We start from the raw sequence: 144,179 nt of genomic DNA, 5'->3' as shown, positions 1-144,179 counted from the left end.
AAAGACAGAAAATGTTGAGCGGGAGATTGCAGCACCCTACTGATTAGCAAAGAGATGGGAAGAGCTAATGGAGGGAAATCTCCTTAATGATTGGGATAGAACTGCTCCTGAATGGGTGGAATTCAATGGAATAAGAAAAAGGTTAAGAATTTAATTTTTCATAGACATTGAACTTAGGTTATCTTGTCCATCCTCTTGCATCAGCTGAGAGACAATTCTTTCTGCAAAGAACCCTATTATGTTGAATTATGAGGACTGTCAGGGTGATTTATAGGATAGATTTAGTTAGTGTGAACATTTTTGCTAGCCAACACAAAAACCAGAATGTTTTGGATGAGATTCTGACCTCCTTGACACAGATGTAAATAAAACCACCTGTAAAATCTTCAGCAGAATCTTTCATGCTCTATAGAAGTAAATACACACTTATTTTTGCAACTGCAATTTTACTTCAGGCTTTGCAATAGTGGGATTTTAGCTACAGCTGGGACAATGCAGAATCCAGTGGAGATGGGTTTTCCTCCAGAGAAATTCTCAGACCTGTGAAGCCCAAGCTGACTTAAGGCTGTTGACTGGAATCCTACTTCACCTCTTCCATGGCTGCTGCCTGGTGACTCAGTTCAGAAGTTGATCTGAATAAAACTTATCTGCTCTCTCAGCAGACTCACTGACTTCAGAGGTACCACTGGAAGATGCAGAGTTGGAGTTGACTCTTGCAGTAAGTATCTAAACATGGAAGGCAAGATTCCAAGCTCAAAATTGTGAGTTTCAAATCCTGTGTTCAACTCACCTGAGAAGCACACATATCTATCAGGGGCTATTTTACAGCAATGTCTTCCAGGATCTGCTCTGCTGCTGGAATCTGCACCAAAGTCCATCTGGGATCCAGATCTGGTTGTGATCTTCCTCCAAGGGCTTCCTCCTCACACACTTTACATTTAACAGGCACAGAGGCAGTGAGGGGAATTCAGAGCTCCCCTTTCTTCATGAAATCAGACCAGTCCTCTTGTGCTTTTACACAGCAGGCCAATGAAGATTGTGCCCCCTCTTTTGACAAAAGGGGTGAAGACTTCTCCTTCTGAAGCCTGTAATTACAGACACAACACAAAAGGCAAGATACATCTTGCTTTGAGGAAAACACTGATCCCACCACCTCTGTTAAAGAGCGTGAGAGCTCCAGCTTTGCTCTAAAATGGAAAGAGCCCCCTGTCCATGGCTTTTGGATGATGGACTATGTTGGTTCTTCAGGGAGGCTTGGGGGGCTTCAAGGCTTTCAGTTCTGAGAAGACAGAAGAACCCCCCACCACCCTGGGCTGGCTGAAGAACCAATGAAAACAGGGAATCAGTGCTGGCTGCTGGATCTGGGATCCTGAAAACCAGGCAGGTATTTTGTTGCCCGAATCTTTCATGAAAAATCCTGAGATTCACAAGTGACCTTAGTGCAAAATTAACAGGGCAATCTAATCAGAGCACTGTCATTTTGTTAATTCAGCCTTGGAGAAACTTCCCTCTAGGTAAGAAATAGCTGTAATATCCTTTTTTCATGTCAATGAGGTGCATATTCATCTGCACCATTTGCCTCTGCCAGTTCTTATTTCCAAACCTTGCTGAGGCACCAGAAATTGCTTATGCTGTTAAGCACCAGCAATTTAAGATGCTAGCACTCCACTAGAATTTGAGATGTTAATTAAAAGTTTGATTTTGCAACCTCTAGGGTTTTTTTTGTCTTTTCGCATCAGTCTGGGCTGTACTTCTGAGGGGGTAAAGCTGAGGCTGGGTGAGGTAGAAATAAGCAGTGCAGAGTGGGATGGAAGCAGGATGGCTGTGCTACACACATCATCACACTGTGGTGGGCCAAAATCAGCTCCCTCTGTATCAACAGGTCCATTTTTACAGTGATTTTCATAGAGATGGGCATGGAAAGTGGAAAAGAGAAGATGTTGAAATGTGGCAAACATTTGATTCTTTCAAGGTTTTCCATTACAAAGGTATTTCTGTTTTTATATCACTGTCTGTGAAACACAAACAGGATGCATACAGAGCCCTTCCCCATCTCCCAGGGCCAGGATACTGATAAATGCATTAAACTTTCTCCTTCTGAGAGCTTGGCCTTGAGAGCTGTTGTGACACACCCCTGAAGGCAAGGGCAAACCAGGTTCTTGTTAATAGGTCCCTCGAGGTGGATTAGAGTGAAAAAACACTGAATGATTGGTGCTTTTAAGTATATATATGTAGGGTTTATTTTAGAACAATTTGGTTGCAATGAAAATCAGTTATGTAGCCCTTTTGGTTGTTATTATCTATAGTAATATGGCAAAATAAAAGCATAAAAATATGTCTTAAGAGATGCATAAGGAATAGGAGGATCTCACTGCCCATGGGTCTCACAAGGAGATTTGGTTGTTGCAGTTTCAGTGCCTGTTGGTAAAAGTGATGGTCTCAGTCTGGATCTGTCAGGGGTGGATTAACCAAGGGAACTCTGAATTTCCATGGGTTATAAACACTCAGGAATGCCCAGGAATGTGGGGAGTGCCAACTGGATGATGTAATGCTGTGGATCAGGGCACAATCTGTGAGTTTTGATGGTCCATGACACCCCCAAGGTACCACAGCTGCCTCCCAAGCCAGCAGAGTTTGAGTCAATGGGGGCCCATCAGAAGACAGGGAACCTCCAGGCTACTCCCAGTACTTTCCCAGGGGAAGTTTTCACAGCTGAGCCATTAGGTAAGGAATTTGGCATGATAAAAAGCATTGCCTACCTTGAAGGATCTGCCTCTTATCAGCCTCTTCCCCTGCCTTGCTCAACACCCAGCTGTAGCCTGAGGTGAGGCTGTGTCCTCTGCACCTGGGTGGTTGCTTTTACTTCATCAGCTACCCCCTAATTGTTTGAGCCATCAGCATTCCAGTCTTTCTCAGGAGCCTCCAAAGCACTTGGGAGAGATTTTTGAGACTTAATTATTTTTTTTTTTAGACATGTGCTCTTCCAGTAAAATGTGTAGTTTAGGGGGAGACAGTAGACTGAGCTGAAACCACACGCAACTCTGATATTTTTGGAAAAATAATTTTCTTTCTGATGAGTTACTGACTTTCTTGGGCAGTGCCAACAAAATTCTATTTTATTTATTATTCTCATTTTCTTTCCAAGCTGGAGTTACTGTCAGTGTCTACTAAAGCTGCTAATAAGCCTTTGCAACAATTTTTTTCCTTCTGAGGTGTTGTTTGCAAGGCCTTTGAAAAGTGTGACATCACACTGGCTTTTCAACCTATAAATGAAATGTTTTTTGGTGCTCTTTGATCTGCTATAGCTTCCAAATGCCTTTATATTTTTATCAAATTGATGCCAGTGTTCAGCTACATGATTATCAGGTATTCATTTAACCTTTTTGACACACCAAAATGTCAAATGCTTCACAAATGCCTCTTTGAATACAAAAGGCTACAGGAGTTTCTTCTGAATTCTGACGTGTCTTAACAACTCTGAGTTTCTGTTGTTTTAAATATTGTATATGGCTTTAAAATGAAATCCTACCCTGCTTAGTGCTAGTCATAGAATCATATAATCATTGAATTGTTTCGGTTGACATGGACTTTAATGATCATACATTTCCAACCCCCCTGCCATAGGACACCTTCCACTATCCCAGGATGCTCAGAGCCCCATCCAACCTGGCCTTGAGCACTTCCAGGGGTGGACCACCCTGTGCCAGGGCCTCACCATCCTCTGGGTAAAGAATGTCTTCCTGAAATCTAATCTAAACCTACTATTTTTCAGTTTGAAACCATTCCCCCTTGTCCTGTCGCTGCATGCCCAAGGTAAAAAGTCCCTCTCCATCTTTTCTGTTGGCTCCCTTCATGCACTGGAAGCACTGAAATTAGGTCACCCTGAAGCCTTCTCTGCTCCAGACTGAACAATCCCAAATTTTTCTTCATGAGAGAGCTGCTCCATCCCTCTGATCAACCTGGTGGCCTCCTCTGGACTTGCTCCAACAGCTCCACATCCTGACACGGGGCATGAGCAGATTATGAACCTTGGGCTTCTAGGGGCACAGGAAATGACCTGATCTGATGAACAAAATGGAGCAATTTTGTGGAGCAAAATGGAGCAACATCTCCACCAGGATGTTGTTATTTATCATCTTGTCCATCAATGAACCTTTTCTACAGTGCTGCAGATGATGTTCCCCCTTTCAGAGGCGAGGTCCCAACACAAACATAATCTCCAGTGCATGGTAATATTCACATAGTCACATCAAGATTACATCCCACCAGCTCAGACCCTGGATTAATGTCAGTTGAGAAAGAAATCCCATATCTGAAGTACTCAATAAGATTCTTCCTTAAAAAAAAAAAAAAGAAAAAAAAGTCAGACATGTCTCTGTGGGATGATATACTGTGCTAAGGGAGCAGGACCAAAAGGGAATTGAATACACAGGGATAAACAAAATAGCGATTTTTGCAAGATAGATGTGTGCCATGTGGCATATTTTACTGGGACAAATAGTGTCCTTTCACTTTAATTTTTTCAGTCAAGAGCAGCTATCTTTCCAAAAAGTACTGCTTATTTCAAAGAGGAAGGAGAAATTCAATGCAGTGTTTCCTGGCTGGAAATTATAATAGCTGGTTACAGTCCCACAACTTGAGGGAATAACCCTCAGCTTGAGTTGAGAGTGTTACAGCCCTCTCAACTTGAAACTCCTGGGTGAGGTCCTGGTTTCTCTAGAGCAGATGGAGATGGGATTTTACCACATCAGGTTGTGCCTTGTACATCCAGAAGATATATACACACATATCTGTATTTTAGATTAAACCATAATTTGAAACACAGTTAATTTGGTTTTTATGACTCAGTGCAGGGAGAAGTCCAGAATCAGCTGTAAGAGGCAAGTACAACCAGTATTTGATGGAAAGTTGTCTGCTATCATCCCAGATGGATAAAGATAGAAGTTGCTGAAATGCTGGGGTTGAGTCAGAAAGGCCAGAGGAGAACATCTATGGGACTTGCTTCTGAATCTTGATAACAGGCTCAGAGCAGGACTCCAAGAAGAGCTGTTGTAGAGGAGGACTAATGTGGGCTGATTTTTGAAAAAAAATGGGCTGAGATCAGCTGCACCTCTGCTTTTAGTGTCAAAGCAAACCTCAGTCTGGGACTGTGGTAGGACATTATCATGCACTGGCATATTTACAGTCATGGAAATTGCTGTAGGCCTCAAGGAGAGCGAACAAAATGTGCTATAAATGTAGTCTGTGTATGTGTGTGTGTGTGTATATATATATAAAATTTGGTTTGTATTGACTATTGTATTGTGGTGTGTTAAACACCTGAACATGAAATGAATGAACACAGGGCATTCGGATTTTTGCCACCTGTCTTATAGGAGAGTGCCTGGTGCTCCAGTGAACAGGGAATTAGATGGGAGGTAAATTCAGCAAAGGGAACCTGAATTCTCCTACAAGCTTTGTTGACACAACCTGACCTATGGAAACACCTTGGACAAAGTGAGTGCAAGTCTGTGCCCATCATCTCTGCAATCAATAAATGGGGACAGAGCAGCACACAGTGAATTCCACTGTGACCAAAACCTTGATGTCAGAGTTAGGAGGCTCAGAAAGGATTTATAGTGCTTGGCCTTAAGGATGAGCAAAGGACACACTACTCACTCCAAAAGAGGATTAGGACCTTCTTGTGCCTTTTTCTTCTCCAGCAGGACATTGCCATTGGTGAAGCCTCTGATTAAGAAGCACTACTTGAGAGATAACAAATTTTCAGTGATTACCATGGGAACCACAAATGATTTCATAAGGGTGGAGAAATTATAAAAAGTTCTAATTGAGAGAGAGGATGAGGCTTAAAACCGTTTCTATGGAAACCAGAGGTGGCATCCAAAAAAAGTGTGTGTACTAATCTGATAGTCTGATTGGCAGGTAATTGGTGCAGTGCTGAAGTGGGGAAGCCTTAGGATGTGAGATGAAGTGTCCATCACACAAATAGATTAAACACACAGCCTTCTGAAGAAGAGCTGGAGCTTCAAACTCTTTCCCTCCCAGTAGAATACACTCATCACTCAATGGTGATTCATTTTCATTCTTGTCCCTGTACTGAGTGTATTTTTTTTAATTACAGTATGAAAAACTTAAACAGAGCTGATGGATGGAGCTACTCCCTCACCTTACCCAAAGACTGGAAGTCATGAAGGTGCACTTATGGACAGCAGACACAACCTCCAGTCTGCTTCTCTTCTCAGGCAGAAGAGAGAAGTGAACACAGTCTTACAGCATTCAGTAAACTCTCTGGATAGCTGGATGAGATACTTGCCTGAGCTTTCCAGGACTTCAGTTTCTTCTGGATGACTGGCTAATATCCAGCTAAGCTCGTTTCACAGAATTCAGAATTTCTGCAATACTTTTACTTGTCAGATCCCAGTGGAAATTCCAAGGACACAAAGTCTGGTATCACCTGTGAAGGAACTTAAAGGCACACATTAAACCAGATAACCAAGGATTTATATCTACCTGAACTATTTGCTTTTAGGGTGAGTGGAAAACTCTTGTCAAGAGTTTTGTGGAAGACATGGGATGAGCAAATCCAATCTTTGCTCTCTTTCACGGGGCTACAGCCCAAGTACATTATGAAATCTTTCATCTTGATGCCTCAAGAAGGAAAATACTGTTGTCAATAAATTAGATAAATAACAGGCCTTTGGCCAGCTGCAACTTGCTGAAGTCCTCAGCAAATTCTTTGCCAGCTCGGGGGTTTGGCAGATGCAGATTTTTTTTGCCAGTATTCTCTGAGCTCACCAAATTCATTTCTCCATTCATCAGATGCAGGCAGAAAACCCCACATTTAGAAATAGACAAACCCCACAAAATAGAAATATTTTGTGGATCTGAGGTGTTTTGAAAGAAGATAAGCCTTTCTGTTGTAAGGTCTAGAAGGCTGGTCTGCAATCTCTGTGACACTGAGGTTCAAGGCTCCCCGGTGTTATCCAAAATCATGATTTAAATGAAGTATTGAAAAATTATTAGGAGAAAAATCATCCTTTCACTTAGAAAATGTGCATTTAGAGAACTTTGCCCATTTCCTGATCACAGAACTAGCAGTGCCAGCATGGTTTAGGCTGGAGCCATCTGCAGAATGGCCACACTCCTCAGGGTCAGTGGCAAATTCTTATCCACAGTGGCTGCCATGTCATAACCTCTGCATACTCCAGCATAAACTGGATTTGAAGAACAGTGCACAAAGATAATCAAGGAGATCAGGAAGAATTCTAGTTCCACTTCTGATCTGCCAGTTAAGATGAATTCTGGGTCAAGCAATACTCTGTTTTGTACATAGGACTAAGGTTAGGTGAGTCTTATACGTAACATACTTCTGCAAAACTTTGAAATGTCTTCCTGGATAATAAGCTTAAGATGTAACCTTTCAAGGATTCTGTCTTCATAGCGTGATAAAAAAATTGTTTTCCATAGACTGAAGGGCTCAGAGATGCTCTGAAGAGATGGGTGACATGCATTTAAGGAAGGCTCAAAATTAACCGCATTAATAGTTGTCATGTAACTGAAGGGGCCCTCAGGTGGTCACCTTGCTTTGTGGTTCAGTGAATCCATCACTGCTTACACCACATCTTCTTTTAAACAACATTTCACAAAAAAACAGGGCAGTGAATTAACAGAGGAGCTGAAGAAAATAACAGAAAATGTATCTCAGTTCAAGAGCATCCAGAACTCTGCTCACTCTGCCTGGGTAGGCTTACTGTTGTTTTTTTTCCTCACAAAAATTCTACATTTTTGAATTTTCCTATATGTTTTCATTCCTCCTGCTGCCATTGGGCAGGGAGACAGAGAAACAAGCTTGACCTTGTTATACTCCTGGTTGGTTGCTTGCACATCTGCTTTTTCTCTGATTCTTTCATGGACGGTGTTGGTCTGTGCCCTCTCTGTTATGTACCATGCAAAATTCTGGCAACTGAATCATTAATCCATATTTCATTTATTTAATTTAGTTTAATTTCATTTCAAGTCTTGCAAGTGCACTTCTCAGAAATGCATGTCCATGTAGTGGATGGTGTGCAATAACCTGATTTATACACATGTTCAGTAGAAAGAAATAATGTAAGTTTCTGGTTCACATAGTTGATAATTTCTTTGTGTGTTTTGCAGGGGATGCTTCATCCTTTCCATTATAACATGCCAGTAAGTTTTAAGTCCCTCTGGAAACTCTCACTTTTTTTTTCTATGCAAAGAAAATATTCCATTAACTAGAGATATATCAGAGTTCTGTAGATGCAAAAAGGCAGCAATCCTCCACCACTGTGAACAGAAGACACAATTTACCTCCTTCAGTAGCTAAAGAGGACTTGCAGGAAAGCTGGAGAGGGATTTTTGACAAGGGCTTGCAGTGATAGGACAAGGGGGGATGGCTTTAAACTAAAAGAGTGAAGGTTTAGATTAGGAAGAAATTCTTTCCTGGGAGGGTGGTGAGGCCCTGGCACAGGGATCCCAGAGAAGCTGTGGCTGCCCCATCCCTGCAAGTGTCCAAGGCCAGGTTGGATGGGACTCTGAGAAACCTGCGACAGTGGAAGGTGTCCCTGCCCATGGCAGGGGGTTGGAACTGGATGATTTTTAACACCCTTTCTAACCCAAAGCATTCAGTGATTCTATGATTATGGGGGATCAACATGCAGGAGTAACCGCTGGGTCAGGATTAGGATAACTAAGTGAAGGAAAGTTTGCAGGGCTCAGACAAAAAGAGATACAGAAGTGTTTGAGCATGTACAGAGCAGTTGGTTATTTCACTTAGAATCAACATTTTGAGAGTAGAGGAATACTTTGCATGAAAACATAATTGTGCTGCTCCACAGGGGTCAAAAATACAAATTAGGGGTTGGAAAAAGGAGTTGACATCATAAAAGAGAACTTCCTTGTACCTGTGTGACCCCACATTACTTACATCCTGATGACTGCATGGAGCTGTGTCCCATCTATCTCAAAAAGGTGCAGTAGGCCTGAACTTTGTGGAAAGGTGACACAGCAAGGGACAACTGTGTGAGGGATGATTCAAAGACTAAGAATCTTCTCCCTTAAAAGTGAATAGCAGAGGAGGAATTTTAAAGAGGCCTTTTAAAACCTGAGTGGTATGGAGAAAATTATAGTTTACTTCATGTTCTCTTTTAATACCAGAAGTAGGGGATAATAATGAAACTACCAGGCTACAGGTTCAGAGCCAAAAACAAGAGGATACTGTCCCTTGTATAATGCATAATTAGGTTGTGAAATTTCTTCCCATGGGATGCTGTTATGAGTTGATGTGGGTTTAAGAAGTGATTAGGCAGATTCATAGAAGAAAACGTGCTAAGGACCATTAAATGCATACACTCAATGGCTGTCTGCGGAAGAAAAGTCACAGAAGTTGCGCAAATGTCAGCACATGCTGACTCAGTTCTTCTTCTTTCTTAGGAATCCTCTTCTGGCCAATGTCTGGGATGTCTGGGTTGGCATAATGTGCAGAAGAAAATTTGGGTCCCACCTGAAAAAGCTGCTGCCTCCTGAAAAGAAATGGACTTGTTGCAGGGATCTAGCTGTGATAGAGACAGGCTGAACGTGGAATGTGGAGCAGAAGGTGCTAGCACAGGATAACAATGATCCACTGATGAGAAATGCAGCTCAGGAGTACCAGATCAGCTCTCAGAGCACTGCTGACTTCTGCTTGAGTTGGAAATCATAAAAACAGCACTGCGAGCCCTTCAGAATTCTTGGCAGAATTGTGAATATACAATCCAATAGATTAATGCTTTGCTGCAATTTTTGGAGCTCAGATAAAGGCATATTCAAAAACCCTGATGTTCAGATTGTGAGTAGTCTCATCCCTGTTCAGTAAAGTCATGAGTCTCAGGAATAACCAGGATTCTGTGAGGAAATTCTGTTGTAAGGAGTTCACATCCAGATGTTTGTCTGATCCATATATTCAATGAAGAAATTTCATTAAGTGTCTTCTTTCTTAACTGTGTTTTCAGCTCTCCTTTAAATCACAGTGCAACCTCTATGTTCCAGAGTAAAACTTCATTTTTCGGCAACGTTAGAATCATAGAGTCAAGTTTTGGAGGAAGGCAGAGTGAGGCAAAGCCCTCATGTATCATGGCTTAGATAGAACAGGTGCTTTTAAAGCGCAAATCCAAACTTGTTTATAGTTTTTGTCTGAACTTAGTTGTTATTTAGGCCTTGATGACCTAATGATGCCATTATAAATATTTGTGCAGTGAAAAGCAAATAATTTAGCTTTTTATTTAAAAAAATAAAAGGCAAACACACGTGTCCACAATCAAAGCAATGATAAATCAAACTTTAAATTAAACCATGCCAGTTCTATTTGCCAACATGCCAACAGTTACTTGAGAGTAAATTCAAAGTGCATGTTCTTGAAGATTGCTTACAGTGATCTGCTTGCAGAGTTTGCAAATACAATGATTTCCTCATTTGTTGAGTGACAGCTAACACAGTAGCCTGGCTAATATACATCAGCCTTCCTTTCTCCAAGCTCTGAGATGGGGTAGCATTAATGGAGGATATAGAACAGGCAATTTTGGGAGAGTAAATTGCATCAATAATTTCTCTGATAAATGTTCCTTTTTCTTTTTTTTTTTCTTTTCTACACAAATTATCGATTAATAGGTTATGGTTAAATTTATGTGCTGAAGCTGAACAATTTCTGCCACTGTGTCTATCATGAACTCTTTTCTATGAATGCATGATTGACTAAGGTCAAGCAGCTTTGCCTACACACATATGTTATGTGCATTGTTTCTTTTCCATCATTGGTTGGCAGGGAATCTAAGAGGAAAATCTGGAAAAACAGCTCTGAAACCAAATTCTGAGTCTGTCTGCTGATTGATTCAATTATATTTTGTTGTCTAAGCTTTTTGAAGTGCATTACATGTTGCCTTCCAAAAGACATCATTCACAAGGAACCTGGTAAATCTCCATCTCAAAGGCTGAAGAAAATCATGAGCTCAAGTATAGAAGCCTTCAGATCCATTTTTCATGCCATTTAAAATTAATATTGCTCTTTGCCTAAAGACTGGACAATACATTTTTCTTATAAACATATTTTAGAATCAGGGATTACTGTAGGTCAGGAGGTACCTCTGGAGGCCCCTAGCTCAACCTCCATGCAAGACTCATTTAATATGTGTCAGTTTGCTTGAGGGTTCTCTCTAAGAATGGAGAAATCACAGCCTGCCTGGACAACCCATTCCAGTGCTTAGCTGGACATTGTGGAAAATGCTTTGTTGCAAATAGCAGAATTTTTCCTTACTGCAACCTGTGTCTGATGCTCCTTATCTTTTCACTCTGCACCCCTGAATAGAATTTGTCTCTATCATTTCTATAAGCACACACCAGGAGTTAATGAAGCCTTTGGTCTCAATAAGAGCAAATATGAAAGATTGGAAGCCATACCTATCTGCATAAAATTATGTCAGAATGAGAGCTACTTATAAAATTAATCATTGGGGTATTATCCTAGCTTCCAGTGGCAAAAGTCTTCAGCACAGATGTCATTGTGACAGGACACATGAAAACATAGAAATGAAGAGAGTAAACAGACCTACTTAATGCACGGCATAGTTTCTATGTCTCTAAAGCTTCTTGTTGCAGCAAAGTTCTTCTCCTCTCCAAAATACCCCAATGCCACTACTGTGTGCACATGTAATCCTCACAGATCCTGTCTCAAATATCCTTGACTTTCTGCAATTTCCAGTACTTCCATGGCATTAAAAGGCTCCCATACAGACCATCAGAGACAAAGCAGCCAAACCCCACCCTGTCCCACTGAAACTGCAGTGCCTTTGTTCTGTGGGAAATCTCCTCCACAGGCCACAGCACAGGCAATCTGATAGCAGGATCATTTCAGAGTGGTTTACTTTAGTCCCTGCAATGCTTGTAATTGCCAAGGAGGATTTTTCAGATGAGATTAGCACAGACTTTGGGGATATACAGTTACAGAGTTATGGGCTTTAATGGTGCCAGTGGTGCAGAGCACTCTGCCTGCTGGCTGGTGCTGGAGCCCTGAGGGACAGGCTTTGCTAATGCTGCCATAGGGCACTGGGGTGGGAGTTTTCCATCCTCCTGGAGGCAGCTGAACACCAAGTTTAGCTGTCCAAGGGACTTCTCAGCTCTCTGTCCCTGCTCCCCTTTCCCACACTGGGAACAGCAAGACCTCAGTATGGTCATTAATATTCAGACTTGTTGGTGTAAAATTGGTTTTACCCTTTATGGGGTACACTCAGAAAAGGACACTAAATGTCTCAGAAAGCACACTCAGTTCAGTTATTGCTATCAGTACTGAGATGTTAATTTCTGAAAAAAAACAAGTATCAAATGATTCATTTCTACATAGGCAAAGATTAAAAAACCCTGTTAAATACCAAAGCCTTTAGTCTCCTGTGTGTGCTAACCTAGCCCTTCAAGAAAATTTTTGGCACATGTGTGTCACTAATCAGATCCATTCTCATTAGAGCACAGCTGTTTTAGCATCTTTCTGTAACCCTCATGGATCTCTCCAAGGCACTGAGTCAATAAGTGATTTTAAATGAACTGCTCTCTCCAGATCATGCATTAGGGGTCTGTGATGGGTCTCTCTCACAGGGAAAAGGAGGCCACAGGCAGAGCAAGGCTGGGTGCTGGCCCTGCATGGCCAGTGGGATCTCCATTATTGACCTTGAATCTCCTTTAACCATCACTGTGAGCAGACAAAGAGCCACCACACGGACCAGGAGGGCAGGAAGGTGGGTTACAGCAATCTTGGCTCATATCAGTTGTTGTGATGAATTCAGGCATCTGGAACAGGAGCTAAGACAAATTAATGTGTGATGTTGTTGAATGGAAGCGCTGGAACACTCAGCCCCGGATACTAAACTGCAGCACCCAGTGTAAAGCATTCTTTGCTGGCTCAGTAGTGACAAATTATTTCAGTTAGGTTCAGAGCTAGCTGGTAACTATTCCAGCTGGCATATGTTAAGTGCTAGGCACCTTCATTGCACTGTATGCTGATGTTAAATTATAGTAAAAGAGGGGCCCTGTTAGCAGTCTGGCCATTGACTTTAATGAAATAGCTAATTTGATCATTTTAATTATGAGTTGAGGCAAAGCAAGAGCATAAATGTTAAAATATCATTTCATGCCAGTAGAGAGAAAAGTTGACATTTACTTTAACTAAGGACTAGATTGCTGAGAATGAAGGGAGAGATAATGAGCAAATGCAAAGGAAAATAGGAATGAAAAGGTGAGACAATCTGAAAGCTCACAAGACACTAGAAGAACATGACCTGGAGCTAGAGAGGGCTGGAAAAACCTTCAGGCTGGGAGAACATGAGAAGTTTAGTGAAAAGGTTCCATGTGCTTTTTTAGTCAGGAAGAATCTCGGTGCTGAAAAATGGAGCCTCTGTTTCCTGCAATTCTGAAACAAAGCATTGGATATCATACAGACAACAATATCTCTGGATTCTCTTATGAATGGAATTACTTCCGCATTTGTAAAGCTAAATTTGATCAAATTCCTACAGGAAGAGAAGCAGGCACACAGACTGTCTTTTTGTTTGTTGGTTTGTTTCAATAAATAAAGCCATACTTTCACTGTGACAGGCTAACAGCTACAACAGGCTTCCAACAATGTTAGCAGAGAACAGGTTTCTAAGAGAGAAAGGAAAATGGGATTACACAATCCCTTCAAGACCAGAAGCAGGGCAGAATTACCAAAGCACTGCAATTGCAAGCCATTGAGGCACCAAAGAACCTCTTCCTCTACAGGCCAAGTTCTGTGTCTGCTTTAGCCCTTTATGAGGTGTGTGGACTTTATATGAATCATCTAAATTCCCTAAGTGAACTTGTGACATAGAAATTTTAACACGGGTCTCACTGAAGGCCAAAATGTTGGTGTCCAGACTTGGCAGGGGTGTCAGTCACTCTCTGTTTGGGGCTCATTTAGAGCTTGGATGGACATGGGGCTGTGAGAAACCTGGCTATGTTTGAAGATGGATGAACTTCTGCTTTATATACCTTATGGTAGAGCCATAAGATTTTCCAATAGTTTTTCTTTTAAACCATTTTTTGTCTTTATCAAGAAGTAAATTGACTGCAGTGAGCTGTGTCAACACCTTTACCCAAAAGCTGAAGTCTGGTGTTGCCATTCCCTAGACAGACCTCACATGGGTCTGGGAAAGTTGCTGTTAATTGCTGCTAATCAGCACCCTCACCAGGAGATCCTGAATGGTATCTGATGGGAATTCAGAGCTGGAGGAAAGTTTCTTCATCAGAAATTTCTCATGACAACATGTTTCCTTACAAAAGAAATTCCCTGTTTCTGATAAATTTATTAGCAATTTTGCAAAAAAGAGGATGCTTGCCTCACATTAAGAATTTTTGTTCTTCCCACTCCAGCAGAGAGGAATTCCCCAAGATCTTACATTCTAGAGGACTGCTTTGGTCTTCCATTAAAGGTATATGATATCTGAAAATTTCAGTGGTTTATTGTTTGTATAATTGGATGCAGTGGATGGATTGGGTCAAATTCCCAGCAGGTGTAAATGACACTGTTGGCAGCTTTGAAGCTGCATTTTCTCCAGTTTCTGTCAGCTAAAGATTTTGGTTTGGCTTTGAGTTTATGATATGGTGGTTTGAAACTTTGTTTGTGGGGCCTGACTGGGGAACAGTCTCAAGGAAATCTGGTTCCCATAAGTGCTGGACAGGTACTTGGGGGAGCAGATTTGGCCTTTGTGTCTGCATTGCTTTTGGTTGAGGTTTCTGATCTGCGCAGGTTTCCTGTGGGCACCACTGTAATTTCTCTAAGATGCAGTTTCCTGTCTGGAAAATGAAGGTAGTAATTCAGCACTGAATTTCTCCTCAGTCAAGTGATGCAAGGAGAAATCCATTAATGCAAGGCAACTGGGTAATAGGGTAATGGTGACTATGAGCATCATGAATACCTGGATTTAGTCCTGCAGAGATGCTCTCTTATATTTATAGGGAGATAAGAGCCATGCTTTTCTATCTGTTACTGAACCAATTGACATTCTGTGTTGAAAAAGCACAAGACAGGGAAATAAATATCCTAATTGCAGTTCCACAGAAGAATCATGTGGAAATAAAGAATGGAAAATTGAAAAGTGCTGTTTTAACTTCTGTTGTCATTTGTTCTGCCAAGCTATGTGAAGGTTTTGAAAAATAAAAGTGCTATTTTGTGGCTCCTGCTCTCCCTCTGTAATCATCCCCTTTCTCTTCTCTAAAGCATCATGACAGTGTGTCAGTTAATAGTGATCTTACATAGAATTAAATTCTCCCTCTCTCCTCAGATCCCCTAGATTCAGCTCCAGGTCAGGCCTGGAGCTCCTACTCTATTCCTTAACTGCAGAAGTTGTGCTAGGATGGATTTAATGACATATTCATAATAGATGCTTTGGGCTGAAGCCTAAATGTCTTTTCGTTCATTCTCAGTCTCCGCTCATGCAAACTGCCAGTGAAACCAGTCACTTCCACCAAACCCAGGCTTTGATTTTTCAGACTTCAAAACACACAGAGAATCAAGCCCAGAGTAAGGTTCTTCTTCCCATAAGTGAGGAAGCTGTAGCCCAGAGGAGTGCAGAGCTGTCCCATGCTGCAGAGCCAGGAACACGGATCTCTGCTGGCGCCCCATGAAGGTCATCCCAAACTGTTGTCCTGTGTCATGACAGAAATGATTCTCCCTGAGGATTTGTGTGAGCTGGTAGCATCAGGGGTCAGCAGGCAAACTGCATCCAGGGAAGTGAGAAGCATGGAAAGAGACATGGAGTCAGGAGAGGAAGAGCAAGATAAACAGAGTACGAGGGCCAGAGTAACTGTGAGGTGGGAGGCGAAGCTGAACGATGGTGGAGGATGTGATAACAGATGAGGCTGCTATAAGAAGCCTTAACTATTAGTAGTGTATCAGTCTTCTGTTTTACTTAGCAGTGTGCTGGAAAGTGTGATGAATTCAGTCTTGTGTAGCCTGTGGAGGGATAGTGCTGTATGTGTTTGAAATGCAGAATGTACCACGGTCTGGAGCGTACCTCAGCCCCAGTTTTATCTTGCACACCTGACACTTGCTGCAGTGGGAAGTGGAGTGCAGTTTATTTCACAATATATGAAAAACATTCAATCATGTGCCCTGCTGTCTCATCCTCTGCTGTGCTAAGAGGATGAGATTGATAGTAAGTGGTCTTATGAAGCTATCAAGCAGCTTCATATACAGAGCTCAGATTTCTGCCTTTTCAGTCTGCTCAAAAAAGCCTTTTGCAAGACTTTCCAATCTGCCCAATGGGTCTTTTCAATCTGCCAGAAATTATTTAACCTTGCCAAGGCATGATCTTCAGAGAAAACCAAAAAGTCCCTAGCCCCTCCTTCCCCATCCCCTTTTCATGACTTGGCAGGCCAGAAATATCATTTGCCATTGTCTCATAAACTTTTGACCTGCCACTCTTGTGGGTTATTTAATGTGGCTTTAGAGCAGGTTCAGTGAGGAAGAGCCCAGCAGCGCCCTGAGCACACACTGGAGGCCCAGGGCCAGCACCAGTCACTCTGCTTGGCCACCACTAACCACAAGTTCTTCACTTGCCAAGCAGCATTGCCCCGGGGTGTGAGGAGGTGTGAGCAGCCACTGTCTAGCTCAGCTGGCACCAAGTCCTGAAAGCAGTGTGGCTATCCAGCAGAAACCTCGTGCTGCAGTCAGACAGCTTGCTTTGCTGGTGGGGAAAAGCTACTAAGCTTATGCAAACCTCTGCTTTGCAGGCAGGAGTCTGCAGACACTTGCAAAGATGCCTTTCCACTGTAGCTTAGCAGTAGAGAAATTAATCCACTCCAGACATAAAATTGATCTCAGGGAATGTCTGTTTAAATAGCAAGTTTCCCTCCTAAACTATCTTTTCAGGAGAATGGCTGGGAGGTGTTTTAGCTTTAATGCCCCTCAGATATTGGAACACACAAGGGTTCTTCAGCTGCACTAAGGCAGGCTGGGAACAGAAAACTGAAGAGCTGGTGGAGATCTGGCTCTTTTTTTTTCTTCTCACATATCTTCTCTTGACATGCAAGCACAGGCAAAAGTCTCTGCAGTGTGATGTCCATGCAAGAAAAAAGCCTTAGCAAGAGATGTGCTCAGAAGTCTTCCAGGCACACAGTTCAGGACAGAGTTCAGATCTGAGAGTCCACTTTATTATTCCAGTATCAGGCCAGTGGAACTTCACTGGACATAATGTGCCTTTCCCAAAAATCCCCTGGGTTTGGAACATTGCATGACAGACTGCCTGTCCCCCTGAGGAAAATAAAATGCGGGTGCTATCTGTTCGCTCATCTACTTTGTTGCCTTCAAGAAAAAATGCCAAGAGGATTCATCCAGAGTCTCCAGACAGCTGGAAAAGCTGCAGACACAGCAGAAGTGGACATTGATAAACACTTTCTGAGTTCTGACTGCATTTTTTTTTCTGCCCAGTGTCAAATGACTGATTGTACCATCTCCCTCCTAGCCCCACATCTCCAGCATCCAATTTCTCTGTTCACTTCCTTCCTCAGTCTCCTACATCTTCATTCCAGTCAGCTTTTTCCCCTATCTAGGTTAGATCCCCTGCATGATGACCTTTGCTGTCATTCTTTTCACTCTCTTTGTGCATTCTGCCCTTGCCACTGATCTTTCTTGTCTTGCACGTCTATAGTGTGAGCCACCAGTGGCAGCCATCCCTTTTCTTGACTGGTCCTTCAGGATGGACTTACAGAGCCTGGTTGGCAGTCGAGCATCTCTAAACCTTCCAGTAAGCACAGTTTTTAGACTTCTACTTCAGTGACTTAGATGCATTACAGAGAATCACAGAATCATCACAGAGTCTCAGAATGGGTCAGGCTGGAAGGGACCATGGTGGGGTCACCAGGTCCAACCTTCCTGCTCCAGCAGGGCCATCCCAGAGCACAGGCACAGGATTGTGCCCAGATAGTGCTGGAATATCTCCAGTGAGGGAGACTCCACACCCTCTCTGGACAATCTGTTCAGGGCTTGGTCACTGCACAGGGAAGAAATTATTCCTGATGTCCAGGTGCAACTTCCTGGGCATCAGTTCCTGCCCGTTCCTCTTGTCCCATTTCTGGGCACACCAAGCAGAGCCTGGTCCCTGCTCTGAGCCCTCCCTGCAGACACTGACAGACAAGGATGAGGTCCCCCCTCAGTTGTATCTTCTTGAGGCTGAACATCCCCAGCTCCCTCAGCCTTTCCTTGTAAGAGAAATGCTCCAGTCCTTTAATCATATTTTATTGTCTTCCAGTGGCCCAGATCCAGGAGCTCCATGTCTCTCTTGTCCCGAGGAGCCCAGAAGTGGACACAGCACTCTGAATGTGCCTCACTAGGGCAGAGTAGAGGGACAGGATCACGTCCCTTGATCTGCTCTTCCCAGTGCACCCCAGGATCCCCTGGGCCTTGGCCAAAGGGCCCTGCTGGCTCAGGGACAGCCTGTTGTCCACCAGGACCCCCAGGTCCTTCTCTGCAGAGTGGCTTTCCATCAGATCAGCTCTCATCCTGTGCTGGTGCCTGATTATTCCTTCCCAGGTGCAGGATCCATTTACCTCTGTTGAATTCCAGACAGCTCTTCCCTGCCCATCTCTCCCACCTAATGAGGTCCTTCTGCATGGCTGCACAGCTCTCTGGGGTATTGGCCTCTGCTCCCAGCTTTGTGTCATCAGCAAACCTGCTGAGGAGGCATCTGCCCCTCATCCAAGTATTTTAGATCTAAGTTAAAAAATACCAGGCCCAGTGTTGGACCCTGGGGGTATTGTGGATCGTCAAGAAAACCAAGAGTCTCAGGATGATGAGATGTGACACCATGAAGATATAAAGGCAGCAGTACCATGCTAAGTTGTCAACTTTTGTAGCCAAGAGACACAAAACCACAGAAATTCTTGCTGTGTTGTGAGCAGCCACAAGGAAGAAATGCTGTCCCAAAGCACTGCTCTGTAATAATCAGGACGTAGCAATCTGCATTTGGTTCATGCTCTGCCACTAATTCATTTGTTGGGCTTGTAACCATATAACAATGCTGTGCTTCAGAGCAACCATCTGCAAACTGAGTGTAGTACTTACTGAATCACAGGCACATTGTGAGGCTTCATCAATCAATTGTGGTTTTAAAAGGAATCTCAGCTCCTGCCCCCAAAGTGTAAATCATCATAATTTATATCCTTGTTAGATATTTTTTTTTATACAAGACTTATTTTTCTATTCTTTTCTCATAACAAATGTATACCAGGTCAATTCTCAGTGGGTTATTCCTGATTTAAATGTGTGTAAGAGAGCTAAGAAGCAAATCTTCAGACAGAGGAAGGCTCTTAATAATGTAGCCATTTACACACCCTCAGAAATGGAAGCTATTTAAGAGCTTTGTTTGACTTCAACAGCAGGAAAACATGCACCTCACTTTGCTCAGCATCAATCCTTTTTAAAGCATATTATGTGTTTACAAGCTGTCTTGAGCACTGAAATTGGTTTTAGATCTGGGCAGTTATTAAAGGTTCACTTTCCTTCCCTCCTTCAGTTTCAAACTAAGTGATACTATGAGGTGGTGGGAAATTGTCTCCAGGAGCTGGTACTGCCTTTGCCCTGACTCTGAGTTTCTCAGGAAAGGCTTTCACTGCAGTAAATATCCTGCCTGATCTCTACTAGTAACACTATAATCTTCCTTTCAAAGAAACAGTTCAGCTTTTTGTGTATATACAGGTTGGAATTTATTTTGGAAAATACCCGCAAGAGACCCTGGCACAGCTAAATGTAATCAAATTAGCTGAGGTTTAAGCTGCTGCTATGGTCTTGCTTCCATTTCAACACAGTCAGATACAGTCATAACAATGTTCAGCACCAGCTTTTTAATTGCTAGTCAGTCCAACCACTGTCTGAATTTGTAGAGATAAAGCTGGCACTTCCAGCATGTCTGTGGAGATGAGGGGAGAAGGTTTTCTTCCACTTGCTCCTCAACAGATTGGCTTGGTTGGCCTTAAGGTAGAATTCAAAGCAGCTTCCACAACTGGAATATTCAGGGATTATGTTGGAATATTCCGGCCATGGACCACTGAGGCAGCTTGGCAAGAGCTGCAAGTGGAGGCAGTGGGGACACCCCACCAGGTGCCATTGAAGTTTGTCAGATCTGGGCTAAGGTTGCACCTGGGTACCCCATTCCTCCCAAAGTGTTTCCATTACTGGGAGGCAGTCAAGTCATAAACAATGGGAGCAGAGGCCAGAAAAAATATGTTAAAACAAAATGTACTGTGAAAATGATGGAGGTAACTGGAGGGTGAGTGTATTCATGTGTCCTCAAATAGGAAAAAAATAGAAGGAAGTGTGGAAGACCCCACTCAATCTTTTCCAAATAAAAAGGATGAGTATACATTACCCATTTATTCCAAGGAGATAAAAGCTGTATCCTGCTGCTCAAGCAATCAAAAGAGAGAAGTAAGATAAACCAGAAAATTTCATTCACATTTCATTCAGCATTATTCTAAATATTCTAAGCAGTTTTTTTCTGGATGGAAAAGGACAATTCCACAGTAAATATACAAGACAGCGCCTATTTTGCCTTTACTGTGGCATTCCATTAGTAACAGTTGCAGCTTCTTGCACTAGCTAGCAAGCCCCCTCAGCAACTGCTTTCCTTCTTCAGTGGTGATTTTAATGAAATGCACATTTTCCACCACTTCATTCAGAAATTGTTGCACCAAAATACAGTACCCATTGCTGCAGGAAGATGTCTCTCCCAGAACTCTGCATCTCTGCAGCTCAGTTACCTCTGGTGACAATGGTGAGGGCTGTACCTCTTCAGAGATTTTCCTTTTTACCTTGCCAGTGTTTTCCTCAAAGACTTATTCTTCATCAGGGGCAGGTTTGATATGGGAATTATTCATTTAAAATATGCATTAAATATCACATTGAGGCATCAGCTGCAGTAAATGCAAAAGTGACAGTCACACTGTGAGCATTTGGTAAGCTACAAATAGACCTGGAAATCACAGCGGCTCAGGAAACTTAGATGGAGTCGATTCAGTAAGAAATGCATCCATATCCAACACCTTTGCTGCTTTAATTCCTCCAAGCAGCTCACTCCTCTATAGTGTGCCTACAAGACGTGCATACATTACTGTCAGTGACTGATGCTGTCCCCGTGGCTGCTCATGTTTAATGAAAGCTTTGTGCCTATATATAAATTCTGTGCTGGAGTGAAATATCTTCCAAATCCCTCACAGCAGCTCTGGAAGAGACCTTTGGCTTGTACACCGAGAAGTGAACTCACCCTTTCTGCCACGCACAGGCTCTGCAGAATAAAAATGATACACCAGGATAAAAATAGAACAGAAGAGACTATTTAGGTTGGACCAGATGCTCACATTCCTGCCACCTAGGTGGATTTAATATTAGCAAATTCCCTGTGAAAAGAAACGAGTGTGGGAAAAATACGAAGCGTAGGTCTGATTCTGTTCTTTTTTTTTCTCCCACGTGTGAAGTTGCTTCATACAAGCACCCTCTCCCTAAGTCAATGAGACTCTTGGTGCATGTTTTCTGTCACTGCTGATTACTTTCAAGAGGACTGTCATGTTGCAGGCACAGGGGGGATGGAGGCAAGAATTAAAGCACCAGTCCCCTGTTCCACCTGCCTCTCACAAACACTGCCTGGTGAAAGGAAGGCTGCGGAATCATGTGAGCCCTGCCCGAGTGTGTCCCACAGAGGTTGCACTCCTTTGAACATCAATGGGAGGAAGGTACAAAGAGGAAAATGAGAGCTGCACAGGGAAGGTTCCCTCCTCCATCATTTTCCAGAGCTACTGCTCTAAGGACACAGGTGCACTCACCCAGTAACCCGAGCTCAGCTTCCTCTTGCACTCAGCTGACTGAGTCCATGGTCCACAAACACTTCAGTGACTGAGCAAATGCACACAGCTGGCGGAAGCAAAGGACATGAAGAGAGCCTGTGAAACTAAAGGGAGCTCTGACTCCTTACAATCCAGTCACTAATGCTTGTCATCATAATCTTTGTGTTCCTGATAACAGCCTGATCCAAAGGCCACCAGAACTGATAGATATGGCTGTGACAGGCTTTGAGTCAGGCACTGCATTTTTAACTGAGCCACTTCCCAGTTCTTAGAATTGCAACATTCACTTCACTGCTGCAGCTGCACTGTAAAGGACAGACTTCATTCATGGCCAGATCATTTAATGAATGAATTTTGTAGATTGCAGGGAAGAAATTTTATGGGGGACCTCTGGTGATTCTTAATGACTGAAATTGCAGTGTCTTCCTTATATATTGCCAGTCTCATTAGGTCTTGGAATTGTTACAGATTTGCAGCCCTCCTCTCTGTGAACAGCATGGCAACAACTACTCCTTGTGTGTGACCACCTTCTGTGAATTGTCACTTTAAAGAACATCCATAGCAAAATTTAACACAGTGACTCTTTTATAGTAGTAATTCAAAGAAATCCCCTGAAGGGCCAGAGATATTTTATAGGACAAACTGAGCCAGGGCTACACCTCTGCTTTGCTCACCTGTATACACGGACCCTCTTACTTAATAGAGATGGGAGAGCTACATGAAGATGTCATTTTATGGCCCTGCACTGGGAAGAGTGGCTAAAAACAGAGCTACCTTCTTGAACTTAAAAGTTTTTACCAAGCCCTGATGGCATGGAGAAATTCCAGTGTGTTCTCTGCTCCAGCCCAGGACCTGGGGACCACTGAAGGAAGCTTGGACAAAACAGATAAAAGGGAGCACCTTTCCTGCTCTGAAGAACAGATCCATTGATCCATTCATCTTCAGAAAGGATGAGAATTTTTCACGGATTCGTAGAATGGTTTGGGTTGGACCTTGACGATCACCTCATTCCAACCCTCTTGACATGGGCAGGGACATCTTCAATGAGACCAGGTTGCTCAGAGCTCCATCCAACCTGCCCTCAGCTTGGATTTTTGCTGAGGAGGCAAAAAGCTTCAGCTGGGTTCAGGAAGAGGAGGACAAGTGCTTGGAAGAAAGATCTGTCATGGGTCACTGGATAGAACAACTAAATGAAAACTCAGAAAATCCACTGATTTAAGGTAGTCTGAGGTTGGGAGAGTATTTAAGGAGATGAAAAAGAACTACACATACTTGTTCCATTGGCATTTCTCCCTTGTGCCTGTACAGCCTTTGTGGATGAACAGCTTCTGGGCTCAATGAACCTTGGCCTGAATCAGAACTGCTGTTCTGGTCATCTTCATGCCACCATTTTCAGAGAAAGAAAATGGTTTCTTAATAACCTGTTAAAAATATACAGGTTAGGTCTTCCTTCTAGTACTCATCATATTTTTCAGTTATTTTTCTTGTTTTGGGGGCTTTTTTCCTTTTCTGGTTTGTTGTGACTCCTGTGATTCATCTGGAAGATGGCTCATGGATTGGCAGCTCTCATCCTGTTCTTGCACAGAGAGAGAAATCAGACTTCTCTCGAGGAGAGCCTCTGTCAGGTCCAAAGGATGGACAGGAGAACAACTCCCAACCCAAGTGCCTTGAGGCTGGCTCTTGCCTTTGTTGCAGAGTGAACTCAAGGTAAAACAGGAGAGCTGCTGTGACACAGCAGCATCCACATGCTCTTACCTAAAATGTGGGAAATTTAAAATTCCACTTGGCTTTTTGTGGAGACAGTAGGTGCAACTTTGGGTTAGCAGAACTGTCAGCGGCCAGGGCACCAACTGCACATCTCAGAGCTGTCTTCCAGCTTGTGTTCTCTCCCACAGATTAGACTTAACCCAAGAGGAGGTAAGGTGTGTGTTGTCTCTTTGAGTTAACTTTCCTTTTGGTGACTAAACATGGTTTGCTCCTTTGGTCACTCCATCCTCAGCAGAATAAAAGACCTTTTTTTAAATTTTAATCTTATGGAGAAAACTATTGTCCAGGAATTTTTGGTCACTTCTGTCTCTATTAAAGAAAAGCTCTTCACTCACCACCTACCCTTCCAAAACTTTTCCTGCCAGAGATATTTTCTAGATTCTTCTTTACAGTTTCCTTTTCTTTCAGTCATGCAGTACACCCCAGGTCCAAATCCTGCACTCAGTCTGCAAATGAATTTTCTGTTCCTGGGTGTGTCTCTGCCTCTCACTTGGCTGAAGCTTGCCACTTCAGCAGAGCCTGTAAGCTGAGCCATAGACCATCCTGCCCAACACCAATCCTACCTTGGAGTTTGCCTGACAGCTCTGTCGTAGATGGAAGGATTGAAGGACACTCCCCTTTGCAAGTTATTTTCTCTGTGGCTCAAATATGTATATGATGTTGAGTCTGGATGAGGAAAGACTGGTCCTCAGAGTGGTGGGTACTTCCTTGGTAACAGGGTCAGCAAAAAAGAAGAAAACTGCAGATTCTTATGGAAGAAATAAATGTTTAAAAAAATAACTGTTACTTTTTTCTAAGCAATGTTGAAACATTTGTGAGTATACAGAACAGCATGTATTTGCTGTTCCAAAACCCCAGTAAAATGTCAATATTCAGATATTTCTCCAGAAAGCACCACACCAATCAGCATCTTGTCACTGTTGCCTGACCAAAGGAAGGCTCTGAGCTCATGGCTGTGCCTGTGCCCCCACAATGTCACACTGCTCTGTGTCCCAAGTCCCACAGAGCCCTCATCCCTTCCCAGCTGCCCACAGGCCCCAATTTGGCCTCCTGTTAACCATCACTTTCAGCTAAAGGTTAATTACTCCAGGGGACATTTCCATCCAAGCTGTTGCCTGCAGGTTGCAGTCCCTGCCTGAGTCCTATTTTTAGACCATCTCCTTCCTTGCTATTGATCCCAGTCACCCTCTGTTAATTAGATACACACAACACACACAGCATTTGCAACTCATTTATCAATTCTGTTCAGCACCTCCCTCCCTTGAGATGTAATTTGGAGCCCTCCTTGAATCATGCTATTGATCTTTCCCAGCAACTTTGCTATAGGATTCTGTGTGTTGCAAACTATTTATAGATTCCTCTTCTCCTGCTCTCCCTTGAGGAATCAGAAACGGGCAAAGGTAATCAGACTTCTACATTTAAAGAGTTGATCGAAACCAGATATTTCCTCTTTTCTCCACCTTTCCCCTCCTTCCCTTTGTTGCTGATCTGTACACACTTCTTTTGGCAGGTGAGACCTTGCTCCATGTTGTGCTGTAACGATTCTGGTAACTCTCAGGTGATGTGATCCAGAATTTGCCCTGGGTGAACCCTTGTTTGCTGAATTGATGAAATGAATTCTTCCTGCTCCCTGCATCCACGAATTTCCCAAAGGGCCTTGTGACCAGCTTCATCCACTCAGCTTGAGGTGCACCTTTCAGAGGGCTTCAGTCTTGGAGACTGACTTCTGATCTGATTCTCCTACAAAGCACTGGGTTCCCTTTGCCCCTTCACGCCTCAGGAAGGGTATGCAAAGGCTTTAGGCCAGGAGCGAGACACACAGAATTGCTTTTATGGATGGAGAATTACAGTAATGAGCCCTGTGGTCCTAGGATTTGAGAAAGACCTAAACCAAGGGAATGTAACCTGAGGCTCAGAGAAATCAGGACCAGCTCAGCCTTCACTGGATAAGGCTAAAAACCCCAGCTCTAATGCAGGAGCATACCTGCAATTATGAGCAAGGCAACACCAGGAGGGTCAGCCTTTTCTCAGGGAGTACAAAAAAAGCATCCTCAGGTTCCTGTGGTAACACCTGCTGCTGGAAACCTGATGGTGAATGAGAAGCAGGATGTGGCTAGAGGAGCTGAGGGATTGCAGCCTCCACAGGGCAGTGGCTCAGGAGCCATGGGGCTGGGGATGGAGCCTGTGGAGCCAGGCTGGCTCCTCTGAACCACTGGGAACATTTTGCTGCGTGTATGTAGGTTGTATGCAACGAGTACAGAATCACAGAATGGTTTCAGTTGGAAAGAACATTACACATCATCCAGTTCCACCCCGTGACATGGGTCTGAGTGCCTGCCTGTGTTTTGGAGGGTATGCTGAGGCTGGGGAAGGGGCTTTGCTGTGTGGAGGATGGTGGTGTGAGCAGGTTTTGGAGTGTGCGAGGCTGTGGCACATTTGCTGGGGACATGAGGGAATTTTGATGTGTGGGGCTGTGGTATGTGTGGCTGTGGCGTGCCGAGGTCAGTGTGTGTGTGTGGGGTGCCTGAATGGAACTGTGATGTGTGGATTTCTGTGTGCATGGAGTATCAGCACATGACGTGCAGGTGTGGTGAGTGACTGTGGCATGTGGGACTGTGGGGTGAGACGCTTGGGGTGTGTAGGGCTGTGCAGGTGTGTGCATGGGGGCCATGGTGTGTGACACTGAGGGTGTGTAGGGCTGTGCAGGTGTGTGCATGGGGGCCATGGTGTGTGACACTGAGGGTGTGTAGGGATGTGTATGTGCATGTTTGGTGGTGTGCATCGCGGGGCGCGAAGGGGATGGTGTGTGAAGCGTGGGGCGTGCAGGGATGGTGTGCGAAGCTAGGGGCGTGCAGGGGATGGTGTGTGAAGCTCGGGGCCTGCAGGGATGGTGTGTGAAGCTCGGGGCGTGCAGGGATGGTGTGTGAAGCTCGGGGCGTGCAGGGCTGTGCCTGTGTGTGTCAGTTCTGGCGGTCTGTGGAGAGGCGGCGGTGCAGTAGAGCTGTGCGTGGGGCCGCGGAGCCGCTGTCCCCCGGGCGGCGGAGGCGGCACAAACCTGTCCCGGCCGCTACGCGCGGCTCCGCTGGAAGGAGGGAGCGGCTCCGGGCTCTCCCTGCCGGGACGGCACAGCCCTCCCGCCGCCGCCCGGCCCCGCTCGGCGGCCAGGGCGTGGCCAAGCCCGGGGAAGAGGGGCGGGAGCCGCAGCCGCGCCGGGGGAGCTCCGCGGCCGCTCCCTGCCGGGGCGGCGCCGAGAGGGTTAAGGCGCTCCCCGCGGCGGGCCGGGGCGGGCTCCGCATCCCGCATCCCGCCTCCCGCGCCGGAGCGGGCACGGGCGCGGGCACACACACTCACACACTCACTCACACACACACCCGCACACACACGCGCAGGCGATGGCTGCGGGGCGCGAGCTCGCTTCCCCCCGAGATGATGTCAAGAGCCCGGGAGAAGGAGGAGGAGGACGGTCGCTCTTTTTCTTAACGGCTTTGTTCTAAAATCATCCTAAATAAAGCAGCCCCGGTACCTATCGCCGGGGTAGCAGCCGTGAAAGTACCCTTTCATTTTTTCCCTCCTTCTTGCCTCTTTTTCTTTTTTTTTGGTCTTATTTTTCTTCTCGCCTCCGTCTTTGTGTCCGCCCGGGGCCGAGCTGCCCTCACGCGCTCCCCGGGGAAGCCGCCTGCGATTCTCCGCTCCTCCCGACAGCCCGCGGCCGGAGCCAGCGCCCGCCGCCGTCCCGCCCCGCCGCTGCCCCGGGCAGGTGCTCGGTCCGCGGCCGCCGCCGCCGCCTCCTCCCCGCCCGCCGGCCGGGGCGGCTCCGCGCCGCTCCTCCCGCTCGCGGAGCGCCGGCTCCCCGCCGCCAGGGCCACGCCGCCGGCCCGGCGCCCCGCCTCCCGCCCGAGCGGCGGCGCGGCCCGGCGCGCCCGGGGATGCTGCCCCCGGCCCCGCGCCCGCCGCCTGACACCGCCGCCGCCGCCCTCGCCGCGCCGGACGCCGCTCCGCTGCCCACGCCGCGGCCACCTGCAGCAGCAGCAGCAGCAGCAGAGGCAGCAGCAGCAGAGGCAGCAGCAGCTGCCCGGCTCCCCCGCCGCCCTCCGCACACCGCGGCGGAAGGAATAGAGCGCCCAGCCCGTCCCGACCCTCCCGGCCAGCGCTCCCGCAGGCAGCCGGGGCCGGGGCGGGTCGGGTCCCCGACGGCCGGAGCCCGGGAGCCCTCCTCCCCTCGCCCCGCTCCTCCTCCGCGGATGGGCGCGCTGCCGCCGCCCGGCTCCCCCCGGCCCCGCCGCTCCGCCTGAAGAAACTTGGGACGGCGGCGGCCTCCGCCTCCCCGCCGCGCCCCGCCCGGGCTGCGGGCGACCCTTCCCCGCGCCGCCGCGCCAACTTCGCGGGGGGACCCGCCCGCCGCAGGACTCCGTGCCGGGGCCGACGGCCCCTTGGCGGGGACCCCCTGCCCCTGGCCTCGGTGCTGGGGAGGAGCGGGGGGTGCCCTGGATGGCCCTGCGCACTGGGACGGCTTGGTTTGGGCAGGTCCTGCGCAGAGTTTCCCGGCTTCAGGGCACCTGGTCCCGGCGCTCCAGCAGCCTGCTGTGCCTCTCTTCTTCCCAGGAGCCCGAGCAGGCGGGCGGGGAGCGACCGCCGCCGCAGCACAAGCTGCCCCGGAGCGGCGGCAGCGGCGGCGGGCGCCGCCGGCCCCCCCGGCAGCTGCTCCCCTGCTGTAGCTGCTGCGGCCTGTCGGAACCCCGGGCGGCCAGGGGGGGACATGGTCCCCTCACTCGCCCCTTGCTGGCGGCCATGAAGAGGCAGAACGTGCGGACCCTGTCCCTCATCATCTGCACGTTCACCTACCTGCTGGTCGGGGCTGCCGTCTTTGATGCCCTGGAGTCCGACAACGAGATGCGGGAGGAGGAGAAACTCAAAGCCGAGGAGATCCGGCTCAAAGGAAAGTACAACATCACCAGCGAGGACTACCGGCAGCTGGAGTTGGTGATCATGCAGTCCGAGCCGCACCGCGCCGGAGTCCAGTGGAAATTCGCTGGCTCCTTCTACTTTGCCATCACGGTCATCACGACCATCGGTGAGTGACTCCCCTCGGGGAGACCCTGTGGGGCCAAGACCGGGGCTGGGGCAAAAACTTCCCGGGCTGGAAAAATGGGAGAGGGACAGGGAGGCTGTGGCATGCAAGAGTGTCTGTGCTGGATGAGTCTTTTTGCTTCCGTCCCGTGTTACGTAATTTAATGCTCTTCTTGGGCACTTGTTGGACCTGAGGGTGTCCCACACCTCTTCTCCTGGAGATGGTTCCTCTGTTTCTTGTGTGACTGGAGAAGAGTGGGGCTGGTCTTGCTAGGGGCATTGGCACTGCCAGGTGGCTACCATGGTGCTGTGGCTTGGATGGAGAGGAAGAAGGAGGAAGAGGGAAGAGGCAGAGTGACACTCCTGGGGCTCCCCTCAGGAAGAAGGCCCTGTTGTCACACTCCTTCTTCCACCTTAAGAGACATGGGGAAAGCTTAGGCAAAAAGTAGCTGGAGGAGAATGAAAATGATGTGGGCATGGGAACTGGATCAGCTGGGAAAGCCCTTCATGTAGCCAGGCATGGGCAGACCTGCTTTTGCAAACTTTGTCTTGGAGTTGGCAAGGGCAGTGGTGGTGGTTCCCACAGCTGTGCTCAAACCCGGGGCACTGACAATGTGTTCCTGGAATTTTTATTGCAACTGGAGCCTCTGATGTGACAACAGGTCACAGTCTGCATTTTTCCTTTGTGGGCACACAGTCCACCAGGCAAAATGATGCTGGCTGTCACATCCATGCTACCCAGCTTCCCAGATGTGCTGCTTCCCAGGACAGTCAAGGGGCAGTCAGTGGACTCAGCCACAGGCTGTCATTTTGTACTTCTCTGCTTCCTGCAGCTAAAGCTGAGAATTTGTCACAAAGTTTGCTTCTCTGCCATAAAAATAAATACCACGGTGACTAGAGGCTGCGGAGTGCACGCAGAACTGTGCTACAAGTCTGGCTTTGGCTGGATGAGCAGGTTGACTTGTGCTGGTTTTGTGTTCCTTAAGGTAGGTTTACTAAGGCAGTTGATAATGTTTTTTCTCACAGAACTTCTCACAGATCTGTGGACGTCTGAAGAGACCCCTCTAACTCAGCGGCTGTTTGATAGTGCATTATACATAACAGGACATGAAATTAGTTCTCTTATTAATACAGAAGGACTTGGTCTTTTTGCCATGTAGAGTTTGTTTCAAGAAATTTTCACACTGCCCCTGGAAGATACTGAGTTTTCAGCAGAACGTGCTGTCCACTGCACTTTGAAAAGTGTCTGCTTATGTTTGTATTTGACTATATTTACCTGGGGCAGTAAAAAATTTCCTTTGAAAGACCATCTGACAGTATAAAGCCTATTTGCCCATACAAAGATAAGATGTTTAAGGGTTAATTTCCTCTATGTTTCTGTTATTAGCTATATTACTACAAATGCATATATTATAAGGTTATAGAATATAAAGTAGAATGCAACTTTGGCTGATGATTTGTATTTCCCGCTGTTGGTTACAATGTCAGAACTCTCTTTCCTTCTTTGACCACTGAGTCTCTCCTCCTCAGCCTGTCTCTTGCCACTTGTGTGTGCTAAGTGAATATTGCTCTGTCGTGCTCCTCTGTGTTACAACAAGCCTTCCACACACCCCTGTGTACTCACGGTGCCCTGTACTCCTGCCTAGGGGCAGCCTGCAATACTTGCTGCGTTCTTAAGCTCTGTTGGTTACAGGTAGAAAGGGCTGTTTGTACAGTACTTTGCTGTTTTGATGGTATTTTACCCATAAACAAGTACAACCTGCATGGGAAGCTGTAGCATTTTCTCCTTCAGAGGGCTGGGATTTGTTTAGGAAGCTTGGAGTATCTCAGAATGCATTTCTGTAGGCAGAGGTGCTTTGGGATGTATGAATTGTTTAAATTTAAAAATGTCTATAGCAACAGGGAACCACTGGGAGGAAGACTGATAATAAAGAATGGTGCAGAAAGTTACAGACATTCTGTAACAACTGGTCGCTTGGGAAGCTGCGCTCTGGGAGGATATCTGATCTGTCTTTCAAAAGTTTATTAATAGTTGCTCTCTGCATCTTGCCAAATGCAATTCTATTTTTTGTACCATCTCTTCAGTACTAAAGTGGCTTCATGATGTTATCTGATCTACAGCTAGTCTGTAAAAGTAAGCATGGAAGATCTTTCTTTAATTTCTTATTTATCCTAAACTAATATGTCTCACAGATGGGGGGAAACCCCAAAAAACTACTTTGTTTAAGTTCTTAGAAATAAGAGTTCTTATCTATGTTTCTTGTCCAGGGAAGTGACCTAAAATGTTCATATTAATATTTTGTGCTGGTTATTTCTTTTCAAATCTGTGTGCATCCTCTCATATACATCTTTCTCCCTCTAAAACCTTCTGGACAGACTTCCAGAAGCACATACAGTGGGGTGTGCATTGGTGAACCTGCTTTACTCAGTAGGTACTCCAGCAAAAGTGTATCTTAAATATCATTGCAGGCTGACCTTTAAAAAAGAATGAGCAAAGACCTTGCCTAATCTGGAAGGGGACCTCTATCTCCACAAAACGTCCCTTCAGACAAAGTAGTGATAGGAATCAGCAGACCACAAAGTCGAGCAAGATGCAAATGGTTGCAGATTAATTTATGTCTAACTTAATTGTACTCTGTGATATTGCCATGCTAGCAACATGTCTGGAGTGATTACTGCTTTGCTGTGCTGATTTCAACTCTGTGGCTTTAATTTAATCAAAGGTGTTCATGGTTGGCCATGGCCCATCAGTAGCCAGGAAGAGGTTGGTGCTTCTCTTCCAGTGCCAGGGGACAGGTCCAATAGTGTTCCCAGACCATGGAACAGATGCTCCATTGCCCCTGAGACATGGGGCTGAAGGGACACCTCTGGCAGTGTCCTCAGTCTGTGGTGCTGAAAGGACACCCATGGCAGCGTCCATGGTACTCAAGGTCTAAGTCCGGCAGTGTCCCCAGTCCGTGGTACTGGAGGGACAGCTCCGGCAAAGTCCACACTCCGTGGTGTTGAATGGACAGCTCCCGCAGCGTCCCAGTCCGTGGTGCTGAAGGGACAGGGACAGCTCTGGCAGTGTCCTCGGCCCGTAGTACTGGAGGGACAGCTCCGGCAGTGTCCCCAGTCTGTGGTGCTGAAGGGACAGGGACAGCTCTGGCAGTGTCCTCGGCCCGTAGTACTGGAGGGACAGCTCCGGCAGTGTCCCCAGTCTGTGGTGCTGAAGGGACAGGGACAGCTCTGGCAGTGTCCTCGGCCCGTAGTACTGGAGGGACAGCTCCGGCAGTGTCCCCTGTCCATGGTTCTGAAGGGGGAGGGACAGGGACAGCTCCTGCAGAGCCCTGGGGCTGCGGTGCTGGAAGGGACAGGGACAGCTCCGGCAGTGTCCCTAGTCCGTGGTTCTGCAGGGACAGCTCCGGCAGAGCACTCGGGCTGTGGTGCTGAAGGGACAGCGACAGCTCCGGCAGTGTCCCCGGTCCGTGGTGCTGGAGGGACAGGGACAGGGACAGGGACAGGGACAGGGACAGGGACAGGGACAGCTCCGGCAGAGCCCTCGGGCTGCGGTGCTCGGGTTCGGTTCCCGTCCGCCGCCGCAGCTCCGGATTCCCCTCCTCGGGCAGGCTCTGCCGCTTGTTGCTTCCCGTGGAATCGCATCATTAAAGACCTGTTTGGAAGGGAGCGTGAAAACCTGAAAATCTCCTGTGTGAGTCAAAGCACTGAGATTTGGTCAAGTCTCTCATTTCCTCTAATCTATGGTATTTGGCTTTTATTGGTGGATGGTTGGGGGTTACTGCTCACTTGTTAAACTGAGTATTAAATTAAAAAGTGAGAGCTAATCAAGTATATGAAAACAGTGTTTTTTTAACCTTGGGCAGAACATGTGTTTCTATTCCTCAGGTGCAATGTTCTTATTCTTTCTTTCTTTCTTTCTTTCCTCTTTTTTCTTTTTCTTTTTCTTTTTCTTTTTCTTTTTCTTTTTCTTTTTCTTTTTCTTTTTCTTTTTCTTTTTCTTTTTCTTTTTCTTTTTCTTTTTCTTTTAAACCAACACAACAATGGAAAGGTTGACAACAGCAGGTGTTACAACACTCGATGAGTCTGCTCTTAAAACCAATTAGCAGAAAATCCTCTCCCCCTCCCCGTCTTCTCTCTCAGCTTCTACAAAGTTTTGGCTGTGTTTAAATTGTGTAAAAGTTTTTAGGAGATCAAAAAGAGTTAATAAGCTTTTTTTGGCTCTCACCAGGTGCTGCATTCATTTCAGGACTGTTCGTGTTTCAGAGTGAGCTAGTATGAATTCCTATCCATTTCTACTTGCAGAGTCAAAATGATGAAAAAGAGTGGTTTAATGAAGCTCTTCATCCAGCTATTTGTCTTTTATGAGATACGCTGTAGCATATACCACAGAGTTCATCTAGAGGCTTGATACTATGAATAAAAACACCACCTTTCAAAAACAAAGGGTTATTTCTAGGATTTCTAGCAAGTTTTAATGCCTTTTTCTATAGGTCATCAAACTGCTTTTCTGTAAGCAGGTGTCAACACTGTCAAAATGTGTTATTGGTATGGATATCGCTCTATCATTTAGGCCTTAAAGGGTGATAGTTGTACTTGATTTAACACCACCAGACTCTAGTAAACACTGATTATTTCTGGAGTCTTGTGCAGAATGCAAAGAACTGAAAGCTGCTTGTGTCACTGTAAATTGAACTGAAACAACAAACAGATTGAAAATTTTTATTCATTTATTTTTTCCCGAGAAGTGACTCTAAGGGGAGCAAAATTAAGGCAGTCTGTGCTGTGAATTATGAGTCTCTTTTTCTAGCTTTTAGGCCTCTCTTTTCAGTTTTGAACCTACTATAAGCAGTGAGTGAAGTATTCAGATAAAATGCTTTTTTAAACAATGTCGTGCAATACCTGAAATGGTGAATGGAACATCCACCTATTGACAGCTGGTTGGCTGCTGAGTAGCCAAACACTCAGGAGCTGTCTGCATCCAGATGAGGACATTTCATACTTCTGGCAGATGGTGTCCTGACAGGGAGTTTGAACCTGCATTAATGAACTAAGCAAACACATGCTTAAATCCATTTTGGGATAGCGGTTGAGTCTCCGTGTTCTTTCTCTGCATTGTTTTACCCTTCCATAAAATGGGTGCAAAACCACCAACTTAGTAGTGCAGTGATGTCTCTAATCTGGGTAAGGAAAAGATTGAAGTGTTCTCACAAGTGAATTATTTTGTCTGTTGCTCCTCTTTTAAGACTAACCTCTGGTGTTTTAAGTCTGCTCTTGGTTTTTGGTGGATGGTAATATTTAGAGCCAGTGCATTGAAAAGGTTTGAGTAGGGAATCATGGCAGATGGACAACCTGCAATGGAAAGAGAAAAAAGAAAGGAAGAAAACAAGACATGTAAGGGAAGAGATTAAGAGTAAAGACACAAATGTTTTGGTCAATTAACTGTGGCATTCATGACTTGCCAGGACCATGAAGGTCATATCTTGTTAAAAAACCAAACAAACACAGAGTAGATTAAGCCAATCAATTATTAATAAATTCAGGTGAAAGCAGAGAGCAAGATTTTCTGGTGAGACAAATGCTCGTAGATGCACTGAAGTAACAAATCTCTTCATTCATGCCATCTGAAGCTTTAGTAGAGAATACTGGATGCTGAGGACCTGAATATCTGCTGGTGGTATCTCCAAAGCAAGAAGGAGGTCTGCTACAGTGAGCACTGTGAAGATGAACTCTGTTTGGGATTTTTCTCCCCTGCAAAACTAGAGTAGCCTGGAAGATTGTTTCACACTGTATTCTTTGTCTGATGAAAATTAAAAAAAAAAAAAAGAAGAAAACCAAACCAGAATAGTGTTCTGCCAACAAAGGAGACTTTGAGGCTACTTTGCTCACATTTGTGGATAAAGTTCTTGAGTTCTTGAAAACTGGTTTTGCGATGATACCTCAGATTCCTGCCAGAGGCACTTTAGCAAATCACTGATAAGCAAGTAAAAATTATAGCTCAGAATGATGTTGAGCTGCAGCTTCCCACAGTGTGGCTTATTGGCAGTGCAAACATAATATTAAGAGTTGGAAAACAGTTTTGGGGAAATATTGAGAAACCTCTGGGCACTGAGCTAGGTGGAGGTGTCTGAAGATTTCCTTAATGTAACAACTCTGGAGAAATTATTGTCTTGTAGTTTTTTAGGATTCAGTGATCTTTCACTTCCTCCTAACTACTCATAACTTCTTTCTTTACCTGAAGCAAGTGAGATTTAGATTAACCATGAAGAAAACTCTTCCCTGTCATCAGGATGGTTGTGTGCAGGTAGAGACTGCCTAAGGAGGCTGCTTTAAAAAGAGATAACACAAAAATTTCCCAGGAATGAATAAGCTGTAGCTGCTTTTGCCTTTGGGAAGGAAAATAGACTGGCTGACCTCTTGAAGTCTTTATCAGCCATATGTTCTATGATTTTCTGAATCTTCCTTTTTTCCCCTACTTCTTGAGACTTAGTAGTTCTTGGGTCAACTTGTTTTTCTTGAGAAAAAAACCCACAAAGATATTTGAAATTCTGTTTTCTCCACTTTGTGGCCCTTGCTTATTGATTATTTTTCTAGCCAGTAAACCCATTTATGGACCCTTGCAAGTGTCAGAATAGAAATATCTGCGTTTACCCACAGTCAAGGTTAGAAGCTAGAGAACTGGTAGTGAAAGAAGGTGGTTTTGACTAAGAATAAGGAAAGAAATTTAGCTGTTGGCAGTGGGCTTATGCCTGCTTCAAATAAAAATAATAAAAACCTTTTGCTTTTTCTTGGGACAGCTTCACAACTATGAGGCTTGACCAAAGGAAAACTGATTAATGGAGAGCTTCCCTGTTGGACACCATGAGTTTTGGGACAGATGCTGCTGGTCTGGCATGAAGGACAGCCGAGAATGCTGTTGTGTTTCCTCGAATGCCATGTGAGCTGAGGTGCTCAGTTCCTTCAGTGTCGGAGCATATTCCCCCATAAATGCTGAAATCCTTTCTCGTGGCTTTGAGCTAGAGCTGCACAGGACTTTATATTCAGAATGCTGTACTGACATTAGGTGATTCATCTTCACAACATTTCTGTGTAAAAATTATCCTCAGTTTAGAAACAAGAAGAGAAAATGACTTTCTGAAGATTCAGGTTGGGAGCTATTTCTAATTGCCAAACTGCTCACTTTCTCTTTTGGAAGACATGGTACAAGTTTTCAGCCAGATTGAACAGTGAAGATGAACCAAAGTCAGAGATCCATAAGGAGTTCAAGATGATACTGGCAAACTCCTGCAGCCTAGGTCTTCTGACATGCAGTAATAGCAGAACCTGGAGCTTTATTTCATGAAGGTTCATGTGCTGTTCTGGCTAATTATCTCTGTTATTACTATGTGTCTTCTGTCAAAGGCTCTTTAGGCTATCAGGTTATGGATTGCTATGGATTTTACTGAAGGTCCTTGTCTGGATATAGTTAGAGGCCACATGAAAGATCCCCTTGCCCTCTAACTATAGACTAGCAAGGACACTTTCTGGTGATGCAGAACTAATGAGTCCTTGATGCCTGTAAGTGGAGCTAAGAGGTTACTGTGGACCTACAACAGATGTTTGCTGTGTGTAGCAGGCCTATTCTCCTCTTTTTGGATAGTTTTGGATGAAGCCGTGGATTCCTTCAGAAATTTCACCCATGGACATTGCTGCAATGCAAATTAGTTATAATTTGTTATTTTCTCAGGATAATAGTTTGTGGAATCTGCTGATTTTAGGTAGATTACCATGCTACTGATACCCACCAGGTATCTCTGACTTGATTAGCTACAACTAAAATTGATATTGCTGGTGTTGTAGCTACAGCATTTCCTTTGATTAAAGTGAGAGTGTCTATGGACCCCTCCTCTATAAAAGAATATTTGGCAAAAAAATGAAAAAAAAAAAACAACTCGAAAACCCCAAACCCAGAAATAAAGGCCAAGGTCCAAGGTTTATTATAAGTAACAGAGAAAATATTTTGAGTCGCAGTTGTTTTGTTTTGGATCAGGCCATTATTTGACAAGAATTCTCCAATGTAAGGAGCTATATTCTATAGAAAACCAACTAATGGAAAATAAGTTTTGTAAAATCTTTAAAAACAGTTTTCAGATTTATTTATTTTTAATAATGAAGTTGACTTTGACATTTATACTGATTTGTATCTTTTTAATTGAAACGGAAAGGCTGAACTTACATGCCTACTGCATACCTCAAACTTGAGCAAAGAGAAATCTTGAGGAAGAATGTTGATGTTTTTATTCTATTTTTGTTTTAGGTGGTGTGTGGTTCTTTTCTTGCTGTTTGTGTGTTTTCCTTACTTTCATGACTCCCAGACAGTTAACAACTTCTTCTGATCTATCACTTTCTGATCCACTGAGATGCTTTTCTTTTTTTCTCAAGTGTAATGGGCACTTATATTTTTTCCATTTCAGGGGAAGAATCCCTGAAGTTTCCTAACAGTTTTTTTCTTTCTAAGGAGTTCAATGACATTTTTTATTAATACCTGGCCAATTGCCACAAGAGGCTTAGGCAGTTATCAGTTGGTTAAAGGGTTCAATATCCTCTTTAACTGCTTTCATTATGGAGGTGATTAGGGCATGCCAGGGAAAGGAATCTCTCTATTAAGGGCTCCGGTGTTTGTTACTTATTAGGATGATTAGGAGCAGCAGCCTGCTCTGTCCTTTCAATTCCCTGCACCAGAAGGAAAAAAAGAGCTTCAGAGAAAAGCAGGCAAGTAGTGGGGTTAAAATGCATCTGATGGGAAGCTGATTGTCTCCTTGCTTTCCCATCAGAGAAGAAGACCTTCCTTCTCAGGCAGAAAAATTTCACAGAGGGCTTGAGGGCACAGATTGATGAATGAAACCTGCTGCAGCTCTCTAATTGTGTAGTGCAGGAGATTAGATCTAAGGAAATGCTCACAGACTCCCAATTTAGGGATATTCTTGACACATTGAAGGGAAGATACAAATAAGGAGATCCACTCCTGAGGCAGTTGGCAATGTCAGCAATTTCAGAAGTGTGCTACCATTAACTCATTACAGGGGTGTTTTCGGTGGAGATAGAATATTTTATTTCTTCCACCCTCTTTTCTTTTGATGGCCTCTGGAAAGGATGTCCTTCTCCTATGTTTAAACCAACATGGGCTATGGGAACTGTGTCAGAAATTAAATGTTGTAACAAACCTAAACCACTTGAGTTTTGATTTGTCACTCTGCTGCATTTCCACCCACATGGAACTTCTCAGGACCAGACACAGTAGGAAAAGGTGTCAAATATTCCTGTTTCAAAGGGCTATATCTCCATTACTTGAACTAATGAACAGTTGCTGTTAGTTGTTAGTAGTTTGAACTGTTGTGGTGAAACAAGGCTGACTTCACCCAGTGCAAACAGTGTTTGCAGCAGTAATAATTTCTAAAAAATCTGCAGTTTGGTGCTTAATTTAACTTTGCTCTGGATACATATAAAATACTGTACTGCAATAAAATGAATTCCAGCACCAGGAAGGACGTGGAGCCCTGACCATAAGGGTCTGCATGCAGGCTGTGTCATGTAAGATACTGCATCAAGAATATTTAAAAACAGTTCATGAAATAAAGATGATTGAACTCTCCATTACAGTCTTGCATCAGAAAAACATCTCATACTTGTAGAGGTGACTTGAAGTCTCAATGCTTGCTCACATTTTTTCTGGCCTTTGGGGACTTCTTGGGCTTCCAGAGTAAACCATGAATTTTAAAAGAGTTCCTTACAGAACAAAACATATTGTATTTTCTGCTGAGAACTAGAAACAGTAGAAGGATGCTTTTTCAGCATTATTCAGGATCATCACATGTACTAAGCTTTCAAAAAGACTGGATTGCCCCAGACAGCCAAAGAGGAAAAAAACCCTGTATTTTGGGATGTGGTATTCTGGAGACCAACATTTGGGGAGTGAAAGTCTCTTGCAACATTTAAAGTTATCCACCCACCATCACTTTGACATGTGCTCTAAAAACGTTCCTGATCTACTGTTTGTTTGCTTGTGGGTTTCTCTTCTCTTCTCTTCTCTTCTCTTCTCTTCTCTTCTCTTCTCTTCTCTTCTCTTCTCTTCTCTTCTCTTCTCTTCTCTTCTCTTCTCTTCTCTTCTCTTCTCTTCTCTTCTCTTCTCTTCTCTTCTCTTCTCTTCTCTTCTCTTCTCTTCTCTTCTCTTCTCTTCTCTTCTCTTCTCTTCTCTTCTCTTCTCTTCTCTTCTCTTCTCTTCTCTTCTCTTCTCTTCTCTTCTCTTCTCTTCTCTTCTCTTCTCTTCTCTTCTCTTCTCCTCTCTCTCCTCTTCTCTTCTCTTCTCTCCTCTCCTCTCCTCTCCTCTCCTCTCCTCTCCTCTCCTCTCCTCTCCTCTCCTCTCCTCTCCTCTCCTCTCCTCTCCTCTCCTCTCCTCTCCTCTCCTCTCCTCTCCTCTCCTCTCCTCTCCTCTCCTCTCCTCTCCTCTCCTCTCCTCTCCTCTCCTCTCCTCTCCTCTCCTCTCCTCTCCTCTCCTCTCCTCTCCTCTCCCTCTCCTCTCCTCTCCTCTCCCCCTCCCCTCCCCTCCCCCTCCCTCCCCTCCCCCCTCCCCCCCCCCCCCCTCTCCCCTCTCCCCCTCTCCCCTCCCCCTCTCCCCTCTCCCCTCTCCCCTCTCCCCTCTCTCCTCTCTCCTCTCTCCTCTCTCCTCTCTCCTCTCTCTTCTTTTTCCTCGTTTGGTATTTTTTTCAGTATTACTTAAAAGTTAGGAATGACATTGGGCTGGTTCCAGGCAACTGATAGTTAAAACAGCAACACTGGATCTGTGCCATTGGAAGCACCAGGAAATCCCAGTGAATTGACCTGAACTCTTCAGTTGACCTTTCAACCGATATATTGACAGTTCAATGATCTTCCCAACCTCTCTACTTTGGAGTTTCTCCCCTCTTTTGCTGTTCCATGTGGGAATGAAGATCCCAAGATGAGGAAGGAGATGGTTGCTGTTCAGTCTGTACTGATGCCCTATCAATTCTTTCATTCATTTCTGGTATTTTTCTCTGACAAACAAAAAATGATCAACCAGTCTTTTGGCAGCAAAGGCTAAAGCTCTTAGAACACATCCTGCCTAGTAGTAAAAGGCCTCTTATTTAAAGGGCATTTTTCAAAACAATTAGTACTTCAGCAGCAATGTGTTTGCCTTAATGAGTGCACTCTGGCAGTCAGGGGAAAGAGCATGAGTTGATACCTAGAGATGTGGGCTAACATAGGCAAATTAGCAGTGCTACAAGTCAGTTACTGAACACATTGCACATCCAAAAGGTTTATTTTAATGAGTGAAAAGCACTAGGTATGATTCAGAATGGCTTAATTTTTTTTCTCCCCAGATATCCACCCCTTTTATATCTTCTTTCAGAAGGCCTTGTACCACTCCTGTACTTGTGATAGTTTATGCTGTGTGGGTTGCATTCAGGTCTGGTTTGACTTGCTGGACTGGCACCAGCAACATTTTTTCATAAAATTTCAGACTTGCTTCATTGCTGTTGCTGTCTGATGTTTGAAATCAGTGTCTTTATGATGTAGGTATGCTGCTGGCATTTTGGTATAACATAGATTTCTTTTTAAAGGTTTCAGGAGGTTTTTATTTTCCCCAGATGGATCACACACAGTAAAGGCTGGTGGCGTTGAAGAGGCACAGGATGCAAGCTTGGCTCTGAGTATCCAGCAATAGCTGGCATGGTGAAGGTTGCTGACTCCTGGACTTGTGTGGTCCTAAACTGGATAACTAGCTCGAGCCTGACTGCAGGTTGTGTGATGGGGAGTTAAAAACTATTTCTGTGGCCTCTTTGACAAGAATCCAGCCTGTGGAGCATTTAAAATCTGACCAAAACTCCAGGTCTGTTCCTGAAGACCTTGAGTGTGGCACAGTTAATAATGAGAAAAAAGACCTTTTTAGCAGTGATACTTGTGAAACAGAAATGTGTTGCTGGGGGGTGCCCTGGGCTCTTCTTTGCTAGGTCTTGCAGAACAGGATGGACAAGCATCTGTCAGGAATGACCCATGCATTCTGTCCTGCCTTGTGGCAAGGTATGGACTGGCCTCCTTGTCCTGTATTTTTAATGGTTCCCTACACACACAGGCTGTTTGAAGTTTGCCTTGGATCTTGCTTGGGATCTATGTATGTTTATCTTGTCCTTTTTTTTTTCTCTGAAGGTTTGGGCTTCCCTGAGGGCCTATCAGTGCATTCTACAATTCTGTCTCCAGCTGAATATCGGGATAAGAATCAAACCTCTCCTCTAACAGCAACTGTTTAGTGTTAGCAGTGTCACCAGCTTTTTATGGCTGCTGTTTGAACAGCCCTACCAGTGGCTGTTGCAGGGAAAAACAAACATGCTGCCTATCTTTAAAAAAGGGACAGGAGAGAACATGGGCAGTTAATGCTCAGTCAACCTAAATTTGATCTTCAGAAAGATATTTGACCAAGCTGTTAATCGGCGTGAAAGTACCTGGGTGATAACAAGGGACAAGCTGGAAAAAACCCAAGTTTTTCTTGAGTAACTCATGCTCTTCTCTGGGTTGTTTTTATACCAGCAGATAGCTGATGGAGGGGGAATCATTTGTTTGTGACATTTATTTCATATGTGGCATGATAATAGCATTGAGTTCTCATAATTGCAGTAGAAAATCCTAGACTGGGTTAAACTGCAAAGTGGTTGTAAAATCTGGATGGACACACACAGTGGACCAGAGGCTGGACAGTGACAGGGCTTCTTACATGTGTGAAAAACACATACACTGTGCAGGTGTAAACAGGGCAGAAAATACAAGCCCACAAATCTGCTGAATCTGCCACCAGATAATTTCACACTAGGATTTGAAAATGCAGAAATATTTATCACTGTTTTTCTGTCAGGTTGGATGGACGTAACATATGCAGTCATACTGGGGTCTGTCCTGTGGCTGGTACTATTCAAGTTTCCCATTAATGGCTTGTCTGGTAGAACAGAGAGTACACACATTAATTGTGAGGAGTGGCTAGCACTGTGAGGGCAGGAGCAGAATACAAAACGATTTTGTTAGATTGGAGAAATGGTCTGGAATCAATATGATGAAATTCAATACAGTCAAGTGCACAGAATTACACTGAAGAAGAAAATATCAAAGAGGTATATAAAAAAATTATATAAACTGACTAGATGTAGGTACTACAACATCATGCTGATAAAGTGGTAAGGCTGCAGCCTGGAAACTGAGTGCAATTTTGGGCACACAGTGTTTTGTGGAGGGATGAGAAAAATCAAAATGCTGAAAGAAAAATTAACCTGTATTCAGTGTGAAGTGGACAGAGATTGTTTAGCCTATATGAAATACATGAAAGGGGGGAATAATAACAGCTTCAAACATGGGAAAGATTGTTGTAAAGAGGACATTGATAAGTTTTTTCTGCATACATACCCAAGTGTAGATTGATCATCAGCTGTGAATACAGCTATAACATGATCTGTAAGGAACCTCCAGAATGCCAGTAGTGGTTTAACAAGTGGTTTAATGATTGTCCAAAACACATAGGTTTGGTATGTTTCAGCCTGCCTCAGTTTTGAAAGGGCTCAGTGACCTTTGGAGGCCCCTCCAGCCATGTGTTCCTAGGAATGGATGGCTGAGACCTGCTCTACAGGAGCTGCCTGCTGAGCTGAGTAGCCCCTAAGTGATGGACTGAGGATCTGAGCATCCTGCAACAGGTCAAATGGTTTATTGGAGTTTTTCCCAACCCTCAGCTTCTGGATTTATGCACTTGATGGATGTTTCTAAATGCTGTGCTCAGTGTACAGCAATATTTGCTGTACATTGTCTGACAGTGGGCTTTGTGATGGTCAAGGATGAGTTTGGCTCTAAGAGAGCTGTTCTGCTAGGACAGGCATCAATATTCATCTTGCAGCCCCTGTTCACTTGGCGTTTTGGGTTGCATATTCTGTAATGCTGGAACAAAGAGGTTCCTCCTCTTTCCCTAAATCCCATGCATACAAACCAGCAATTTCCATAGCACAGACAATCATCCAATCTGTTATCTTGGCAGACACCAATGCCTTTCTACTTTGGAGGAAGGAAATCTATCCCATAATACACCTGTGCAATATATGGCGATGGCGATTTTGTTGCTAACCCCCGCAGCAATCAGTTTATGCCCTCAAGCATGAGATTTGATTATCCTTGTCATTATCTAAGCTACAAATGTTATTAGCAGCCATAAAATTGTCCATTAAAGTGAGAGGAATTACTTGCCTGCACCAGGGGGAGAACAGATAATTTACCACACAGATTTAAGCCCAAATGCACTTTTTTTCCCCAGAAGAACCCTCTAAGCCTTTGTACAGCCTCTGTTTTTGCATTTCAAAATCTGTTTCCCCCTCCATGGCCCTCAAGTCTGGGTCTTTTACCATAAGAGTGACATAGATACCTGCTGTTGAAATAACCTCAGAGATAATGACCATGTATTTCTTCTATCTTCCATAGCTTGGAATGAATGCTTCCCTAATTCTGGAAGTGCAGATGCCCAAACTTTTGTTGGGTTCCATATTTTCTAGACTTCAGCACTGGGCTGACCTTCATGTACACAGAAGCAGTTCTGGATGCCTTGGGTTGACTTGGCACTCGTGGACTGACTGTGCACCACTGGCTGGGTGTAGGATCAGTTGATTTGCTCCTAGCAGGGCCATTTTCAGGTTTTCTTGATCCTGCAATACTAGGTTTTGGTGAGAGGAAGAAGTGATGTATCACAGGGGCCAAGAAAAGATGCTGTGTCTGAGTGGGTGAGATCCAGGGTAGTGTCTGAAAAATTTCTTTGTCTACCCTGGGACTGGCTGATTCATCCCCTTCCCACCACCCTGTTAATTCCTGTTCATATATCAGTTCACCGTAAAGCTGCTTTTTTATTCCCATGTGGTATTGTGTTCCCACCCCCTTCCAACAACAGGGAGTGGGAGAGGACACCCACAGCTTTCCCAACAGACAAAAATGGTGGATCCTGACAGACTGGAACATATTCTGATCAGTTTTTCTCTGTAAATCCTGCAAAACTTGGTTGTTTTGGTGTATTTGTTGACTTTAAACTAAGATAAATGTGTGCAGAATGTGGTCTGGAGAGCCTGTATTTTGAAGGAAGCATCGCCTCCTACTCACCCAACAAATTTACACACACATGGTGTAGCATCGATATTAGCTCCTGTAGCAAATGGAAAATATGTCAGTAGCCCGAAAGGAATAGAAAATTTTCTCAAACAGGGCTTAAAAAAGTAAACAAACATCATATAGCCACCAAAATCAATACAGCTCCATATTAGCCATTACAGATATCTCTGTCTTTGTCTACATCACACTGTGCACATTTCAGTGCTGTGGAAAATGTAGAACGCAGGGGACCTAATTTCAGAACTTGGAGATGGTGTATTGAACACAAGGCCTGGGATAGAAGGCCTGGAAGAGATTTATGTTAAATAACAGAAGAGATTTTCCCCTTGAACCCCACAGAAGAGCATTAACTGAGTAAAAGATATATACAAAACCAATATACATTAATTACTGTTACAACATTAATAGAAAAGACTCCTTGAAAACTCCTTTTTTTTGAGTCATCTTCACCAGCTAGGGAAATCACTTTGTGACAACTAATATTAGGTTCAGGATGTCCAAGAGGAGGGGACAGCCTTTCAGCTTTTTGCATTCTAAAAGCTTTGTCTTCCTTAGCTGCTCTTCTGCTTGGAGGGAATCCGAGAGAGATTCCTAATCCTAATGTTTTCCAGCCTTTGCCTCATGGTCTTCCTTTACTCTTCATGTCTTCCAAAACAATCAGTGGTATTCAAGCTGTTCTTGTGGACTTCCCTATTGAATTCCTTCAAGCCAAGCTGCTCTTGGCTGCTGTGAGCATTCCCTCTTCTCCTGTTCCCTTGAGAACTTGGTACTCTTATTTATCCAGGAAGCAAGAGTTGAGCTGCAGACTAAGCAAGTGGTTGATGTTCTTCCTAACCAGAAGAGCACATCTCAGTAGAAGCTGTGTGAGATTTAATAGGAGGAAATGCTCCTGTGACCCAGTGTCATTCTTTGGTTGCCTGTCTAATACACTTAATATTGAGGGAACATCCTGTGTCTTTTGGATGGTGACTTTTGCTTCCATTCACAGTGCAGAGCTCTTTGGCAAGGAGGGGCTGGCAAGATTTCCTGCACAGGACATTGGTAGAGACTTTGAAGAAGAGGAAGAAGCTGGAAGCAGCTATTAGGACAAAATGGACCATTGCTTGGAATTCTACACTCAGGTGATTTCCTGAAAGAGAAATGTTTGGTTTTGGTGGTCTTTGGTCTTCTGGAGTTTTAGTGCTGTGTGTCAGCAAAGCTGTGCTGAGTGTGCTGGAGCTGTGCCTCCCTGTGTTTGCTTTTCCACTAGAAAGATAATATTACTTGAAATATAGATTGACTGATAGATAGATGGATAGATAGATAGATAGATAGATAGATAGATAGATAGATAGATAGATAGATAGATAGATAGATAATTTATTTTCTTTTAATGTGATGTGCTCCAACCCTTTAACAAGTGTCTGTAGGCCCTCTGGGAGGTCCACAGCCTTTCATCCTGAAGGGTGATACAGAGGGCTCTTGTCCTTCCTCTGCCTTATGTTGCACCTCCCTGCAGTGCTTGATGTTGATCTCACTGCTCAGAGTGCCTGCAGCATGCACGAGACCCAGGGGCCTGGGTTTCTTGTCTCTTTAATGGCATTCTATGAGCTTGTGTTCAGAGAGAGAGACAGAAAGATCAAAGGCTGTGCAAGTGCACTGTGCTTGATTTTGCTTACACCAATACAAATCGATTGACTTCACCGAGTTATGAGGGATTTACAGCTAGGGGAGAACAGATTCTGACCTAATGGCTCCAAAAGAGGCTTTTCTTGGATGAGCAATGTAATTAGAGCACTGGAACAGACAGATTTTTGTGACTCATCTGTGGGTCTGCAGTCTTTTCTTTGCTTCTAGTAGGGTGCTCACTAATGTCACCACACTTTCATTTCACCCGTGGGCTGATCTAATGAAGGACCAACCTTTGCTTGAGCAGAGATCTCTGTTCAGCTGCAGAGCATCCTCCAATCTTCATGTCACTGTGAAGACTTCAAGCTCAGGACCAGACACTGGGGTAGTGGAAAATTTCCACTCTCTTCTTTTGTTGTACTGAAGCAGAGGATTAAAATAACTAGAAAAACAAAGCAGGGGCCATCAATCCAGAGAATGGATTGATGAGTGAATCCACTTACCAGTCTGAAACATGTGTCCTAGCAAGGGGAAAAATCATGTGCCAAGATCAACCTGCTCTATATATCCAGCTGGACAACAATACATGAAATCAGTTGCTGCTTTTCATAGCTGCTTTTCAGAGCTGGATGGAGGTCTGGGGATGAAGTATTTTTGTTAGAAGATGCCACTTCACTGAGACTGCAGGACATTCATTGGGGAAAATTTGTTGGGAATGTTTCCTAAATTTGGGGGTGAGGAAGTAGTCATGGCTAGTGTACAAGGGACTTGGCATGGATTTGGGAGGACTGGAGCTGCGTGCAGTCACAAAGCTCAGGCCTCCAGGTGTCTGGGGGCTGTGCTGGGCACAAGGGCCTGGCAGAGAGCTGACAGCACTCAGGATATGGAGGTGGTGCAGTTTTGGCTGCTGGTTCTCCTTTGGTCCCTGTACAGCAGGAATTGGAGTGGGGGGCCAGCTGTTGCTGTTTGGCTGGTGGCCATGATGGTGACAGCAATAATGGCAGGGTGTGTCAGGACAGAAGCTGTCACCATGCTCTGTGTGTAGTGCCACCTCTTTCTCATCCACCCCTCATTTCATCTGAGCTTGAGCTGTGAGACCCCTTCAACACAGTAGTTTCAGGAAAGGGGAGCAGTGGTGCAATGGACTGGAGTTTATTTAGCATGGGTTGGGAGAGGCGAGACAGTGACACCAAATCTGGTATCACTGATGGTTCCTTTTAAAAGTTTGGGGGCCACTGACATGGAGAACTCAGTGAAGGCACCCACCTTATGTGCAACCTTGTCCTTTGTGTCTGTGTGCTCCCTTCTGAAGCCTTCCAGGTGCCAGAGGGCATCTGTACTCCAAAACCACAACCTGCTGCAGCCATCCCTTTGCTAGATGTACCCTCTGAAGTGTTGCTGCTGGTGGGGCTCACATTCAGCACAGACTGTAAGACCCACCTGGAAGAAGGTGAACTTCTATGTGCTGAATCATGTGCCTCACCACTTGGCAGTGGCAATAGCACAGCTTTATGTGCAATTGGATTTGATGTCAGTTTTCTTCTGATTTGCCACTCATTGAAACTGAGAGCCAGTCAGGATGATTGGTCCTGTCCTTGGATTCAAGCCCTGCTGCACTGGGCTCCCTACCAGCACGAAATTCAGAGTAATTTCAAAAAAGTGTCTAGAAGACCACAGAACTAAAGCTCCATTTTCAAAAGTAGCTCTTGCACTTAGGAGGCTGCTTTCCAAGCCAAGGAACCTCATACCTGCCAAATATGGGTTTAGAAAACAGGTTGGTTGGAGTGTGAAGTCATTGAAGAACAGGAGAAAAATATGCCTTTCGGGACAGTTTATAAAAAAAAGGAGTACAGGGGCCTGGTAAATCCAAATCCTTTGATAATCCACTTATTCAGCTATCTGCCACACTAACATCCCTGGGAAGATTTTTCTGTCCTGTTACACCTGAGGAAGTAAGTCAGCATGTGGAGTATTAATGAAAACTACTGTCTCTTGTACATTAAAACTCTTCTTTTTGCTTGCTGACTCATGAGGTACCAACTCACATTGATTTTCACTTGATGAATACCTGTAAAACACAGGAGTAAGACTGTGCTTTAGAGAAATTTCTGTTGCTTTGTGACAGGTCACAAATGAGTGTAACAAGTAGTAGGATGAAGGGAGAGGAAAATAATAACAGTTATGATCTGCTAATTGCTCTTAGTTGCCACCATCAGTGATCAGATGAAGAATTTATCCCAAAAAAGATTCTGGGCTTGTGGGTTAGTTCAGGGACATGTTTCGCATCCAAGATGCTGTGAGGAAAAATGCCTGGAGACGTGTTTTGAAGGAACCAAAAAATTGTAGTCACAGCTGGCAGAAATGGCATTGCAGATGGGAAAGTGGGTGATGAGAAAAGAGAGCTGGGAAAGATGGGACAGGGTTGTGTGGTCATGAAAAGCTTGGAGATGTGGGAAAAGGAAAAGTTAGCAGAGAGGAAAGGGGAAAGCTCTTGAGGTTTTGTGCTGCTCAGAATTGAAGCCTTGGCCTTTGTTTGCTTTAAAGTTTTTTCCAAGATATCCCTCCTGAACAGAGTAGCCTGCAGGTATAGAACATCCCAGCTTATACAAATGCAGTTTAGAACAGTCACAACTTGACTGACCTTCCCTGGTGGTGGTAATTGGACTTGGCTGAGGGTTTTCTTTCTTTTCATGCCATGTACGATTGTAGGGATCTGGATGCAGGATGCACTGTCCTTTCTGAAAGAGTCTGAAGCTATGTATTTTTTTTTAAGCCTCCAGAGATAAGCACTGCCATAAGTCCCCAGGCTATTTGCACTGCACAGCTATCTGTATTATGGTCTCATACAACATAAGAGGTTCACACAGCTCACAAAGTTCCAATACAGGCAGGGTCAAAGCATCCCAGCAGTGTTTTGCCTGAACCTACAGATTTTGTGTGCTCTTTGCACTGGTTTTAGCATCAGCCTCATTAGTAGTAGAGCTCTTTTTAATGATTTCCAACACTTTAGCAATCTTTGGGGTTAAAACTCTGATGAGAGAGTCATAAAACTCTTTGTGCTGTTCTGACCTGTAGAGGTATTTGGCTTTGGGAACAGTTTTGCCTCAGCAGGATTAGATAATATAGAGATGCTAGACCTATGCCATTAAAGCCATTCATCAATAATCTGCAATCTTAATTTTCCAACCTCAGAGGTTTCTTAATGACTTCAGCTGTATCTGTGGCCACCTTCCAGCTCTGGGTGTTTGGAAACAGAGCTCTAAGGAGGGAAGCTGCTGCTGCAACGTGTGGCAGACATGCTGATGCTTCTCTCTTCAGCCTGGGGCAGGGCCATGCAAACCTTTCTGAGGCAATTTTCCAGGTCAAACCACACTCAGGGAGCACTAAATATTGTCACTATTTCTTGTGTGACCAGGGAGAGCTGAATTACCTTGGGGAGGAAGGAACCGGCCAAATCCGCTCTGGTGGCCGCACCGCCCCGGAGAAGAATGTTGATGGTGAGCACACAGCTCCAAAGTGCCTGTGATGTTCAGCTGCCAGCAGTGCAGGGCTGAGGCAGACGTGCTGCTTCCACCCTGGATTGTGTATTTTGAGCACGTTTCAGTAGTGCTCCAAGTTAACATTTTTTTTTCTCTTCCTCTACAGTGCCAGTCATTGGCTTTTCTTCATTTTAGTGATTAATTGCTCTAAATACTCCTGCTCCTGGGCTGCAGGAGTACAAATTCTGTGCTGTATTTCATCTGAACTTGCTATGCAAGTACAGGCGAACTTGGGGGAGTGCACACACCCACGTCTTGCTAGGTAGAGATGGTTGCCAGAAGGACACCAAGTAAAAGAACAGTTAGTTCTTAAACAAGGGTATAATCTAATAAGAGAAAAAAAAAAAAAGAAAATTACATACTGGAATCTTCAGTGCCTTTCCCCTTCCCCCCAGTTTCAAAATTTACAGCTAGTACAACCCCTGACTAGAGCAGTGACTTAAATATATATAGGCATCTGTGCTTCTAAGAAAAGGAAGTGTGTCTGTTTGGGGAGCTGTGTGGAATGAGTTGGTGGATCTCAGTCCAACTTCTGGCAGACAGGTTTTCACATTGCTCAAAGTCACACTCTCACCCAGCCCCCCTCCAGGGCTCGTGCCAAGGGCTCTTTATCTATTCCTCATATGATCCCACCTGCCTTAGCACCTTCTGCAGAGATGGAGAGCTCCTCATGTTCCATTGTGTCCTTCTGGGCCGGGGCACTGTCAGCCCTGCACGTGGAGGGTAGGCTTGGCTGTGTTCTGGATTCTCCCCAGTGTAGCTGCTCCTTTGCATCTCACTCCACGTGATCCCCATGTGTTAGACACTTTTAGCCATCCACATGACTGGTTTTGCCTGGCATGTGGCATCATCTTTTCATCGTGCTGAAAGGAGGCCAGCTAGGAGGCACAGCAGTGTCTCCTGACAGGACCATGGCATGGCTGCTGTCCTGGATGCGCTGACACACACCTCTCCTGGGGCTGCTCTGGACCCTGGAATTCATCTGGGGTGTTGTAGCACAGTACTTCTTCACCTTTTATACACCTGGCTCTGGTTCGTTACAGGCAAAAAGCTTCAGGGCTTGCAACAAATTTAGCAGCTCAAAAATAGATGGTTAATTTGTACTGCCTGGACGTTGCAATTTCCTTTTCAACTCCTGGGTGGAAAATCCATGGCTTGCTGCTGGCCCCCTTCACCTGTTTTTAGGATGTGCATTGCCAGGATCCTCAATCTGGTCTTGTTTATGTGCAACCTTCCAAACCTCACTGTGTGAGTTACTTACAAAGCTTTTGCTATGCCTGTGTGTATTCAGCTATTTGAAGGATCCTCTTTGCCCCTTGAAAAGCACAACAGCCCTTTCTGATGGCAGCCACACTCTTCAGGCTGAGTGCTTTTACCTTGACTCAAAAACTTAAAGAGGAAATGTTAATTGCTTTAGTGGTGTTATTGTTGCAAAAGGCACACCAGGCTGATTAGCTTGGATAGATGAGTCCTGTTGCTGGTAAGGGAGAGAACAATCTCTGTGAGCCCATGAAGAGTCTGCAGTGCCCAGGGCAAGCTCAAAAGTGGAATAGAAATATCTCAGTGCTTGTCTTCCTTGTTGCTTTTGTCTGGAGATGGCAGAGCTGACTGGCATTTCAGGGCTGCTTTGCTTCTGCAGTGATTTGTCACAGGCTCTGTGCTGCTGCCTGTGCTGCTTTCCCCTGCTGTGGCACATGGCCAGCTGCAATGGAAATGTGAAGGGAAAAGGGAAAAGAGACTTTTTAGGGAACACATTAGTTATAGGACTCATCGAGAACATGGGCAAGATGTGTGCTTGCTCTTCTCCTGGACTTGGAGATGCTGTGGGTGGAACAGCACAGTCAAATTCAATATTCATTCAGCCCTGGGGGTTGAGTAGGTCTGAAACAGGTGGCACAACCCTCTGGGAGCCTGGGTCTAGAACTGGGGCATGATACCCCAGGAAAATGAGGGTGTCCTAACAAGTTCCCTTTCCCACCTCCCATTTGTCATAGAGACAAATCAACATGTCCTTGCAGTTGCTGGTTTGAGTTGTAGGTGATGTTCCTCCGTGTTTGAGGCTGGCTCTCTTTGCTGCTCAAGTAAGCTTACCTACACTCTTCTGGTGCCTCTGCTGTTTCATTTCTTTTTCCTTGAATTTTTGTGAATTTTTGAGCTCTTGCAGTCACAACAGCTGCAGTTTGGCATGTGTACAGAGCCAAGCCAATACTCTTTTTTCAACTCAACACTTAACACACATTAGGCATCCCCAGGGATCATAAATAGAGGTTACTTGGAGCAGGAGAAGGTGGGGAATGAGCACTTTCTCTGTTTGCTGTTAAACATGAGCCATTCTATCAGCAAGGATCCAGCAAGAGAGAGGAGAAGGGAGGGAGCAGGGATGCTGTAGAATGTGATCAGATGAGGAGGAAGCCTTTGATGGTTTTTGTTCCCTGAACTGATTCTTGATTTTTTAATTTGAATAAAATACTGCAACAGTCATGACAACCACATCCTTCAAGCCCCTGAGAAAATATTTTGAGTTTTGCTCTGTAAACTTGACCAAAAGTATGTACATTTCTGTATCTGGTACCCCAGGACCATTCTGCTTCTACCCTTAATTTGACTGTGTCTCAGTTTCCTACAGGTGACATAGTTATTTGTGCTTCTTTCTTCCCCTGCATGTGCAGTCTACCCTCCAAATGAATCCTTTCCTTGTCTTTTGCTGCATTTTTGGAGCACATAATATATAGATGCTTGGCTGGGGATTTAGAAGCCCAACTCAAATCCAGTGAGCTAATGTGTTATTTCAATTTCTGTATGCACCTGTTACTGTTCTTCAAATTCCTGGATTTTTTTTTTCCTTTACAAATTCATGCTCATTCTCCCCAAAGAGGTTTTAATGGGAAAGAGAGAATTAAGGTAGACAGCCTGTAAAAATCCAGACACTTAAGAAAGAGTAGCAACCTAAATTATCATCTCAAGCTATTGCTCTGCTGTGTTAGTGCTTGCACTCCAAAGTGCTTTGAGCTGTGAGGAAGCAGCTGGTCTGGAATAGTGCAGCTGATTGGTATCAGGTAGAGCCCGAAATGCCCCATTATTTGCTGGTATTAATGGTGGTCTTCTGCATGACAGCATGGTGGAAGCTCTCTTGCACCAGAGAAATGCCTGGTGTCCCATGTGGCCACAAACAGGTTATAAATGGCATTTATTTCATAGTATCTCGAGCTCATACAACGGAATAATCAAAAAGATAGCTTGTTATCAGTTATTCTTTATGCTGGTTTGTGGTTCACGAATAAAACAGCATAAAAATCATCCTACTTAACAAAGCATGAAGGAAAGAATCTGTAGTTTGTAGAGTAGGAGATAGAGTGGTCTGATCCAATCCTGGAAAAAAACATTGCCTTGTGGTCTGCAGGCTGTTTTTTCTTGCTGTAGCACTCACTAGCAGACATGCATAACTCTTTTTTTTTTCTTAAATTATATCACAAGCTAACTGCTCCCCTTCTAACCCTCCAAACCCTCCACCATCCCAATCTGCCTTTTTGATCCTTAGCCTATGTTGCATTAATTTTATAGAGTTTCTACCTCGTCTCTGATGCTGAAGGGTTAATACAGCACATAGTAGGTGAACAGTGGTGACTATAAACAAGTGCCACTTAATGCTTGCTTGAACTATTCAATAGCCTCTAAAATTGGCCACCAGCCTGAGACATTCATAATATTCCCAGAAAAACTTGGGCTTCAGGTTTCACAGACAACTGAGAGTATTTAATCCTAGCATAAGAGAATGCTTTTCCTGCCCTGTGACTTTTTGTTCCTGAGTAATAGTAATAGTAATTTTCCTAAAGCAGTGCTTTGATAGGACTGTGGCAGAATGTGGCTGCTTAGGTTTAACAGTTCACAGTTGTGATGGTGTTTGCATGAGTTTCTCTTGGTTTCCATATCAGTCTCTTTTTTCTGGCATGGTCCTTCTTTGTGCCTGTCACTGCTCCAAAGAGAACAGGAGTGGATGGACCAGGCTGGTAGTGAAGACAGACTTGGGTGAGATTCATGTTATCACTCTGCTAATGGCTCAGTAAGATGCAAAGTGAGGTACCAGTTCAAGCGGTAGGGAAGGAAATAGTATTTTAGGAAGCTTGATGATGGGATCAAGTCCTTTGTGAATGGAATTCAATCTAATGATGGTGCTTTTCAGCCTGACATTTCATCCTGGTCTGAAGGAATGCTCTATGACAAAAGTGATGTGTTCCTAAGCAGGAGGAGCAAGGACTGAATTGAGAGTTCAGCTAAAAAATACTGTGAAATGACTGCATATTCAATATCTGTCCTTGTTGCTGCGAGGGAATCCAGCTGTGTGTCCTGTGTGTCTCCCAGCAGAAGCAGCAACTCTTCGTAGAGCTAAAATTAAGTACAAACCCAGTGCAGTTAATTTTGTTCCCAAAATGAGTGAAGGCTCCTTAATATGTGCTTGAAAATGCAATGGGAATCCAGAAGTGCACCCTGAGTTCTGCATTCTTTGGTAAAATCTAAGCAGGCAGACAGAAAAAGAGTGAATGCCTTGTACAGCTGAAGTGTTAGAAACAGATCTGTCCCTACAAATCTGCTTTAGATGTGTGTAGGCAGGACAATGACGGCTCCTGAAGAGTTGTTACTGCTGGGCAGCCCCAGAAGGTAATCTGAACATGTCTCATTATTTCATCTGCTTGAGGAAGTTACCTTTCATGGCCTCTTGTAAGCCAGGGCAACCCTGAAAGGAGCCTAAAAAATTGTTTTAAAAGCTGTGGATCAGTGTCAGGGATCCTGGACATGGAGGGAGGCAGCTGGCAGGCGGGACCTGGTGAGCAGATGAGGACTCCCCCAGAACATACCCACGGCTCTTGAAGTAGGAACTTCATTACAAAAAACTTCAGGGAGCCAAGTACTCTGTTTCAGCCAGTGTGAAGTAATTTAATACATTTTCCAATATTCTGTGAGCAGGAATAATGTAACTGTAGTGCTTTTTCTTTTATCCCTGATACTCATCACGAAGATGAAAGCAAAGATGTTGTGACTCAGCCAACTTGAACGAGCCTGACAGTTCGTCCCTCTGATGGGTTGGGACCAGGTTATGATGTGGAGTCATTTACTCTTAGTTGGCTTTTGAGCCATAAGGACTCCAGAAATGTCCCTGGTGAGGTAGGGATGAGGGCACTCAGCAAAAACTGGTTCTTCTCTAACTGACCAAAAAAAAGAAAAAGCCACGAGAAGCTCCTTATTCCTGGTAGAAACATAACATTGACTCAAAGAAGGTGGAGTGGGAAAAGTGCCTCATTCCAAAGTGTGTTTATCCATGATAAAGTGCTTCTATAAAAGGCATCTTGGGACTCCAAGTTTATTCCCCCTCAATGACTTCTAGAGGCTGCGTTTGCTCCGTTTTCAAGTCAACAGGGGTGATGCTATTTTTCCCTACTGCCAACCACATAAACTTAGCTGGGTTCTGGAAATAAAGCAGTGCTTTCTCCCTCACAACTGTTGCCTCCAGTAATATCCTGCAATCAGCATCTTTATTGGTGATACATGAGCCAGCTTAGATCCCAGTTCATCCCCCCCACCCTCCCACAGTGACCTTACTCTGGTAAGGATAGGAAAAACCTGTCCCTCTAAACAAAATCAGAAGAATGAATATGGGAACATGCCTTGAGAAAGGGATTGTTTTTACTTTGACACATTGGTAACTGTTGACTTACCTGCTTTTTCCTGGTTGCTGCACTCATATTTAAAGATCACTGTGGTGGGTCATTGATGCTGATGCATCTGTGCCTATTTTGTGGTGAAGAAGAAGGCAAACTCTTGTTTGTACGTGTGTAGGTATTATTCCTCTTTTTGGAGGGTTGTATGGAATCCCCACTTGTATGATACTAGAATCTTTAGGCTGTGTCCTGAAGGCAGCAGCTCAGAGAGTGATTCTCAAAGGTGAGCATGCCAAGGTGGCGTTAGATTTCCATTTGTGCCTCTGAGATTTTGGGTGGATATTGGGGTCTTTAACAGTTTCATGGAGAGGGGAAGGAGAATGATTTCTTAGGGTTGTTTCTGATGCAGTTCTAAATCCATTTTATGCTTCTGAGTGCACTTGCTCCTGATTTTGCTCTGTTTGGGTTCGAGTAAGCTCCTTATGTAGAACAACAGAATGGCTTAAGACGGAAGGTCCCTCTGTTGGACATCAGTCCAAGCCCCTCCTTCAATTAGCCCAAGTTCTGAGTTAGGTTGGAGCCTTATCTGTTTGTGTTTTGATCATCTCCAAGGCAGATTTTTACCCAGCTGAGATGGCACAGCTTCTCTGCCCCTGTCAAGTGGTTGTCATAAAGATTTTGATCCTTAAATTTGAGTTTCTCTGTCTGCAATTTGTCACCATTGCCTCCTGTTTTGCAGTGCCCTCTGGGTACATAGCTCTCCCTTCTCCTGACCTGCCGCCTATGCTCTCCCTAATGAAACTGGTGTGCTCAACCCTGGCTGCTGCAAGGGCATACTGCTGGCTCCTCTTCAACTTGCTGCCCATCAGGACCCCAGATCTTTTTCTGTAAAGCTGCCTCCTAACCAGCCATGATCGTTTCCAGACCCCTAATGACTGTCTCCAGCCCTTTCCCTTCCAGAGGATCATAGGGACAGGAGAAAGGGGCTGACAATCCATCTGGGTGAATATTAGAAGAAAGGAATTAAAAGCATTCAATGAGGGATCTGTCACTGATGCTTCCTTTTGTAGCTGGAGCGATGTTTTTCCCCTCCCTTAGTGTAGAGCTGCTGAAAACTGCACAGTATCAGTTGTAACAGCAGCATTACAATTTGCAAACATGCTCTGCTAAGCAGGGAGTGTGGAGCTGCAGTCTGAAGGTTCCTGCGCTGATTCCGCCTGAATCCTCGCAGATGTCAGGCTGTTCTCAGAGACGTTTTCACTAAATTAAATCTTTGCTTTTCCTGGGAAAGATCGCTTTCCTCGACAGACTGTTCCACTCTGATAAAGCCAGAGTTGGGAGGCAGCTCCTAATTTTTAGCTGGCCTTTTGTATTTCATAAATTTCATCAGCTCTTGGTAGTTTTACTGTCTCTAGTAAAGTGTTTGCATCTTTCCAATATTTAGAGGCTGCTGTAAAGTCCTCAGCATAGGTTATATTTAGTCCAAGAATATGTGTAATTGGCTGATTTAATCTCCCCTTGTTAGCCAGTTCTTTCCAACACAGAAATAATTTCTCATGCCTTTCTTTGGAGTTCCTTATCTCATTCAATTTGTTATCCTGCCTTTCTGGGCCAGGGAGTACTCTGGAAAAACAATCACAAGTGAGCATTTTGCCTCTCATTTTTTCACCAGGACATTCATGCTGGTTATATTTCATCAGTGATTTAAGTTTTTAATTTTGCCTTTCCTGATGAAAGCGTGAGTGCAAGAGTGGTGCAATTACATCAGAAAGTGCCACAATGAATGGAGGGCTTCTGGAAGCAAAAGCCACATCTGTAGCTGAGGCTGAAGTGGAGGAGGAACATACTGGCCTGTAACCTCCTGTTTTCCTCTGCTTTTGGGAGCATGGCTTTTCCCAAACTCAGCTTAACTAACATCAAAGACCATCAGAGTTAAATCCCACAGACTGGCAAGGATTTTGGGGATAGGAGGGTCACAGATTTACCTCCCCCCTTCTCTGAGGGGATGCTTAATGCATATTCCCTGTAGACATTTCTGAGCAAGAGGTGTTCACAGAACTTTGTGTCACCGAGGCAAATGAACACACTCCTCTAGTCCTCAGTGACAATACTGATGGAATTAGATGGGATGGGTGCCGAGTGATGAGGGAAGAAGATTTTGAGATTGATTAATTCAGAAGCCGTTCAGAATTCCTGAGGCTCTGAGGGATGGCACAGGAGCTGATGGATAGTGTGGCACTAACTTCAGCATCACTGCTGGTACTCATGGCAGTGCTTGGGATGCCTTGGGGTGTCTTGGGGGTGCTGTGGGGAGCCTTAGTCCTCGTGTGCATGATCCCAATCACGGGCATAATTTGTATGACCCAAAAGAGACCCTGTTGCTGAGAGCAACCTTGTAGGGGCTGAATGGGGTTTGCATCGCCCTCCTTTCTCTATTTCTTTCAAGCAAGCTGACAAAACGCTGCCAAGCAGATACCTGCGTTTGCAAACTGAATTTCCAGGGGAAGAGGACGCTTTTTTTAATCGAGCAAGAGGGAAAGGGGCAGAAGGTTCCCCTCCTTTCCCAATTTCACGGCGGAGACGGCCCCGAGGGGGGGGAACTGCGGTTCCCGAGCTCCCCCCAGAGGCTCGCCGGCATCCCGCTCCCTGCCCGCTCCCAAAGCCTCCCAAAGCCTCTTTTCTTGGCTTTTTCCACCTCTTTTCCCTCTCTTTCTCTCCCCGGTAAAACCATAGGTAAGTATGATCTCTCATCGTCAGCACAAATGCGCCCCCTCCTCCGTTTTCCCTCTCTTTGTAGAATTTTTTGGTAGATTGTTTTGGGTTTTATTTGCAGAATAAGGTGTCCATTGCCATCTGCAATGCAAAAAAAAAAAAAAAACAACAAAACCTTGCAGTGCCAGGTACTCTCTGGTCAACCAATTGTTAAATCTGTTGTGGGCTCTGGGATAACAGGAAAAAACCCCAACCAAACAAAACCACAAAAAACAGGAAAGGAAACAAAATGCCTCAAACTGTATCTTAAACAATTTTATCAGGTTTATTTTTGGTGTCGGGTTTTTTAGGAGAAAGCTTCAGGTTAAAAGAGATTTGCCAGTGGCTGAGAGTATACAGACACTTGTCATTTAGGCTGCCTGGTTCAGTACAAGCCATCACTGGAGGGAGGGAATGGAAGGCAGCAGGGACAAATGTGCTCAGTCCTTTTGTGCATCCTCCTGTTGGATGTTCCCATTAACTCTGGATTCCTGGCCAAACCAAACTCCCACTTCTTGGGAGTGCATTCTCATGTTTCTAGGTAACGCTTATTTCTGGCTGGGATGTTAGGATTTCTGCAGGTTTGAGGGATGTGATTGATTAAGCCTGTGTTTTTCTTCTGGTTTTGCTGGGGAATTTTGGATCAATTCCTCCTACCATCCCACTCCTCTTCCCTTCTTCCCCTAAAAAGGGTGGGTTATTTTGATCAAGAAAAACGAGCTGCAGAGAATAGCAACATCAATTACACTGCAGTGTGGGGACTATGGGGTCAGCCTTGAGGGTTTTTTTGGGCAACCCAGTGGGTGCTGTGGAGGAGAGGGATGATACAGCCGCTAAACTGGTGTTTTGTAGGTCTTCAAATTACACATGTTTCATGTGAAAGATTATAGGAGCAGGAGCTAATCCATTGTCAGAATTCATCTCCCAAGCCTGTGTTACTGTGTTTGGTTAACACTAGAGTGACATTTAGGTGGTGTCACTGGCCTTGCTGAGATGAAGGAGAAGTCAGAAGTCTCTGTGTTGTCAGCCTTGGCCAAGTCCTGGTACTTCAGTGAACAAACAGCAAAGTGCAGCTGAGGAGCTGTGGGGGTGTCAATTTATTTGTAAACAGTTCCCATTTCAGAATGGTGGCATTTTGCTTTCTCAGCTCCTATTTGCTTTGCTGTAGACACAGTCTTTCCTCCTTTTTAATGTGTTATGTATTCAGCTGGGACATGCACAGACTGATGGATTCTCTATTGGATTTGTTTTTGGCACCTGGGCTGGATTTTTACAATGGACTGTGTACTTACCAAGGTTTATTTTCTGGTATTTCCCTCTCCATTTTATGCAGTCTGACTGTACCTGTCCTGCTTGAGCAAAGGCTTGAAATCTCTCACCTAATGTGATTTAAGTCACTTAAATGCTTTTAATGGGCAGGGTGTAGCATTTGGGGTGGTTTCTCCTTGTCCAGTGAGGAGTTTCTTCACTTGATAATAAATTTATTTAATCTAAATTTGAGGCAGAGTGGGAGACAGTGTGAGACCATCTGGGGAGCCTGAGTTCAAGCTCAGATGATGAGTAACCCTGTCAGTGAAAATGTTCTCAGGACACTTGCATGTTCCATGTGGCAAGCAAATATTTTCTGGTGGAGCTCAATGCTGTGTGTGCCACCCAAGGCAAATCTCCAAGATCCTCTCAGGAGGTTCTCCATCAGCATGAGAGGAAAGAGTAGGCACATTATGTTTTTCCAGTCAGTGGGAGTTATGTAGGAATTTTGAGTGCTGCAGCATGTTCTTCAGCCACGACTTTTGATGTCAGTTCAGCCCCCTGAAGGCTGTGCCCTGGGGTCACTGCAGCTGCTGGACAGCAGAATAATTCTGGTGGACATCAGAGAGGCTTTGACATCTGTTGCAGGAAAATATCTACTGGAGCAGAACTGATCTGAAATTGGCTGGTCTGGCTTTTCTTACCCACCTCCTTCTCTGTAACCATGGAGCTCAGTGGGGATGGAGTTGGAGTGCCTTGCTTTTTCTTCTTTAAAGTATATTTTCTAAATTTTTGTTAAATGATAAAAAATTAACAGACTTTCAGGCAGTGATGTATAAACAAGAAATAAATAGGTTGTGGTGACATCATCCATATATCATAATTAGCAATGCTGTGTTAGATTAAAAGGACAATGATACCAAGTAAAGCCTTTTCAGTATGTGTGGATCTCATTCATGATAATATAGTACCTCGAAAAGTGCTGTTTGTTAGCCAGTATCTAGTTAAACTGCGTAATTACTATGAAAAAAACCCCAACTCCTGTACCTCATTAAATATGGAGGTACAAATCATATTTAATTCTGGTTAAAGGATGTTTAATAAAACAGAGTAAGAAAATTATGCTTTAATACTTTTCATCTCAAAGACTGTAAAAAGCATAAAACACTGTGAAAAATACATGTTTTAGATAGATTGCTTCTAATTCAAGGAGGTTTTAGTATAAGAATCATGAGAAAATATATGTTGAAGTACTTAAATCTGTAGTAAAAAACATGTTCAAAATCACCAAAGAATTCCACAGGAATGATGCAGAATTAAGTCTCTATTGATATTTTGTGATTTTTTTATTTATGATTTTTTTTTTACTTTACAGACAATAAGGTTTCAATAAAGGGAAGCAAAATTGAAGAACAACAGTGGCATTCACAGTCTGATGGAATTGACTTAAATAATCAATTCCCTTGTCTGAATCATTCAGTTTTTCATCAACAGATTCATTTCTCTTCTTTTTCTCCTTTGATTTGACTATTCAGAAGTGCCACTACTTTATCATAATCATAAGAGACCATTTTTAGTATCTTCAGCAGAATGATGTTTGGTGGGAAGAAGAAATTAAATAATGAATCCTAGCAAAGACAAACAAAGAGGTTTGATATTTTTCTTTTTTTTCTTCTAGGAAGGGTGCTACTACAATGTTAGGTGAAAATTATGATATGTTTGAAATTGAAACCAATCTTGCAGTTTGCTTTTTCAATTAGGAGTATCAGTGAGTCATGTTCTAACTCCCACCCCAAGTTCTCAGTAGGAACCAGTCCCACACATGGGATCAGTAATCCTAGAAGGACCTGCACTGACACAGAATCTTAGAATAAACTCAAGACTGCCTCAATAATGAAAAGACTCATAAAGGCCATTGATTCCAGCCCCTTGCTCCTCTCAGGACTATCAAAAATGGAACCATATGAGGAGAGATCATTGTCCAGACACTCCTTGAACTTTGACAGGTTGGTGCCATGACCACTTCCCTGGGAAACCGGTTCCATGACTGACCACCCTGCCCACGAAGAACCTTTTGGCTGTCAGGACTCACTGCTGACTCACATTCAATATGCCACCAGCCCAAATCTCTTTTTACAGAGCAGTTCCCCAATTTATATTTACAATAATAATGAATTCTTACACAAATGGGTGACTAATGCATCGTTACCTTATCATCTTCAATTTTGGTGCTACCTGCCAAGATCAGGAAGCCTCTCAGGCCCTACAGCTGCATTCCATGGAGTGGGATGCATCCCATCCCTCTCTCTCAGGACTGCAGGACTTGGAAAGGAGAGTGGGGGCAGCCAGAGCAGCTCTGTGCTCCAGTAAATCTGTCCCTCCCTACAAAAAGAGCCTCCTGAACCTGCAGCAAAATTAAAACTTGTTCTCACAATCTGAAAGGAGGAGGTTTCTCCTGGAAGCCATGTGAGAAGTCAGAACTGCCACAGTAGCCACACTGGTATTGTCCTACCTTTATCTTTCTCTCTATAAACATTTAGAGGGACAGGCAAACCTCTCTGAAAGGTCAGACTCTGACCTGACAGTCTGGTTCAATGGGTAGATTTGGGGTGGATATCCTTTTAGTTTAGCTCCTTCTTTCCTTTGTTTTGTTGGGTCATTCCAGACAGCTGGCTTAAAACTGCTGCCTGTTTCCTTCTCTAATTGTGACAGTACTCACTGCCTGCCTTCCTGAATCCTTGCTGAGGATTGTTAATGGTGGGAGTGAAGAAATACCTCCAGAAGTGCTAGTTGTTAACGCAAGTGATGAAGTGCTGTTGTGTGTACAATAATTGTGCACAATAATTTTGCATTTGGATGAATTGGCCAGTGGCAAAATCAGCTGATGTTCAGAACAATTCACTCCAAGGCCTGCTTAGCTGGGTTTATCAGCCATTGGATTATGAGCCTGGGGTATTGTTGTTATGTGTTGCACAGTGAAGGCATTATATGTGCACCAGCAAAGCCTCTGTTAGCAAGGCAGGCTGGGTGTGATGCTGTGAGCTGCAGCCAAGCCCAATTACCACGCGAGAACGCCTCTCCTGTTCGGAGCCTGCCAACCATTTCCTTTGCATATTAATGATATTTATTCTATTTAAGTGGCTTTGCCATCATGTCTCCAGCTCCCATTCCTCTGGCTGCATGGCTGTAAGCAGTGTCAGGCATGGGCAGAGGTTGTTCCAGCATGAAGGTGGGATTAATTGTCCTTTGAAGACAGGGCAGGGGTTTGGGGTTTGGGGTTTTGGCTGTGTTCAGGGGTTTAGCTGTGCTCAGCAGCACCAACCACCTCTGTCATTTGCATGGGGTAAGAGTAGCAAGGTTGGTCTGTTGCCCTTTCCCTCCAAATTCTCCTCCTTACTCCCATCTTGCCCCAGCTTTCTGCACAGTGCTCTTTGGAAGAGCTCCAGCTTGGCTCCTGACCAGAGGAACCTGCGCAGTCGGGTTTCTCTGTACCAGCCTTTTCCAGCCTCTGTGAGGTGACCCCTGTGATGGGGCTTCTGCAGTCTCAGCCCTCTGGCTGCTGGTACAAAAGAGGGATTAGGCCCACAGCTGATCCCCCCTGCTAATCTGAGGAACATGGTCTGTTCATTCAGGAACAGTTGCTGTAAAGATTTTAAGGATGTTGTCACAGCTACACTCGCGGCAAATGGAACAGTTCATCTGCTTCAGGCTGTGAAGATTTAATTGAGCTCCAAGGGAAGGCTTGAAGCTGAATTAAATCTTTTGCTGATGGAGAACAAGGTCTGCCATGAAGAAATTCTCCTGATCCTTGTCTCCCCTGAGTGCTGCCATACTGACCCAGGACCAGCTCTGAGGCAGTGCAGAGCAGAGGTGGTGCTGAGAAAGGGTCTGTTTACCCTCATGGAGTTGCTTCCTACAGTCAAATAAATTATTTTATTCTCTGTTCCACATGTGTAAAAGATATTCAGAGTACCTGAATGCCATTTTTTAATTGCTGACACTCTGTAACTAGAGATTGTGAGATTTGCAGGCTCTCAGTCGAAATGTCATAATAAGATTATTCCCTGTAATTGTGTAAGAAGAAATAGCATATGTGAGAGGAGACAGACCAGGAGAGAATAGTTTATCAGTTTTCCTTAATAATGTAAGTATGACACATGTATTAATTTTGGAGCAGGCTGTGGAGATCTGTAGTAGGCCCCTACATTTTTTATTCCTGGATTTTACTCTGGTTTTACTCTTGGATAAATAAATACTCAAGTTCCAGCACATTATGGGTCTCAGACCATTTTTTCAGCCTCCTTACTGCCAGAGGTACCTGGTTAGTCCATCTCTGTGTGGATTACACTTGGAGATCCTAAGGCACAAATCTTGTGCCAGTTGCTTGGAGTCAATTCCCCTGGATTTCTGCTCAGTAAACACCTCTTAAAATGACTCTTAAAAAATACCTTCAGCCCTGTGTTTCTGTTAGTCTGACAAAAACATCCTCAGCAGCCAGGAGTCCACTGTGGGATCCTCTGGAGATAGACAGATTTAGTTCTGAGCCTCAGAAACCCCACAATATCTTTAAGAATATGTCAAAAAGTGCTTCTGTGAAAGGAAATATTTATGCAGACTGTCATCTGCTGCCTTGGGTTTGTCTGGGCTTTTTGGACAGGAGGATTTTGGTTGTTCTGTGAAACAGTGTTTTCATTTAGGATCTGTAATGTTTTTCACATGAAAAAAGAAATACTGAAATCTCTTAAAGCCCCAGGAGGGTGAGATGTTTGGGTAAGGGGTAGAACTACAGGATATTGGTGGCCCTCAAAGTTCTGAGAATATGTAAAGTGTCATGTTTTGTAACTTATAACAGAGAGGTGCTTGCTAAGAAGATATTTCTGCAATAACACAATTACTTTCATGGATTTCACAAGAATTCAGAGGGATCTCCAGCTATCAGATCAGTTAATTAACAAACCCCAAAAGTCATTGTTTTAGACTTCATGTCTTTTTCACAAATCTTCCCTGTTTGTAATGTAATTTTTATTCAGATGTAACCAACCTGGGAGCAGCAAAAAGGTGTCAAACGTGTTTAAACTAGAGGAGAGTTATTACAGAATTCAACCTTGAACTGCCCGGGGTTACAGGAAAGGATAGAACAAGCCATGAATTATGGGGAAATAGATGTGAGGTGAGTGACAGGTAATATTCTTGGAGGCTTTAGGATTCCAGAAAAAAGGGAAATGTGAAATGCATGGTGAGGCAAAATGAGAGACCCTTCAGAGACACTAATAAATCTGATGGGTGTTGATTAGTGCAATGTTTGTGAGCAGATTCCCATCTTTTGTGCAATCAAGGGAGAATTCTTTCCAAGTCAGTGCATGGTAACCTGGTTCTCACCTGGTATAAGTCACAGACCTGATTTGTTTTAATAGCATTTTACCAATATTCTGGACAGGAAAAAGGGAAAACAGCCTGTTTTCATAGCAGCTGTACTGTGTGGGGGTATCAGTTGTTGGTTTCTCTGGGTCTGGATTGAAGGCACTTGAGACAGTGATTCGTGTTTGGACTCAAGTGTTTATTATTTCTTATTACTCACTACTGTGAGTTGTGCAGTCTTTCGTTAGCAAGGCACAAAATGGCCAACAATCTCTTGTTACAAGGTCTTTTAAGACTAAACTATCTTATTAAGAACTGACACCTAGATGATTTTCCCTTTTAACTAATACCTGATCCCAAAGAGCCCACAATGCAGAACTTCTGCCCAATTACAAAATGCCACCCAAACCCATGAGGAAGGAAGGAAGAAGCATGAAGAAGAAACCCAGGATGACACCCTGTGCCCTCCATCTTGCTTCCGTCCACAACATACTGAAAATTCCAAATCCAAAATTTCTCACCAGATGATACACCTACACTGCTCTCTATAATCTATTTCACACTTTTGTTGATTCTAGTCTGTCTTGGAGTCTAGGAAACTTTCTCCATGAATGAGGGTCAAAGTCAGTGCTCCCCTGGGGGTCAGGGCACCCCAGAGCAGACAGAGAAATATTCCCAGTGCCCTAGGTTTCCACAATACTGATTTTGGTCCTCTGGGATTTCATTGCACAGTCCTAGGTCTTAATTATTTTGCCTTTCACTGATGTAACAAAATGAGAGGAGTCTAAACCAGACAAAGCTCCATCCATACCAAAACTTGAACCAAATCCAGTGCAAAAATGAACAGACTGATATCTGTGACTGAAGCTTGTGGATGCCTCACCCCTTCTTATGCTGTAACAGCTCTGGGAAGGGTTTGCCTCTCCCATAGGAGACCCAGTGTCCTGTTGTGCCTTAATTCCTCCTGGTGCTTTAGGTATCCCATCAAGTAACTCTGCATGAAGATGATTGCTGGAGCTAAGGCTCTCTGTGACCTTGTGAGGTTAATTCTCACGTGTGCTAATGTGGAAACAGCATCCAGTCCATATGTTCAGCCTTGCCTGTGGCTCTGGGCAGTGCCTTGTTAAAGCCATACCTCTGCCTCCTCGGGGAGAGGGAAGCTTGCCAGGACTGGAGGGGGAAATGTTGGCTAATGCTCCTGAAAGCAAGGACAGTCATGGTTTTTCCTCCTCCCACCCAGGTTAGAGACTTGGAGAACTTCAGGACTTTTCTGTTTATCTTTGTTTAACGAGCAAAGAGAAAGATTGATTTTGATTTAAATGTCAGATGACAGAATTATAGATTTGCCAACGTCTTGGGTGCCCTTTTATTTAAAAGAAGAATCTGTGCAAGAATTGGTACCCACAACAAAGCCAAGGTCTCAGCCAGCAAAATTGAAATGACTCTAATAAACTGGTAAATGTAAAGCACAAAGATGCCTGAATCTGCCTCAGAAACTTCAACTTCTCTTGAAGCTGCAGGATGGGGGCAAGAGAATTTTCTAATCCTCTGACTCACATACCAAATTGCTCTGCAAAGCCTGTGAGCCACAGGATGTAACATTGTCTCTAGACACAAAGGGATGGGAAGATTTAGGAATAGTTTATAGTGGGGGATGATGGGGGTTTCTCAGGGGTCAGCTGCTCATTTGGCCCTGTTTGGTAATCAAATCGGGCTGATCCTGAGTTGTGGGTAGTTTCGGGGGTCCTGTGTCTATTTTTTGGTCTCTCCAGTACAAGAGAGGCGCAGACATACTGGAGAGTCCAGAGAAGGATCAGAATTGTGATTAAGGGACTGGAGCTTCTCTCCTGTGAGGAGGCTGAGAGAGCTGGGAGCTCAGGGGGAATCTCATCAAGGTATGTAAATATCAGAAGGGAGGATACAGAGAGGACAGAGCCAGGCTCTCGTCAGTGGTGCCCAGTGACAGGACCATGGGAGGGTCTATCTAAACATCAGGAAATACTTTTTTTACTGTGATGCTGACAACTTGCTGCCTGGCTGGTTGTGGAGTCTCCTTCCCTGGAGATGTTCCAAAGCCATTGGACTTGGCAGTGGCTCTGGGTGGTCCTGTGAGGGGGTGACACAGGATGACCTGCAGAGGTCCCTTCCCACCTCCACCATTCTATGATTCTTTGTAAAACTAAGGGTTCAGTATACCAAAAGGAATTTCATCCATCTAACTACAGGTGTGTATGACCACGCCAATATTTTTCTGTGCAAGAAGTCTCTGGTAGAGGATTTCTCAGGCTCCAGAGCTCCACATGGAAACATGAAGCTAGTCCAGACTACAAGATGGAGATGTGCAGGCTGGAGAGGAGCTACAGGCTCTCTGAAGTGATGTTTCACTGTGCTTTGCTCCTGTAAATGGGCTTTGACAGAGGAAGTTCCCTGCAGTGAGGGAACCTGGCAGCACTTCAGGATGGGCAGTGGCAATGTCCTTATCCAAGGGACAGACTCTCAACCTCCATCTCATGTGGACTTGCTTGGAACTTTGCAGTGTACCCAAAATAGCAGCACACCATGTCTGACTCATTTGCTGCACCACTGAAACCCTGTGCAGCGTTGCAGTTGACCCAGCAGTGGCTTAATAATATCTGCAATTCCAGTGATGTCTCCTGGAGAGATCTGAACTACTGACACCATGTAGTGCAGTGGAATAATGGGAAATGAGTTTTGATGGGAGGGAGGGTAGCAGTAAAGACAAAAGTCCCTTCTAGGTCAAGAGGTTAATGCAGGCCAGGCCAGTGAAGTGTTGCTGGTGGAGGTGCTGAAAGGCCCTGGAAAATTTACAAGCTGACATCCTGAGCCACTGCCAGACTGCAAAACATTGACCTCAGTCCTCTGGGCCTGTCATGCCATGGCCAGGCAGGGGACAATGAGTCTGCAGAAGATGAGGTGGTGTGCTGATGGTCAGCCAGCTTTCCCTGCAGTGTTCTTGTAGGATCTGCTGGTCTCTGCACACACTCAGTGCCATCCTGAATACAGCCGGGTGTCTGATCTGTCTGCTCTGAAAATGCAGAGCTGAGGCCTCACTGGAGAGTTGGCAGGGGACTGGGGGCTGGCTGGTCTCTGTGCTGAGCTGTGGGCTTCACTGGAAACATGAAAAATGCATCTAATCTTAAAAGGTCCTCAATCTGTCCAATTTCACATCAGGTAGGGGTCTCTTTGGCATAGCAGCGCCCTTGTAACTGTTCAGCATGTTCAACATTCTCTTCATTGACGCTTTTCCATCTTCATAAAATTGCTGCGTTTGCTTCTTTTTGTTTGAAGAAAGGGAATATTTTAGCTCCTCTTGATTAGGTGAATACTAACCTAAAGAGTTCAAAAATTCCTGTGAGGATACAGGTTTTATACCATGTGTCTTCTCTTAGGCCTCAATGATGTGCCCAATGGAAAACTTGGAGTCTCCCAACATCTCCGTCCCAAAGAGGAAAGACTGGTTGGAGCACCAGGCTAAAAATTATCTCAGCTGTGTCTTCCTCTCACTTCTGATCCTGACTTGCCCTGATGGTTGTAGAGGTGCTTTTTTCCCCCTCCAAAGCAGCTCGCTGTCTCCCTGGTGTCAGAAGGTCTGGTTGCCTGGTGTTTATAGAAATTGGAAGTCCTCCAGTAAAAGGCTGAGTGCTATTTCACTCCTTTAACAACCCACCATCCTGTGTGAGCTGTAACCCCCATGACAACCATATGTCAGTCTTATTTTAAACCTAATCTGATATAAATTTGCTTATACAAAAGCAGAGAGAGACATGAGGAGAGCTGACCTCTCCACATATCCAATTAGATTTCCAGTTTGAAGACAGTGTTAAGGAAGTAAAGAGTAAAACCTGAGCAGGCTCTTCAGAGCTTGGGCTCTGGGCAGCCCTTTTCTCCCTGATAAAATGAAAGTTGCAGCAATGGGAGCTCCTTGTCCCTCATCTCTGGGCCCACCTCTTCCTATGCTCTTGGAGACACAGGTTGTTTCCACCTCTGTGAGATCCATGTACTGTCTCACCTGTGCATCACCAAGCTGGGACACAAAAAGCCAAATCCAGACAATGCTTTGGGGCTAAAGCTGGCAACTTCAGCTTGTCAGTGCTGAGAATTTGGTGTTCTTCAGCTGTGTGCAAGGTACTAGCACTGAAGATTTGGGCCATGCTGCCCAACAGAAGGGTAAATGGGTGAAAATAATACAGCCCAAGCCAGCTGGGGTCTCATTAGTGGTGTCCAACCCTCAGAATGGTCAGGCAGCTGTTTGTCTTGTGAAAGATGGAGCATCTGCTTGCAGGGTAAATCAGACAGGTAGTTGTGAGATATCCAGCTGAAAATTCTCCTAACACGTGCTGATTGAGTATTGGCTAATAAAAGCCTGAATTTTCTGGCTCCTGTTGATCTGTGCAACTAGAAATCTCAAAGACTTTACTGCTAGAAGTCAGGGAAAACTTGGGTACATGAAATGGCAATAAATCAGAGCCTGAAAGGTTTTTAGATTTAATGGGGCAGTGAACAGCATGAAAACAGGACCAAGTATTTCCCCTTCTTACATATTTCTTTCTCTCCCCTTCTCCCTTCATCTTTTGTGCTTTGCCATAAGGGAGTACTGAGGGAGGTTGCACAATATCACTTTTCCTAAGATGAAGTCCCTAACTGTTGTGTTTTGTTCCATTCTGCAGCCACAAAATTTACGATAACAATAAATCTAAGACAGTAATGTGCTCCCCAATTTATCAGTGAATTCATGGATAGAAATGAATGTGAAACACAACCTTCCTGCTGCTGACTTGGAGTGTTGTGGCAAGGCAGCCAGAAACTACAGATCCCTTTTCCATTGCAGTGGGGACCCCTCCTACTGGCTTCATTCATGCAGAGGTGATCAGGCTTCTCATAAAGCTTTGCAGGCTTCCAAGAGATGCACCATTTTCAAATTAATTTCCTGCTTGGGTTAATAAACACTTGATTCATCTCCTTCTTCCCAGTTACAGACTGGTTGTGGTGACACTAAATACTAGACAGTCAAGGTGAAAGGGAGGTGACCATGGGCAATACACAGACTGCAGAGGAGCTCAATCACTTGTTTGCATCAATCTTCACCCCCAAGCTGTGCTCATATTGGAAAGGGTTTGGGCGGCAGGGTGAGATGTGTGGGAGGGAATCCCTTTCCTCTTCTGAGTTTTAATTTCTGAGTGCCATTGAACTATTCCCTCTGTGAGGCAGAGTGTTTCAGGCAGTGTCTCCCCTGTGAATGCATCACATCAGAGCAACTAAAAGACTTTCCTGACACTGGGCCTGCAGGTAATCCAGGATCCCATTCTGGAGAATTTTTCCTTTTTTGCTCGTGCTTTGCCAATAGGATAATTAGAGGGGGAGGGCAATGGAGAGACTGAGAAAGGGAGCCAAAATCAATATGGCACTGGAACAAATTGGGATTTTAAGGCTGCTGCTCAGTAGGGAGCACATCATGGGCACTTCTGTCTTGTACCCTGGTGAAGTTGGCTGGGTGCAGCTTTAGTTCCTAAGGACCAGATCCCAGAAAAGAGGCACAGATCAGGGCAGTGGGGAAAATCAAAGTGTTCTGAAAGAGCTGAGCAGTTCTCTATCACATAGAAAAAGCACAACCATGCATCAAAAGCAGCTGGAGAAATAGAATAATGCTGCAGTTAAAATATTTGGCTTGGGTTTTTGTGACAGCTCTTGATTTCATTGTGCTTTGCTTGGTTCACTTAATGTTGTTTGCAAGTATGCTGAGAGCCCCAAAGGATTTGGGAAGATATCTTCCAGTCTTCAATTTATCAATTTAAATGATATTAAATCAATTTATCATTGATCAATGATTTTCCACTGTAGTTTGTTGCTTCTCTGATAAAACTGTTACAAAAGATTGTGGACACTGGAAACCAACTAGGAACCAACCATTAAAAGTAAAGAGTAAAAGGAAATTATTTGCAAATATCTCTATTTCTCAAGTGCTTATTAAAAAAATCAATACATTTAAAGAAAATCAGGATGATTCCCAAACATTCTGCTAACCAAAATGGGGCTTTATTCATAATAAATACTATTTATGATGAATAATTGGACTAGGAAGAACTGGAGAGAGGCCAATGTATCCATCTATTTAATATGAACGATGGGTGATCCAAAGAATCGTAGACTTCTCAGTCTAATTTCAGCTGCTGAAAGAATAACTGAGAAATTAATTAAAGAACAGGCAGTAAAACACCAGGGCAAATATAAGCTGAAAGAAGCAAAACTCCATGGATTTTAAGGGTAAAGTCACACATTGTTTCGTTCACATTTCCTGGTCAAGGTAGGGATTACTCCTTTCACTGGCATTTCTGTATCTGCTAAGATCATGAACAGAGATGTGGGCTTTCACTGGGTGTAAGCAGAGCTTAGCACATTGCCACCTGATCTTTGGTGATGTCTTAGAAGGCTGCAGCACCTGAATGCAAATAATGTTATGTGTCTGCTGTTAATAACCCCTCAATTTCTTTGGGAAGATTAAGAGCAGAGCAGATAATGGATGACAGGCAAATGCAGTTAATTTAGATTTTCAAGATGCTTTTTTAAAAAAAATGCATTACAAGAAGCTATTAATGGGATTTGGTGAGTATAGAGGAGGGAGGAAGGCAGAGGCATAACTTCAGCAGTGGTGAAGAGGAGGGACAGAAAGACAAGGGCCAAGAGTCCAATTCTCAGCATGGGAAGAGGTTAATAACAAGTTCCACCCAGAATCAGGTTCATGAAGATTTATGAGGAATAAAAGCAGCTCCATAAAAGCCTAATAAACCATTAAAATTGCCAACATGAATTTCAGTATAACCAAGCAGAAGGGAGTGCTGCTCGAAAGGGCTGATGTAAACGTTCCATACGCACTGATGATTTCTGTATTCAATTTAACCCTCTAGACATAGGGACATAATTGCTAGCAACTGAAAGAAGGGATTCAGGCAGCACACAGCAGGGCTTGCAACAGTGAAAAGCCTGCTCAGCTGAGTTAAGGAATGGGTGGAGGAAGCTGTGTCCAATAATAATGATGTTTCTAATAATAATCCCATGAACTAATGCTTCATCTGTGCCACCTGCTGTATCGAGTCTGATCACTCTTTTGTTGAGAAAAAGAATGGTAGAATCAAAGAATCATGAAATTTTTAAGGCTGGAAAAGACCTTTGAGAGCACTGAGTCCAACCGTTAACCCAGAACTGCCAAGTCCCAACAGCAAACCATGTCCCCAAGTGCCACATCTACAGTCTTTTAAACACCTCCAGGGGTGTTGACTCAGTCATTGCCCTGGGCAGTCTCTTCCAATGCCTGACCACCCTTTCAGTGAGGAAATGAACCTAAACCTACCTAAACCTTCCTTGGCACAGTTTAAGACTATGTCCTCTTGTCCTGACATTTGTTAGGTGGAAGAAGAGACCAACCTACAGCTGCAACCTGCTGTCAGGGAGTTGTAGAGAGTCAGAAGGTCCTTCCTGAGCCTCCTTTACTCCAGGTGGAGCAGCCCCATCTCCCTCAGCTGCTCCTCATCAGACTTGTGCTCCAGACCTTTCCTAGTTCTGTTCCCTTCTCTGGACGCGCTCCAGCACCTCAATGTCTGTCTTATTGTGAGGTGCCCAAAACTGAATCAAGAATTTGAGGTGTGGCCTCCCCAGTGCCCAGCACAGAGGGACAGTCACTGCCCTGGTCCTGCTGACCACACTGGTGCTGACACAGAAGCCCAGGATGCCATCCTTCTCCTTGTCCCCTTGGGCACATGCTGGCTCATGTTTGGCCACTGTCAGCCAGCACCACCAGATCCTTTCCTGCTGGGCAGATTTCTGCCCCAGCCTGGGACACTGCAGGGGCTTCTTGGGACACAAGGGCAGGACCCAGGCCTTGCTTTTCTTGAACCTCCTCCTGCTGGCCTCACACCATCCATCCATTCTGTCCCCATCCCCCTGCAGAGCCTTCCTCCCCTCCAGCACATCAACACTCCTCTCCAGCTGGGTGCCATCTGTGAACTTACTGAAGGTGCCCTTGATCCCCTAGTCCAGATCACCAATAAAGATATTAAACAAGACTGGCCCCAGTACTGAGCCCTGGGGACCAGGAGACAGTAGTGAGTGGCTGCCAGCTGGGTTTACACCATTCACCAGCCTTCTCTGGGCTTGACCACCCAGCCAGTTTTTTACCCAGTGAAGACCATGTCCATCCAAGCCATGGGAACTCAGTTTCTGCAGGACTGTGATGTGGGAAATGGTGTCAAAGGCTTTACTGAAGTCCAGGCAGACACATCCACAGCCCTTCCCTCAGCCACCAGGTGGTCACTTGATCATAGAAGGAGATGAGGTTGGTCAGGCAGGACCTGCCTTTCATAAACCCACCCTGGCTGGGTGTAGCCCCACATTTCTCTTCACAAAAAAGAAAAGCGAAGCACAATTCTTCCCAAGAATATTTCTGTGTTTCACATTCTCTGAACATCAGAGAAAGAAAACACAATTCTTATCATTTGCTGTGCCTGTGTTGTGCCAAAGTAGAATGCAATATGGAGATTGTTTACCCAAAGTGATGGTGTCTTGTTTCCTTGGCCTAGCAGAGCCAAGAGTGTGTGTGTGTGTCAGGACTGTTGGGTGACAGTCACAGGATTCAGTGCAGTTGGAGTGAGGCTGTGTGCAGAGTTGAGTGCTTGGCAGGTTAAATTTTAGATGTATAGAATAATATAGTATAATAAAGTAATTAATTAGCCTTCTGATATCAATGGAGTCCTCCTCATCATTCCTCTTTTGTCAGGGCCTTCACAGCACAGCAATAGCTGGGCCTGATCACCTGGCTGTCCTGTACATGTCACATGATGGCACTGCAGATGGACTTCTCCATAACCTTCCTTGATTCCTAATCTTCCTTCCACTGAAGCCAGGTTGGCAGGCCTGATGTTCCCTGGATTCTGCTTCTGCCCCTTCTCATAAATGGGCACAACATTTGCAAATCTCCAGCAAACTGGGATCTCTCCAGTTAGCCAGGATTGCTGGCAAATGATTAAAAGTGATTGGTAGTGCAAATAGGAAAAAAATGGCAGTGATCAGTAACATGTGGTTTTTCTTTACAGGCTTGAGGGAAAATGTTGCAATTTACTCCATAGGGAAAGAAGATAAGTTAGAACTGACATATTTTATAGGGTTAATACTCAAAGCGAAGAGCTTGTGTGCCCCTTTCTGGTTTTGCTTTTTGTATTTTAATCCTTTTTATGAAGTAATGAGTACAGAAAACTACAAAGACAGTAAAAGGCAATTTGTTTCACAGAACTATTCAGAAGCTGCATGACAGAGGCTGTATTTTAAGTTTGTGGACCTCAGTGGGGGAAGTATTTCTTGGTGGCAGCTGTATACTTTTGTAATGTATGCCATAATATAATATAATATAATATAATATAATATAATATAATATAATATAATATAATATAATATAATATAATATAATATAATATAATATAATATAATATAATATAATATAATATAATATAATATAATATAATATAATATAATATAATTAAACATATAGTTATATTTTTTAGTTAAGGATTTAGTACTTTCAGGATCTAGAATTTTAGTACTCTAAAGGAAAGGAAATGTCTTGGGCTGTGAACATTCAAGGTGCATACTGATCTCAAACTGGGAATGGAAAGGGATGCCATGCTGTGGAAAAAGCACCCTGCTCACAAGTGCTGCTCTGCACAAAATAATTTTCGCTTTGCAGTGATTGTAACATGGGTTGTCTCCTTCCAAACTGCACAGGGTTCAGATCTGTTGGCAGTTTGGAGCTCTAGGTCAGGCTATCTTGATGTTACCCATTGTGGTGTCCCAGACCAATCTGAAATGCTTGGGTAGGGGTGTGAGGCTTTGCCTGTCTGTGGCTGCAGTTTTCATTCAGTCTGAAGCATTTGAAACTGAGAATGAAACATGGGCAGGTCTGTTCATCCCAGCTCTTGGGCAGCAAAATACCCGATCTATTTTTTTTTGAAGAATTGCAAAGAGAAATCCCTGCAAAGCTGAAGAATGCCATGAGAAATTACCTGTGAGCTGACACTCCTGGGTGTGGTGACACAGGCTGGGATGTTGCTGTGCACACACATGTGCTGGTGTGGGAAAGACAGCAAGCTCCAGGCAGCTGTGAGGGGCTTGCTGATGGTGATGCTGCTGTGAGTGAGATGTCAGGGCCCTGTGCCATCAGTGGGGATCACTTGCAGGAGAACTGAACATGTGCTTTCTGTATTTCTTTTTTTTGCTGAAGTCACTTGATGTGCATGTTAAGATGTGACCACCTGAGGCACCTGATTTGCCTTTTTTCCCATCATGGTCCTTGCTGGCCTAGCCCTACACTAGTTGGAGTCCTCCAGCTGGTGCTGAGAAGTCACCTGCTGTCTTCTTGCCTTACCTCCTTTTTCCACAGCACTCTTAATGGCAGAGGCAGCAAACAGGACAAGGAAGAGCTATCTGGATGCTAAATAAGCACTTAGGACAGTGATGAAATGTGACACAGAGATCATCACATCTCCCCTTTGCTTGAGAAGGCAGGGAAGTGCTCCAGCCTTCAATTATCACTGGGGAGCTGAGGCACAGAAAATTTCCTAGTCACACCATGAAGAAATTCAATGGCAGCAGCTGATTCCAGCTTTCCTGGAGTCCAGCCCTGGCTGTAAAGCAGAAGCCTGACCCTTTAAAGAGGCTTTTTTATTCCCCCTGCCTGTTTGTCTCTGTGTCTGATTGTGTTGTGCTTAGAATTGACATCCACATGTGCTGTGGACAGGTCAGGTGTTTCTGGGGTTCTCTGTGGGGGATAAACTTTACTTCAGGGCTTTTATGCAAATTCATACCAGCAATGATCCAAAAATAGTAATCCTTAATCATGGATAATTTCTAAAATGAATCAAGCACATTCTTTTCCAATGAACAATTCTCTTAATAATGATAAGGACTTTCTAATGTCCCTAAATATGTTTTTAAAAGGCATCAGTCTCTCGTTTTAATAAAACCCCTTTGGAAATATTGTGTGTAATTTGAAAACCATAGGAAAAAAGAAGAGTCTGGTTGAAGGCAGTCACTGCTCTTTAGCCTTAATCACATCAAGATGGTTTTTGTCTGCAGGTTTCACTGGTGTGTGTGGATGTGTGGCTCAGACCTTTCCTTAGGCATGCACTGACTTGATAAGCTGTAATGACCATGTCAGTGACCCATGGATGATGGGCCACTGGGAGATTTTGGGCATTTTGAAACTGCACCTCTCCATCCACTCTGCTGCACCTTTGGGGGGTTTCTGAGGCAGCCACAGGAGCTGGTCTGTTCCAAGAAGCAGTGATTTTGTACCCACCACAGAGCACCCTGGAAACACCTTGGGCAGGGACTTTCAGCACGCCCCTGGCCTTTGAACTACTCTGAAGGACTAAACTGCAGGAAATTGTGCCAAACCAGAAAGCCAGGGGAGGTTGTGCTTGCACATTGCCTTGCAGAGGTATTGCTTTGCTAATTGGGCATAAAGCTGCTGTGGGCCTACTGAATAAGCCTAGGAGAAAAAGGAGGAGCATAGTCTGTCCTAGAGGTGCTGTGTAGAGTCAGCAGAGGGATCCAGGAAATATCTGGCTGGAGGTGTTGGACTCTGAGAGGGGGCATAGCTGAGCCAGACCAGAGAGACAAGAGCAGTGCCACATGTGCCACATGTGCATGTGCCCTCACTGCCAGGAGTGTAAAACTTTCAACTAATATTGGTCTTTCCTTACCATCTCCTAGTCTTTCATTATGGCAGTCTAGAGATGGAAAAAAAGCATAGATTGTTTCCTTAGAGTGCTGACATTGTGAATGCTCAGTTCTATTTCAGGGAGGCACAGTTACACTCAGGAGTTCCTGGCACTTTGATTCATACCTCTCCCATAGGATGTCCTGACCACCTGTGCAGTAGTTGTGTTTGGTAAAACACGTTTGGTTTATGTTTGGTAAGTCAGAAGTAGGAAGGTGTGGAATTACCAAGAGAAAACCTTTATTCCTTCGTGGAATGTATTTCACCAGGAATTGGGAGCTTCTCCCTGTGTGCAGTGCCCAAGACCCAGGGCCAAGGATACAAAACTTCTTGTCCTGCAGCATGATTGCACTAAATATCCAGGGTGAGCAGCTGATTCTGGCTTTTCCTTCAGTTTTCAAGGTTGTCCCACAGACAGAAGCAAGATCCCTGCAAGGCACTGCAGCGTTAGGGTTGAACTCTTGCTCTGTGATAATGTACAGTTCTCTCTTGCATTTACAAGTGTGTCAACAGGGGGGACATGGCCTCGTGTTGCAGACCCATAACTGTGGGTTAGAGCTTTCCTTTGTGCCCCTGCTGAAAGGCAAACAAGTTTCATGGTGATGTGAAGAGAAAGCTCCTTGTCTGAAAAGCTGATCTAGATGGACACCATTCAAAACCAAGGGGTGTGAGGCAAGTGAACATCCAAACCAATAGCTGAATTTGGAAATTTACTGCTCTTTTAGCCTGTCCAGTGTTGGTTGGATGTGGTCTCAGAGCTTAGATCACTGGAACTGGTAGTTTTTAATAGATAAGATATAGGAAAGCTTACATAGCTCTAACTTTTAATCTATAGCTTTTTTATTGCTTTAGCTTTTAGCTAAAGCTAGCTTAAAAAATGCATATGCCTGTGCTTAAAGGTGAGGGAAAGGTAAGTAGGTTATGGTGAAATCATGTGGTATGATTGAATTGTTTTTATAAACATGTTTGTTTACTTATCCTCCTAAAAGCGTGGGTGCTAGAACAGAGGAGCTGTGGTGTGCCTTGTAGCAGGAGAAGGGATGGAGGCAGGCAGGCAGAAATATGTGATGGAGGCATGGAAATCTTTTAAACTGAATTTCCCTCTGGAGATATGACATGAAACTGTCCCCTTCACCATCAGTGTACCAGGATGGTCATCCTCCTTCCCCATATCCCTTGGGACAACCCAGCTGATGTTGCAGTTTTTGCTGCAGCTAAACAGCTGCTCCTTGGCTTTCTGTGTGCTGCTTTGTGCTGCACAGAACCTGGAGATCATTCCTGGGCAGTGCCATGCTCCTGTCTCTGTCCTCTTGTGTCTCAGTTCCCCTTGCCTGGTATTGCTGTCCCTGGGGTTCATGTGGGTTCTGTGCCTGGGTCTTCTCTCTACCTGTTTTCTCCCTGTCTTTGATGAAAAGAACCTTTAGCTACCAGAGTTGGTGGAGTAATTTGACTTAAAATTATCCTTTGATAATCTTAATTTGGATGTCATGCAAGATCCAAGGTGTTTCTACAGAATGAGACAGTGATGCTGTTTGTTATTGCATGGGGCTTAGAGTTCCAGAAGGTAAATGCTGAGGAATTCTTTGTATCCCATCATCTAAATTTCATTCTGTACACGCTTTCTTACAGAGAAATTGTTCTGCAAACTGTAGAGAGATGTAAGGTATTAAAATTGGATTTAGGTTAGCATCCTCCCACCTGGAAATCCAGGTGCTTTACTTATCATGACTTGAGCTCTCCAGAGCTTGGAGACAACCATAAAGCTTCTGTGAACATCCTTAAATAGCTGTTCTGCATGTATAAATGCTGCTCCTAATTTCCAGAGCAAGTGATATGTATTGCTGTGCCTGGCTCTCTCTTTCCCTGGGTATTAATTACCCCATTCTTCTGCTGAAGAGCACGGCAGCAGGAGTGGCTGGGTTTGTGTTAGGTACTTCTGTCTGGCCTAATTCCCCTTCTCCATTTAGTAGAAGGTGCAAGAGAGAAGAAATGCTGTGTGAGAGGCAGAAAAAAGGAAGAAGACAGTGTGTGGAAAATTCAAAAAACTATAATCAGTGGTAGTCACTGGAGGTGTCCAGATAAGGTGATGGAGGGGTAACATCACAATGTATCTATGTTCTTGTAATCCTCAGTGTTATCCTAGAACTCTCATCACAGGGAAATAATTTCCCTGGTGTGGAGTAGAGAAATTATTTTTAAGGCCACACTAAAATCTAAGCTCTATTTTCATCTGGTGTGAGGTGGCATAACTGCATGAGCTCAGCTGAGCTCAGAGGATTCACTGCAGCCAAAGTCCTGGTTCATGGCCCTACTGCCATAAAATACCCCACAGGTTGGTTCTAGGTGGTGAACACAGGGTGCTGCACCCAAAGAGACATTTTGAGGGAAGCATGGATAACACAAAACTTGATCACCCTGCTATGGTGCTGGGATTTAGCCAGCAGATACTTACAAACAGGGTGGATGGCCCGAGCTGTAGCTGTCCCCTTAATCCACACAGCACAGCTCCTCCCAGGAACCTCCTGAGCCTTGGGGTCAATGCTGCTTCTGGGGAAGAAAAGTTGCCAGTTAAGGGGCTGGCTGCCTGATGTCCTTTTCTGGCTTATGTGTTGGCAGGCTAATTGCAAATTTGTCATCTTGGGGGAGAAAAAGGTGGAAAAGACAAATAGGGAAAGGCTGGTTGGATTTTGCTCTCAGCCTGAGGAGGTGCAGAGTTGGAGTGTGGAGTTTGTTGGGAAATGGAGGCCTAACCCAGTGGCTTTGGAAATCAATAGGAAGCCTCCAACTGGCTTCAGTGTCTCTTTGCTCTAAGCAAATAGAAGATTGTAGAAATAGGAAAACAAAATGATAGCAAAGCTGTAGAATGCACATTTATCCTGGGCTCTGTGGAGACGCAATTACCTGTCTAGGCTTGTGGAGAGACAAAACAGTGATGTTTCTCTTAAGGGAAATGACTTAAACAAACAGACAAACAAACCAACCCAAATAATGCATTCAGGGGAATTGCTGGAGGAGTCTGCAAAGGAGGAGGATTAAAGGCTTGGTTCTGCCTCCTGCAGTCCTACTCAAACCTGAGTTTAAAAGCAATGTGAAATAGTACAAGGAGCAGAGGAGGCTCTGCTCCCAGTTCTACAAGGAGATGCTAGATTTGTTATCCAAACAGTAAAGGAGAATAAATTAAAAAAAACCCTAAAAACTTCCTAGTGTAGAGTTAAAGAACTGAGATCTGTTAGAACTGTATAGAAGGGAGAAACGTCACGTTGGCAATAAATTAAAAACAAACAGGCTGTCTTGGGAGCTTTCAGTCTGTCTGGTTCTCTGTGAATGTATCTTATACCTGGTGCACTCTATAACTTCAGTAGGAAATCAGAGTGGTCCATGATGTACATGAGGGTGCTGCTCTGCATATGTATTCCTGAACAATGCCTGGTTACTATGGTGATAGGCACTATAGAAAGTGTTCATATGGAATCCTTGACAATTTGCAATCCAGTGGGGAGACTGATGGTCTGAGAGGGTGTCTCTGGCAGATGGAGAGTCTCCAGAGAACACCCCTGCAGGGACTAATGGGTCCTCACTGGAAACCTTTGATTCATTGTCTGAATTAATATATTTAGAGAGAAATAAAATGAGCTCTACATACCCAACATCTGTAACTTTGCTGGCTAGACATTGACTCAGAAACATATGGACAAATGAGTAAATACACTGGGTTTTGCATTTAGTGAGACCTGCCAGGTATTTGACCTTGTATCTGCTTTTAAGCAGCTGATTCCATATGTAGATGATACTAAGAATCTTAAACAGCCAATGAACTGGGATGAGAGTGTTGTGAAATCAGAGTCATGGAGGTTTGAAGGGTCTTTCGGAGATCACCGAGTCTCCGACTCAAGCAGAGCCAGCTGGTGGTTCCTGAGGGCCACATCCAGATGGAAATTAAATATCTCCAAGGAAGAAGAGTCTCTGAGCAACTCATTCTAGGAGTGACCACTCATAGTAGATAAGTTCTTCATGTTAAAATGGCATTTCCTGGATGCCACTTTGTGCCCATTGCCCCTGAGTGAGCACCACTAAGAAGAGCCTGTCTTTGTCTTCTTTACATTCTCCTGTCAAGTATTGACACATATAGAGAAGATTCTCCCTGACCCTTCTCTTCTTGAAGGCTGAACAGTCCCAGCTCTCCCAGCCTCTTCTGTGTCAGATCCTGCTCCCATCCTTTATGGCCCTTTGCTGGACTCATTCCAGTATTTCTATGTCTCTCTGGTATTGTGGAGCCCAGCCTTGGAGAGCTTGGCCACAGGCACTGTCCTTTGGCCACCATCCACATTGTGCATCAGAAAATGATCAGAGGAGGCAGGATCCAGAGCTGTGTGTCCCAGCTCTCAGCTCTGACAGCCAGACCATGCTTTCTAGCCAGGCTCAGAGATGGTTCCCTTCTCTGGCTTCTCTTCCTTGCTGCAGTGGAAGCCTGGTTGGAATGATGATCAGAAGTGGAGAAGTTGATGAGTCACTGTCGTGTAGAGCAGCGCAATTTTGAGTGGAGCTGATCTGCCCACCCATCTCGGGTGAAGATTTATTTATGGTGCTCTCCCAAGTGATACTGTAATATCCTTCCATAGCCCACATTTCTGCTGGTGCCTTCTCACTATGAGATTTCTTTCTTTTTTTTCCCCTCCCCCCAATGTGTTAAATAAGATTATAGTGTATTGAGGTTGAAGAGAGCAGGGTATTATTAGGATTTTTATCATCACATTACTACTTTAGACAATTTTTAAGTCTCTTATCAGTCATGTAGAGCACAATGTACTGGGCCTGGCCTTGACATCCTCTCTGAGCACCAAGGCAAGATTCAATGATCACCCAGAGGTTATCCAGGGTAAAGGTGAAAAACATTTTGGTGTGAACAGCTGTTCCTGGTGCTGGCTGCTTTGCTCTCAGGGAGGGTTCAGGGATGTTGCATTTGTCTCAGTGAAGCTTTTCCCCTGTTTGCTAAGTTGTGCTTCACTAATGCACTCATCTGCCAGGAGGCTTTTTCAGTTTATGCCCATTCCAAAAAGGAGAGAACATCTCCACACTCCTCCCCACCTCCTTGCTCTGCCCAGGGAGGGCTCCAGGGGCTGGAGGAGGCATCTGATGCCTGCAGGGAAATTTGAGTACTTTGCCATCTTAGTCTTCCGTGCAGTGTGATATAAGTGATCTGTTGAAGGGGTCTAGGGGAGGTAGAGCTGCTCATCCACCACTTTCTCCTCATCTGTTGCAGGCATGGAAGTGGTCAAGTCATATTTAATTTTAGTATGAAATTAGATTGTGTTTATAGGCAAATTCAGTGAGTTGCCTGGCAGGGAACCTGGATTACACTCAGCACTGATAAGTTTAGATTGCTAAGTGCAAGTGATAAAATAGTACCTTCTCTGTTTCAGAAGTTAAATATCTCTATTTCTGATCATTTATCAATTTCATTCTGTTCTTCTATTCTAATAAAACAATAATATTTGATAAAATCAAAGGTGATAGAAATGCAACAATGAGTTTTGGATTCCCAAATGCTGATATGTTTGTGTCCTGAAAGCTGATCAAAGGTGGCAAAAAAAAAGACTGTTTCTTTTCCCTGGTCAAAGCCAAGCACAGCTCTCCTTGTGCACTGCCTAGAGCAGTGCTCAGAGCAGCTGCTTCTGGCTTTCACTTTGGTGACATCCCTGGAAGTGTTCAAGGCCAGGCTGGATGGGGCTCTGAGCAGCCTGGTTTAGTGGAAGGTGTCCCTGTCCTTGGCCCGTGTGTTGGAACTGAATCATCTTTAATGACCCTTCCAACCCCAAACCATTCCATAGTTCTACAGCGGGCTGGTGAATGCATGGTGGTGATACTCCTTTCCTCTGCTGAAATGCTAAATTTTGACTTTTTATTTTGACTCATGCCACTCTTCAAACAGTTTTGAGAGCCTATTCAATCTAACACTCAAAAATTAACTCAGAGGGCAGCAGTGAAGTGGTTAAGAAGAAGGGCAGTGGAGCACAGTGATGGAGATGAAAGGGAGATGAGACAGGATTATCCAGGACAAGTTTGTGTTTGCCGCAGGGGGATGACTCAGTGGTGACGGTGGCTAATGTAGATTTTGAGATGTGAGGGATTTTTTTCCAAGCGAGATTTTCAATGGAAAATATGGTTTTAAATGTGGACTAATGTGAAATGATACAACAGGGACAGTAAAGTGCATATGTTAAACTGGGCAGCTCTGCAGCAGCCACCCGGTGAAAGGATTGATGGGTTATTTATTGCAGATTATGTGGCAGGGAAAGAAATCTGGCTCATCAGAGGTCAGGGAAATGAAATGTTGTCCTCTTGTCATGGTAGGTGCTGAAATCGATCTGTTACCCCTCCTGTTACATCTTTTGATGGGCATGCAGAACAGCTTGTTGCTCAGTGGATGAGGTCAGGTTTTAGAGTTATAGCTGACTAATTTCTAGGCCAGCAATAACATTTCTGGTTTTGAATCTATCATAAATCATAGAATTATTTGGGTTGGAAAGGACCTTAAAGATCATCTAGTTCCAACCCCCTGCCATGGGCAGTGACACCTTCCACTAGACCAGATTTCTCAGAGCCCTATCCAACCTGGCCCTTGAACACCTCAAGGCATGGAGCATCCACAACTCAATTTTGGAACACAAAATGCTTTCTCCATAGATAAAGAAAAACAGCTTAGCAGATAGAATATTGATTACCCATTATGGAAGTGTTTTTGCATAAAGACAGCTTCTCAGTGCTATCAGATAATGGTGCTACTAGAAGCATGTTAATGAAGCAGACTGACTTTTTTTTTTCCTGTTTTGTGCAAAATTTTAACTTCCATAGGTTTCAGGAAAGGTCACCCAGTTTACAGCCTAGTGGGGTTTATCCTCCTCACATGTCATTTACTTCTGTGCCAATATGTGAATGCTGTGTCTCTACTTCCCTGTGAACATGTGACAACATTTATCAAAGTCCAAAAATGTGAATGTGTTAGCCCAGGCAGGTTAAGTCCTGTGCTTAACATTCAGTCAGCAATACTGCTCCCCGAACCCTTCTTATATCTTTAATGATGGAGCAGTTCAGGGCCAGGCTCATGAGGAGTGAATCACCTTGGTCTAGTGGAAGGTGTGCCTGCCCATGGCATGGGAGTTGGAACAAGATGATTTTTAAGGCCCTTTCCAACCCAAATCATTCTGTGAATCTGTGATTCTGTGATGAAAGTTCACACACGGTCAGTGCTGTTGGTGACTGATTTAGCTGGCCCGAGTTTTCTAAAACATGAAAATGTATTTCCTCCTCTGAAAATGGTAGTCATTTCTTTACTCATCTGCCAACATCTGTCAGTGTGTGCCAGTCACAGTTTATGTGTTTTAATCCAAAGCATGCCCTGCTCGAGCACCCACAAAGCCCCAGGCCTAAAGGGCCTTGGCTTATGCCTGTGGCTTTTGGACACCATTGCTAAACAAATTACTAAAAGTGACAGGATGGATGCCATGGCTGTTAATACCAATATTTGGCAGATTTTGCCAAGAATGTTGAGCACTGAGGGTTTTGTCTTATGGCACCCTTGATGTGGTAAATGGCACAGACAGTGCTAACAGGTACCTAAGCAGGTAGAGCTGGAGAGAGGTGAGTACAGCTTCTCCTGTGTGGAGGCAGAGTAGAAATCCAAATCTTCCTTATGGTAACATACAGCTAAGTTGTTTGGGGGACTTTATGTGTAAAGTGATGGTTTTTCACTGGAGAGACATTTCTTCTGTTATAAAGAACCTGGTGGCTGGTACCTGACTACAGGGTTCATTGCACTGGGCTTAGAAGAACACCGCTTGTATATCTGCAAAGATTAAGGGCATGAATCTGTTCCCACTGACAGTTGTGAGGTTACCAAACAAAGAGCACCCAGCATTACGAAATGCTCTGGTAAATCTGAGGGAGATCAGCAGTCACTGAGAGCAGCCTAAAGAGCAGCACAGAGGAGGCAAACTGAGTGCAAGCTGGATGGATGCTGTTGCTCTGTGCAAGAGACAGTCCTCTGGAGTCAGGACATGGCAAAAAGCAGGGCTAACCAGCTTAGTAGACAATTAGGCTGTGGCTGAACGGAAGGAAATGCTTGTGTGAATCAAATGCCAGCAAAATTGTCACACTGGGGTTCTCTGCTCCTGCCTCTGCCACAGGCTCTCAGTTTCCTTCATTCACTGTCAGTGTTCCCCCTACACAGCCTTGCTCCTTCTTCAGAGCTGCTGAGATAAGGGATGGCTGTATGGACAGCAAAATGTTTTACTGTAGACTTTGAGCTCATTGCAACACCAGTCATGTCTTTGTTGAGAGAAGGATGCTGGGGGCAAGGCTGGCTCCTACAGTATCTATAGCTATTTATGCATATATATGTATATGTATTTATATTGCTGTGAATGTAGGTATATAGATGTATGTGTAGCTTTGTCATCTTTGTCTCTGGTTACCACTGGAAGTGCATTTTTGGAGGTGGTAGAGGAGGCAGGGATAGGAAAGTAGCTGTGGCCTCATCTTCTTCACCCTGGTCTCTCCTGGTGTCTTTGGCTGGCCATGGAGCGAACATGGGGGAAGCTGCACCAGGATCTCCCACAAGCTAAATCAAAAGCTGAGAGGGCCTGCTTTGTAAAAGCAAACTGTTGTAAACAAGGAGTTGGTGATCTTTTGGGTAGAGGAATCAGCCCACCTAGCAGAATGGTGGTCCTTTTGAAATTGCCTGTAATCTGACACACCCCTATTGGGAAAATAGACCAATCATCTACTCAAAAGGCAGCATATGCCTCAAGGTTTTATGCCAGAGTATCTCAGTCAGTGTTCTGAATGTGAGGAGATTCAGGGTTTGCCTGTGCAAGCCCAGGGGCTGGTACAGCTCAGGGGCACAGGGGCTAGCTACTAATCTTTGGAAGTGGCCAGATTTCCTGCAGCACCTTGGAGGGGCTGAAACCTTTTGGACAATGACCTTAGGAAGCTCAAAGTCACTTGTGCTTATCTTGTGTGCATGGAAAGCTGTCTAGGAGCACACAGCTTGCTGTGAAAAGGGGAAGGGAAAGGGAGGGACAGATGGGAGGAAAGAGGCAGGAGGGAGAAAATGGATAGGGCAAATACAGGCCAGACTTGTAATCAGTGGTGGCCAAACTTGCTAGCCCGAACATGCCAGGAGGAAGCAGAGATCATGCTCAGCCATCAAAACATCCTTGCTATCCCTTGCCAAACATTTCTCCCTGGAAAGACAGATAGGAAGCTGACTGATTTAATGTCATCCCCGGAGCCTCCAGCACAGCGTCATCAGCATGGCATGACAGAGGCTGACCTTCCCTGCCCTGAGTCAGACTTTGTCCTCTCTTGGTTTGGAGCCCCTCTCTGAGATAGGCCAGGGAAGATCAGACTGCCAGGAGCCACAGAGTGAAGGGCTGGACAGGCTGTGATGGCCACGTCCTGCATGGCCAGGAGCAACAAGGAATGTGACATAGCCCTCCAGATGAAACAGAAGAAAATGTGAGAGCACACTGTCCCTAATTTGTCAGTTGGGAAGAGCTCTGGTGATGTGAGGAATGGGAGGGGACACCCTGTGGCGCAGCCCCTGATAGGGGCTCAGCCCTGGTCTATGTTGTTATTTGTGGTTATTTCCTACTGGTCCCCTTGCCCACAGATGTACCTGAATAGATCTGCTAAATATGCTGAATTATCTGTTTGCCTATAACAGCCAGTGAAATAGTAATTTTGGCAAAGAACAGGTTTTCAGGAAATCAATTACCTAAAATTCAGCCTCCAGCTGGGTAAAGTCCTGCAGATTCCAGTGCAGTGTTTATGGTGCCTAATGTATTTCTTGTGTTGTGAATTGCTCTCTCCTCATTTTTGTTATGATCACTTTCAACAAATGCAGCAAGGAACGCTCTTTAAAACCCTGTCAGTCAGCTCTTCCCCATGCACCTTTCAAAAATGGGCAATGAGGCTGCTGATCTCTAACTTGTTACATCCAGAGATCATAAAATGAGACTTGTGCTTAAGTGGATTATGTAGTTTTGCTCAGTGGCTTCATGTGGAGAGCAGAGACTGTGAGCCAGGATTTCTGGTTCCCTGCACTGCCTGTTGGCAGTGGCTGGGCTCTTCCACAGTGTGTGGCATGGCCACCTGTTTCATTATTTGGTAGGAAACTGGGGCTGCCTTTGAATGCACCTTCCTAGGGGACTGTCCTGGATCCCTCCTGCAGAGCTGGATTATTTCCTGTTTATTCCTTTCCTGTTTTCATTATACGCTTTAGTCTTAAATTCTGCAGAATGCAACTGGAAAGGTGATACGTGGATGAACTCAGAGGTTCCAGCTTGTGTGTGAATCCCCCTGGACTCTTGGCATGACTTCCAGCTATGCTGTAGGTGCTGGGAAAGAAATGGCTTCAGACCAGGGTTTAAAATGTGCTACACTCCCTGCAGACACAAGCAGAGTGGGGAGAAGAAACTACCAGTACAGGCACTGGGAAGAAAAAAGGATGAAACTGAAGGTGTTGTACCCTATTAAGAAAGGGAGTTCTTCACTTATAGGTCTAGTAAAGGCAGATATTTGTCATTACCATAAAAAAACCTGGAAATGCAGGGAAATAGCAGGAAATGCACAAAAAACCCAGTGGGAAGGCACTGTAAAATACTAGTTAGGGATTAAATCTGGAGAGTATGTCCAAAGGATGAGTTAAAGGGCTTGTGCTATCTAGCTACAAAAATTTAATGGGTATAAAAACCAAAGAAAGGGGGGAATGATTTGGCTTGGCAGTAATGGGGGCAGAGAGGGAGAGTTATGGAAGGCTTCAAACAAAACCAGGCTGAGTACAGGAGAAATCTGCAGTCAGATGTGTCACTTGGTAGAATAAGCTGCCATGGGGATGAGTGGCACTTGGCTGGCATTTTGTGACCAGGTAAGGGCACAGAAGGGATAAGGACAAATGGACATCTGGAGAAAGAAATCTGTGTGAAGAACTCTTGGAAGCAAGACAGGAATGCATGTGAAGCTGTGTTGTGAGGACCCCTGGATACCTTGTCCATAAATAACATGGACAGAAGAGCTGGGAGAATCCAGTGGGATGGCTTTCCAAGCAGCTAGCATAGCACAAGAAAGATTCTTATGAAAAAAAATCACAAATCAGCAGGATTTATCTGAGCATTTTCATGTCTAGTGCTTGCTGTTCAGAGATCCCACAACTATTTCCACTTACTGATGGACAGACACCACTCTTCTTAATTTATGGAGACAATAAAGAGAATATTTGGAAAGGCAAGACTCTCTGTAGTCACTCAGTTGGTTAGTAACTGACTTGAAATAAATTATTCTCATCACTTAGGCTTTTGTCTGAAGTGTACCATCTCTGAAGCTCATATATACATATACAATTCATGTCCTTTTCCTTTTTATCCTTTTCCAATGGAACCTGCTGTACCCAAAGTGTTGCTGGGAAGCTGTCTCATGGTTGGGGGTCTCTATCTCCATCTGAATCACAAGAGAAATTGTACCTGTCAAATTTACTTCACAGCTTTGGAGATTTTTCACACTTTTTCAAAAATATTTGACATTGTAATTGTTCTTCAGACCCAAATGAAGAAATGTCTGAGGTCTCTTCAGCAGTCACTTCAGCAACTCCAACCAAACAGCAGCTTTCTTGGCTTTCTGTGATGCCTGTGGTTAAAATCAGCATGAAGGAGTTGCTGTATTCTAAATTTCCAGCAAGCCACAAGTTCATGTGTTCATTCATTTATTTTTCATTCATGCACTGAGCAGGAGTCAGCCAACAGCTGTTGCACCAGGATTCAGGGAGCGAGAGAACGGCAGCAAATCGGGGATTACAAATAAGTCCCTTGTGAACAAGAAGCAAAATTTCCAGGTGAACAAGTCAGAGACAGAAATATCTGTAACTGTTAAAAAAAAGTAGTCCCTAACTAAGGAGTTGGTTTCATGAAGAGCCAGCCTGGAGCTCCACAGAAATTTCCTGAGAAACAAAACCATTTTAAATCTGGAAATCTTGGAGTAGCTGTGAATTTGTCCTGAGATGGATAGGTCCAGTGGTGACAAGAGACATTACATTTTCTTTTCTTTCCTCACTCATTTGATGTGCCTGTTTATTCTTAGCCACAGTCATTTTCCCAATCTCTCTAACGCCCCAGGATCCATTTCTGCTCATTCTTCATTCTGTATTTATTTGATACATGCAAGAAGAAGTTGGTTGATGAAACATACTACTGAACTGAATGAGGCCATCAGAGGAGAAAATGGGTTTATTTTTCTCCTTAATGACAATTCAGATAAGTAGGCAATGACTCTTGGACGATTTTGCATTGAGATCATGGAGTTACAGGCCGTTCTCCTTCTATAGCTGCACTCAAAGCCTCATCCTTGGTCCTGAACATAGAATTGCAGAGTGATTGATGTTGAAAGGAGCCCCAGTGATATCATCTGGTCCAACCTCCCTGCTCAGGTGGGGTCTTCTTGGAGCACTTTGCACAGTGAGGGACACGGTGTGTGATGTTCATGAGCTTTGTTCTGATGGTGTTGTGCAGTGAGATGCACTTGGGACTCAGAACCAAGCACAGAGTTGATGTTCAGAGATCCCATGTTGGTTCTCAGATCCACAAAAGTCAGTAGAAAAGCACCTCCCAAGCACCACACCTAAACCTGAACTAAACCACAGAGCCAAGTCCTTCCTCTCCATCTGGGTGGAGCTGACTGATGACATCGAAGGAGGCAGCATCTGTCTTCCCTAAGGCCCATGTTTGAGAACAATGGTCTCCAAATTAGCAGCTGGAGAGCCAGGGCCCCAAGTCCATGAGGATTCAAAGGTGCTACTATGATGCTGGTGTGAAGAGAGGCTTTGGCAGACATCCAGCTGCAGCCTCCATGAGCCACCTGCTGCAGAGGGGAGTGGTTGGTGTTGCGGCCACCAGAGCAGGGCTTAACCAGCTACACAAGGTAAAGAAAAGCTACACAGTGGTAAGACTCTCACATCTGGCTGTTGAAGAGGATCTGTAACACACATCTCTATGTTCCCAGACCTGTATGTGGCTGAATCTGACGTCCTTTACTGCTCAGCTTAACCTACAGACTTTGCAGGAGCAAATATCTTAGGCATGCAAGGAGCAAGATCTCCTTCCTGTCTGAGATGGGATTTTTTCCTAATTTGGTTAATGCCAGCTGCCCATGCTTCCTGATAAGCTGAATGACTGCAGTTGGGATCATCTTCATGGAAATTTCCATATGCCCCTTGCAGAGAAGCCAATAACCAGCTGTCAGGCAATGAACCTCTGCCCAAACACCCAACCAGGATGGCTGATAAATGGGTGTGGAGGGAATGATGACTCCACATCCGTACTCAAATCCTGCCTCTGAGGGGTGACAGGGTTGCAGGGGTGCTGGGGCTGCTGTGGAGTGGCTGCCTCACCTATGCAAGAAGTTTCCAAGTGGAGAAATGGGACCTGCTGCTGTCAGATTGCCCATTAATTGAGCCCAGTTGTGGATAGAGAGGATGTCTGCTTCCTTTGGTCCTCATCCCTTTCAGTGCAGAGGTGGAATGAAATGTTGTCATCAGTTCTGGTATGTAGGTTTTTTAGTTTGGGGTTTTTTTTTGTGTCCAGTAGTCTCCAAAGCTGATCTTTCCTCCTTCAGCCCCTACAGAGTCCCCAGGCATGACCACAGGATGAGCTTTGCTTTTTTTATCAGCTTCTCAGCAGTAAAATGTGTTTTAGAGCTTTGTTCTTTCATTCCTTGAAACATAGGATGGTGTCTCCCCTTTCTGCTCCTCAGGGAGTAGTAGAGGTGGTGAACTTGGAGTATTTAGAGCAGAAGTTTTTTCAGTTGTTTAATCTGTAGCTTGAGAGAAGTAATATATGTTATATGTCATTCAGGAGTGTATGTAGAGAGTTCTATTGTTATTATTTTATTAAAAGTGAATTTTTTGGTAAAGGGGATCGTTAGCCAATAATCAAGTAAGAAGCAGCACATCATTAGAAAAACAATAAAGGATCAGAATAATGACTCTTAGGGCCTCATTTGCTCTCCAGTTAATTAAACAGACAACACAGATGCTACTGCTGTTAATAATATCATTCAATTACTGTGCTGCTAAGTATTATGATCCCTAGGAAACCATTACCCAGTGCTGATTGAGAAGAGGAACTGTGAAGGGCTACTTAGGGGACAATAAACCATGTCTCTCTTGAAAAGGGGGCTGGAGGCAGAGTTTTCTGGAGACACAAGGTGCTCGAGTACAAGCAGGTGCAAGGTTGTTTGAGGTGATGGAGGAGAGGAAGAGGAATCTGAAAAGTTACATTCCTACCCCAGGTGTGTTGATGAAACTTGGAGCAGCCAGCTGGGGGTCACTGGAAGGCATTTTGTGAAGAAATGGCTGGGGAGGAAGCTTTTTTGTTTGCAGAAAGAAGAGAATGTGTGCTTATTGCAGCCAGGAGATGGATGGGAAATAAAAGAGAATTGGAAATGGAAATGAATGTACCTCAACACCCTAGAGTGTACTAAGCATCTCTCCAAGGGGAACAGGGAATATCATAAAAGCCTCATTGAGCAGTGCAGGTAGGAGATTCACTTCTCTGATATTTCCACTCATCTACTTTGAAGGTGAGTGAAAAATCCAAGGCTGGCAGGAGGAGACTTCATCTCAGCCACTGGGACTTTATCAAACTCTGCTTTCCCATCCAGGTAGTGCAAGGACAGGGACTATTAAGCTGAAGGAGCACAGCCCATAATGGTCCCAGGTGTCTCCCATTCATGGCACACACCTGCTTCCCTCAGCATCCCGGGAGGGTGATGCACAAAGCTATGAGAGAGCAGAGGATGGATGTTGAAAAAAATCCTGGGCCTTCCCCAGAGTCCTGATGTCTCTTTGCACCATTTCCCCAATGCCAATCCATTGTGTAATCCTCATTTTCCCCACAAGGAATAGAGGATGCTCATTTGTGTTCTTTTTTTTTTTCTATTTTTTTTTCTTCTGTGTTTGCTCATGCAAAAGGAGCTTTTGTAGTATTTATATATACTCTGGTAGCAGCTGGAGACCCTGACCAAGGATGTAGGGAATCTTGCACACTGTGGTGCTCAAACTGACCATTATCAGTCTGGGATTAATGGTCTGTGTGCTCAGCACATTCAGCTGTTCTCTGATCCCCAGGAAGTGCTTTGGGTCGTGGCCATAGTAGTTAAAGTAATATGAAGATATGTGTTGGAAAATGCTTGGCAGTAGCTCTGTGCAAAAAAAAACTCTCCTGCATGTCTGCCCTGATATTTCAAGCACAATGAGGAGTTTAGACTTGTGTCAGGATTCTTTGTGTGCTCTCAGGGTAAGAGTGTGGGTATGGATGTTTGGGGAGCTCCATCTGTAAGGAGGTGTCACAGTGACAGGGCTGCACTGCCATGTGGTGACACCAAGCTGCTTTCATTACACCTGACTTTGCAGAGGGATCCTTTGGTGAACTCTGCTGGAGTGCTGTGCCAAGATTGGGGTTTCAATTTGCAAATTAAATGCTAAAAAAGAATTTGTATTTGTGTGTGGATTCCCCCATGATACAAAGTGATTCAACCCCAACCCAGTAAGAAGGGAGTCATACTCGGTTTTGAAAGATGCTTGGAGGAATGTCGTTCATTTTCTTTAAAGCTCAATTTTAAAAAATATACTTATGTAATTTAACCAAATATGCATTTATTCATTCAGGTTCTTCTTTATCACTAGATTAATAGAATCATAGGGTCATTTAAATTGGAAAAGACCCCGACCATCATCCGTCTGTTAACCCAACACTGCCAAGTCCCAAACCAAACCATGTCCCCAGGTGCCACATCTACATCTTTCAAATACCTCCAGGCATGGTGACTCATGCCCTGGGCAGCCTCTTCCAGTGCCTGACCACCCTTTCAGTGAAGAAATGTGTCCTAATACCCAACCTAAACCTTCCCTGGCACAGCTTGAGACTACGTCCTCTTGTCCTGACACTTGTTAGGTGGTAGAAGAGCCCAACATACAGCTGCAACCTGCTGTCAGGGAGTTGTAGAGAGTCAGAAGGTCCTTCCTGAGCCTCCTATACTCCAGGTGGATCAACCCCATTTCCCTCAGCTGCTGCTCATCAGACTTGTGCTCCAGACCTTTCCTAGTTCTGTTCCCTTCTCTGGATGTGCTCCAGCACCTCAGTGTCTTTCTTGCTGTGAGGTGCCCAAAATGGAACCAAGAATTTGAGGTGTGGCCTCCCCAGTGCCCAGCACAGAGGGACAGTCACTGCCCTGGTCCTGCTGGCCACACTGGTGCTGACATAGAAGCCCAGGATGCCATCCTTCTCCTTGCCCACCTGGGCACACACCAGCTCATGTTTGGCCACTGTCAGTCAGCAACCCAGGGCCTTTCCTGCTGGGAAGCTTTCCAGCCACTCTGCCCCCAGCCTGGGCCACTGCAGGGGCTTCTTGGGACACAAGGGAAGGACCTGGCATTGGCCTTGTTGAACCTTGTAATGGTTCAACCCCATCTGGCAATTTAGTACCACACAGCTGCTCATTACCCCTGCTCCTGCCACCCCAGTGGGGACGAGAATCAAGAAAAAAAGGTAAACCTCATGGATTGAGATAAGAACACTTTAGTAATTGAATGAAAATAAAACATAATAATAGCACAAATCATAACAACTACAATAATAAAAATTGTAATGAAGTTGCAATTATTACAACTGTAATTGTAATGAAATGGAGAGGAAGAGAGAAATAGCACTCAATATAAATAAGTGATGCACAACAACATTGCTCACCACCCACTGAGGGATGCCCAGCCAGTGCCTGAGCAGCAACCAGTGCCTCACAGCCAATCTCCCCCAATTAATAAACTGGGCATGATGTTCTATGGTGTGGAATATTCCTCTGGCCAATTCAGGTCACCTGTCCTGATTCTGCTCTCTCCCAGCTTCTTGAGCACCTGATCCTGGCAGAGCAAAGCTCGCTGAAAAGTCCTTGACTTGAGACAAACACTGTTCAACAACAACTGAAACATCAGCCTGTTATAAACATTATTCTCATACTAAATTCAAAACACAGCACTGTCCCAGCTACTAGAAAGAGAGTGAACCCTATCCCAGCTGAAACAAGGACAGACTCTCATCCTGTTGGGCTTGATTCATTGATCCAGCCTGTCCAAATCCCTCTGCAGACCCTTCCTACCCTCCAGCACATCAACACTCCTGTCCAATGGGGTTTCATCAGCAAACCTAATGAGGGTAGGTTTGCAGGACTTGTTATCTTTGTCCAGATCATTGATAAAGATATTAAACAGGACTGGCACCAGTTATGAGCCTCGAGGGACCCCACTAGTGACCAGATTCCAACTGGATGTGATTCCATTGACCACTACTCTCTGGGCCTGGCCATTTGGTCAATTTTTTACCCAGAAAAGAGCACACCTGTCCAAGCTGTGATATACTATTCCCAAATATATATAATATATTATCTATTAAATATAATTGATGTGATATGCTGTATATGTATATTATATATCTGCATATATATGTGTGTGTATATATATATAACTATAATGTAATATTCCCCAAAAATTTCAAATGGCTTTAATCTCACAGATACCTGCACTTCCCCCTCAAATTCTGAATGCAGAGACTGTTCTGCTTCCAGGAAGTTTCATGATGACAAGGCAATTGGCATCTCTGCACTTCTGCCATGAAGAATGTACAGAATTGGGAATTCACCAGGATCTGAGACCTGAACAAGCACCAGCCTTTGGGGTATAACAGGACCACAAAGGCTGAGGCTAAGCCAAGTCTGGTGATGTTGCCAGGTGCATGTTCCTTGGCCCAAGGCATGGCCAAGGTCAGTGAAGTGGGAGACTGAATCTCTCAGGATGTGTCCTAGCCCTGATCAAACTCGGGCAGAGACAAGTTTAGACAGGAGGAGACACTGCAGTAGTTTCACAGGACATTTGAACTCAGTTCTGTGCTTAAAACATGGTAAAATGGGACTAATGGCAATCAGGGGGATTAAATGCAAGAACAGCCCAGGCCCTTGCAATTGCCAGTGCTGAGAAAGGAGATTTACTGTGAAGGAAATCCTTCTCTGGGATGCTTTGATGTAAGCACAGCATCTCCTTGTTTCCCCATGATTTGTCTCTTTATGGAACCCCCTGGAAAGGGGCTGGCAGCTCCCCAAAGACACTTTCTGTATGGTCGGGGGTGTTTGGTGATCAGGCAAACTCCTGGTGCTCCAGCTTCCCTTTTTGGTGCTATCAGCCCAGACCCCTCTTTACTGCACAAGTGTTCATGGCTTGCTATCTGGCTCATCTCATCCTGGCATCTTGCTTCTGTCCCAGTAATGGAAATATTAATTAAAACCAGCCCCACTGTGAGTAACTCCACATGTGCTTGCAGGGATGGGACTTCTTTCCTGCAAGGCTTTGGCACTTCTGCCAGTTGCCCAACCACTGTCCCTTGTCTGCAGCCTGCTGAGATCTGAGATTCCTCATTTTCATGAGGGATTCCCTGTGGAGCATCTTAATTAATCTCACTGAAGTACAATAGGAAACACACCTGCAATTTTTTTTCTTTTTTTCTTTTTTTTTCTTTTTCTTTTTCCTTCCTTCCTTCCTTCCTTCCTTCCTTCCTTCCTTCCTTCCTTCCTTCCTTCCTTCCTTCCTTCCTTCCTTCCTTCCTTCCTTCCTTCCTTCCTTCCTTCCTTCCTTCCTTCCTTCCTTCCTTCCAGATATTTAGGTTACACATTTAAGAACATGGGGAGTTTTTCAGGCCTTGTTACCAGTTTCCAGCAATAATTAAATTTCTTTCTGCTGGAAACAAAAACAACACTTTATTCTAATGTATAGGTCATACTCATCCTACCCTTGTCACCCAGATGCTTTCTTTTCTTACATATCTAAAGAGCCCTCTTCTGTTGTTTCAATGTTTCTTGGACCATTGTCATATTATTCCTACATATAAAAACTTGGACATGGATTTGTTGATTTATCCTTTTCCTGTTGTAGACATCTTTTCATTAAGAATCCTTTCTTAGGATTTTTTCCTTCTGAGAAACTGAGGCCTCAGAAACAAAATGTAAACAATTATTATCTCCTGCTGTGGAATGCAACAGGTGGATCCGTGATTGGTCTCATGCGGATGTTTGGAATTAATGGCCAATCATGGCACAGCTGGCTCAGACTGTCTGTCTGAGCCACAAACCTTTGTTATTCATTCTTTTCTATTCTTAGCTTAGCTAGCCTTCTGAGATGAAACCTTAGCCTTCTGAGATGAAACCTTGTCTTCTATTCTTTTAGTGTAGTTTTAATGTAATATATATCATAAAATAATAAATTAAGCCTTCTGAATTATGGAGTCAAATTCTCGTCTCTTCCCTCCTCCAAAGACCCCTGTGACCACCATCATATTTTCCCACTCTTAAATGTCCCTGACAATTCTTCCCTTGCAATAAGCATTACTGTAATCTTGCAATAAGTTGCAAGATGTATTGTAATAAGCATTATTATACTCTAATGATGGTATTCTTTGTGAATTTGTCGTGGAGAAATCTCAAGCTCCTTTGTTACCATCTCTGCATTCTTAGTTCCAAGTGACTCAGTTACTAATCCCTTTAATTCTTCACCCTTGTGCTTCAGAAATTAAGGACTTTGATACCTGTTTTTGCTTATCCTTCCTTTAATTTCAACAATAGTAGTGAACATCTGATCAAACACTTTTCCATAGTGTCCTCACTGTTGATCTAAACCAAGTCTAAAATAAAATTGCTTTTTGCGGGTTCTGATGCTCTTTTAGGAGGAAAAATATCTATTGCCTATTACATCCAGGAAGGGCTGAGCTGAACTCATGACAGTAACTCTTCACTTGCCATCTAGAAAAACACAAAATGACACATTTCCCAGAATTTATCTTCCAAATGGTTTCCAAGAGATCTCATGTCATGTCTGGATCCAGTGGCAGAGATCTGCAATGACTTCCTGGAAAAGGAATTATATTCAGATGGATCCTGTTATGTGCATGGTCTCATCTTCTAAACCCGTATGAGGTTTATTCACCTGTGTCATTCACCTGCTCTGCAGCTTTGTGGTTACTGCCTTTATTTCCCTCTCTGATCATATCCTTCAGCCCTGTGTACTGACCATATCGTGTTCCTGTTGTTACAAAAATGCTCTTTCACATCTGGCACCCAGAATTCTTGTTCTTCCAAGCTTCCACATTGCATATCTGGCTGCCATTTTTATTGGGCAAAGTTCCCTCATCTTTTTATTTCCTTCTTACTTTCCCTTTTTTCCCTCTTTCTTCATCTCCTTCTTTCTCTTTCTGCCCTGTTTGCTCCGCCCACTTAATATCTTTTTTGTACTCTTTCCTATCTCATTTTGCTCTTTCCTCACCCTCCTTTCCCTTTTCCCTCTCTCACTGTGAAAAATCTTCCATGTTTTTATAACTCCATTTGTACTTCTCTCACTACTTTACATTAGCCTGCAAAAGAGTAGCAGGAAATCATGCTTTAAAGGCATTTAACCTGTTCTTAATCTATAAAATATGGAGCACTCTTGAACACAATGATTCTGTCTCTGCTCATGTCCTGGTGCCTCAGCAAGAGATGATGTGCACAGCCTGGGAAAAGGAGAACAGTGTCTAAGAGCTGATGAGGAATGGGGCACGAGAAGAAGCTGGAAGATATTGAGGGTGGAAAGGGGTAATGAGCAAAGAAAGTTAAGAAATTTTGGGGGGAACTATGATGATCAGGATGGGGTAAGAAGAGACATTTGGGCACCCAAATGGTGCTGGGGATAGTGCCATGGCCAAGACAGTCCTGTGCTCTGTTGCATTCCTGATGGGAATTGGTGGAGTTGGGCTCTTTTCCCACACAACCAGCGATAGGACGAGGGGAAGTTGCTTCAAGTTGCACCAGGGGGAGGTTCAAGTTGGATATTTGTATAAATTTCATCACTGAGAGAGTGGTTAAGCACTTGAACAGGCTGCCCAGGGAAGTGGTGGAGTCACCATTCCTGGAAGTGTTCAAAAACCAAACAGATTTGTCATTTTGTGATGGAGTTTACTGGGTATTGTGGTATTTAGTTGAAGATTGGACTTGATGTTTTCCAAGATCAGTGATTCCATGACTCTGCATGTAAAGCAAGGGAAGGAAAGTGGGCAGAAAGCGAAGAGGAGCCGGTGTACGAAGATAAAGGAATGGGAAAGGACCAAGAGTTATAATATGCACAGAATGGGCATGAGGTGAAGGAGGAGCTCCCCTACTTCCCCTGATGTCTCTCTCATCATGGGAAGCCACTGTTCTCCCCCCAGGTCTCACTTGGTCTCTGGGGATGCTGGCACCATTCCCTGCCCGCTGCTCCCTCCAACAGTAGCAAAGTGCCAGAGTCAGCTGCTGGCAAACTGCTTTGGTTAAATAACAAAACAACAACAAAAATAAATTTATATACATAAGAAAAGGAAAATGAAGCAATGATGGGTTGGGCAATTAAACTAAAAGCATTTTAGAGTGTAATCCAGCTCTCTCTATCAATAATTCAAGAGGCCAAGATCAGTCTAATTGATTGAACACCTTCCACAGTAGTCAGACACTAATAAGACAAATGAAATGTCTTTTTTATTGTCAAATCTCCATCTCACATTTGCTCAGGCAAAATCCTGCAGGGCACTTCATTTGAGGAGCTTGGGTATTTTTTTCCCTTGATGGAGATAAATTGAAGGCCAGCATCTGTTTTTAAAGAGCAGTAAATTAAGCCTATCTGCTCCTTTGGCCGTGGGTGGGTGGAGAAACAGAGCTGTGCTGAGCAGGATTCACACGTAAACCTTGTGTGGGTTGTCAGAAGTTGAACCCAGTTCCCAGAGGATGTGTTTTCACTGTGTAATGATTTGACTGCCTGGGACACTTGGCCCTGACAGACTCCAAAGGACTGCAGATCCTACCTTAAAGCTGATGTCTCTCACCTCCTTTCCTCTAAAGAACGTCATTAGGATCCCTGTTTCCCTGATGCTGATATTGCTGCTTAACTTTTGACATGGCACAGGTGTTTAAAATGTGGTGAGCAATTGTTTAACTTCTCTAATTTACATGAGCAAACCTTGTCACAGATTCTGGGAAAAAAAACCCCAACAACCAGGAGTAGAAACTGGTTTGTGTTTTATAGCTTTCCTGCAAAATCATGCCAAATTTAATGATTAGGGGGACATCTGTGAAGACAAAGTAGGGCATGCCCAGAACATTTGCTTGATTTTATTTCCTTTGGACTGTATCAGTGCATGAGGAGGTGATTGCCCCAGCAGGATGGAGCTTGTGGACACCAGCTTCAGAGCATTGCCCATCTAATCAAAAGCTGATATGAAGAAGGGGTAAAACTTGAGCTACCACTGATGCACATACAAGTGCCAGTCTGCAGGGTGTAAATCTGTGTGTGAGAAGGTTTCTTTAAGCTCAGATACTCCCCTGTTATTCTAAAACATCCTCTTATGCACAGAGGCTCTGGGACTGGATTTTTAGCCAATATAAATCAAAGTAGCTCCTCAGGGCATTCTGCTGACTTATATGAGCCAAAGATCCTGCCCTGGGGTGAAGAAAGAGCTCTGATTATGGTGTATGTGTGTGTATTTAATTAGGAAGGACTTCAAGCTGTGTCTGTGCTCTGGAGTCCCCACTGAGTTAACCCAGCATGGCACAAGTAACCTTGTGAACAAACCCAAAATCTGGAGGTCTGGTAATGACTTTCCTCATTTGCTATTATGATATGTGCTTCCTCACAGCCTAGATAAGGAGGGAGGGAAGGAAGCAAAGTGCCTGAGAGGTTTTGTTTTGCCTGTATTGCCTTTGAAATATTATATAATGTGTTTGAATGCTTGATCTAACCAAGGAGTAGTTGTTTTAGTTCCTAATCTAATAACTTCCTGTCTCCTCTTAGCTTTGCTGTAGCTTGACTGCACAAATACCATTTAATTGTGTTCTTGTGGAAGCTAAAGGCCAGCAGCTTTGCCAAGAACGGCTAATTTCATAATGCCCCATGCCAGAATTAGCTTGACAGCTGAGATAAGGCTGATGGTTTATAGTTGGCAGTTATCATCACAGGAGAACTTTTGCATAGGGTGCTCACAGGTTATGGAGTTCTCTTAAATATTGTGCATTGCCTTTGGAGGCAGGTGTTTGCTGTAGTTAGAGGAGAATGAAGAAGGGGCAGATGGGAATGAAAGAAACTGGGTGACAGAGAGGAGGAAAACAGAACCAGAAAAGGTGATAACAGAAAATGAAAACAAGCAGGGTGTAGGCACGAGAGCAGCAGTGGAGTGATCTTCTATTGGTGGAGCAGGCAAGGAAGAGGAATGGATATGACCAACACAATGGGTGAAGTGTGGAAATGAAATTGAAAGGAACTGATGGGAGAATTGGGCCAATGAGTACAGAAATCTGAGATTCAGTGTAGTCAAAGACTTTTTTGATGTTGTTGTTTTGAAGGAAATTTTCAGCTTCTGTCTTTAGGCCATGTCCTTGTCTGCCTGGTAAGAAAAGCAGGTTGGTTACTCAGTAGCTATGCTGGTGCTTGCTGGAGTCTTCTCCCTGGGACTGGTTCTTTGAAGCTGAGAGCTGGTCCTCTGCAGAGATAAATGAAACCTTGCCAGGTTTATAATGCTGCTGCTGCTGCTGCTACACAGCTGGGGAGTCAGAGGTCTTCAGGACTCAGGAACAGCTTCAGACTCAGTGTGAGCACTTGAAGCTGCTGACAACAGCTCTATCAAACTGTTTATGGCTTTGCAAGGCAAATTGAGACCCATCAGTGAATGAGGTAGCAAGTCTGAAGTTGTTACTTCCAAGAGTTGCAAGCAAGCAACCAAGCAAATATAAAATAGCAATTGGTCTGTATTTGGTTTGTGTGGAAAGGTTTTGGCTGCAGGGGTGGCTTCTGTGAGAAAACACAGGGAGCTGTCCCCATGTTGGACAGAGTCAGCTCCAGCCAGCTCCAACATGGAACCCACCATGGCCAAAGCTGAGCCCATCACCAGTGCTGGTGACATCTCCTTGGTATAAGAAAGGGTAAAAAATGCCAGACAGCATCTGTGAGAGAGGAGTGAGAATATCAGAGTGGAACAACTCTGCAGACACCAAGGTCAGTGCAGGAGGATGGAGAGGAGGTGCTTCAAGAGCTGAGATTCCCCTAGTGCAGACCATGGATGTCCATGGGGGAGCAGAGATTCACCCCAGAGCAGAGAACCCACCCTGAAGGCTTTGGAGTATTCTGTGCTGGAGCAGAAGGATTTGCCCTGAAAGAAGCTGTAGCCCTTGGCAGGCACACACAGGAGCAGGAATTCCTGGCAGGAATGTCATGGAAAGGAGCCCATGCTGGAGCAGGTTTGCTGGCAGGAGCTGTGGCCCTGGGGACCCACATTGGAGCAGTCTGTTCCTGGAGGACTGTGCCTGTGGGAAGCACCCACATTTGTGGCAGTTCTTGAAGAGCTGCAGCCCAGAGAAAGGACCCAGGCTGGAGCAGTTTGGTGAGGATCATATCCCACGGGAAGGACCCTGTGCTGGGGCAAGGGCAAGAGTGTAAACAAGAAGGAGTGTCAGGGACAAAGTGTTATGGACTGACCACGACCCCCAATCCCCATCCCTCATGTCAAATTGGGAGAGGAGGAGAGAGAAGAGTTGAGAATGAAGGACTGAAGTTGAGAATGGGAAGAAGGAAGAAGTAGGGATAAGAGGTTTTGTTGTATTTGCCTTTTTTCTCACTGACCTTGTCAGAGAGTAAATGGCAACAAATGAAATTACTCTTCCCTAAGCTGAGCATGTTTTGTCCATGAATGTAACTCTTGATGAATCAACTTTACCTCACAAGCCACAGATTTTTCAATCCTACTTTTCCCCCCTATTCTGTTGAGAAGTGAGAAAACAACTTTGTGGCCAGCCAAGGTTGACCCACCACATGATAACATATATTGATTCCCAGAAGTGTGCAGTTGAGGAAACTTGGCTTCCACAAGACTGTTCTAATAAACTTACAGATAGTCCAATATTGAGCATGTGTTTCCTTCTCAAATCCCAGACTGATGAGTGTGAGATGATAAATAAATCCCACTGTAAATTCAGGCCCCTTGGAGATGCATGGGACAAGTGGAGGGACGTTGTCTTTTAGCTCTCCAGTAGACCCTTGGCAGTGCTGCTCCTTATTTATATAAGCTTCAAAGCCTGCAAGTGAAGCTGAAATAGAGACTTAAATCACAACAGGAATAATTGTGGAGGATATTTAAGTCAAAGAAGTTTTAAATAGGACAAGAGGGAATGGCTTTAAACTTAGATTTAGATTAGATATTAGTAATAAAGTTTTCACTGTGAGAGTGGTAAGGCACTGGAAGAGGTTGCCTAGACAAGCTGTGGCTGCCCCATCCCTGGAAGTGATGAAGGCCAGGTTTGATGGGGTTCTGTGCAACCTGGTCTAGTGGAAGGTGTCCCTGACCATGGCAGGGGATTGGAATGAGATGATCTTTAAGGTCCCTTCCCACCCAAACCATTCTGTGATTTTATGAAATAACCTTTCTACGTGTTTTTTCTCTCGTGTTGAGTAGACTAAAAACTTCTCTCATTGCAAAGCCCTTTTTAAGAGGCCATATTAAACTCTCAGACAGATCTGTATTCTTCATGACTAGGCCTTCTCCCTCTCTGGTATGCATGCTTGGAATGTGCAGATGGTAATTCTCTGTGTCAGAGCAGAATTGTGAATAGTTAAGGACCATCTCATGTGTCATTTATATAGCCCCTGCCACTGCAGGGTCTTGGATCACAGTGGAGGTTCTCAGGTATAAAACTGTGCAAATGATGTTTATGACTGCTCAGAAATCTTCCATGAAGTACTTTGTCAGTCTGATTTATTGAGCCACCTAGTATGGAGGAGTTCAGTGATGAAATAAAATGAAAAACACTGGTTATGATATTAAAATAATATAGTAGGTCATTGTTTTCCACCCAGCAGAAGATAAATAGTGAGGGGTTTGACAAAGTTTTTCTAAGTGACTTCCCATTTCTTCCCACTCAGTTTGACTATTCCTTTTGGCTGGGAATAGAAAACTGAAGTGATGGATAGTTCTGATTATGCCTAGTCAGGTGCATTAAATGGTGTCTCACTCTGCTGCCTCCTGCAATCTCTCTGCTTGCTGTGCTTATCAGGGCTAGTGGGGAAAAGGTAAATGTCTGCAAACAACAAAGAAGTAAAAGGGGAGGTGGAAGAACTCAGATTGGTCTCAGCAAAAGGATTTTCTGGGCACTGGAAATGTGTTGAGGAGTTTGAACAGATGCACTTTTAGAATAACTAATTGGGATATGTCTGTCAGCTTCAGGACTCGGTGTGGCACATGAGCCCCATCCTGCTTTTCATGGGTCATTTCATGGGAGAGATGCTTGCAGTATATGGAAAGTTTCTTTTTAGCATCCATCTGTTTAATGCTACATGCAGCTTAGCTCACTTAGCTCATGCTTGCCTCTGGTTAAATCATGAAGTCGTGTACTTGAGTTACAGTGCTGGGAGTTCACAGACACCAAGAAAAATTACTCTATTTTCATCACTGTTAGACAAAATAAGATCCTATGGATTTTTAGCTACAAACCAAGGACAGGTAGGTTTGAGATGCAGTACTTCATTTCAGGTTTTGTGTCAGTGCTCTATACAAGAGCTGTCTAAAGTTGTATGAAATACAATTTGAAGTCTGTACAAATGCAGCATTGAATTTCTGTGGCTCTGTATCTAAATTTGGGTTGTTGATGCCCAAGAAAATTGAATTCAAGCTGGAAAGGTGCAAAATGCTATCAAAGTGACCCTGTCTAATGCAACAGACTAGCTGTGACTGTTTTATTCCTCCTTGGAAAAAACAAACAAATTAGGCTGGTGAGATATGGCTCATCTTTATTAGTCTGTAGGAAAGGCAAATTGGGTGGGTTGCTGTTTGAGCTGAGAACTTTCATGAGAAGAATTGGACCTTGAACAAGTTTGGATTGAAAACAGAAAACTTTTAGCTGTAGGAGCAGTGAGTTTAGGGACAGCCTTACAGCTTGATTAGTGGAGATGGGAGCCCTAACTGAGGTGTACCTCTGTCTTTTTAGGAAGGAGCTTTTCAATGCACAATGAGCTCAAGTTCTGGGTTTAATATCTCTTAGGCTCAATTTCCTGACTTTAGCTGGGCAGTTTCTGATGGCTGGAACAGCATCCCATGAGAACTGCTTTTGGCTTTGTCTTTTTGGGGAAAGGTACCAAGGTCTCTCTGCTCCTGGTGTGTCCTTGCTTCTGTGAGATCAAAGTTGCTATCAGAAAGATGTATGAGGTTTCTTCATTTGAAAGTGCCAGCCCAGTGAGTTAGGCTGGTGTGATTACCCTGATACAGCAATTCCAGCAAATCTTCCCATAGCCAAAGCTGAACAATGGTGCAAAACTTTGACCTTCACATTTCAGCTCAGCTCTTATGTCTTTAAAGTACAAGGACTTATGTCTCTCAAAGTTAGAACTGGCTCAGTGGAAAGCTGGACAGGACAGCACCATTGGGCAATGTATTTCCAATACCTTTCTTGGTTTCAGCTTCAAAAAATGCTTTCTCAATCAGAATTGAACTTCTTCCTTCACAGAAGTTTTGATTGAATTATTTCAGTTTGTCAAAGATAATTGACAGAACAGACTTTAAAGTTTGTAGGGGATAATTGAGGCATCTCTGCTTTTATTTTCAAGCATAAGGTTTTTTGGGGGGAACAATAGCAAGAGAAAAAAAGAAAGAAAACAAAACATGTACCTTGGTAAAAGAAACTGAACCCAAAGCATTTGAACATTGTTTTTTCTTTATTTTTAATGAAATCCATGTAATGCTTTCACTGAAATCTATCTATAAATCCAATAGAATCACTGCTCAGCCTATATGTGATGTAATGGTAGAAATTACAACAGATTCCACTGACTTTTGCTGTTAGATCATTAAAGCCAGATTTCAATTAATAAAACTGCTGCAAAATTAGAGTGTCTGCAGGGGAGATAGCCTTGGCCAAAACTGCAGCCAGCCAGATTCAGAAGATATGTTTGGGGATGCTTTTCTTCAGAGAAGGGTACAATAAATGCTGTAACTGATGTAAAGAAGTCTATGATTGAAAAGTTCTAGAAGCAGGAAAACTTGTGTCATTCTGGCTAATTTCTTACTGTGGTCATTAAGGGACAGAGAATCACAAGCAAAGAAGAGGGAAGAGGAGTTTTTGGTTCTTTCAGACTTGGCTGTTCACCTGCTGAGACAGACTTCCCTGGAAGAAACAATTTTGTACCTGTATAACTTTGACTGAAACAGAGAAAGCTCTGATCTAGACAAAGTTGTATCTCTAAATTGATTTGCTGGCATGTTTTTCTAGCAGGGACTGAACCTAAGCACAGTGGGAATAACTAACCCTCCCTTTAGCTTCCCTTTAGGGTGGGGAAAGTCCTGGTTTCTCAACAGCAGAAAGGAGAATCTGCTTAAAATACCATAGACCTATTAATGGTTTTTTAAGTTGGAAAAAAGTCTGTTTTTGTCTTCCACATGGGAAAAATCTGCTGTAGAAACAGCACAAAATTGAAACAGATTCATGAGCAAACCCATAGCAAGTTGTCTGTGCTCTTGTGTGTCCCTTAGCTGCACAAAGGGGAAAGTTGTAGAAGGAAAAATGCAAGTTTTTACTTCAGTGCAAACACATCTGAACCACTTTCCTGAGTGTCACCCCTTGTCTCTTGCTGGTGTGCTGTGTTTTGCCAGACCTGGCAGCATTTGATGTCACATGGATTTATGAACATTACTGTGAACTGCACTGGACAGTGACATCAGAGCTTCAGAGGACGTGGGCACTACGTCATTAATGGTCTCAGTCACTGCTCTGAGCTGGCCTTTGGTAATCTTTGTTTTACAGGGTTTTTGTTCAGATACGGCTTCTCAAGCCCTGGCAGCGTCAGACTGAGAGCTGAGAGCAGGATCCTGTTAACCCTGCAAAGACTCAGACCTGGCAGTTTGAAAATAACTAATTCTTTGAATAAAGTGGAATCAGAAGTGTAGCCACATTTCTCTTCACAGAGAAAAGCAAGGCACAGTTCTTCCCAAGAATATTTCTGAGATTGACATTCTCTGAACCTTAGAGAAAGGAAAAACAATTCTTATCTCATTTGCTGTGCCTGTGTTGTGCCAAAGTAGAATGCAATATGGAGATTGTTTACCCAAAGTGATGGTGTTTTGTTTCCTTGGCCTGTCAGGGCCAGGTGTGTGTGTGTTGGGACTGTCAGCTGACAGTCATGAGATTCTCTGCAGGGTGTGCAGAGTTAAGTGCTTGGCAGATTCAGTTTAGATGTATTGTAATATAATATAGAATAATATAGTATAATAAAGTAATTAATTAGCCTTCTGATAAGATGGAGTCTTCCTCATCATTCCTTCCTGCCACGGGGATCCCTGCAAATACTATACAGGAGTTTCTCATGCTTCTTTTTTATTATCACAACATAGAAGAAACCCATTAATTTTTGGTCTTTTGTTAAGATATGATTCCCTGTGCTTCTTCCTGATGTATTTCCCCCTGATCCCTCAGAGTGCTGTTTGGATTATCCTCCCAGCTCTGCAGTTGATGAGTCCTTCATCTTCCCCCCTCATGGAGAAGACTCAGGCCATTGCAAATAAACTGTGAGCAACAAAAATCAGTTACAGAAAACTTAGTAAAAGTGCCCAAGAAGTCAATTTATGTAGGTGAATAAGGAAAAAATGCTTATTGCAATCACATCCATGGAGTGCAAAAAGCCTTTTGTGATGTAAAGAAATGACAGCATCAAGTAAAGTTTGCTATGCAGTGAGGACATAAAGTTACAGTGATGGTCAGTCACATCTACTTATGCAAAAAGGATAATATTTTGCAGTGCAGGGAACTAATGACCCTGAGACTACAGTTCTGCAGCTAGAAAGGCTGCACACAGCTCTAGCAAAGATCCTGAAAGTTTTTGAAGAGCAAGAGTGGTCACAGACAAGTACAATAAAAGTGATCATATAAGGAGCTGCTTCTAAAGAGAAAAAATATAATAGTAAATATACATGTATATGTGTTGTAGAATGCCTCTTGTCTTTCTTGCTGCAGGACTCTGCCTCCAAGAGCTCTGTTTATAACTAATATTAACTAAGGAATGAAGCTGTGGCTGCCTCCAAGAAGTATAAAGGAGTGAGCAGTGATGGAGAGAAATGGGGGTGTTGGATTGAGGGCTACAAAAGATCAATGTCATTAAAGGCAGCATAGAACAAGAAAAGTACAGGCTGTGTATCAAAAAAGAACTTCCTAATAGCTGGATCTACTGGACAGGGCAACAATTTCCTAAGGGAGAGAGCAGAAACCCTGTTATTTCAATCATTTAAACAAAACTGGACAAAGCCCTGGAGAATATATTGTAAGGAACAATCATATGCCATCCCCTGGGAATGGATAACATGACCTGATAAAGTCTTTTCCTAGTGGTTGCAACGATTCTCTTCAGATTGAGAACTTGTTCTGGGCATGATTTGTCTTGGGACTAGATATGATGTGAGCCTCAGGTCAGTCCTCTGATTGATTCAGAGAACCAAGCAGAGAGGAGGAAAGGGAGGAAAAGTTTGCAGGGACAGTCAAAAATAGAGCTCATGGGAATATATTGACTCAGAAGTCAGCTGTCAACTGCTGCCCAGCTGGAAATCCAGCACAGAGCTGCTGTTGGTTTTGGGAGGAGTCAGGAATGGTGCACCAGACACAAATTTGGTACACCAGAATCACTGCTGCTTGGATGGTTGTCTCCTCACAGAGCTGAAGAGGAACCTTTCCTCTCTTCCCAGCCTCTTTTCTGAAGCAGAGGAAATTTTAAGGATGAACTGAGATATTGTTCTATCTGTTAGAAAATGAACTGGTGAGTGTTGGCATCCTTGATTTCTTGGGAGGTGGTAAACCAGGTGGAAATTACCTCAGCTGCTCTGTTGCCTTACTCAAAAGAATTGCCAGGGACTGCAGACATCTTCTATCTGAGCAGTAAAAATAGAAGCTAAGTTCAACCAGAGGAGGTTTGAGATAATCAGATCTTCTGTGTCAGATAGATGAGCAAGAAGATGGTGATTTCATGGTGCCATTTGAAGTTTCCCACTTTCTCTTATTTACTTTTTTAGTAAACCCTTTTATAGTGTAAATTTTAATCAGAAAAAAAGGGAAATATTAGCATTCAAAGGTAAAACAATAACAAACACAAGTAAACGTAGATATCTCAAATATTTGGGTTTTTTCTAAAGCAACATCTTCCAAATTTTGTCTTTTACTAGAAGCAAGATGTTCCTTGATTAAACAGCAGTAGTCAAGCCTGGTTTCCTGTAAACTCAAAAACATCCCCAGTTCTCTTGAACCCTGACTTGCATCTTCATCCTTGCAGGCAGATTTCCATCACAGGCTGTTTTATAAGGTGATGGAGGCGTCTTATTCCTGCAGTTCTCTCCCCTGCCTCTACATCTCACCCCACCTTGCAGGACCTCCAGCTCTGTTTCTTTGCAGTAACTGGCCAGAGAAGGAGCTGATCCCAGCTGCAGCTGAGCCTGCACTATGGGTGTGTGGATTTTTAGGCCCTTTTATGTGTATTCACAGAATAACCAGATGGCAGGCCCAGCAGAACAGATCACTATCAAGTTCACATTACAGTTTCTTCTAAGTGGTGGAAATTGGTGAGCAGCTTCAAAGTTATCGTGGAGGAAAAACAGATGGGCAGAGATATGGATATAGATGGCTCATCCTTACCAAGAAATGAGAAAAACACTGAACTAATTAGAAAAATGAAAGTTTTTTAAGCCTTGGTTTAAGCCCATAAACCTATTCCTTACTGCCATAACCCAGTGGGTGTTTGAAAGGCCCAAATGTGACCAAATCTGTGGTTTTGCATTATGCAGAAACAATAGCTCTCAAAGGAGAGGAGCTGTGTCCTGCTGGGGTCTAAGTCCAGGAGGAATACAAGATCTTTTCCAGGGGAAGCAAAGAAGTCCCCAGGAATTTCCACCTGGGGGAACATTGAAACTACCTGGGCACAAGTCTCTGACAGGAGAGGTGCTGAATAAGCAGCACCTCCAACTGCTCTGCCCCAAGGAATTGAATGGATTTGTGTCCTCACCTCCCCAGAGAGGCATCAAGCAGGGAAGAGAAGATGTACATGCTAGTGCTGGAGTCCAAGCAGGGAACAAGGAGGGAAGTGCAGTCTAAGCAGTCTGAGAACCTCTGGAACACAATTCTCCAGTGTCTCATGAGCATGACCATACTGAGAGCCTTGCAGGGACTGGGACACATTATTTGCCTTGATCCTTTGAGAATCCAAAGGAAATCTCTTCAAGAGGGTCAACTTCTTACAGAGAACACCTGACTGTATTTCATGTCATCCAGCTGAAACCAGCCAAACCAGAAGTCCTGCCCTGAATCAGAAATGACCATGGCTGTGTTTCATTACATTTCTGCCCTTGAATCCCTATATTTCAGTCAGTGTGAGAAACACAACTGTCTTCCCAAGTTCCACCCTCAAGAGGACTGCCCAGAATGCTGTTACAGTTTTTAGCTTCAGTTCCTGCTCCATTGAGGCTGTAAGAATTCAGGGCTGTGTTCTTAAGCAGTTGCCCAAGCACTCTTGGTACTTTTCCTATAATTGAACCTTCCAATGGAACATGGCTTAGCCACATCTGGTAATGGTCAGGGCTGGGAACTGATGCCAACAGGAATTTGGAGTGATGCAGAGCATCCACCATGCCAATTTTTACTGCAACTTGGTGTGTCTGGAAGAGAAGCTATGGGAAAAAGATTGCTACCACTAATGCTCCGGAGCAGGAGGTTCAGGTTCCATAAGGGAGGAGATAATGTGGGATGGCTGCAGACCAGGATAGTAGAGGGAGTGAGGAAATGTGGCAGAGGAATGAGTGAGTAGTTATCAGTCTTACCAGTTTTGGACAAGTCCTTCAGGTCTGCTGCTGGCTGTGCTGACAGGCAGCAGATTCAGCATCCCTGGTGAGCTCACAGGAGCCACTGCTGCAGAAGCAGCTCCTGAGGCCAAACTCTTGTCTGCCCCACCTCACAGTGTGCATGAGTGGCCTTCCACCTGCAAGACTGGCTTTGGCTGTCTTCACCTGCTGCTCAGCAGATCCCAGAGATCACAAAGAGAAGCTGTTTCTTCCTTTTCCTCCTCATTTTCTTGCTGCATGTTGCCTGTGCCTGCCTCTCCCACCAGAGTGATTTTGAAGCTGTTTTCCCTGAACATCTTGGAAGTTTGATTTCAAGATCAAGAAGAAAAGAAGTCTTCCCTTGTGGTGGGGAGAAAAAATCCCTGGAAGCCTGTTGCATCCCTGCCACCCAGAACTGGAGGTCTTCTGCAGGTTTGATGTAAAACAAAGCAGTGAGTGCAATCTCCAAGGTGGTGTGACCTTACTGCTGCAGCCAGGACATGGAAGCAGTTTTAACAGACCAGGGATGAGCCAGGATGAGAGGCCATGCCAAGCTTGTTGAAGGATTTAGAATTTGAGGTTGCATCTGGGCATGTCAGATTCTTTTTCCTCTCCCGTGATGTCTCTGTCTTCACAACAGGAGATGATATTATCACATATTGCTGTGTGTTCCTGTAGGGAGACATGTGCCATGCTTTATCCTGACATCAGAGACTGTCTTTTGAGCATGGAAGGGGAGGGTATCTTTGAGGATGGAAAGGGGCGTACAAAACTAAAGAGATTGTTCAGCTGAAGTCTACAGTGAAACCAACTGACAAGGGAATAAAAGAACAAAGAGGTCCTGGAGATGTTTGAGGAGAAAGGCAGCAGGATTCAGGGAGAGGCCAGACGTGGGAGAGAGAAGAGGGAGCAGTGAGCAGAGCCCATGTGCCAGGAGGGTGGTGTAGCTACACAGCAGCTCTCATCCACGTAACAGCAGCTCTTGATTACCTTTCAGGAGAAAGTCTTTGTCCTGGTGAATGAGTTACTACCAGTTAGCTAGATAAAGTATCTCTCTGATCCCTCCTAAAAATCTCTTTCATCTACACCACAAAGGCCACGTTGTTTCTTCTCTCTGCTGAAAGCTGAAAGCACGAGCAGCAAATCCAGCAGAGACACAGCCTGATCCTTGTGGCGGTTCCTCTGACGTAGATGAACCTCTGAAGTGAAGTGTGTGACATCAGGAAGATGTTTTAATCTGAATTACACTTGCCCATCTGAAGAACAGGTGCCATTATCCTCTCTTCATTATCTCCTGGCCTGGGCTGCTGCCAGCATGAGTAAGAAGGGTTTGAGTCACAGGGATGGAGAAATTAATTCCTTTCCTGGCCCAGATGCCCATCATGGGGATGAATGATGCGTAGATGGATGAGGGGAGAAACCTCCTCCTAAGAGAAATAGAGCATCCCTCATGAATAATGTAGAGCATTGCTTTGAGATTCAAGACATCCAAGACTTGTTGCACATTGAATGTGAATGTGAATGAGGCTCAGCTGCTCTGCAGACACACTCTGGCCTGAGCACAACCTATAACAAACTCACCACTGCCACAGGTTTTATTTTTTAACACTGGCCATGTACTTGGCCTGGTACCAGTGCACATCTAGAGACAAACCTCTCTCAATCTCTGACAGAGCCCAACACAGAGAAACACTCAGAAAACCCATGCAGGCTCTATCTGTGCTACTAAGTGAAGCAGATCTGTGTTTTGTGGGACATAGAGGCTAACAGAGATGTCACCCTGAGCGCCAGAAATAAATAAACACACGTACTGCAAATGTACTGCACCAGGAGGGCGCTTGGTTCCAGGGGACCCTGGCCAATGCTAGCTTCACTGTGTGGAGCAGGCATGGACTTTGCCTAAGACAGTGCTGGTTATTCCAGGGGAAACCATAATCTGGATTGATGACAGACTGTGGACATCCTGGGCTGGTGGTGGAATTCATCCTCAGAATCACAGAATTGTTAAGGTTGTAAAAGATGTTTAAAATCAGGTCCATTGGTCAACCCAGCACCAGTGCCATGTTTGCCATTAAACCATGTGCTCAAGTGCCAAATTCCAGTTTTTCTCAACACTCCACTGCTTCCCTGGGCAATCTGTTTTAATGCTTTCCATTCCTTTTCATTATTTTTTCCCCCTAATATCTAACCTAAAGATCTCCCCTGGCAGAATTTAAACCCAGTTTAGTTTGCTAGAGTAGATACTGCCTTGCAGTGTTGGAGATGGCTACTACGTAGATACAATACACTGAATATATTCAGGATTTTTTCCCATAATGTTTTCTTTTTGTTATGGATTTACTTATTCTGAGCAGTCTGTATCATTACAATAGCATGAATTTGTTTAAGATTCTTTTTGCCCTGGAAGCAAAGTGTTATTTCAGGGAATTTGTGTTGGAGGACAGGACAGATGTTGCAGACCTGTCTGTACCCTGCAGCTGAGTGTGGTGCAGAAATCACTGATGTAGATCTCAGCAAGCTGCTCTGCCCACATGAGACTGCAAAGTGTCAGAGGTACTTGCTTGGGGCCTGAATGCAACATGGAATTTTTGTGGATAAAAGGTCTATAAAGTCATGAGTGACACAAAGAAGGGGAATGGGGAACAATTGTTCTTGGTCTTTTCCAAAAACGAGGAGATCCCATTGCCATCAAATGATAGAAATGAAAGGGAAGTAAAGGAGCAATGGCAATTTTTTTAGAGAACAGATGGTTGTTCTATGAACCTTCTTGCCACAGGATGTCAAAGACATGGAAGGGGCAATGCCCAAGCTCATGGAAGAGAAATCCATTTTGCGTTACTAAACCCAGCAAAAACTGGCTTAAGAAATCCCTGAGCAGCAAATAATGAAGCTGGCACATGAAGTTTTTGGGGAAAACTCACATGTAATCATAGCATTCCTATGCTGCTCTTCCTCAGCCATCTGTTTTTGGTCACTGTTGGATTCAGGGTAGGTGTGCACAGAGTTCCTCTGCAGGTTCTGCTTGTGGGCTGGTACACCGGACAATGTCTCTTTACAACCCAGAGAAATATACTGGGGTGTTCCCCAGCTGGACCTCATAGAGATTGTAATGAATATTTTCTCTCTATGTCTCTTCTGAAAGGCACCATAGAAAAATAAGCGTTGAAGAAGGCTGTTAGTGGTTTTTCTTCAGACCTTTATAGCTACACTCTGGCAAACAACAAAATAGAATTCTTTTTTACTTCTAGAATTACATGTAGGTGCACATGTTTTTCGAGAGTTTTTCATCAGAGAATGGACGAGGCCTGGAGAAACCAAAGACAGTGAAAATCCCAACAGAGTACTGATTTGGAGCTACCCCTTACCGTGTGAGTCTTGTCTTCCCTTGCTTACACCTTCCTGCAGTTCTGCTTGGTGTCTGTAGCCCAACTGTTCCATGACTGGGAGGAGATGGATTTTGTGGTGTATTGGTGCTTCACAGTCCAGAAGCGACACTGAAACACGACATTTCTTTGTGCCAAGCTATTCTTCTTGGTGCCAGCCCAGATGAACTCTGTCTTGAAAGCCTGAGCAGCTGGGAGGGGGTTTGAAATTGAGGGAGAGCCCTAATGGCATTGCTTCCAATCAGAGTGAGAGTTATTTAGACTTTCCTTGATCATTCAAATGATATCTCATTAAACAGCGGACAAAGCTGCCTGCTGTGGTCATTTTGCTGTATTGCGGTACCTCAGCAAAGCAGTTGTTGTACTAGAGTAGGATGGGCAGTGTTTGTTCAGGTGTGGTCCACTGTAAAGCTCCTTCTATACCTTTCTCACCCTTACCTCAGCTCTGTGGCTTGTTAAGGGATGCATGTCCTGTTCCCAGTACTAAGGTCTTCTGTTTGATATTTCTTCTTCACCACAGAAGAGAGAGAAGCCCTGATGTCATCATTAATGCTTCTGTTTTTCTTTAAGCCTTCTGTTTCTTAATAATGACACAAAGTCATCTCTTTATACTCTGCTAAAGGGCAGTGACATTTGTGTAGAGGAAATCAGGAAGAATTTTGCTAGCTGGAGTCTTCTACCAGGGCAGTTGCTTCCACTTCTGCCTTTCCTTGATGCAAGTAAAACCCAACTCCCTGGAGACTGACTCTGTGACCTGTGTCCTTTCCCAGCATTATTGCTCCTTTGTGCCCCTCTTCCTCTGGCAATTATTCACCTTTCCCTTTTTCCCAGAGGCAGTCTCTGATGTAAAGAAGGCAATGGTTTTAGATTTGAAAAATACTGAATTTCAGAGAACATGCACTGCTGCAGTTTACTTTCCATGTATTACTCTGTGCAGTGCTTGGTGGGTTCTGCAATGCTTAAATAATGGAGAGTTAGGTCTGTCTTTGGTGTATTTTCACACCCCTCATTTCAGAATGTTTAAGGCAATGGCAATTCCTTAAAGCTATATTGTATAGGATAAATAAGTGTCTCTAATCCTCTATGCATTAATCTATTTGTAGTGTCTTATTCCAGCTTCATTAATAAAGTTCTTTCTTTACCCCAGATTCATGGTGAAAATACAGTAAGAGACATTTATCTGATATTGGGGAACATGAGTATGACTTGGGAAGGAGCAGAAGTCAGAATTTCTGGATTTTCTATCTACATATGTGAATTGGAGGGAAACTAAAGCCTGCTGGTGTCTGTACTTCCCTATCTGTAAAACAGGGCTATGGATATATTTGTATTTTATAGGATAAATAATTACAAAGTCTGTGACAAAACTTAGAAATTAAACTGTGAGATAACATGCAAGCACATCATATTAATGTTTTATTATGTCCCTAAACTGTTTCTTGGGGATATATTTAATGAGAAGGATATAGTGAGATCAAAATAAACTTTTTTTCACCCCAAATATTTTTTTAGAACCCAAAGTAAAAGTTGTTTCCACCAACTGCCATCTCTGCAACCATCTGGAAAATCACATTTTCTGAAGCTTTCCTTCTCTTTATCATCTGTAACTAAAGCTATAAAATAGGAAGACGTCCTTAATTAACACCCCTGTAGTTCAAAAGCTGATCTTAGTAATGAGAGGCAATTACAGCCTTTATTGAGGGACAGTCAGATGGAACTAACCCAGCATCAATCTGGTGAAGACACTTCCTTTTCCAGGTAATTTGGAAACTGCTTCTTATGATAAACAGACTACCTGGCTCAATACAACAGGTGTATCTCTTTCCTCTATAACCTGGAAAAGAACCTCCTATTTTGAGTTTTGTGCTTCTTTTGTAATGTGGTTTTCACAACCCATCCATCAACAAATACCAACTGACCTAAGAATAAACCTGTTGCTTTTTGAAGGGGATTCTTGCTGGTTTTCTTGTTTTATTTTCCTTCTCTACTCTTGCTTTACATTTTGTCTGGTGGTCATATTTTAGTTCTAGTAAAAGTGCAGACTCTGAGATGCAGCCCCATCCTGAGAGGAAGGCAGAATTCTGGGTTCTGCACCTCAGCCCTGGCATGGCAGAGCTACAAAAGATCTAGAGAAGGACACAGAAATGATCAAGAAATGTGACTTCTGCTATACGAGTTAAAAAGGCTGTGGCTTCAGTTTAGACAGGAAAAACCTGAGAGCAGAGATAAAGCTGAGTTTAACTGAAAACATGAAGGTAGCAGATAAGATTTAGAACTTCAATTCTGCAACTAAGGTGTTCTAGCTGAAACAAGGAGATATCCTTGAAATTAAAATGTACCTTTTTTACATAGCAGATAGTGAACTTCTGGAATTTGTTGCCACAGGAGATTGAGGAGGTGTGCAGTGTCAAGGGTTTAGAAAAATAATTAGACAAACTCAGAGCAGCAGGTCCATGACCTGAGTCTAAAGGTGATTGATGGGCAGGGCTCCTCAGTGGTCCTGCCTCTGTGATATCTCAGGTCAGGTCTGTCCTCCAGCTTCAGATCTGTAAGATCTGTGTGGGTCTGCTGAATGCCCTGTGTTTTATCAGCCAGCCATCTATGAGTATCCTGATATCTCAGGGGTCTGGTATAAAGCTAGATGGTTCTTTCTGGAAAACTGATTTAAACCCTCAGTATCTCCAATGCAGGCAGATGTATTGGAGACAGTCACTCAAGGTGACCATCATGATTAGGATATCTTCATTTGGCTGTTTACAGGTAGTTGTCTGCCAGTGCTGTGGGTGTCTAAATTATTCTGTGGTCAACAGATGTCTAGTCAGTCTAATGGGGACCTAATGAACATGATCAATGAGCAGTCAGAACTGTCATTTCTTCTTGCCAGACTTGGGATGGTCAGTGAAATAACTCATGCTGCCTGTTTGCATAGAATTTTTGTTGACTGCAACAGGAGTTTGGACACATAGAACACATGCAGATAAATAAATGTAGGTATATTAATCTTGAACAGAGTTCTGTCCCAAGATTGCTATTATAATGATTCTAGAGAAATAGTTGTCTCCTGACAATAACTCACTGACCTGTTTTAGACATCTCTGTGTACACAACAGGAACGGCCTTTGTGAAGTTCACAGTTCTTCTCACTGACTGTAAAGGGATTCTAGATAGTGGTACCCACATGGTGAATGGACACAAAGGCTAAGTAGGTCCCAGCCATCTCATTTTGGAGATTTTGGTACAGTCTCTTAAAATCCCAGCTGTAAGAAATGTAGATTTTTAAAGCAATGTAATCTGAATAGGTATAATTATAAAATCAAAAAGCCCCCCGCTTATGGTTTGATTTAGAATGATTAGCCATGATTTTACCATCTGAAAACTATGCTGTGAAATGTGGTATATCCTCTATTCTTGGATTAGTTTAACATCCTGATGAAATTGCCTTTGCCATACTAACTGTCAAAGCTGTAAAACTATGGCAAAAGCTGGTAAGTTGTTTATTCTTCCAGTAAGTAAAGGTAGAATTGGCATTAAATCCCTAAATTCCTATGGTGTTCCAGCAATGAGTCACTTTCATTAGATAACTAGGAGAAAGGCTGATTCAGTATGGGAGAGTTTAAAAGGAATTTCTTTGGCTGGTGGGCCCGTGGATGTTGTTAACTCCATGCTGTCAGCAGACACAAAATTTGGATGCCACCACCATACACTGGTTTTGGGACAGAGCAACACCACTACTTTAAAACACCCTGAGAAAATCCTTGGAACACAAGCTCTATGAAGAATGTTTGAAGGAGCTGGGGCTGTTTAGCCTGGAGAAGAGGAGGCTCAGAGGTGACCTTATTGATCTCTACAACTTCCTGAAGGAAGGCTGTAGACAGGTGGGGTTGGTCTCTTCCACCAGGCAGCATTGACAGAACAAGAGGACACAGACTCAAGCTACATCAGGGAAGGTATTGGCTGGATATTAGGAAGAAATTTTTCACCAAAAGAATAATAAAGTACTGGAATGCTCTTCCCAGGGAGGTGGTAGAATCACCATCTCTGAATGTGTTTAGAGAAAGACTGGACATGGCACTTGGTGCTATAAGTTGAGGTGTTAGGGCATAGGTTGGACTCAATGATCTTAGACGTCTCTTCCAAACTCATTATTCTGTGATTCTGTGATCTATTTCCAAAGTTTCCACTTTTGCCTGTGACACTGAACAGACATGGAATTTCTTCAGTTAATCAATGAGATATAACCTTGTTTAGGAGACTCAACATTGTTGAGGTAGAACATTGAGGCAGAATGGGCTGCTCATTCTTTCACCTTCCCACTCCTGTGTGAACGTTGCTGTTCTCTGCCTTGTTTACTTCAGGCACAGGGAGTGGGTGAGGAGATATGGGAAGATGGTGTGACTGCAGTGTCCCTTCAGTTTTGGATCTGGCTGTGGCATCATGTGGTGATGTTTGAGGGTCCCCAGGACGAGGGAAGAGATGAGAAACTTGACTCCATGTTTCAGACGACTGATTTATTATTTTATTATATATATTATATTAAAAGAAAATTATATACTAAAACTATACTAAAGAAAGGAGAAAGGAAACATTAGAAGGCTAGAAAAGAATGGAATAAATAATAAAATCCTGTGACTGCTCACGGCCTTGACACAGCTGGCTGTCATTGGTCATCAAGTTAAAGCAATTCACATGCTGGGTAAACAATTCTCCAAATCACATTCCAAAGCAGCAAAACATGGAGAAGCTGAAGCTTCCCAGCTTCTCAGGAGAAAAGAGCCTAGCGAAAGGATTTTTCAGAAAATATGTCTGTGACAGGGACATATAGAATGTCAGAGTGATTTGTGTGGCTTGCTTGATGGGGGAACTGTGTCCATCCCCTGCCCTGCTGACTGTGGTGTGTTTCCATCCCCCCTCCAGGTTACGGACATGCTGCCCCAGGGACGGATGCAGGGAAGGCTTTCTGCATGTTCTACGCCGTGCTGGGGATCCCTCTGACCCTTGTCATGTTCCAGAGCCTGGGCGAGCGCATGAACACCTTCGTCAAGTACCTCTTGAAACGCATCAAAAAGTGCTGTGGCATGAGGAGCACCGAGGTCTCCATGGAAAACATGGTCACTGTGGGGTTCTTCTCCTGCATGGGGACACTCTGCATTGGAGCAGCAGCCTTTTCCCAGTACGAGGAATGGAGCTTTTTCCATGCTTACTATTACTGCTTTATAACATTGACTACGATAGGGTTTGGAGACTATGTGGCCCTGCAGACCAAAGGGGCCCTTCAGAAGAAGCCTCTCTACGTGGCTTTTAGCTTTATGTACATTCTAGTGGGGTTGACAGTCATTGGGGCATTTCTAAATCTGGTTGTTCTCAGGTTCTTGACCATGAACAGTGAGGATGAGAGGAGGGATGCCGAGGAGCGGGCGTCCCTGGCAGGGAACCGCAACAGCATGATTATCCACATCCAAGAGGACTCCCAGCACGGCCGGCCGCGCTACAAGGCCGAGGTTACAGACCTCCAGTCAGTTTGTTCCTGCATGTGTTACAGGTCCCACGAGTACACCAGCCGGGTGGTGTCCCACCAAAATTCGTTCAGCTCGAAGCTGAACCCCCAGTACTTTCACTCCATCTCTTACAAGATAGAGGAGATCTCGCCAAGCACATTAAAAAACAGCCTTTTCCCATCTCCTGTCAGCTCCATCTCACCTGGGTTGCACAGCTTTACAGATAACCACAGGCTGATGAAACGGCGAAAGTCCATTTAAAGGGATTTGTCTTATTTTGCTTTCCTTGTTTTTCCCAGTTCTTTGTTGTTTTGGGGTTTTTTGTTCCTTGAGTGAGACGGAGCGAGGCCAAAGGGAGTAGAGCAAGCCAGTCCTCCTCTGAGACTCAGCTCTTGAGCATGAAGCATGGATTATTACTGTTCCAGCAAAGTATGCCTTACATTACCCCCTTGGTGGATGGCAGAGGATTCAAGGTGACGTGAAGTGGGTACCAAATCCAAAGTTGCACACACAGCTGGGAGCCTTCATGTGCCGCTGGCACTCCTGACCTAACAAACTTTTTTCCTCACGAGCAGGTTGCAGTGTGTGTGCGTGTGCCTGTGTGAGTGCTGGGTGCGTGTGCGTGTGTGTGTGTGTGCGTGTGCAATTCCACAACCAGTGCCATGTGACAAAAATTAAAGCATCAGGTATTATTTTTTTCTTTTGCCCTTGAAGCAGTTGTGTTCTAGCCTGCTTTTTTAGATTGCTTCCAAAAGGAATGGGGAGGGTGGGAGGGGAGCCAATTTGTTTTGTTTTTGTTTTTTTTGCCAAGAGAAGCATGCGCCATAAGCAGTCAATATACCAGGTGTATCATGGTAAATTTTTTAATGCTAGATTTTAGATTGTATTAACATTAAAAAAAAAAAGGCAGGAGAAGATGGATCATTTTAGCTTGCCAGTTCAAAATTAAAAAAAATAATAAAGCATGCACTTTGTAAAACTGGTATGCATAATAAAACCACAAGAAAAACTAGCAATGGAATTAATAATCAAAAGCAAATAATCATATTAATTTAACTATATTTAATTTTATAATTTTCAACTGTTCCAACAATTTTCAAACAGAATTCCTTGGATAAATTGGAAAAATTGTTGGAACAGGAGAGTGTATTTTGTTATTTTAATTTTATTTATAAATTTTTATTATTATTATTATTATTATTATTATTATTATTATTATTATTATTATTATTATTATTATTATTATTTTGTGCAGCAATTACCTGCATGAATAGGATTTTCTATTCTTTGGAATGCTTGGTTGAGATGGGTATAAATAGGAGGATGTATATTTTTTCTTATATAATAGTGACAGGGCATTCCTTGTTTTAAATAAATAAAAAATAAAGATGATTGTCTCTAAATGCTTTTGATTTGTAAATAATGGAAAGCCTTTGTTGGTCTCAGGAAGAATTCAAGGGACAGTATCTTGTGTTTGGCTCACTGGGAACTTGTGAGATTAGATGTGATATTGCTTTTTTTGCTAGGCAAAGGCAAAATGCATTTAGCAGTAACAGGCAAAAATAGCTTTACTCCAGTGTTTGAAGGGTAACAGCAGGAGCAGTTGTGTTGGCAAGTTGTAGTGGAGGATGTTGAGACCATGTCATAGAGTTGTTCCTTGGACATTGTCCATCTCTCAGTTGTTCATCTGGACCAAACAGACTTTACAGAACTTAATTAGAGGCCTAATCCAGCTCCTTTTTTAACAGAATAGGAATTCTCAGTGATTACATGGGATTTAGTGCTTTTGGAAATTTATCTTTGTTTTTACAAGGGTAGGACTGGGGGTTTTATGAACCTGCACCTTTGTCTCTGATTTAATTCTATCTTTTAATTCGCTTTCTGTGTTAATTTGCCATACAAAACCCATTTCTTTTTGGCACTAATCACCTCCTGCTGATTCTACCATTCTGTGCTCTCAGTGTAAAAGCAATAATCCTTTTTTTACCCTTAAAACTAGATGGTGTAAGCCCAGCTCTGAGCTCTGTGTGCTGATGGATGTTGATACCCTCTCAGAGACATTTATAAAGAGCATTAATAGGGAGAAATAAGGAGCGTCATTTCTCCTCTGTTGTCTTCTCCTTGGCTTTAAATTATTAACTATCAGATATGCTCATGTTCTCCACATCTGTCTTTCAATAAGTAAATGACAAGCAAGTTATCCATGACTTTGACTCTGTTATGCAGCTTCCTTTGGGTGTAGAAATTGCTGTGGCATGAAATCCTGCATTAAGATTGGTGAAGAACTAACAGGATTCTTAATGAGGATGGACTTTTTCAGAATATTGTGTGGGGCAAGCTGGGTGCATCAATGCTGTGCTGCCAGTACCATGTCCTAGGGCAAATGCTGATGGCACAAGGTGCAATACAAGAATACCTAAAAATGCAGTTTCAGGATGTGTTAAACCACCTCAGTGTTTGACACCTCGAAGCTGCTTCCCCTGACAGCCCTTAGGGTTCACAGTGCTCTCAAAATTCACTTTTTTAATCTTTGTTTGTTATCCCAGAAGTGAAAATAAATGTATGTCTCTTTTCCTGCTATGGAGAGAAGTAGTATGCCTGGAATATACACTTCTGTATCATGTACAGCTGCTGGGTGTATTTGACACTGGAGAGAAGCATGAAAATTTTGGGGCTTTGTAGAATTTGAGTTGAAGTCTGTGCCTGGCAAAAGAGAATTTTGGTAACAGGGCCTTTAGCAAAATCTTTAAAAAGAAAAAAAGCAGTTGCATCTTATAAAACATTGCATAGATTTTTTTCTTTTCCTTTAAGAAAGGAAGAAACTATTATTTCTGCTGCATATAAAAAAAAAATCTTTAAATGTCTTATAAAACATGTTGAACTGGAGAGGTTGAAAACTTTACATACTCTAGCTGATTTGTTACTAAATCTTCCCTCTGGAACTGTAAATGAAGAGTCAATTTTAATACAAGGGGTGTTTAACCAGAAGAGAAATTTACCTCAGCATATCATGGGTTATCTGCCACTTAGAGTCTTTGCATTAGAACTCAATGGCTTTATAATAGCTCTGCTTTAGCTTAGTTGAAGTTTGTAGATGTTGTTCAAGAAATCTGTGTATGTTGATATGAAGGAGCCAGAGTAGATAGTGGCCATATTTTTAAATTTAAAAGCTATAATCAGTGTACTTGTTTGAAAGTGTTTTGCTTGAATGTATCTGCATTCCTTGGGATTTTCAAATATGCTTATTTATTTTATTTTCTGGCTGAAGAGCCCACAGTTGTGTCCAACATATATTTTTGCCACACAAGGGGTTTTGAAGTAGCAGGATGTTTCATTTGCAAGGAAACTCTTGCAGGACTTTGCTTTGTGAGCAGCCAGACACAAGACCCCTCACATGTGCACATCAGAACGGGAGGCAAAATCTGCCTTCCTGTTTAGTTATTTTCATGGTTCTTGACTGATGTGTGAATAATGGCTTGGGCTGTCTGGAACTGGAACAGACTGAATCATGAAAGGGAAGCTTTTGTCCAAGTTTAATCCCAGCTTTTCAGTTAAACATGAAAATCCAGCCAGTGAAAGGTGAGCTGACTTTTGTCAGTTCTGTCTCCGACTGCTTATTGCCCTACATGTTTTCTTCTCACAACACTGCTTTTCACAGAATATTTTGGCTAGTACATTATTGGGTTTATTCCATTTAAGATATAATCTCTTTCAGAACAAATTCTGTTGCTCCCTACTTGCTCTTTTGAAATTCAGCTACGAGCAGGTAGTAGTGGTGCTGCTCATGACTAGACATCCTAATGTCTGCTATCACTTTGTGATGCACTCTCATTCCCCAGAGTCTCATTTCCCCTAGCATTCCCTATTATTAAGCATTAGAAATAATAATAATAAATCAGATTAGTCTATTTATGTCATACTAATGTGCTCTTCATCAAAACAACACAAATTTAGCTCCCTGCTGTCGACTTTGATTATATAACAACCCTGTTATCCTATAATATTTCATATTATCATCAAAGGGAAAAATCAGTTTGATCAGTGAAGCACCAAAATAGCTTTGACTGAGCATGCTGTGATATGGAAACAAGAGGAAACTTATGAGAACAATGCAGGCACAAGTCTCCCTCCACTTGGTCTTCATTACTGTGTAAGGAATATACTGACTGATCTAACAGGCACTGCTTTGCCAGAACTTTGTACATGCACCTGCTTTCCAGGGATACCTGTAGTGGGGCAGCCCCAGAAGGGGTCTTTGGGTGCTCCTAGAAGAATCCAAAATAGCTTCTTGGTTGTTAGTGAATGGAGAAGATGTACAGTGACCTTCAGCAATAAACTTTTGTTTGAACTCTCTGTAACAGCTCATTAGGATGAAACAGACATTATTTATAAAACAAGAAAAATAAAATAAAATAAAAGAAAAGAAAAGAAAAAGAAAAATAAAAGAGGGAAGTGACCAAGTTAATCTACTGTATTGTACATTTTCTCATTAGTTCCCTAGTGCTTTGATCAATGAAATGCCAGGGTAGTAATCAAGATTATTGTGAATCTGACCTTAAGCAAGGTAATCCCTTGTTTTCTCTGACAGATTTGGAAGTTTTTGGTAAGGAAAAAATAAAGCTTGATTTGTTGCTAAAACCTTAAAAAGGAGCAGTCAGTAGAACCAAGATGGAGCATGAAAATGTTCCAAAACCATTTGGAGTGTGCAGAGCAGAGGGCAGGGGTTTGGGTAGAAGTAGCTTTCAGCTGAAGTTTATGTCCTCATTTAGCTTTATGTAATATTCCTGTTAATATTAAGATCTAATTAAGACAGTCATCTAAAATCTTTATGAGGAAGCTGGATGAGAAAGATGTGTTGGAGTGTGTCCATAACACTAATGTTACGGACTTTTTCATGCATATTTCAACAAGACACTATTACTGACTGGAATATTGCACAAATTACAATGAGAATCACACCACTGCTACTTTCATCAGCCAGAAATGTGTAACACTCACAGAACTGAAAAAGAAAATAATGCTTTTCTGATCAGCCTGCTGTCATTTAACTTTTTATATAAAATTTTATTTTGGGAACTTCAGCAAGATAAATTGTAGAAAAAGGATTTGCTATCATAACAATTCACCAAAACTGAAACAAATAGAATAATGACATTGGACACAGAGAAATTGATTATGGATGGAAGGTGCCCTGGGACTCTTATGCCAGTTAGTCTGAGCTCAGAGGCTGAATGAAAACCATGGAAAACTGATGAAACCCTTTGCCAAAATGCAGTTTTCAGTTCATTAAGATGCATGTTATGAATATGGCAAAGCAAATTTCACCCCCATAAAAGTAGTAGGAAGGCAAAAAGAAAGTTGTGAAAATACTAAATTGTTCTCAGAAGCAGGAGTAGTTCTGTTATTTCCAGTTGAAATGGCTGTGAGGTGGTGCTGAAGGACTGCTGAGCTTTCATCTGTGTAGACTCAGTCTGGGGACTGACTGTCCTCTGCTCAGTCAAGGTCTACCCCAGTGTTCCACTGATAACTGCTGGTGGGGAGATTCATGGAGTTCCTGTCTCTCCAGTCACATTTTTGCTGCTGTCTCCATTTAAACCAAGATTTTATTCAGCCAGCCCATCCTAAGCAGTTCTGGCCTCTGGGATATATTAAGTTAGTGATGCTACTTCCTCCTCCTGGTGCTCCCAAGTACAAGAGGACATGAGCAAACTCTCTCCTTGTCTAAGGCCTGGGTAGGCAGGGCCTTCCTCTGACGCCAGCTGATTTGGGTGCCATGCAATGAGTCCCTTTTCCTGGGACTGGAATTTTATTTATACCCTTTTCCTGAGACTGGAATTTTATTTGTACCCTTTTCCTGAGACTTTTTTCTATTTACTGCTAGATACTCTGTCAGTGCCTGCAACTATTTCTCACCATGAACAGTCTTTCCAAAACCTAAGGGAAAGCAGTAAGACCTAAAACCAACAGTCATCCTGTGTCATTCATGGAGCTGTATTTTGCTTTTTGGAATCCAGTCATTCAAAGCTGCCTGCTAATTTTAGGCTAGAAATACTATCCCTGGAGCCTTCAGCCTTCATTTGTCTCTCCTTCTGTGAATATTGTAATTAATAAATATCCCAAAGCCCTCCTTCACCTTGCTTTCTGACAGGGTAAGGAGTGCTGCCATGTATTAACACCCACAACAGATTGGGAAAAAAAAAAAGGAGGGGAAGATTAATACTGCAATTTTATTGGTAATTAATATTCACAGTTCCAAGCTGTGTTGTCTTTTAGTTCACTTTGAGAAATGCAGAGCAAACAACAGGATGATAGCATTTATCATAGCTGGCAAATTCACAAGTGGAGCTGGCAAATATAATAATTGAAACTGTGCTCCATAATGCATCTTCCTCATGCACGAGTTCTGATACCACCATCCTGGCTTTGATTCATTGTTTATCTGGCCCGTGGAACAGCTTGCAGTAATTGCTGTATCCAGAGCACTCCACTTGAGGCTAGAAGAGAGATCCATTTCACAGACAGCCACCCTCTGGCTTTCCCTACACCCTCTCCCCCCTTTCCCACTCAGACATTAACTCATTAGCTTGCCATTTCATGGACGTATGTTCAGGCCCAGGATCGCCACATTCTGTACTCTGCCCCCTCATCTATTAATGAACAGCATTATGCTACACAACTACACCCTGGGGAAGGAAATGTTCCTCTCTAATTACCACTGACAAAAGAAATCTACAGATTGATTAAAAGCAGTATGTAGGGAATTAAGTAGGAAACATGACATGGATAACCTTGGATGGGTGAGATCTCTGTTTCTTCCCTGGCTAGGATGCAATGCATTATCCTACAAGGAGAATTTTGGAGTGTTTGGTTTGGGAGAAGGCCATCAGGAGAATGGCCAGCACAAATTAAATAAGCAGGTAGAGAGCCACAGTGGTTTGGCTCATTGTCTGTAGGTCACTGGTGAGGTCCATGGCATAGTTTCACATTAAGAAAGAGTCATGGCTTTCTGGCTTTAGTTTATTTCCAGTCATCTGCAGGCATCCTCCCACACAGGAGTGGCAGGAGGTATGGGAAGGATGGACCAGGGATGGTTCATACTGGAGCAGATTGTTGTGGTGAGAACCACCTTGCCAACACCAGTGTCAAAGGGAAAGTAGGGAAAATTGTGTCTCCTAGAGCACCTTTCCTCTCCTATTCCATGGAAGAGATCAGTTAGACCAACCCTCCTGCTGCCTGCAGCAAATCCAAAAGACCAGAACTGTGTTATCCTTGTCCATCTTTGACAGCACTGCCCCAGAGCCATAGGAATATGTGGGAAATTCTAATCTTCTCTAGCTGAGTTCAGGAGGTCACAATATAGCAAAGAAACCTCTTTGTATTGACTGTGTTTGGACAGTTTCTACATGTCAAAATGTCATCAAAACTGACCTTTAGAGAAGTAACATTTATTCATTATTGCTGGCTCTCCCTGCAGAGGGCGTATGAAGCGCCTCAATCATAATTATTGTTCAGAGGATAATTAATCTGATAAAAGTATTTAATTAGATTATCTGAAGTAGACTGTGTAAGTGATTTTGGCCTCCCAGAGTCTGAAACTGCAACTTTACAAAATTATTTCCCAAAGGCCTATTTGATAATATCACTTCTGACATGGGGGTCATGCCTCAGCTGCCCTAGTGACAAGCATCATCTTGGCATCTTAGCTGGAGCTGGTGTTGGAAGAATCTGGGGAAGGGATTTTAGTTCAGCACCAATGCAGTGGGGCTCTTAATTCCCACTGAATTCAGGGCTGATATCTGACTTGCACACTGGGCAAGAGCTCAAGGCTGGTTTCTCCTTGGGGTTTCTCCTTAGAAACCAAGACAAGGGACTTGGATGGCAGTGCCTTCAGATAGATCGACAGCTGTTCCTTTCAATGCTTCCTGTGAAGTATCTACCACCTTTATCTCACCTCTCTGATTTGAAGCTCTACTCAGAACCCCTTCTGAATGGTGAAGTGGGTGGTTTGAGGTTTCTTGTTCAGCATGCAGTAGTGGGCACATACCATTGTCTCCATTATGACAGTCATCCAAATGGATCTGGGGGCCAGGTCACAGCAATTCATTGTGGTTGTAACCACCAAAACTTTGCCAAATTCTTCCAATTTCTCTAGCAGCTGCTGTCTTCCCAAAAGGTTGGCCAAGTGGGGCAAAAGACATGTATGTGAGATCCCTCTAGCAATGCAATTAGTTGGGTTTTTTATCTTCACTGTACATTCCTTTCAAGTTCTTCAGCATTGAAGCTCCAGCTGCTCTATGGTGACTGATATTTCCATGCAATTTCTCTTTTCTTTGAAGAATTCATTACTGCCATGTGTGTTTTCCAGAAAAGATCCATTTTAGCTTATCTTCTCAATGCCCACCATGAGAGACACTGCAGTCAGAGGCAGCGGTGGGAAATTCCTCTTGATTCTTGATATTGTGCCCTTTTTATTCTCTTGGGAAGAGCAGAATCCTGTGTTGTCACCATTGACCAACACAACTGGTTTGCTCAACACAACTTAATGATCTTTTCATGGCAATTTCCCCCTTTTCAACTGTTCATCAGCATTTACACTGTGGCAGATACTTTCTGTATAAATTCTTAGTGCAGGAGTATTATTCAGCTGATTGGAGGACAAGTGTAATACCTGCATAACAAGAGAAGGATCCCAGTGTGCAGGTCACAAGAGGTTTAAGACAGTTAATCTAGCAGTTGAGTTTATTAAGTATTTTCTTGGGTACCACTCTGAACACTGCTTTTTTGGACTTTGACAAATTTGGTTAATGCACACAAAATTAGTTTGGGTGTAAGTACTGTTGGGTTGACCTTGTCTGAAAAAACAAAGCTAATACAAGCTTCAGAAAGAATCCTGTCTACTACAAACGTTTGACAATTAAGAAATAAGCAGAAGTGATGAGGCAATGGCTTTTTCTTTAGAATGCAAACCTAATCTTTCTTTTACAGAATGCACATTGCCTATAATACAACCAATAATCCATCTGTTCTTCTTTTTTTTTTCTTTTCTTTTGGCAAGGTCAGGAGTAAACTGTGGAAGAAAAAAATGCTTTATTTTTCCTCTTCCCTTGACTTGTTAAGATTTGTGTGGTTGTTTGTTGCCATTGAGGAGTATCTAGTAAAACTTTTGACCCTAGTGACATGATGGCAAAGGAAATTAATTGGAGCTGGATAGGTCAATGGGGAAAGGGAGGGGGGCTTAACAGTTGTTTCCAGTAGGCCAAAAGAATGTGGATACTGTCTCTTCAAGGTGCAATTTCTTACTTCAACAAACTGTTCATCTATGAGAAACAGGGATAAAAGTGTTCAATTTGGGACCTAAGGAGTTTATATGGAAATTCTTGGATTTCTTCCAAACACACATACATGTTGAAATTAAATTGTGAATCCTACTTTGGAGACTGAGCCTTCCTGCTCAGACAGGAGCGTGCGTGTATGCGTGTGTTTGTGAGTGTGTGCTGATGCTGTGTCTCTTTTGGATCTCTTGACACTTTTTGGTGCATTTTTGTACTTCTTTGAATGTGCATATGTGGACTTACCGACGGTGTATTGACGGCATTCTAAAGGCCCTCAACAGCCTGAGATAGAGCAAAAATCTAAATTTCTACCCTGGTTGATGCATTTTCTGTGCAGCACACAGAGCATTAGGTGCATGGTCATCTAGATAGAGGAGCTGCTTGGCTGTGGAGATTGCACTTGGAATTTACCTCCTGGAAGCTGTTTTCTGTGCTCATTTCAGACCTCTAAACTTCAACATAGTTGTTGAGCTGGTCCTAGCAAATGAGAGCAATCAGGTCATAAACATCAAGATGTGATTTGTTAAACCAGTGATAACTTGATTACAAAGAACCAAATTAAAGACTCTTTTGTGTTTTTCATTTCTTTTCTTGGCCTTCTCCGTCATGGGAGAGGATGCCTTCACACATGGCCTTAGAATGCCGTACTGGAGTCAGAATGCAACAACAGTCAAATGAAAATAAGATGTATTGCAGCTTACTTAAAGAATGAAAACTGTATCACACAAATGTTTACAAGTCCAAGTAGACAGCGAACCCCTGTACAATATGTAATTTATGCAAGGGATTGCATCTTTTTTTTGTAATGAATGCACTACGCAACCCTGTATATATTTTACAATGTCTTTACAGAGAAAAAAAAGAGAATCATTTACTGTAGTGTTGTAAAATAATGCACTTTTCTAATTTTTTCATTAAAAATCCTATGGCACGTTTTCAAATGTATATTGTTTCTTTTATATTGAATGTGGAAATGTTAACTTCCTGTAAAATTGCACTACAGAAGTAAAATCCACTGATGGAACTTATTTTGTTAAAGAAAAGTCCCTTGACAACCAACAGATGTTTATGATTATACAATATGTATGTGTGTGCATATATGTGTATATAGTGTATATGTAATGTATGTATATGTATATGCACACACAGACATATATCCAGTGATATGTGTATATATAAAATGATATAGGTCCAGATTTATATATGATTGTATTAATATAATATCTATAGATTGATAGATATATAGATATGTATATATATTCATACATACACACAAGAATCACAATGTACAAACCCAGAAAGGATTACTCATTAAATTTAAGGGGGTTGGGGGGCAGAAAGATGTCATATACAGAAGATATTTTGCATTGCAATAAAAGCTTTTTTGACAAAAGTACGTGCAGAGTGAAGTATGAACCTTCATCAAATACCCAACGATGCTGTTTCCAAATGACTGTAGTTCAGAATGAGCAAGAAGAAATGGCTTAGAGGAAGCATAAGGGCAGAGTCAGTGCATGGTGGGCTGGAGTCAGCTGTTGAGACTCCCCCCATCTTAACTTAGTGGAGCTAAAGGGCAGGATCTTAGGATATCAAACTGAAAAGTTTGACTTCTCCTGACTTGAGGAGGTCAATGTTCGTCTCATGGAACAATTAATCCTGTGCTGCCTAATAAAAGAGGGGAAGTGGGTCTCAGTGCTAATTTTAGGTGGCAGATACTGCCTCGAGGCACAAGCATAATTCCTTGTTTGGGATGGAGCACTGGGCAGCTTGTTCTGTTGTTGCCATCCAGGTAAGTCGCAAAGGAAGCCAGGGACAGGCCCTCACTTTGTCCTAAATTATGTGATTTTGTTGTGAACAAATGTTTTAAGATCACTTAAAGAATCACCATCAAAACTAAGGATTGATATACAATGACAGCACAACAAAGTTCATTGGCAAGATTCACTCTACCACGTGCTAGATGGTTAAGGCACACCAAGGGAAAGCAAACAAAAAAATCCAGAGTTAATCAATCCAAACCAAAATAAACCCAAAACTATCCATGTGGAGCTGGGGTGGGGATGACAAAAAGGATAGAAAGGGTAAGGGTAAAAAGGAATAGGCCTGAAGGCCCAACAGCACCTAACAGTATTTAAGCTTAACAGTACTTAAATAAAACTTAACAGCACCTTAGCACCTTAACTTTGAAGTTAACTCAGCAAAAGATTCACATAGGATTTACTGTGCCACAACAGTAACTTATTTACAGGCCTCATCTACAAATCCAAAGTGTCTAAGAGTCCATGAGAGCAGCATTTCCCCCACATTTGCTATGGCATGTGCACACTTGCATGCAGACAGACATGAAGAGCCTTTACAAGGTACCTGTGAAAAATTCCCCTTGAAGGGAGCGAAATCCTCACTTCAGATGCCTTTGTATGTTCTCAGCAAGTGAAGGGCTGAGGAATTGGGGTGTCAGGCCAGGATCTCTCATTGTTCTGTAGTCCCCCAAGTACAGCAAACTTCAGAGGTCTCTGTTTCAGAGAGGTGTCCACTCAGAGCTGCTGCTCACAGCCCTCTGTGGTCCAGGAGAGCCCAAAGGGTCTCACTTTGGGCTGCTGTTTATTGGCCCAAAGAAAGTTTTGGGCTTTGGTCACAACGTTTCATCCCGGCTGCAATTCAGGTCAATGGCTTTCTTTGAAAGTCTGAGAACAAAAATAGCATCCCACTTGGGTTGTTATTCAGAGAAAAAAACGTTTCCAAGGCTGTTCATTAAGAAAAAAGGAAGAAGCAGGGGCTCATTAGACAGCACAAGTTCCTGGGAGCACACAGTGTTCCTGATAAACTCAAGAGGGGCTCATCCCACGTTCATCAATACTGAGGCCTAATGAGCTTTTCTCAGATTATAGTGTGGTCTGGGGGAGGAGGCACCACAACTGCTCCTACATGAGCTTCACCACACCCTGCTACTAATGCAAGGATTGTAAAAGTTGCCAGAGTTAATATTTCACATTTAAAAAACATCTCACTAATGGGAAGAATCCTCTCTCTTTTCCTTCTTGGCGATTCTGTGGCCAGAAGCTGATCCCAGCTGCACAGTGACAGAGAGTGAGAGGTTTTGTATTTCCTTTCAGCAACCTTAATGAAACATCTAAATCTACAGTGAGAATAGTTAACCATTAGAATAAAATGCTGGTTGCAGCAAATTTCACGACATTCAGTGATAAAACACAGACCAACTACATGGTACAATATAATAATGGAATTGTTTGGATTGGAAGGGATCTTAAAGATCATCTCATTCCAGTCCCCTGCCATGGGCAGGGACACCTTCCACTTGAACAGGTTGCTCCAAGCCCCATCCAGCCTGGCCTTGGACACTTCCAGGGATGGGGCAGCCACAACTTCTCTGGGCAACCTGTGCCTCGCCACCAACTATAATGAGACATTACAGTGACAGTGAGATGAGTTTGCTGTCATAGCCTTTATCTGCTCTTTCTAGTTATGAATCTCACTTAGAAATGGGTGAAGAGCCAAGAAGTCCTGTGTGTTGGTACACAGTCAGTGTTCAACACATCTTTATTTAGTGCTTGGCCTACATTAAAACAATAAACATGTGACATCTTCATCTTCTGGTGAAGACAGGAGTACTTATGGCACAGAAAGGAGGAAACCAGCAGTAACCACAGAGGAAAGGGTACCAGAGCAATCTCACATGTTTTTTTTGGGCTGCATCAGATAACATTCTTTACTGGGAGAGTAGAGAGTGGCACAGGTTGCCCAGAGAGGCTGTGGATGCCCCATCCCTGGAAATGTTCAATGCCAGGTTGGATGGGGCTCTGAGCAACCTGGTCCAGAGAGTGGCATCTCTGCCCATGGCAGGGGGTTGGAACTAGGTGACCTTTAAAGTCCTTTTCAAACCAAATGATTCTATGATTTCTATTAACATCTCTAGCAGTTAAGATCAACTTTTTCTTTCTTTTTGGAGTGGTATTTGAAGGCATATTTTATCATGCACAGAAAAGCTGAAGTGGTGTTGAACCCCATTTGCTCCTTTTCCAAAAATCTTTCAGAGTAATTAATTAAGCAATCAATAATAGAGACTAGAAAACAACATTTTAAAGGGCTCCAGTTAGTGCAGGATAATTTGAAGAAAACTTTGCATGTTGAGCTTAACAACCACAGGAATGTCAGGCTTCAGGGGATGGGAGTAAAAATGAAGGAAAAAACCTTCAATCTTTCATCTGTAGGCTATGGAAATCTTTATAAATTTGAATAAAAGTCTGATGTTTTAGGGTTTGGCTGCTGCCGTGTGCATGGGTCCTGTCTCAGAGTAGGAAAGGAGTTAAGCATCCTGCAGAAAAATGCAAGAGCCTGCTCAGTATATATTTTACTTGGTTGTCAGCAAACCACACATTTCAGACACTGAAAGCAGGTTTGTGTCTGTAATCATGCTGTGACCAAATCTCTGCATCTTTCTCACCTAAGGCAATAGCTTCAGTTCAGCTTGTCCATTGTAAAAACAGTGACTTTTGAGATGGAACAAATGAGGGAATTGTGCTGGAAGTATACCAAATAATGAGTAGTACAGAAGAGATAAATGAGCTCTTCCCTGTTGTGCTCTCTCACTCTCCCAGGACAAACCAATATCCAATTGAACAGAAACTAAAACATTTAGAACTCAGAGAAGAAAATATTTTTATTTCTGATATTAAAACCAATAAGTTTAGGAATTAAAACAAACAAACAAACATATTTCTAGGTTTTTCAGAGCCAGGAAAAAAACTGTTATTTGATTAAAAGGCAGCAAACAAAAGCTCTGGAAGACCTGGAATCAGTGTGTCAGTCTGAATTCAGCTACTGAAAGAGGTATAAAAGGCCATTTTGCTGCTGGGACGTGATTCTGCCCCTGTCCTCTGCTCTCCTGGACCCCACCTTGAGCACTGTGTCCAGCTCTGGAGCCCCCAGCATAAAAAGGACATGGACCTGCTGGAGTGAGTCCAGAGGAGAACACAAACATACTCAAAGGGCTGGAGCACCTCTGCTGTGAATTCAGGTTGAGGACTTGGGGTGGTTCAGCTGGAGAAGAAAAGGCTCCCAGGAGATTTTAGTGCCTCTTCCAGAACTAAAGGGGCTACCAGGAGAGCTGGGGAGGAACAAGGGGGTGATGGGACAAGGAGGAATGGCTTTAAACTGAAAGAGATTTAAATTGATATCAGGAATAAACTTTTTACCATGGGGGTGGTGACGCCCTAGCAGAGGTTGTGTCAGAGACTGAATGTTATAATTTGTGGCTTAAATATCTTCATGAAGGACCTTTGCCTTTTATAGCAAAACTGTATTACAAAAGCTGCAGAGAAGATCCCCACGCCCTGAACAGGCCTTCTGACTGAGTTGCTGGTTGATGGAGATAAGATAAAGCAAAAACTCAGGGCTGGGGGAGAATAATGCATGCACAGAGCTCAGTCTTAGCACCTCGGGGTGGAGACCACAGCCCTGGGGCTATCAGCTGCCAGGCTCACACAGACCCTCCACCAAAATGGGGGAAGAGGTTTGGGGTGTGTGGAGGAAAAGCCTCTGCCCAGAGGCCCCGTGACCTCTCTGCTGTGCAGACCAGCTCAGCTGCAGGGGTCCCTTCCCCCCAGGAAAAAGCTTTTCCAAGGCAGAGGGGCTCTCATGGCCCATCAAAGGCCCCTCCAAAGGGGTCCCCAGACCCTGCACCAGAGCACTGCAGATGGTGAAACAGCCCCTCAGCGTTGCAAGGGACAGTGTCAAACCCAGCCCACTTAAGGGAGGCACCTGGGTGTTCCTACCTGCCCAAAATGAATATTAATCCATGGGATTCTGTACTTCACAGTATGGGGCAGCAGTGGGGACAGGGGACCCTTGCCACAAAGAAGACCAGATGGAGGGGAGCAACAAGACATCACTGGGACCCTGTGATGGGTGACATGCTTCCACCTAACCCCTGTCGCTCTCTCCTTGTCCCCCTCACCCCCTATGCACATTTCTTTCCCTATTTATTTCTTTATTTCTCTTATCTTTCTTTCTCTTTGCCTCTTTTACTATTAAATCAAATATATCATTTTTTTGGCACCAACATCTAACCTCATTTGGTTTTAATCACACTTTTTGGGGTATATTTCAAACCTTTCTGGGTCTGATCTATTTTATTCACAGAGGCTTAGCTTTCTTTGCTCTTCTGGGTTTAAACTGGTTTATAACAGGTTGCCCAGAGAAGGTTTGGATGTCCCATCCCTGGAAGTGTTCAAGGCAAAGGTGGATGGGACTTAGAGCAACCTGGTTTAGTGGAAGGTGTCCCTGCCCATGTCAGTGGGGCTGGAATTAGATGATCTTTAGGGTGTCTTCAAACCCAACCATCTCATGACTTTATATTCAGACTATCCTGGCCTCCAGCCTTTTACTGCTGGGAAATGCTTACTGTTGAAGAAAAGGAAGAAAATGCCCTTGTAGAGGAAACCAATACACTGTGTCACTTTGAGCTGTGGGTGTTGATGAAAACTCCTGGCTTTAACACTTGCCATGGATTCAGATGACCTGTCCTGGCTTAGGTCTGGGGTTATTTCTCCCAGGTCTGGCTAAGGTAGGAGTGTGTCACTTGGTTTCTAAGAAGGTGAAAATGCTAGAGATAGAAAAAACCAACTTATACCACCCCAGTTTATATGGAGTTAATCTTTCCCTTCTAGTCAAGGTTGACAGACAGGAAAAAACCTTCTACTCTAATACAAATTTTTCTCCTACATACTTCCTACAATAATGGTCTTGTGTCACAGTAGACCCCAATATCACTCTGGAAATTCAGGTCATATGAATGAACTTGGTATTTCCAAAGGGAGCAACCAACAACTGCAATATTCAAACTTAGATTTGAACAAAAGGAGAACATATGTTATGTCATGGTCCTCCTCTCCACAAAAGCCAGCAACTGATTTTTCAAGGAAGAAGAGTTTACTCCATCCTCTGGTGCCCTGTGCTGCCCAGTGGACTGGGAGCAACAGCTTTTATCTGTGTCACTGTTGTAGTGTCTGATGAGTGTTACCAGCTGCACTTTGAATAGTTTGATGCAGAGGCAAGCTGCAAGATGCTGACATCTGTGGAGCTTTAGGACAGAGGTTTGCTGTGTTCTACAAACAGAGAAGGGAAAGGTCCAACTCACAACCTGAGTGACTTTGATCTCAAACTATGAGTTATGCCTCTTGATGGGTCATATTTAGTGAGCACAACTATTGCTGTGCTTTTCTTTTGTTATTTCTACTTCATAAAATGTAAGAAATTCCATGTATAAAAAGGGACCTGCTAAGACAGTTGAAATAATTTTACCAAGAGATAAAAGGAGACAAGGAGCAGAGATGAAGAAGGAAGACAATGTCCCTCAATTCTAGATTCCTATTGCCATTGTGAAACACTGCACAGTAGAAATCATCCCAGTTTGTATTTGTCTGTTAGTCTGTCTCTGTGCTGTGCATGGGCTCTGACTAACATGATATAGGCTCTGCATTTCACAATATTCTGATAGCAACTCATTGAATTTATATTACTGTAAACAAAAGGAATATTTGGACTGATGGGTTAAAATAATCCATATTTTTGTGCAAGAGCCTGTGGGGTGCTATGGGACAAATGGATGGGTGTAGTGTAAGAGCCAAGACCACTGAGATAGGACTCAGCTGAATACAGATGTGGTAAAAAAGAAAGGGGATGGTAGGGCAACAATTAACAGAGTCTGATTCTCTTCTCCTTGGCTCTGATTTCATGCTCACAACACACTTCATAATGCTAATACAATTTTCCCTACTCTTTTTTCCTTCCAGAAATGTCTTCAGAAAAGTCTTTTCTACTCATATTGTAAATTTACCTGTCCAGAAGTTGTGGTCACCAAGGAAGAACCCTCCTGCAACTATAAAACATGCAGATAGAGGATGTGGATGCTAATAGCTTCTGGCTCATTAGCACAAGAGCAAGTATCTGTGGGAGGTAATTGCTGTAAGGGTAATAATGTAGGAAACAGCCAAAACATCGATCTCTGTGTGAAGGTTAATCCCCAGGTGCTAAATCATTTAAATTAATCACCCAGAGCTGCAGGCAATGATTAGTGTCTGCTCCCCCCAAGGGAGAGGGATGGAGAGAGAGAGAGGGAGGAATCTAGAACACAAATCACGAAGTGTTTGCTGTCCTTTGGATATTTTCCACCTCCTTGCAACAGCCTGTAGGCCAAAAGGGCTTTGCCAGGCTTGGTCTTGTCAGGAGCCCTAATGCAAACGAGTCAATCAAGTCTGGCAGATCTGCTAACAAGAACAAGAGGTGACCAGATGCTCTTTAAGTGAAAGAAGGAGCTCTGGGAGGCCCCTTGGGCAGTGGCATCTCAAACACAATTGATTGCACTTGGATAATTTCAATATGATTTTGGCCAGCCTTTGGTCATTTAAATCCATCCCATGGTGATAGTGGGAGCAAGGGTCTCTCAGCTGGGTGACCATGTAGTTTATTTTAGCAGATGAATTTTCAAATTTGCCATTTCTTCCCTTAGATAACCTGACATGGTCCAGAGCTGAACGAGTTGGAGGGACAGAAGGATTCAGTCATCTTGCTGTAAAAAAAAAATCATATTTTGCATATCTTGGCCTTTAGTGGAACAGCTGAAGGAAGTGATGATCTGGAGATGTTTCTGAGCTCCCTGCAGATGTCTCACAGCCAGAGAAACAGCACAAGGGTTCACATCCACCACGAGGTCAGGGTCCTACTGAGCTGTTGTGCAGCAGCTGAGCTGTAAAACCAGGACTCAGCCTCTCCTCAGCCCATGGCCACGCTGTGTGGAGTTTCCACTCAGTTCTGATGGAGTGTGTGTTTCTGGACAAATACACAGAGGCATTTATTCTACTTCAGATTTTCTGGGGAGCTACATGGCCTGCTCTATTCCAGCTAATCCTCTGTGGAAAATTGGTGTATAAGAAATTATATTCCTTCAAAGACCTTTCACAGGGCCCATCCTTACATAGGTTGAAAACCCAAAAACAGTTTAGCCAACCCAGCAGGTTCCTAGCAGGGAGATGTGAGGGGTGACTAAAAGGGGTTGTGAAGGACTGAGCTCAGCCCCACTCCCATTCCTCTCCTCAGGAGCTGGGAATGAAGAGGTGAAGGCAGGACTGGGAAAGGTATAGGGGGAAGCTGATGTTTCAATTTGTTTCTCATAATCCAAATTTACTTTAACTTGCAATAAATTAGTTACCTTGGTTTGAGTCTACTTTGCCCATGACAGTAACAGGTAAGTGATCTCCCTGTCTTTATCTCAGCCCACAATATTCCTGGACCTTGGTTTTGGCTTTCTTTTTTTCCCCCCATTGTGTCATGTTGCGAAATGCAAGAACAGCTGAGTGGGAGTTTGTCTCTTAGCCAAGGCTAACCCACCACAACACCCATGTAGGAACAGCTGTAAACAACTTGGTCTGACTTTAGTGTTGCCCCAATTTTAAGCAGGATTCTGGGCTAGAGACCTCTTGAAGAACCTCCCAGCCTGAACAAGCCTGTGACTGTGCTTGAATCAGTGTAACACAAAGCAGACACCTGCAATCAAGACTTACCCCACAGATATAGTAGCAGTGACTTAAATATAGTCTCAGTATCAACAACACTTCTCCAGACACAATGGATCTGTCTCCCCAAATGGACACAGTGGAAGATTTGACCTGGTGTCTGCGAATGGGGAGGAAGCTTAAACAAAGCATAATCTAAGCACACATAAAATAAATCTTCTGTAAATCTTAGTCATTTATGGACATTTTCATAGCACCCTGCACTTACCTATAATGATCATTCATACTCATATTCCAGCGGGACCAAAGCATTGCACATGCAGCAGCTTCAGTGCCTTGCAGGGAGAGCTGTGCAGGCTCAGGTAGGGAGGCATTAATCATTGAGGACATCCAGGTGATGGATGGCTGAGTGAGCAGGGCACAGCAGCCTTTCCTCCCCAGACAAGCCTGTGATAAGCAGGAGCCAGGGTTGTAAGGACATGATTATTGGTGTAGCTGTCTGATTACCAGAGAAACAGCAACAGAAGACACAGTCTGGTTGCAACTGCTTCCTTTTCCCTGAAACAGCTCTGGGAGAGGCAAAGTCAGGCAGGAGATGGATGGCCCTGCAAAGGCTGCAGCCCTGTGAGCTGCCTGCGAAGCAGTTATGTGCAGAGTGCCAGACCTAGGGGGCTGTGCTGCTCCCTCTGCTCATAGGGGAAGTGGTGACCCTGTACCTAAACAAAAGTTGTAAGTCAGCCTCTCCTGGCCAACCTGAGCCTGTGGAAATTCATAAGGAGATATAAGCTTTCTATCTTTGACCACTTATATAACTTTAGATCTTTATATCTTTAACCGCTGACTGGGGAAAGGGCTGCTGAGATCAGGGGCCCTGATCCCTGAGAAACAACTGCACTCACCAGCATTGCCACATCTTTTCTCTTCCCTGGAAAACTGTCAGAGGTTCAGTGGTGTGTCAGGATTATCTCCCCCAGTGACAGGAAATTTCCTTGTGTAGCAACACACTGATGCCAGTGCAGAGAGCAAAACCCCACCTCAGAGAGACAGGTTGTTGACAGCCAAGTGTCTGGGTCATAAAGCCAACATGCAAAATTATGACAAAAGTTTTCTTCAGCAGAAATCTCAATACAAGGAGAGAGATGAAGAATGTGAAAAGAGATGATCTTCCTTCTAGCCACCTCCTAACATGGACTCAGGTCTCTGCTGTGGCACTAACTCAAAGAGAATCTGAGATCCTGTACAGATCTCAGAAGGAAGAAATGGTGCCTTACACAGACTCATCATCTTCTCCAGCCAGCTGAGTTAGATGTTAGAGCTCCTTATCTCCATTGACTGTATCAAGAACCATACTCTGGTGCCCCTTATTAGAAGGCAGTGTGAATAAATCACAGTCACAAGAGCTGAGAGTCTCATGCTGCTGCAAGCAGAGGACTCAGCCCTCCAGTTCAGTGGTGTTTGTCTCAACTGATCCACAGAAAAAATGACCACAGAGGGGAAAATCATACTGGTGTGTTTGTGAAGACTCCCCTGCATAGTCCTATCAAACATAAAAAATTACCTTTCCCCAAAAATAGCTGGAAGGTTGTGTGCCTTACAGAACCTAAATTCTGTTCCAGCAGCTGGTTTCACAGTTCTGCTTGTCTCCAGTACATGTTGCCTTCCATTTGGGTTCAGTCTGTTCTTTATCTGTTCCATCCCTGGCTGAAGGACAAGGATGTTCCTTATTACCTTAACTTCTGGACAGGAAGTTATTCAAAAACTCATCACCACCTCTAGGGATACTTCTAAGGGGATAGACCCTGGCAGTGATTTATTGCTCTGGAAGAAAGAAAAGAAATATTTGCATTGAATTTTCAATAAGCAGATGGCACACGGCTTTTTTTATACTGCAGTAAATTTTGAAGTCCCTACTGAAAAATAAGAAAAGTGAGTGTATTCGCTTTTATTTCAAACTTCCCCTGTTTCCATGGCAATATCCCGGTGAGGTACCAAGAGTAGATGCTGGGATATGAGGTATTTAACAGTTCTTTCTCTCTGCATCATGAAAGGCAATGCTGAGATCCATGTGTAAAGAAAAGTGAGCTGGGAATGACATGGGGACACTGTAGAATTATTGTGCAGAGGAGGAGACAATTCCTGTGAATCCACAGAAGGAAAAGGTAGATTTGTCCCTTCGTTTTAGCCCAGGGCAATTCAACTGATTTTCTGTAGAGCTGTACCAGCACTAAAAAGACAGGAGCATTCCCACGTGGAATGGGTGGTTGGATGGAGCCAGACTCCAGCTGGAGCTGTGCAGCGAAAGGATGAGCAGCAACAGGCATGAACAGCAGAAAGTGAAATCCAGGGAAAAAGGCATCACAAGGAGAATGGCCAAGTCCTGGAACAGGTTGCCCCAGTGCTAACCTTGAAATAATCAAAGTCTGACTGGAAAAGCTCTTCAGCAGCTTGATCTAATTTTGAAGTTGGCTCAGCTTTATTCAGAGGTTAGATGAACAAGTTCCATTTCCACTCAAAATTGTTCCATTATTTTATGTATCCCTGTCATGGGCACTTCAAGAAGCTTCCTTTTTCCTTTCATGCTGTTTATTTTGCCTAGTCTATAGGAAAGGAAAATTAAATGATCCTACTTTTGTTGCATCCTTTTGCAGTTCATTCTGTTTTACAGATCTTGTTTATAATGAATTGGAAAGCCAAATTTCTCCACTGCTCCCTTCTCCTCAGATTTAACATTGCCCTTGGCTGACACATCACAATGCACCTGACTGAGCTCTGTATTTACTGTTTGCTTCAGTAATTGGAGGCCTTTGATACCACAACAACCAGAAATGTGTCACCTCTTCAGATAAAATATGTCACCCAAGCATCATTAGCCAGTTGAGCAATATAACAGGATCATATGATAATTCACTCTGGAAGGGACCTTAGGAGACCATCCAGTCCAGCCTTGTGCCTGGAACAGGACATGGTGAAAATTGATTTATACAGACTCATTGATTCAGGGAAGAGTGTAGAATAGAATCAACAAATCACAGGATCAGAGTTATAACAGGCATTGGATTGTTTTCTCTAATAACAGTGAAAATATATGTAGTGATCTGGTGGTGGTGGTGGTGGTAGTAGTGATATGCATTGAAGTCCAAAGCCTTTAGATAGAAAAATATTTCCTTCTTATAATCTAGGTGGGGAAATAAACAAAATGGACATTAAAAGTATATTGGAATAATAATTTTTCAAAATCACAAATTGCATGACATTTCTGAAAGATGCATCCCTATCACAGAGCTGGGAACATTCACACTGCCCTCAATCCCCAGCCAGTTCCTTACAGCTAAGACCACTCTTCTCTCTAATGATAGTTTTTGTTCTCTGAGGGGCAGGTTTGCCCCAGCAGCATCCACAAAAAGCTTAGGACTCTTCTGTGGGGAAGGAGATAAGAAGAGGATCTCGCCTGTGACTCGGGAAGGAAATTGAGATCTCTTTTTAACTTGTTGCAGGTGGGAAACATGAAGGTTATTCTTTAAGTGGGTCAAACCCATGAATACATTTTTTTCCCCAAACTTTCAAGTTGGGCCAAGGTTTCAAATGGCCAAGACTGCAGTAATACTGTCCCTGCTGTTAATGTGGGGGAAAATGAATGAATGAAAATCTCCACAACACAATGTGAAGCCATCTGTACCTCTGTCCTCACAGTAGCATACTTGAATCAGCCCTTACGAGTTCACCTAGAGTGACAGGCCACCTTTTCTAGTAACTCTGAACTGGCTACCAAGAGGAAAAGTAGCTAATTTTCTGAGTTCTACAAGTCAAAGTCTGTTCTGCTATGGGTCCCAAGAAGTCTCGTGCACTCCTTTTGTTCTTGTTCTTACTGTACTCAATTTATTACTTTCATGTTTCCATTGCTGAATTCCCATCAGTCCCTCATGGAACAGCCACTGCTTTGTGCTTTGAGCAGTGACTCTGATCTCTGAGCTTGTTTCCTTCTTTAGTTACTCCTGGAAGAAGCTGGTTGGGATGCTCCCACCTTCCCTGTGCTTCTACCTAAAGGCTGACACAGGCTGGGAATGTTTTATTTTGTGAGGGGTTCCTAAAACAAATGATGACATTGATTATAGTGAGTAGTTTAAGTATAATCTGAGCTCACTCTTCTAGAGAGGGAGGCACTAGCTGGGCTCTGAGGTCCTGCTAAGCCTTTTAACCCATCACTAAAGGATCCCCATGAGTCTAAAGCTCAGGGAGGGCAAAACAAATTCTTGGTCTGCAGAATGACCCATCAGAAAACCAAGACTGAAACCCGCTTGGCCCAGCTCCATCTCACGAGAAAGGAACTTTTTCTTCATCTCTAGTGCAAAAGAAAACCACAGCTTTTGAAGTGGGCAGTGATCCATGTCACTGGCAATATCTGAGTTCTCCAAATGATTTGGTTAAGACCACTTTAGTTGTTGAAAAGAAATTTAGAAAGAGCCCAAGTTTGTTCTGATTTCAGGAAAGGCATTTGTAGATTCAGCTGACATTCACTGTGATCCATCCAGATCTGGAGGCTGGGTGTGTTTTAGCAAAAAGGACTGGAAGTATCTGGCTAGACAGGTCATGTTTGAAAACTGACCACCCTCCAGGTGTACCCCAAACACCAGACAGCACCAACTGTTCTGTAACTGTTTAGGAAAAGAAATGCTTGCAGCAAACACTTTCTTCTGTAGCAACAGATGGCTTGAATCCGCCAGGAGTGAGAATTCCTAATGAGGTCCTTCCAGAGGAGCTCCTGCAAAGGGCAGAGGAGGGAGAGAAATGTGTCCTAGATTCACAAAGTGCTCATCTGCCCTCATGCTGTCCTCCAGCTGTAAAGGAGAAGCAGAATCTCACTTCCTCCTTTCAGGGATTAATCTCATTCAGTGAGCCAAGCCAATTAGACAATTACAAAACCAGAGTTTTTTTTAAAAGACATGAGCTGCAAGCTGGCTTGTTTTCAAAGTTCATTGTTGGTATACTTTTGTGGCATGTGGGGGACTGGGATGGAACTTTCATATTTGCAGAAGCAATGATGTGTGAGTGGAGGGCTATGCAGAGAGTGTGAGGCACAGAGACACCTTTGCCATCTCTGCTGATATCTCCAAATTTCAATATTAATAATATTAACACACACAGGGGCTGAAATAAAATGTATTCACCGGGGCTTTGATATTTAAATATGGTATTTTCAGTGAGCAGAGGAGGATAATGAGATATGACAAGGAGAGCAGTTCTCAGAATCACAACTAATAAGGAATTTAGACCCCTGAAGTTACATTGTGGGATATCTAATTTTCACTCTTCTGGCTCTAAGAGAAGAACTGAGAAGGCCTGCTTGAGATATACAGGTGTCCTACATTATGTACACAAAATTGTGAGTTAAATTTGAGAGAACAGACGGTTCTGGTGCCTTTTAGAGTGACCTCAGCTGGCTGAAGAAATGGGCTGACAGATCTTCATGAATTTCAACAAAGGGAACACCAAGTCCTACCCCTTGGGGAGGAATAACTTCAGGCACCAGGAGCAAGTGGCTGGAAAGAAGCTTTGCAGAAAAAACCACAGAAGTCATGGTGCACAAGTTGCACAGGAGCTGGGAAAGTGCCCTTACAGCAAATAGAAAAGGCCAACAGCCTCCAGTGCTGCCAGCAGATCACGGGAGGTGGTTCTTCACCTCCAGCACTGGTGGGAAGCCCAGGAGTGCTGTGTCAGTGCTGGGCTCCTCAGCAGAGCAGGGACATGGACATGCTGTAAAGGACCCCAGTAAAGGGCCACAGCGATGGGTCAGGTGTTGGAGCACCTGACCTATGAGCAGAAACAGAGACATATTCATCCTTGAGAAGAGAAGGTTCAAGGGAATCTTGCCCATATGTATAAATGTTTGATGAGATGAAGTAAAAAAGATGGAGGCATCTTGCAGTGTCCAAGATGTCCTCAATGGTGTCTAGTGACAGGACAAATGGAAATGACAGAAACTGAAATAGAGGAAATTCTATTTAAATGTAAGATAAAACATTTCTCTTGGAAGAAGGGATGTTGAGGGAGCATAGACTCTGGAACAGGTCACCCCATGAGCCTGTGGGGTCTCCATCCTTGGAGGTATTCAAAATCTGAAGGGAAATGGCCCTGAGCAAAGTCCTTTAGCATCATGATGCACAATCTTATGGACTTAGAGAAACAAGCTTCTGAAAATGCAAATGTACAATAATGTCCAAGATTTTAGAGAATAAATACACTTTGAAAGAGGTGAGATATAAGCTGTCCATTTGCAAATTATATGCCAAAAGAAGGAGTAATGCTCACAGAGACAGTAATGGGCTGCCTGCACTCACTGTTCAAAGAACTGAATGTCTGTCCAGTGAGAGTCCTGGTCAGAGTTTCTCTGCAGACACAGTATTTTTTGATGGCATTCTCATATTTGCCATAAAGAATGTGCCTAGCTGGGCTACCATGTGGCTGGGAGGTGGATAGTGTGGGACTGGAATGGTTCTGCTGATTTCCCTCAAAACTAGAATTCATGGATCATTGAATCACAAATTCCCTAATAGCTCACTGCAGTCTTGATCAGAATGCAACCGTAGGCCACACACATCAGTAACATTTATTTAGCTGGATAAAATGTGGTCATCAATTTACTTGGCCCTGTGGGGTCTGGAGAGGAATGATGAGGCTTCACTCTGGCATTTGACTATAGCTGTTGTGAGGGGGAGATAATTTTCTTTTACAGTGAGTTAATGGTTTATCCCCTGACCAGAGAAATATTCATTAAATAACTGTGTTGTCCATCTGGGCAAACAGAAGTCACACCAGGCTACATCCAGAAGACATCAGTTAGTCAAATGCTAGTGTGGTCAGGCCGTGGTGTGGGGATGGGATGCTGCAACACTCTTCTTGATTGAGTAAGAAATTGTTGGATCTGAAGAATCTGGAAATTTAAATTATGAAAGAGCAAAGGGATCTATGCATGGGTTGCCTTTTGTGAGGCAGCCAGATGGTGAATGGGTTGTGCAAGTCCTTGAATAAGAAGCCTGAGAAGCATCTTTCAGCTTATTAGCTGAATCACAGAGTGTGAAAGAAACTTTGAAACCTGCTAGACTAGAAAGTAGCATATTTATAGAAATGTCTCTGTGAACTGCATTATCTATTCCTGCACTGCGCACTATGTCTGGTATTACTACTATTTGTTCTTACCTTAGTGCAGCTTGAAATGAGGAGATTTAGAGATAATGGCCTAATACCAAGACTTCCCATCCTTTTGTCATGCCAGGCCTTAAAATGAAGATACTGAGATGATCTAACAGTACTCAATTCATGGAAAATGCTAAGAAAAATGGGAATGTAGCCCCCCTCACCTGCCACAGGCTGCCTGGAAGCATCTTACAGGGAGAAAGGAGAATCTTCTCCTGACCACCACTGAGCCAGAAGGTCCTTGATGTGCAGCAGACCCAGTAGCTTTGTGTTCGGACCACTGAGTCTGCAAGGGCTCTAAGGTAACACATAGAAAACAGCCGATACAGCAGGAAGAGACTCATTCCACTAAAACAGTGTCCTGAGAAGAACATGGTCCTCTCCTGGGAAGAGTAGCTTGGCCCAGAGTCCAGGGAGCAGGAGCAGCCCATTAA

The 144,179-nt window shown here is 43.7% G+C and overlaps 1 protein-coding gene across 1 annotated transcript; it reads left to right on the top strand.

The window, feature by feature from the left end:
* The first annotated feature begins 28,149 nt into the window (after window positions 1–28,149).
* On the top strand, window positions 28,150–118,368 carry KCNK9 (potassium two pore domain channel subfamily K member 9). Its single transcript, XM_030971683.1, has 2 exons — window positions 28,150–28,732; window positions 117,112–118,368. The coding sequence occupies exons 1-2, from the start codon at window positions 28,150–28,152 to the stop codon at window positions 117,951–117,953; spliced, it is 1,425 nt and encodes a 474-aa protein (XP_030827543.1). The 3' UTR covers window positions 117,954–118,368.
* The last annotated feature ends 25,811 nt before the right edge of the window (window positions 118,369–144,179 follow it).

The sequence above is a fragment of the Camarhynchus parvulus genome, chromosome 2, assembly GCF_901933205.1.
Source record: "Camarhynchus parvulus chromosome 2, STF_HiC, whole genome shotgun sequence".
NCBI classification, from domain to species: domain Eukaryota; kingdom Metazoa; phylum Chordata; class Aves; order Passeriformes; family Thraupidae; genus Camarhynchus; species Camarhynchus parvulus.
The sequence above is the reverse complement of the archived record's forward strand: the minus strand, read 5'-3'. Positions and strand labels throughout refer to the sequence as shown.

Excerpts from the sequence above, each read along its gene's own strand:
- KCNK9 (XM_030971683.1), top strand. The coding sequence starts at position 28,150 with ATGGCCCTGCGCACTGGGACGGCTTGGTTTGGGCAGGTCCTGCGCAGA. Across the intron at positions 28,733-117,111 it reads CACGGTCATCACGACCATCG|GTTACGGACATGCTGCCCCA; the intron begins GTGAGTGACTCC and ends TCCCCCCTCCAG.